This window comes from Ammospiza caudacuta, chromosome 12 (assembly GCF_027887145.1).
Source record: "Ammospiza caudacuta isolate bAmmCau1 chromosome 12, bAmmCau1.pri, whole genome shotgun sequence".
NCBI lineage: Eukaryota > Metazoa > Chordata > Aves > Passeriformes > Passerellidae > Ammospiza > Ammospiza caudacuta.
Genome location: NC_080604.1, coordinates 2872806 through 3016984, shown reverse-complemented (window position 1 = coordinate 3016984; position 144179 = coordinate 2872806). Strand labels below are relative to the sequence as shown.

The 144179-nt window shown below is 47.0% G+C and overlaps 2 protein-coding genes across 3 annotated transcripts; one reads left to right on the top strand and one right to left on the bottom strand.

Moving 5' to 3' along the window:
• The first annotated feature begins 14452 nt into the window (after nt 1-14452).
• LOC131563213 (histone H1-like) lies at nt 14453-15106 on the top strand. The gene has a single exon (XM_058813137.1). It carries the CDS (start codon nt 14453-14455, stop codon nt 15104-15106), a length of 654 nt encoding a protein of 217 aa, XP_058669120.1.
• A 9623-nt stretch (nt 15107-24729) lies between these two features.
• On the bottom strand, nt 24730-105630 carry FBLN2 (fibulin 2). Of its 2 annotated transcripts, XM_058812805.1 has the most exons (18): nt 105411-105630; nt 92980-94434; nt 58032-58143; nt 55990-56119; nt 51479-51665; nt 50528-50734; nt 48449-48565; nt 46223-46324; nt 44720-44860; nt 39315-39449; nt 38125-38262; nt 37704-37847; nt 33551-33679; nt 32575-32700; nt 31464-31580; nt 30383-30511; nt 28098-28221; nt 24730-26025 (listed from the first exon to the last, which is right to left on the bottom strand). In XM_058812805.1, the coding sequence occupies exons 2-18, from the start codon at nt 94307-94309 to the stop codon at nt 25668-25670; spliced, it is 3726 nt and encodes a 1241-aa protein (XP_058668788.1). In that variant the 5' UTR covers nt 94310-94434; nt 105411-105630; the 3' UTR covers nt 24730-25667. The 2 variants fall into 2 exon arrangements, with proteins under 2 accessions (XP_058668788.1, XP_058668789.1); XM_058812806.1 differs by lacking the exon at nt 44720-44860.
• Nucleotides 105631-144179: the final 38549 nt, after the last annotated feature.

Here is a 144179-nt window from a genome sequence, read left to right as displayed (position 1 = left end):
GAAGCAAACTCCTGGCTGGGTGTGCAGACTTCAATTTAGCGTGAGCTGGAAGCCCTCAGAACATTCATTGCATCTCCAGCATGACTACCCAAAGGCATTTCTAGCAAAAAAATAAAAAACTAATTATTTTTACATGCTGGCCACACCAGTTCCCTTCTGCTTTTACTCCTCAGACATAAGAAATAGAGATAAAGGCAACACCTAGACAGAGGGAAATTACCTGAATCATCTCTGTATTTCAATTCCATTCAGGTCCTTACTCAACTGTACATTACCTTCCTCCCTCCTTTATTATTTAAACTAATTTCTTTTTCTGAAGAAAAAATAGGAGTGAAACATAATAAAACACAAAATAAGCCACAAAAAACCCTCCATAACAACAAAATAAAGATAAAAATTTCCACTCACAAAAAAAAAAAAACAAACCCCAAAACAAAACAAACAAACAAAAGCCCAAAATAAACCCAAACACACACACACACACACACACACATACACACAAAAAAAAGGCTAAAAACCCAAAAAAACCCCAACCCATCCTCATCCTCCAAAACCCTCAAAACAAAATACACCCCCAAAATAAAACCAACCCACAGCTATTACAGCAGTGGTGGAATTTATTGCATGGATGAGCCATTGAGGCCAAGGGTAAAACCAAGAGGAAAGGAGCAGAAGTAACAAATCAAATCACAGAAACTTGGAGGTGTTTGGCATTTTTAAAGGGAACTGTGCATTCACATATCTCTGTAAGACAAACCACCATTACCCTTTTTTATATAACATTTCATTCTTTGCAGGCAAGAACATTCTGAGAAAACTTGGGACATTTTCCCAGGCTAATACAAGACACCTCAGCATTTATGTTTTGGGGGTTTTTAGCACTGATGCAGGTGTATTTATTTATTTTTAACACTAAAGAATAATTAAGGTAGAAGCTTGACATCCTGGCTCACAGCCTAGAGGTCTTAAATTTTTTTAAAAACAAGAACCCCTTGAGACTGTTATAAGAATGTACAAATAAGAAGTTTACAAACTAAAATGGAAATCTAAGAGGCCATTCTTCAGAAAATTTTCTGCATTTTTTTTCTCTTGGGCAGGGTCTCCATCCTGTGCAGATTCTGCCGGAGGATTCCTTTCAGCAAAACATCCTGCAGAGAAGTATGAAGTAGCTACTGGCATACAACAAATCCTCCCCCTTTTGATTTACTGTGGAGGTGGGACTGTGTAGGATTTACATGCCTTGTAAACTCTGGATTTACAGGGAACAGTGTTGTAAATGGGCACTGTGTTTTGGTGAACATTTACTTTTTATATTCATTGTGATTCAAGCATGATTTAATATGCATATTTGCGAAGTTTCCAAGAGGAAGCTGGATTAATTTTGCTCCATTTATTATTCTCTGCATCACTCACTCCAGCAGCCTAGCGTTTGCCAAATTTTAATCTGCCTGGGATTTTTAGAAATAAGTGTTGAATAAATAAGTAACTTGCTGATCAGATGGGTTGGCCAGCATCCCAGGGCACAGCCAACCTGCCTCAAGGAGAGCTGGGAGTGCTGAGCTGTGCTCTGCACTGCTCAGGATGAAGGAAACCAAACTCCCCTCAGTAACATCTTTCAGCAAGGAGATTATTTAGGTGGCTCTAGTTTAATATAAATTCCCCCTGATCTGTGCAGAAAAAGCATGGATCTAAACCCATCCTTGCTCTTCGCAATGCGTGTTCAGTTTGACTTTTCTTTTGTTCAGGAATGTGTGTCTGCAGTTAACCCACCTCAATCCAAACCTCTGGGAGTTCACTGTGATGCCTCAGGTTTTAGCTTTTATATTTTACACATTCTGTGCTGCTTTAGGTCTGGGCTCACATCAGGGGATGGTGAGCTCTGTGCACAGAGCAGGGAGACAAAACAATTCCTGCTCCAGCGGGGCACCAAGGACAAATGATCCAAACTTCAGCCCAGGAGCACAAACACCGTGGGCTGGAGAGAGAAAAACTGCAGGGGCTAAAGCTGGAATGGGACAATGAACTGCAAGATGCAAATGGAGCAGAACTGATCCAAGGGAGAAACCCTGTGACCAGATGTGCATTTTGGGACCATTTTGGTTCATCTTGGGTGCAGCCCTGGCTGGGCTCTTGTGCTGCCCAAGGTGCATCCATTGAGGCCTTTTAATAAATCCCTGCTTTATTCTTTAGCTCCATCCAGCCCTGTTCAAGGGCAGCCTGCACAAGGCACCAGCTGAGCCCTCTGGAGCACCCCACTGCACCTGGGGGACAGCAGCAGCTCTGGGCCACGGCACAAGGGAGACATGGAGCTGGGTGAAACCAGGGAAGGTCACTGCGCCTATCCCAGAGCTGGATCCCTCTGCTCTGGAGCCAGGCTGGCAGAGCTGGGGGTGCTCACCTGGAGAGGAGCAGCTCCAGGGAGAGCTCAGAGCCCCTGGCAGGGCCTGAAGGGGCTCCAGGAGAGCTGGAGAGGGATGGGGGGACAGGACACAGGGAATGGCTCCCACTGCCAGAGGGCAGGGCTGGATGGGATATTGGGAATTGGGAATTCCTGTTGGGAAGGTGGGGAGGGGCTGGGATGGAATTCCCGAGGTGGGAATTTTGCAAAGCCCCCAGCAAAGGGCCCAGCTGAGGCTCCGTGCCTGCAGCAGCGGAGCAGAGCTGTGCACTAGGGGGTGGTCACGGACCAGCAGAGAGCGGAGCTCAGCCTGGGCAGCCTGCGCTCCGGAGGAAGGAACAGAAATGAAAAGCATTTAAAGCAACAGCGCCCGGCTGGTCCTGCAGAGCGGATCTCAGCCGTCACTGGGGGGCTCAGCCTGCCCAGGGCTCTGCAAGCACCACACTCACACCCCTCTGTGCAGGAGGGACACACAGGAGCTCAGCCAGCAGGGTCTGCAGGCACAGCCCGTGGTCACTGTCTGCAGGAGGGGCAGAAATCTGCTCAGAGCATCTTGGAGCCCCCCTCTGACCGTCACAGCACGCTGAGGGTGGGGGCGAAGGGAGGAAGGCAGGGCCCCCCAGGGCCTCTGTGTCTGTGCCTGCTGGACATGATGGTGGAAGAGCTGCTGGCACCCAAGCATGGTTGTTTAGAGTGGAAACGCTCCCAGCCAACCTTACACAAACTGCAGGTTAACCTTTTCCTAGAGACTCTGCTTTAGGAGGCAACAGACTCAGATTTTCACAGCCTCCCTCAGGGTTTTGTTCAGAGTGGAGAACTGTGCTGCTTTGTCAGGTAGAAAATTATTTTTCCACCATTAGTTTTTTCTCACTGCAACTGGGGTTTTTTAAGACTTATATTCTTCAAAACAAACAATTCTAGACCACACATATGAGCAAGCCCTGAAAAGAGCCCTGTGTTGCTTTCCTGTTCCTAGAAGCAGTGTGTTTTTAAAACAATGCTTCTCCCTAACTCCTTTGGGCAGTCGGCCCAAGATGAGAAAAGTGAGGGTAGGGGTGGGAGCAGTGCAGTGAGGCTGCATCATGAAGGTAAATGACAAAAGCAATCTGTTTGGCTTGATTTAAACTTCAGTCCTCACATTAGAGGCTGCAATAGAGCTGAAGGTCAGGAGCTGATCAGCTCTGCTGAAGGATGGGATGCTCTGTCTGACACTCCAGCAGGGCTCCAGCAGCACTGTGGGGCTGCAGCTGTGCCACTCATCCCCATCCTGGCTCCTTGGGAAATTCCAGGGACAGACACAGGAACAGCACCAGACTGAGAGATTCACCCACAATGCTGTATTTCAGCCTCTTCTCTTCTCTTCTCTTCTCTTCTCTTCTCTTCTCTTCTCTTCTCTTCTCTTCTCTTCTCTTCTCTTCTCTTCTCTTCTCTTCTCTTCTCTTCTCTTCTCTCTCTCCTCTCCTCTCCTCTCTCCTCTCTCCTCTCTCCTCTCTCCTCTCTCCTCTCTCCTCTCTCCTCTCTCCTCTCTCCTCTCTCCTCTCTCCTCTCTCCTCTCTCCTCTCTCCTCTCTCCCCTCTCCTCCCTGCCCTGCCCTCTGAAGGCAGCTGAGGAGGCAGCAGACCCCAGACCCCAGGGTGTCTCAGAGCTCCACAGGCCTTTCCAGCACTGAGAGTTTTCCGCACTCCTGGTGCAGGAATTGTGAGGCAGAGCCGGAGCAGCAGCAGGAGCAGTGATGGGAGTAATGGGTAGTGCAGAGCTAACTGAGGTGCTGAGGGACTGTGACACTGCCTGACACTGATTGATTAAGAGGCTGAAGCTCTGACTGTGGCACTTGGCTGTGGAGAATAAAAGGAACTTTCACTTCTCCCTCACACACATCCATCACGGGCAGACAGGCGTTGGCTGCTCCGCGATGACTGCGGCGCCTTTTGTGAGAGGGAGGCACGAGATGGAAATTCAGCTCCTTCTGTGATCTGAAAAGCATTTTAATTCATCAGCTTTTCTGAAAGCATCTTCAAAGAAGAAATAACACTCTTTGGTAGCACAGCTGGGTTTCAACGTGTTCAGCATCACAGCTATCAAAGACTCTCCTGGCCTGCCTGAGAACCTGGCTGGGGTTTTGGACACAATGGCTGGGGGTTGTTCCCAGGAGGATGCAGTGGTGCTCAGGGCAGGGCAGCCACCAGCATCCACCAAAATGCAGCATCTGGAGCGTGTCTGCCAAGTCAAGAATATTCCAAAGCCCTGCCTTGAACAGAGAACAGGTATGGATGCTATGAAGGGCATTTCTATGGTTCCAGCTTGTGCATTACAGGGTGCTCTCCCATTTCTGTACTGCCCTGTGTGTACAGCTCCAAGTATTTGGTTTTGGGATTGACCCTGATGGCAGTTGTGTGATCCAGGGCCTGAGAAAGGCCCGTGATCACAGAATGCCAGACTGGTTTGGACTGGAAGTGTCTTTAAACGTCCTCCTGTTCCACCCCTGCCCTGGGCAGGGACACCTTCCACCAGCCCAGGGGGCTCCAAGCCCTGTCCAACCTGGCCTTGGACACTTCCAGGGATGTGGCATCTTAAAAAAGATTCAAGTGAGCTCCCCTTGCTTTTGTCTTCTGTCTTCAGCCTTAGGGCACCCTCATGGCAGCAGCTCTTCCTGGGACACTCCTGTGGCCATGGGCTGTTGTGGGAAGATACCTGAAAATTCCATCAAGATGCCCAGTCCCAACACTGAGTCAATAGGAACAGGTCCATCCAAGGTGCTAGAAAATAAGGATTATCTTTAGGAATAATGACAATACCACAAATCTCTGAAGAGGTAATTGTCCTTAGGAAGACAGTATTACAAAGTCATACAAACTGCAATTTGAAAGTGTTACTAAATAGAGACGGCAAGTGTGAAAGCACAAAGACCAACTCAGTTCCACATTTAAAGCAGCAAATTATCAGATGAACCATTTACTGCCTGGGCTGGCTCATATGCAAGTGATTTGCTGAACCATTCCTCTCAGTGCTCTTGGCTTTGCCATGTAGGAGCCCTGTTACAGTTTCCAGCACTGATCTCTCTTGTTCAGATCATAAAGAGACTTGGGGTTTTGTAAATTAGTTTCACATTTCCCTCAGCTGCATTTAGCTGCAGTTTACTTTGATCTCTCTTGCTCAATCCCAACTTTGGCCTACCTTCAAAAAAAAGGAGAAGAATTTACATTATGATCCAATTAAGGCCCATTCAAACATTTGCCATTTTGAGAAGCTTATTTGCCTTTCCAGAAATAGCAAAATCTTCAACACAAATTTCAGGAGGATCTCATCCATCCAGGATACTTCCAAACTCCATCAGCCTCCTCAGAGTGCTGCCATAGCATCCCAGTAGGATGATGGCTACAGAAAAAAGCTAATTAAGACTACAATCACTGCAATGGCACTTGCTGGGTTCCCCGCTTCATCCTCCTCAGCTCTGCTTTCTCCTCCACTTCATGTCCCTTGTCCTGAGGTGTGCCCAGCTCCGTCCCAAGGGTTCAGCCACTGTCACCCCATGCTCTCAGCGCTCTAAAATGCCCTGGCTGCACCAGGGAGCGCAGGATCTGCTCTGCAAGTGGAAATGGAAGCTCCCCAAAGTCAATAATTTCTTCATTCAGACCTTTGTGAGCCTCAGATAAAACACTGTACGAATGTCAACACCGACTATCAGCGTTTGAACAATTCTTTGCCGGGTTTTTTTTGTACAATGACCCACCCAAACACGTGCCAGCAGCTTTGATTATTCCCCAGACACATAAGGGGCTCTAGTTTTCTGACAAGATGAGCATAACTTTTTTATATTCTTGAGCAAAACAGACTTCAAAAGCAAAATTAAGAGCCACCATTTGCTGTGTCCAAGTTAAAATGCAATAAATTTAACTTCCAAGTTAAAATGCAATAAACCCTCAGTGCCTGTCTGTCCATACTCAGGGAAACACCAAGGGCTGTGAGCGTGGCCACAGTTAATCCATTCAGAAAGTTGCACAGCTCTCTGCAGAAAGCTTTTCTGGAGTAGTCAGTCAGTGCAGGCAGCTCGGATGCTTTCCTCTTCAAAGCACGCCAGCCTGTCATGTAGGCTGGCTTTGTGCACAAGGAGAGTATTTTTAGCAATGCACTGAATGGTTTGACATTGAGAGAACTGAGGGACATTGTCGTGCTGTGAAAACTTGGATTGGTAATTCTTGTACTGAGGACTTCCTGGGCCCAGAGAACAGCCTGGAAACATTCACAGACACTATAATTATTCCCATTTCTACATCATGCACTCACAAGAAACTCCTGTTCTCTCATATCATTGTCCAGTTTTCCCAGAGATTGCTAAAATTTTCTTGTGGAGACATCCCTCCTCCCATTTCAGACTCAGGATTTAGGTAGACACAAGGTCAAGGACATTGGGATGGATGCTAAGGAGTCTTCCCTGGGACTGGTGCTTTGGTAGATACAAAACACAAATAGAAGCAAATTTATTTGCAAATGTAACCCAGTTTCCCAGGGAATGCAGAGCCAGGACAGCAGCTGCATCCTTATGGCCCTTACAGTCTCAGGATGATTTCATTATTAAAGGGGGTTTGCACAGAAAATCCCTCCCCTGGTCATTCCTGTTGCAGGAAACAAACCTGTGCTGCCATAACATCCAACTTGATCTAATTTGGGCAAGAACCTGCCTGAGGATGTGGAGCACAGGAAGGTGTGGGTGGATGGTGCCAAAGTGGGTGGATGGTGCCACCACTGTCCCTGTGAGCACTGTGTCCCTGTGCCACCACTGTCCCTGTGCCACCACTGTCCCTGTGCCACCACTGTCCCTGTGAGTGTCCCTTCCTTCCCTGTGCCACACTGTCCCTGTGAGCACCATGTCCCTGTGCCACCACTGTCCCTGTGAGCACCCCTTCCCTGTGCCACCGTGTCCCTGTGAGCACCACGTCCCTGTGCCACCACTGTCCCTGTGAGCACCCCTTCCCTGTGCCACTGTGTCCCTGTGAGCACCACGTCCCTGTGCCACCACTGTCCCTGTGAGCATCCCTTCTTTCCCTGTGCCACCACTGTGCCCCCTCCCAGCATGGAAAGGACCAAGCAGTGCCCCAGGAAAAAGCTGCAAACTGATGTTAGTACAGACTAGGAAGAGAGACCAGGTAGATACAAACACCTACAACCATAAAACTGCATTTTCACATTCACTACAAAAGTTCTTTGTCCTCACATTGACAGTCTGCCCTTGCCAGTGCTGAATTCTGTACTCAGTTAATTAGGAGACAAGAATTATCTATATCATATAAAACAGATCAGTGCCATTGCTTGCTATTACATGATGAAAACCTGCAGTCCTTAAACTATTCAAAGCACAACATTCTTTATGTCTAACTGAAAAGTAGGATAATTAGTCAATATGCACAGCCTTTCATCAACCAGAAGTCTTAAATTATGACTGGTATTAATTGTATATAATTGAAATTATAAATTCCCCCAAGATAAATCATATCTCACTTGTAAATCCTACAAATATTTTTCCCAACAATTATAAATAAGTTCTCATTCATAAGCATTTACAGATTAATGCAGAGCTATGGATGTAATTTCTTTGCAAATGAAGCTATGTCAATGTCACTGCTATTCATAAATCTCTAGGCTCCATATTTTTTAATGAAGTCTAACAGGTTATGAATCAAGGCAAATTTTTTATTGTTTGGTGTATAAGCCTTAAGAATCAGAAACAGGTTTTATAATCTAATTTCCCCAGAGATTATGTAACAAAAGTGATAAATTTAAAGTTAGTACAGCAATGGTTTTGACAGCTATGACTTTTTCCCCAGAAGAAAGTAATTTGAATTTAGATTAAGACACATCACTGTATCTTTCCTTATAAACTGTTGGATTAAGTTTCCTGATCGCTCTGTATGCACATTTGACTGAGTGAACCAAAATGTGGAAATTAAAAATGTAGGAAGGGAGCAGCTTCTGCATTCCATTGACCTTTATATTAGTTAAGCATTTGAATTTTAATATATGTATGATACATACTTTAATTAAAGTGTAAATCAGAACTCTTGACTCGCTCAGATTTATGAGCCGTGTATCAGCAAAGCTCCATTCAACCTTTCCAGCAGCACTGCTGCTGCATGGCACACCAGAGCTGATAGCAAAAGCACCCACAGGCTAAAGGTGAGAACTTCTGGCCAGTTATCTTTGGGCTTTAATTTAAATTTGAATATGAAGGCAATCAGAGGAAAATATTAGAGAGAAAAGAATTCAAGCTGGCTGCTCAAATTAGTCAAGACAGAGGAGTATAAAAGTCTCTTTCTACTTGTACCTAATAATTTTATAGGACAGCCTGTCTGAATCATCCCCCAGACAAACACAGAATCACAGAATCAGCAAGGTCAGAAAGGACATTTAGGATCATTAAATGCAACCATCAGCCCAGCACCACCACCCTGTCCACCCCTGAACTGTGTCCCCAGGTGCCACATCCACACCTTGGGGACACTTCCAGGGGTGGGGACTCCCCCCCTGCCCTGGCAGCCTGGTCCCATGCCTGCCCATGTTCTCCATGAAGAAATTTGGACAAGCACATCCCTGTAAGGAGTTTACACAGCTCTCAGTGCTGTGAGCGAGTGTACTGGGCTAACAGGGGCTCTGCTGGCTTCCCTCCTGCCGTGGAAGGGAACTCCTGCTTTCAATGCCATTCCAGTTTCCTTTTTCTAAAATTCCATTTTCTTCAATACCATTCAATTTCCCTGTTCAGAAAAAAGGAACAAAAACCCTAAAAATAACCCACACTCTACTTCTCCCTTCCCAAACCAAAAACCATTCCCTCAGCACAAACTTCTGTGCTGGAGTTGGAGGATGTGATGCTCAGAAACCTGCCCCATGCACACGATTTATGGAAGTGGAACACAACAAGCACATCTTTCACAAGTAATCACTCTGGAGGATGTTAAAAAAATAACAGTTCCTCAGATTGGCTGTTTATTTCTTTTACAGTGAGTTGTATATTTAAGGTAGCTGAAATATATTCATCCCAATTGCCATTACTCAGTCCAGCATGTTTCCTTTCTCTCCTACCTCTTGTCATACTGCACACCTCCCAAAGATGCTAAAAACAGTCCCTCTGGTGGAAGAAATCTTTTCTGAATTTCCTTTCACTTTCATTAGATCACTCACACAAATAAGTGAGTTCTACAACACCAGTTTGGATGGAAGACTTCCAGCACATTGTTTTTTGTTTGGATCCCACTTCTCAAGGGGGCACCGAGTGTTCCACAGGAGGGATCACCCTGTGACCCTGCTGCTCCCACAGGGGTGCAGGGCCCAGCCCCAGTGTGACAGCCCCAGGAGTGGCTGTGTGGTGTCTGGAAAGCAAGAGCACAACAGAAATTAATCCCTGGCTGGAAAATTGCTGGAAGTTTGCTTAGCTCCAAAAGAAACCCTGAAGCTGTGAGGTCTGATGCTGGCTGTAGTTTTTTTCCTGTGTGAGCCAGTGGTACCCAGCATCTTTCTGACTCTTTGTGCTGATGAATGCAGTGTAGTGCTGTGAATTTTATCTGGGTTTAGATCAGCTGATGGTCCTCTTTAAAAAGAGACCTTCATCCTCTGAAGCTGAGGAACACTTCCTGCAAGGATTCATCACGAATGACAAAGGCTTCAACAGTGCTGTTGTCATTCTGGCCTGTCTGTAACTCTTAGATGTTGTTTCCCCTGGCCACGATGTTATCTGAGAGGAGCAGGATGGTTTGGCTGCAGGCTGAGCCTCCCCAGCCCCTCTGCTCCTGCCTCCTACCCTGGCATGGCCACAGGGAAAGGGCAAAAATCCAGAGGGCAGAACTGTGGGAATGAAGGGAACACAAGGAAATGAGAGGCTACCAGTAACTCTAGAGTTAAATAAATCACAGAATCCCAGAATGGTTTACTTGGAAGGACCCCAAGCCCATCCAGTCCCACCCCCATGGGCAGGGACACCTCCTACTGTCCCAGGGTGCTCCAAGTGTCCAGCCTGGCCTTGGGCACTGCCAGGGATCCAGGGGCAGCCACAGCTGCTCTGGGCACCCTGTGCCAGGGCCTGCCCACTCTCAGGGTAGTTCTTCCCACAGGGAAAAATGTCTTCCTCAAATCTAATCTAAATCTACTCTCCTTCAGGTTGAGGCCATTCCCTGTGTTCTGTCCCTCCATCCCTTGTCCCCAGTCCCTCTCCAGCTCTCCTGAGCCACTTCAGGCCCTGCCAGGGGTTCTGAGCTCTCCCTGGAGCTGCTCCTGTCCAGGTGAGCACCCCCAGCTCTGCCAGCCTGGCTCCAGAGGGGCTCAGCCTGGTGGCTCTGGGGAAAACTGGTGCCCTGCACTGCCCATTGTGTTGGAAAGGTGTTTGATGCCCCTTATGCATGTTGCAGTTTTTGCCTGCCTGTTTCACAGAGCAGCTCAGCACGGTGCTCACCTCACACCTCTTTGGCAGCCAGGCTACATCAGCTACATTGACTCATAACTGGAGGCAGTGGCCATCAGCTTCTCCTCTATTTCCAACTAGAAAACTCAAAACATTTGCAGAGCCAGAGGGAAGACTAAAACCAAGTGGGGAAGGGGTGCTGTGATGCCCTTCTTGTCCCACGGCACAGCACATGAGGTGGAGACAGCTCTGCAAAGGCAGTGGATGGCAGCAGGCAGGGCCTGGGCTCAGGGCAGGCAGTGCTGGCACCCCCAGGCCTGGCTGAGAGTCTGGCTGGGGCTGCAGGTGTGGGATGGAGTTCCTGTGAAAGCGCTGTGGTAAGAGAACTGCTAATTAATTCAATACCAAAATACTTGCTTAGGTAGAAGGCTGCTTCTGAAACTCATGCAGATTGAAACAGCAAAGCTGCAGCTTCAACACCACTCTGAGGTTTGCTGTCCTCCCCTGAAAGACTCCAAGGATGTGAATCTTAGCAAGGCAGTGAGACAACTGCAAACCAGTTCCCTCCCAGCCATGTGTGGTGGGACCCCCATTCAGCCCTTGCAGCAGAGCTCCCACCCCTGTCCTCACAGCAAACTCATCTCTAAAACTGTCCTGAGGCCCATTCCTCTCCTCTGCCTCAGTCAGAGCCCTCCAGATCCCCACTGCAGGGAGCAGAAATTCGTTTCCCTTCACACATCTGAGGGGTAGAGAGCACACGTGTCACTGCCCCAGGGGAATGTAAAATAAACTGAGGAGCACTGGCATGCCCAAAGCCCTGGAACAGCTGCCATCAGTTTTATAGAACAGGTTGTGGTTTCCTCTGACAGCCTGACCTTGACTGTCATCTTTGCCCTGAAGGCTCCTTCCCTTGGGCAGGTTGGTCCCTCCCCTGCTGCTTCCTTCCCTCTCATCCTGCCCCAGCTCCCTCCCAGCTGTGGCTGCTGTCTGTTCCTTCCCAGCTAACAAATCCAGGTTTGTCCTTGAAGAGCCTGAGAACACCCTGCTGCACCATCACCCCTCCAAGGGCTCACACAAGGCAGGAATGTGGTGGCTTCCCAAGCGAGCTCTTCTTTCCCTGTGCTGCTGCAGGAGCCCAGGCAGTGTTTTAATGGGTTGTTATTCCTGCCATTTCAAACAGGGAGGGAGGAAACTCCGGAGCAGGGATGGTGCCGTGGGGTCCTGGTGATCCAGGGAAGCTCCTCCGAGCTGCACAGCACAACAGGCCGGGCCCAGAGGTGCCACAGGACCAAGTCAAAGCGCTGAAACCCAGGAAACACCGAAGGCTTTTGTCACTTTTCCACTTTACTCCCTATTACCCAAAGATGAGCTCTTCAGAAGTTAGTGGGAAACACCCAGCCAGCACTAAATTCTTCCTGCCAGTTTCTGATGAAGAAAATCCCTAAAGTTGTAATTTCAATCAATCTGTTAGGATACACATTTTTATTCCTTATTGCTATTACTTCTGCTTATATAGATGACAAATAATGTAAGATTCAACTCCCTGAGACTCAAGTTTTGCAGAAACTCACTCAGTATCATCCAAATGTACAGCTTAAGTTAGGGCTTGAATATTTCTCAGTACTTCTGCAAATAAATCATTAGATCTGTACCCATCATTTACCAGCCCATCTCTGCCTGTCCTAATGAGCAACACATTGCATTTATCACCCCCTCTGTCATCATTTATCATGGTGCAGTCCATTAAAATCCTTGAACAAACCTCTCCCCTGCACTGAGGAGCTGCAGGATTTGACCCACTTAAATTTAATAAGGGACAGATTCTTTCTGAAGTCCCTCTGATGTTAGGAATTCACATGGGTTTCTTTTTTTAGATTAGGTATTATTGCCTGTCATTTAAGGCTCAGATAATTAAGTAGATTTATATTTATATTGTCTTATTATTTACTCATGTCTGTTACTTAAAACCTAATAACAAACAATGACATTATTACTCAAGTACTTAAGATATCCATAATTGAAATTAGGATCCAGTGCAAATGACTGCTTATTCTGACTTGATGGATAAATAAACATTCATCAGTAAAAGCAATGAAGACAGCAAATAAAAAATAAACCCTTGCTCTCTTTATCCTGTGTCACATGGCCAGGATATGCAGCATTGCCTTGAAGGTGGGAAGATGCAGACATCAATATCAAGGATGGGAAAGCAAGTTGGAAAGTCAAATCTGATATAATTTTGGACATGAATATCTTGGGATACAAGCAAGACAAGATTTGAAGGAGAAGATAACATATTTATTGCACGTAGGGATAGAATGATAAAAAGAAATAAGCATTCAGGCTCAAAATGCTTTTTCAGTTTGCATGCTGTAAAGCTTGTCTGCTCTTCCAAGTATATCAGTATGTCTCAGGAACGATATTATCTCTCCCTGCAGACTCGATAGTGCTTAAAATGTCAGCTCTTCTTGAAGATGTCTGCTCTGCACCTTCCATCTGTTCCCAAGGATGAAAGTGCTGTCCATCTCTGCTTCCCACCTCTCCCACAGCAACGTGGGAAAAGGCTGAGGAGGGTTTCCAAATAAAATATGTCTTTTAGATTAATATTAACCTCATTTCCATACCTCAGACTGTTGGCAAAGACCACAGAGCATGGGTATTATATGCCTGCCATGTGAAATACTATTTATAGGAGCCAGCTCTCTGAGTAGGCACAAGAAAAAGTTACCAGTTGTTTCAGTGCAATATGTGTACAGTAAAATTAGTCTGTAATCCTTAAGAAAAATCTTTTACTTAGAAGAAAAAAGAGTTAAGAAAAAAAGAGTTGGTGGGTGTAGCAAAATTAGTTTGACTTCTTTCTAAAAAGAAAAAATAAAGCAAACAGGAAATACCCTAAACTCATATTGTAGATTCTTAGGTAGCATTTATTTTTATTAGAAGTGTACAGAAAAACAATCAGGCTTTTGTGTTCCTGTAGTGTGGATAAGGGATGGCATAATCCCCATTTTTAAGAGGGAAGAATGTTGCTATAGGACACAAAATAAAATGACATGGACATGTAGCTCTCCAAGGTAAAAAAGAGGGAAGTCAAGGTAAAAAAGAGGGAAGTTTAATTTCTCACTCCAACATTGATAGATTTCCAAAAGTGACAGTGGATTGGGGGATGACAGTGCCACCTCTCCAATGACACTGAACAAACCAACAGTCCATCAAATTTCTCCTCCTCCACAAAAGAATGCCAAACAATAAGTTATTTACATAAAGTGTGTGAGAAAGTTCGTTACAAGAATGGAAACATCAGAAGGCTTAGAAAAACTTTAAAAACCAGGGCAACAGAAGAAAGGTAGAGTTTAGCTGATTTGCCCAGTCACACCACATCCCTACCAGCACATGGAATTAAGCCTTGCTCCTTTCCCAAGCAGGTGCCCATCCCACTGTGCTTTGGACAGAGCAGGGCCAGGCAGGGCCAAAGCCAAACCAGCCCTGCCAGGGAATTCCCAACATGGTTTTCCTGTGGGCAGAAGGGAGGGAGGGCTGGAGGCCTTTTGGGCAGCTGTGACAGCGCAGAGCTGCACTGTACACGTCATAGAAGGAGGAAGGTTTGGCCACAGGAGACAGTCCCTGGGGAGAGCACGGGCAGCAGCTGCAGTGGTGTCCCTGGGTCACAGATGAAGGCCAGAACCATGCTGGACACGGCGCTCACTGCCCCCCACGCCAGGGCCGCCCCCAGGAAGCCGAAGATGGCGGCGAGCGGCTCCAAGGCCCACAAGGCCGCAGGGCCCAGCGTCACCAAGCTGCTCACCAGGGCCGTGTCTGCCCCCAAGGAGCGCAAGGAGCTCTCCCTGGCCACGCTCAGGAAGGCACTGCCTGCTGGTGGCCGTGATGAGGAGAAGAACAAGAGCCACATCAAGCTGGGGCCCAAGAGCCTCACCAGCAATGGCACTCGGGTGCAGACCAAGGGCATCGGAGCCTCTGGCTCTTTCAAGCTAAACAAGAAGCCGGGTGAGACAAAAGAAAAGGCAACAAAGAAAAAGACAGCTGCCAAGCACAAGAAGCCAGCAGCCAAGAAGCCTGCCGGCCCTGCTAAGAAGCCCAAGAAAGGGGTGATAGTGAAGAAGAGAACCAAGAAGGCAAAGAAGCCAGCAGCCACAGGAGCCAAGAAAGCAGCCAAGAGTCTCAAGGGAGGCACACAGGCAGGCCATGCCAAGGAGGTAGTGAAGAGCCCAGCTAAGGTGAAGGTGGTGAAGGCCAAAGCAGCCAAGCCTAAGGCAGTCAAACCCAAAGTGGCCAAGGCAAAGAAGACAGTGCCAAAAAAGAAGTAAGACAACTGAGAGAAATTGAGAGTCTGCTCATTTAAATAAACCCTGTCATCTTAAATAATTTTTTGTCATTCCAGTCCTCTAGTGATGCCCAGTTACCTAAACTGAAGGCACTGGTATGGGACCTTGTCACTTGGGGCAGGGTGTGTGTGTATTCCCACAGACGCTGGTATCCAGTGGTAACAACCCTCTGCACCAGCTGGATGGAAACCCCAGACCTTTGGAATGACAACTCACCTGTGACTTCACCTGGACCTCAGCAGTCAGACAATTTACGGACATTACCAGCAAAAAGAAATGCTCCCTCTGACAGTTTTAAATGTTATCTCTGACAGTTTTTAAGTTGGTTTGTTTGTTTTTTTGTAACCTTCAAGTGGTTGTAAGTTTTAAGTAATTAGCCTGCAGCATGCCAGCCAGCAACATTGCACCTTTGATAGCTCCTGGACATGATAGTAAAAAATTGATGGGACACACCAATAGTTAGAAAGATTAGGTTTGTCAGTTTAGTGAAGAATTTATTCTCCTTGTACTGTTTGTTGTCCTTTCTGCAAAGGGGCCCTGCAGAGAGATAATAAACACAGCTTTTATATTTAAAAATAGAAAAGGGGGAGCTGTGAGAGCATACAGTTGGACTGTGTGTGCCATAAATGGAGGAGGGGTTCGCAGAGCCAGCCCCTGACAAGAATGCAGGCAGGCAGCTGTTGGTCAGTGAGCTGGGGGGTAACCAGTGATAGCCAACCAGGTTTGAACATGGAGCATTTTGAATAGGGTGTGTGAGAGCTGTGCAAACCAATGAAGTCTCTGCTGCACAAACCATGAGTGCTGTGCTGTCTCTCTGTCTCCCCCCATTGCGACAGCCAACAAGGCACCTTTTATCCCCAAACCATTTTGCAGCTTTCTCCCAGGACGAGGTGGCCTTACAGTGAGCACAGGTATAATTTACATCCCCAGAAATCCATTTACACACTGCTCAGGTGGTGCCTGGAGACCTCAGCATCCATGGAGAGGAGGAACAGGGATCAGTTTCCAGTTCTGGGCTGGCCACCACCCAAACACAGGGGACAGGTCCCAGACGAACACTGCACTCCCAGGGGTGACCCCAGGCCTCCTGCCAGGCACAGGTGGGGCAGCTCAGCTTTGTCTCCTTGTCCCTGTGTGCTCACAGCCATGTGCCAGCCAGGCTCACACACGTAGCACCAGCACCATCCACCCACTCTTCTGGCTCCTTCCTCAGCATTATGCCAGCCTGTTCCACAGCACCGGAGCCAGCCTGCTCCTCCGACAGAGCCCTGCACCCAGAAACATAAAAATATCCCTCCCTCTCTTCTGTTCCTGCCAGCCTCCAGCCAGGGTGAGTTCTGCTTGGCTCCATCTTTGAGCTGCTCTCATGCCACACTGCCAGGACTTCACCTGAGTCCCAGACCTGAGCTGCATTCCCTGGTCCACAGCACTTACAGACAGTGGGATGTGATTCTGGGCAGGGAGCTCCTAAAATGGAGCTTTTCAACCCTTCCTGGGGAGGCCTCTGAGGCCTTGTCTGTCACAGTGTCCCACGTGGGGCTCTGCGTGCGTGGGGGACGGCTCAGCCCTGCTGTGGGTGTGCATTGCTGTGGGTGTGCATTGCTGTGGGTGTGCATTGCTGTGAGTGTGCATTGCTGTGGGTGTGCACTGCTGTGGGTGTGCATTGCTGTGGGTGTGCATTGCTGTGGGTGTGCACTGCCCCTGCTGTGAGTGTGCATTGCTGTGGGTGTGCATTGCTGTGAGTGTGATTGCTGTGGGTGTGCATTGCTGTGGGTGTGCACTGCCCCTGCTGTGAGTGTGCATTGCTGTGGGTGTGCATTGCTGTGGGTGTGCATTGCTGTGGGTGTGCACTGCCCCTGCTGTGAGTGTGCATTGCTGTGGGTGTGCATTGCTGTGAGTGTGCATTGCTGTGAGTGTGCATTGCTGTGGGTGTGCATTGCTGTGGGTGTGCACTGCCCCTGCTGTGAGTGTGCATTGCTGTGGGTGTGCATTGCTGTGAGTGTGATTGCTGTGGGTGTGCATTGCTGTGGGTGTGCATTGCTGTGGGTGTGCACTGCCCCTGCTGTGAGTGTGCATTGCTGTGGGTGTGCATTGCTGTGGGTGTGCATTGCTGTGGGTGTGCATTGCCCCTGCTGTGGGTGTGCATTGCTGTGGGTGTGCATTGCTGTGGGTGTGCATTGCTGTGGGTGTGCACTGCCCCTGCTGTGAGTGTGCATTGCTGTGGGTGTGCATTGCTGTGGGTGTGCATTGCTGTGGGTGTGCATTGCCCCTGCTGTGGGTGTGCATTGCTGTGGGTGTGCATTGCTGTGGGTGTGCACTGCCCCTGCTGTGGGTGTGCATTGCTGTGGGTGTGCATTGCTGTGGGTGTGCACTGCCCCTGCTGTGGGTGTGCGTTGCTCCTAGCTGTGTCTGGATAACGTGCCCATGGCAGAGGGTGTGGAAATGCCTGGAGCTGTGCTGCTTCCCTGGTGGGTACTAATTAAAAGTACATTATGAACGTTCCGTTTATTGGTGCAGAGTCCTTAAAGTTTTGCACTGTTAAGGCCAGTTTTAAACATTTATTGTGCCTGCCAGCATTAGCTGACAGCAGGGCTGGGATCACTGAAGCCCATTCAGTTGTTGCTTTTACCGATTTCATTTAAAATAATGTCTTAATTTTTCCATCTGTGACCCTCCCCTCCATTTTCCCCTTCCCCCACTTTGTTTCCCTTTGTGTGTGGTTCCAATATTTATGGTGGTCCTCTCTGGCAAACTAGCAATGATCAGGTGAACAATCCCAGGGAGCAATTTGTCTGCCCCTGCCATCCTTCCACACACCAAGGAAATCCAAGATCATCTAACCTTTTCCCAGGTGTTTCTGCTTTTCCCCCTTTTGAAGTAGAAATTCTGCATTACTTTCATCCCTGAGTTTGTTGATGTCAGAAGTAACATCAGATGTGATTTTGCTCTGTGCTTTCCCAGGATAACCATGGGGAATATTGTTCATACATGCAAAAGCAGCTCACAGACATACTGGACCCAACTGAAATTGAGTCAGGTCTTTAAAACAGACTTCCTCCATACTCAAAGTAAAACACTGAGCTATCTTGAATCATTAAGACTACTAAATGCCACCTTCTCTTCCAATAAACACATACTGACAATTTCAGACACTTTTCTCCTTTTGTTCCAAGTCAAGGAGTTGTTTGTCGTTTCCAAGATCGTCCTTCATTACAAGAATGCAGGACAGTAGCAATTTCCCCAGGAAGCTCATAAAAATGCTCATTGAGTATATTCCAGTAAATTATTCTGAGGAATAAAAAGCAAATTAGAGCACCCACCTTCCACATTTCTGTATTTATGTGTATTATGGATCTTGAGATGATTAAATGCCACTGAGTAAGCCAGGAGAGTTTTACTGGAAAAAAACCCAAGTTTTGTTTAAAATAAGTTATCTTTGACCTCAGCATCCAGTTATAAAGGGAGGATTACCAAAGACACCAGTGTTTCTGTGAAGATGGTGTTCATGAGACACATCCAGCCTATCCAACACCTTCCCTCCCGTGGCAGTGACCATGCCAGCCCCACTTTTCCTGGGAATTTCAGCCCTCTGAGTGATTGCAGCAAGCTCCTGGCCCCTTGCCACTCAGCCTGGGATATTCTTGGCAGCACTGATAAGGGCACTGGTTCCAAATAAGGAGAAATCTAGAAACTGGTTTGTCTCCAAGCAAATCCACCAAAGCTCACGAGGCCGGACACAGGCGGGGGTAAAAACACCCACAAAAAAACCCAAATGAAGCAAAAGTGAACTTCTGACTGTCTGTCTCACCAGAACCAGCCAAACCTCATTAAAGAGCCACAATGATGAAATACATTGACAGTAAGTGCAACAGACTTGATGAAAGACCTTAAAATGTTTATGCTAATCCAAAGTTTCATTTTCACGTTCCATACAAGCTTTCCACACAAGAACAGTGCCAGAAAGCATGGAAGAACAATCTTAACTTTTACCTTTCTAAAAAAATTCCAAACAAAATATCAAGCAAAAAACTCAAGCACCAAATCCCCAGTTTTCCATTTTTTTTCTCACCACCTGCATATTTTGCTGGACAGGTGAAAAAGAAAAGGCATTCCTCAGTTTGCTCAGTTTGCTTGTAAGAAAAACCTGTGTTGGAGCTATGAACTCCTTCAGAGTCTGGAGGAACAACGTGGAGCAGCTGGTGCCTGATTTACACCATGGAGGAACCACCCCAGCAACTCCACAGTTACTCCCCATATACCAGGGAGGCACCCCTGTGCACAGACTGAATAACTCTGCACTTTGAAAACAATAAAAACCCCAAGAAAGCTCCAGTCCCAATCTACTCCAAATCCATTATTTAGTCTGACTGCCCCCGCTCTATTTCCTCCACTTTGATCAACTAATGACCAAGGAAAGCAATTACCAGCATAAGGAAAATATATTCTTGGTATCTTTGAACTGCTGTGGCAAGTGTAATGCATTCCTTTTGTGAGAACAGAGGAAATATTTCTTCAGTGGCTAAGATGAGAAACGAGGGGGAAACAAGGAGGAGGAGGTAGGGGAGAGACTATTATTTTATTAACTAATTAGATCAGCATTGAAAGAAAACGGGCCTGCAAATCACTGCATTATTGATTGTGCAGATATGGCTGCAATGTATAGCAGAGATGATGAAACACTGGGATGTGCATTTGGAAATGGCTCATCCTGCCTGGACAGGGGAGTACAACAACCCACAAAATAACTGAGCTATTGTCATGGGGGAGGGATAAATACATCACTGACAGGTTTGGGGAAATGGTGTGTACAGGGAAAAACTGCTCTTGAAGCCTGCTCTTCAAAGTCTTCCAGGGCCAGCAGTTTGGGTAATGGTGGTTGGATGTGAGGAGGTTTTCCTTGGTTTTACAGCTTTGGGTGGAGAGGGAGGCTGTGGGTGTTCACAGCTCTGCCATGGGTGACCAGCTCAGACCATATCATCTGCACCTCACCTGGGTAGTCCAAGTCCCATGGCAGGTGGTGCAGAGCTGGTTTTCCATGAAGTGTGACCTTCTCAGGACTCTGAAAGCTCTCACCATCCTCACTTCCCAGCCTCCCCACCCCTGGAAATCCAGGAGCTCTCAGTTTATTTGGTGTCAGCATCTTCCAGATGTGATTCAGGCAACAAAGGCAGCACATGTCATTTGTGTGTCTGTTCCTGTCCCCAGGGGAAAATTAAGTTATGATTAAAGCTGTGCCTTCACCCAGCCCATCCACTTCAATGGAGCTCTGCATCAACAGCTGCTTGGAACCTGTGGAAAACTCTTTCTCGAGAATATTAAGTCTTTTCCTCAGCAAGCATTATTTTCAAGGTGATTGAGGTTGGGGTTCTTGTTGTTTGTTTGCAGAGCTCCTGCAGTTAGCAGGAGATGCTGGTGGCACCCAGCACAGCCCAGCACAGCTGCAGGTTTGAGGCACCTGAGAACAAACTGAGCCTCAGCCACCAGCACCACCTCTGCTGTGGGAAATCCTTGGGAGAAGGGAACCAACCCCAGAGGGATTTGTTCAGCCTCCATGTTCCATGGTTCACTCAGCCTCCAGCAACAGCAGTGTTCCACCTCAGGGGTCCTTCATCAAAGATTATCAGCTTTTTTCCCATACTGAAAGTATTCCACATACATGTTCCTCCTGGCTATGAGTGCTGGGGAGGATCTGTCCCCTTCTATGGTGCATCTGGCTGCAACCAGTAACTCTGCAATCAGGGTCAGCCAAAATCCCTTCCTGGAGTGGAGCCCAGTGCAGTCTGTGCTGCTGTCAGGGGCCCTCATTGACAGGGAGAAAGGCATCTCCTCCCTCCCATTCCCTCAGGGCATTCATGTCTCCTTTTTGGATGCATTTTCCTTACATTAGATGAACTGGTGTCGCTAATATATTTCACAACTCCTTTTCAGGAATGGCACAGAAGAGAGTTTAGTGCTCTGCACACTGGACTATTATTCCTGAATAAAATTAGATTTTACATCTGTCCCCTCCACCCTTCCCCAGAAAGGACAGCATTCCACACTTGTTTTATTGGGAGAAGCTTTGACTCCTTCAGATGGCCCTTTCAGTGTTTCTCTTCAGAAACTCAGCATGTCCTCAGGAGGTTGAGTGCTTGAGTTACAGACTGTTAGCAATGAACCAAATCTCATGAACCTTGCACAGAACTCATTTCATTTCCCTTCCCACACATTCTTGGCTCACTAACCGGACCCTGGGTCACCTGTAAGCACAGGGCATCTCACCTGAGACCAATTCTTCACCCAGAGTGAGCCTGGGCTTTGTGTCCCACGGGGCAGTGAGACCAGAGACCCTTCTGCTGCAGCCCAGCCCCAGCATCACCAGCTCAGCCCCTCCATCCCACCACACTGCACCATCCCACGTTCCACACATCCTGCTGTGCACTGATGCACTGAACACAATCCTTGGCTGCCACACAAGAACTCACTGATGAACAAAGGCTCTGCTCCCACCCCTCCGGTCACAGCGAGCAGGGCAGGCACCACAATGGCATCCTCTTCCTCTCCTGCCCCTGCTAAAAAGGGAAAATTCACTGCAGATGTTGTCATTTTTAACCCCAAACTAACAGGAGCCTCAGCTTATGGGAAGAGAACGTGCAAGAGAAAGAACTGTACTTTAGAAGACAAAGGGCTCGAGTTTATGACTTCAGCTTCACATCATTGAAACCAGATATAATTAAATCCTGCTCTTCAGTAGCCACTTCAAAATGAATGTCTCTGTAACACAGAGAACACTGGAAGTGTGAAGACACTTTTTATTTGACCTCAAAATTTATTTTTACTCCACAATCCTAATTCTCCACAGCTGGAACTTTCTCTTCCCCCTGGCATGGGTGGGAGCGATGGAAAGACAAGGGCAAAAAAAGGCAAATGAATGGGAAAACCATCTCCCTAGGTGTGAGGCAGGTCTGCAGAAGGACACAGAGGAACACAAAGGACAATGTGTGTGTTTCTCCACGGCCAGATGTGTGCCAGGGGCTGCCCAAGGGAACAGGGCTGGAGAGGGCTCAGCCCTGCCCTCACTCTCCACGATGCCCTCAGCTGACAGAGGCACTGGGACAAGAGGCTCTCATGCTCTGATGCTGAGGAGATTTTGCAGAATGGCCCTTATTACAACTTTTTGCTATAAAATCTGTCTGAAATTTATTCCTCTCCCGAATCTAAATGATATAATTGACTGAATAACTGGTACAGAGAAATAACAGAGAACGAAAGTCTGTTTGGGATATCTTGGAAGAAATGTAAAACTGTGGGCCCATTAAGAGCTCCCTGCCCTGCTCTGGTCCCCCAGAGTGAGGAGAAGGAGCGAGGCCCAGGCTGAGCCATCCAAGGCCTGTCGCTGCCCCAGGCTCACACAGGAATGCCGGCACCTGCAGTGACCCATAGACATGTGTTTACACACAAAGACATTGTAAACCACTTCCTCCCTGCTCCACAAAGGCAACAATTTAAAATACAAGGTAAAAACATCTCTCTCACCTGTGTTCTGCTATTTCAACTCTGTTATGTACATTCCAGTCCAAGTAAAACCTGATGCTTCTTTCTGGAATAGACCCACTCAAATTTCCAGCAAACACACAGAGGAACATTTCTTCTTCTTTCCAACAGCTCATTTGATCTTGCTCAGTCTCTGGGATCACTGGATCTCCCAAGGAATACAACAGCAGAGTGCAGAGAGGTCAGATTTTATCGAGGCAGGAGCAAGTAAAGCTGAGCAGAGCAGAGCAGGCCTTGCTCCGACAGGTCACAGCAAGGCCATCTCCATCCTGGGGAACACACCAATAATCTGAGTTTTCACACATACAGAACAGATGCCCCAAGTCAGCTGTAATTCTTTATGAGGTTTGCAGCTGTTGTCTTCCTCATGAGTTTATCAGCTTGCACAGCTCTCGTGTAGCCGAGGCCTGAACTCTTCCCACTGAGACCTCCTGTGCACAGACACACAAACAGGTTACCCAGCCAAAAAAAGGGAAAGAGCATTCCTGGAGGTGGGGACTGGGCCTTTGGGAGCTGGACCAGGTGAAGGAGACCAAAATTCCAGTGAAAGCCACTGACACCAGTGAAAGCACATCCCCCTGCATGTGGGGCTGAGGCTGCTCAAGCCCAGGCACAGGCACTGCCCCAGGGCAGAGCTGAGGGCGCAGTGCTGGCTGCACCTGCTCCCCCCTGAGCTGACAGCGAGAACTCTGTGGGCTGGGAAAAGGTTAAACCCTCCTCTGGTTCATCTGGAAGCAGAAGAATGTGAAGTTATCTCCTGAAATCCTTGCCCATGTTTTGACCAGCTGCACTGAGCAACCCTTTCTGAACTTTCCCAACTACATATGAAGACACCCTTCTTCCTAGCAGAGCATTTTCCTTTAATAGTATGCAAAGCCTTCTCTAAAACTTTCTTCATCAATTACCTGTCCAGAAAATGAAGAGCTGGTGCTAAGAGCTGCCAGATCCTTAATATGATTGACTGTGGCTGGTTTTAGTCAGCAAAAGGTCTCCCGGTAACAAATTACTTGTCCATTTGTTTTCTGACAAGAAGCACAGTCGAGGCCTGGCTATCATTTGTGCTCAATCAAATCCTAATGTTGACGGAAAACTCTGGGTTTTGGTGACTCCTGATGTGCCCCAGTGGGGCTTGGAGAAATGTGTCACCCCTGAACGTGTGCAGGATGGATCTGGAAGGCCTGGAGCTGTAAGACAGGAGTTAACTGGAATGACAAATTGCACAAGCCTGCGTTTCTCAGCTGGCACTTCCCTGTTACACGGTTACAAAACTGTTAACTATGGAAAACAAAAGATGGATGGAGGATCTTTTACTAAATGGTTTTTATAGGAAAAAAACAAAGATAAGTTTGATGTAGGCAAGCTCACAAATAGGCCTTGTTTTACAGCTGGGGAACGTAAATAAATTTTCCCTGCTAATGGGGTTTTATGGTCTCAGATACAGAAAGATTTGCCCTTCTTTTTAAGGACGTCCAAATTAAAGGAGTGACTTGAAGTGGTAGAGACTGGCCTGGGGATACAGTGAATACCTCTCACCATATAGGTGATGCTTACAAGATTTTTTGATACAATTTTTACAACATAATAAAATTGTTGAATATGGCATAAAAACATGTTAGATTTAATATCTCCATTTCTTTTTGTGTACACATCAATCAAAATAAGATCTACTGTAGAAAAGAACAGGATTTTGTTTTGTCAAGAAAGGTTGGACCCTTGAGGTCCCATCCAACCTAGGATTCTAGTATTATTAAACTGAAGAGAAATAAACCTCCATATCTTGTAGCTATGTTTTTCCTTCAAAACATTTTGCAGAATAATTACAGCTGAAAGGAAGCTCAGAAAATTGCAACACTGGAGCTTTTTGGGGACAGAAAAAAAAAAAAAAAAAAAAAAAAGCCAAAAAGAAGTTCTGATATTCATTTCTAAGTTCTAATAAATACTTCAATTATATTATGCTTTGCCAGATCTGGCCTCTAACTTTGGACTTCATCCAGTTCCCTGAAGAACCAGAGGAAATCGAGCTCAAAACTTTGGTTGTGCTCTTTTTTAAATGGTAAAATACAACCCACCAATTTCACTGGCATTTTTCATTTGGCAACACCACTGAAGGCATTTTCCTGAAGCAGAGAAGCAAATCCCTTTTTTGTCTATTTAAAACTGCAAGTTATTACTCAGGGACATGCCCAAGCTTTTAAACAAGGAGCAGTAATTATTATTTCATTATTTCCATTTGGACATTCCTTTAAGAATTACAAAGCTTCACATCTGCACTTACATATCATAGAGTGAGGAACAGAGGAACACCAACACTTTCAAAGACAACTACTAAAAATGGCAACGCGAGCTTTTACCTTAAAGTGTAACATTCTGGCAAGGCCTTGGTCTTGCAAATATTCAGCACGTGAGCATTCCTACTAAAGCAAGATTCATCCATAGGCTTTTTCACTGGTGGAGTTTCCTTTTATTCATATATATATTAAGGCAACATATTATGAAAGTTGGAAGGAGGAAAATAACCTGGGAGCAGGAGGTGGGGTCCCCATCAGTGTCCGTGGATGGCCCTGGACTCAGCACCTCAGCAGAGACACCCCAGTGAGGCCGCTGGCCCGGCCAAACCAGAACTTTGTGTCAGAAAGACGAAATCATTCCATGTTTTTTTTCCCAGTATTCCCACATGAACACCTTCCCTCTCTAGTGCAATACCCTGCAGAAGTGACTACACCTAAAAATAATTGCTAAGAAAAGGTTCCAGCATTTATCACAAGGTCTGTACTGCCTTTCTAACCCTTCCTTTGTTCGCTGGCAGATGATGATGTACAGAATTGCATAGGAAAACAGAACATAAAAAGATAAAAATTAACTTAATTTACACAACCAATAAGAAAGTTTAAAGCAACGAAAGAAAAATAATATAAAGGCTAGATACATGAAATGCCAGTTCAACGGTATTAAGCTTTGGTAGAACAGTTAAAGAGCATAGCACCAATAAAATCCAACGTCAGCAAAGGCTTCAGTAGGCATGAGCTGTGATGAAAATGTAGATTTTGGCAAGAAAAGTGGTGTAGGTTCCCTGGCGCCAGAGTTTCATTTCCACATCCAGCAGGAAGTCCTTGGGCTCCTTGACCTGGCGCTGCAGGTAGACGATGCCGGTGTAGGCGTTGAGCCGGCGCGTGCTGAAGAAGCCCTCCTCGTTGCCCCGGGTGATGGTGAGCGCGATGCTGTCCCCGGCGTAGGCGGGCGAGGGCCCGATGCGGAAGATGTGCGCGGGCACCACGATGTTGGTCTGGAAGTTGAGCTGGTAGTAGGTGATGCGCACCGGCGTGTTCTGGCACTCCAGGTAGTTGAAGCAGTTGATGCGCTCACACCTCCTGGGGAAAGAGGAGAGAGGCACCTTCAGCGGCCAGGGAACAGCAGGGAAAAACCTGAAAGCCTGGGGGCACTGCCAAGGATCGGACTGACTGATGTTGTGGTGTGATGTAATAGCCTGTCTCAGTCATCCTGGTCCTTTCCCCAGGTGTGCCAATCACCTCTCCCTTCCCCTCCTTTGCTCTCTGCTAAGTGCTGTCCGTCAACCTTGGCATTCCAGAAAGGGCGTTGTGTGATTGGCAGAGTTCAAAAGATGCCTCTCAGCCCTGGGGACATTGGGCCACCAGGTGTCATTTGTCCCCTGAGACTTCTCCCCCTTACCTCATTGGTGGGACCCCTACCCCTTCCCTGCCCTTCTCCCTGGGCTTAAAAGACATTGCAACCACATGGTTCCTTGGTTCTGTTGGAGCTGTTGCTGGATTCAGAGGCCTGTAGGCCAGAATAAAGCTCTGGATCGAAACCCTCCAGCAGAACCGACTCCTTTTCCTTCACCATCACCTAAAGCCTTTCCACCAGAGGTAAACCTGAGCTCCCGCATGCCTGGACTTCTCCCACGCACCCAGCTGCAGCATCCAGCCAGCCAGAGGTGTCTCTGAGGTGAAAACACCACACATCCAGCCAGCCAAAGGTGTCTCTGAGGTGAAACCACCACAGCTGCCGCCTTTGATCAAGCAGCAAGGGCCAGACAAGCCCAGGCATGTTCCATCCGGCTATATTGGTATTTAATTCCAATACCTTAGGATTTCAGCTTTTATATTTTTCATACATTTGTAATCCTGCAATTCTTTAGTGTATAACTCTAAACTCCACACCCAGTGTCAGCTGCAGCTTTCCCATTTTGGGCAGACACAACAATTCCTCTCTGGGCCTGGCAATCAAGGACACCTCACTGCCTCAGGCCCCCAGAAATGGAAACAAGTGAGTTTGGGGGGAACAAACTTGGGGTAAATGACTTCATTATCTGAAGCTGTATTTGGAAGATTAACCCCCAATATGCAAATGGACCAAACTTATAAAAGTATAAAAACCTGTGACCTGTGACTAGACATTTTGGGTGTAGCCCCTGGGGGGTTTTTTTCTGCCCTAAATGTACCTGAAGGCCCTTCAATAAATATAACAGCTTTTTATTCTCTTAGTTTTGTCTGGCCTCTGTTGTAGGTAGTCCCACCAGGACAAACGGCATTCCCAGACCTCAGTGTGTGATCACAGCTGCTTGTTCTGCGCTGCCAGTGCCCAGGACACCTCTGGGTGTGCAGCTGAGAGCAGCACAGCCCGAGGCACAGATCACAGCCTGGGGAGAGCGAGGGGAAGCTCCACAGGAACAGCCAAGCCAGGCTGAACGGCACAGAGCTGGGCTGGGGAGCCAGGGGCTCATCACCAGCAGGGCTGGGGCACTGCTCCAAGAAAACAACAATGAGACCCCTTGAAAAGGTACCTAAAACACCTTGGGAAACAAACTCTTCAACTGGCAAAGCTGCTCAGTTCTGTAAGGCAGGAAAAGTATGTTTTAAGCCATAAGCAACTAAATATTGGTTCCCAAAGCACTGGCAGCCACCAAGGCAGAAAATGGGCAGGGAGATTTTGGGGCTCCTGAGCCCCAGCTGCTGAGGAGCTGGGGATGTGCCATTCCCAGAATCCTGTGGCCTGGCAAGCTCAATATCCTGCTCCCTTTCAACATTCCCTGAGGAACTGCAATGTGAGTATTGAGCAGGGAGCCCCAAACCCCCTGTCAAAGTGGAGCACGGAGCAGCCTGGCTGCTCCTGCTCTGATACAAACAGCACAGAAGATCGTGCTTTAAAAATTAATTATAAACAGAGCCATTTTAGAGCTGCAAGGAGAGCTGCAGGCTCTGGTCTCTGCTGTTCCAGCAGCAGCTCAGGGCAAACAGGGGCTCCAGGGCTTGAGAGAATGAAGGATAACCAGACACAAACTCTGCATGGGGAAGGTTTATGAGCTCCAGGTACCAAAGCAGCCTTTCAGAGCTCTGAGCACCCACAGTCACCCACAAAGGAAGCACCACAGAGCAGCAGAGGCACTGGGCTGGCTCTGGTGCTGCCCCAGGGCCATACTCACATGTCAGACACCTTCCTGTAGTTGGAAGGGCACTCGAAGGACAGGCAGCGGAAGCTGCCCTGGATGTTGTAGCAAGTCTCTGCAGATGAACAGTTGTGGCTTCCTATTGCACACTCATCAATATCTAAGAAGAAATGCAAGAAAAAGATGTTCTAAGTTCAAAAGTAAGAATTAGTTCCTAGTATTTTTCAGGAATAAACAAACCCCACAGGATATAATTGAGCCATGCTAAAAGACAACAGGAACTTCTCACTGATTTTGAGACTGGAGAAAGCTGGGCTGTGCCAGAAGAATGCATCTGGGCATGAAGGTAGCTCTGGATTAAAGCAGAGCAACTAAAATAAATATGGAGATAAAGCAAGCAAAGGCAAAGTGGTCACTGCTGTCCTACAGGATCCAGGAGATGTGGAACATGGGAACTCAGAACAACCCTTCAGAACAAGGCACAGAGTTCAGAAAACCTAAATAAAAGTATCTCCCCATAATGAGATGTAATTACAGAAAACATAATAAAGAGCACTTAAAAGCTCCAAAGAATAATGTGGCTACCTAAATAACACACAGCCACAAGCCCAAGCCATGGGCCTGACAATGCTGGAAGCCAGATGCAGAGACAAGGATCCAGCCTGAGCAGGAAGCATTGGCAGAGCCCTGGCAGTCATACTGTGTACTCCCAAACGTCTAGACAATGCACAGAGGCTTTAAAATGAAATAAATTCCAACAGACAAGGCATGTGGACTGTGTAGGGCCCTGCAGCTCTGCCAATTCTCAGAGAGCAGAGACTCTTAGAGGGAAATCACAGCCTTCCACTCCCTCCATTCCCCTGGGATGAGAACTGATCTCACACACTGAACTGGCTGGTTTAAAAGTCTTGCAAAGAAAAGTATACAATAGGAAATAGGAGGGAATCAAAGTCAAGTAAATCCCTTGCTGGTTCTCAGCAGTGCCCGCAGGTGAAAAGAAAATTTCTTCCATATTGCAATCATTGTCATGAAAGCACTCCCTGTACCACTCTGGCTGAGCTGCAAAACACCACAGGCAGTTTCTGCAAAAAAGATCCATATGTTGGGCCATGAGATACAACTCATCTTTTGAAAATAGGGTACAAGGAACATTCCACCAGTAACTCTTCAGAACTGGTCAGATGATGAGCAACTGGAGCCAGATCTTTAGCTGGGGGGGAACCAACATCATCTCCCTGCACGAGGAGCCAACAACAGAGCCAACACCAACCCAGCCTTCCTTTGACCACATTTTCAGACACATCTCAGTATCTGCCCAAAACTGTGCCTACAGACCTGCAGAGCTCCAAAAAGGGGTATATCCAGGGGAGCTGCAGTTTTCTAAAGGTGAACTTTATGTAAGAATTTAAGTGCACATGGATATTACTGCAATCATACTTAAAAATACATTTGAAAATATTTTAAAATGTTTCTAAAGGATTTTAATTGTCATTTCATCTGCTTCACTGCTCCACAGTCGTGATTAAGTACGCTCATGCTGCTCAGGATTTACACAGAGAAAATTCACTGCGGTTAGCAGTCAGAATTCAAGCACAGGAGATACACAACCAAATTCTTCATTACATGAAGGGTTCCTGAAAGAGCCAGGGCAGGAAATGCCTGGCAGTTGGTGTAAGGGCTGCAGGAATGTGCAGAGGACTAAAGGTAATCAGATCCTCCATCAGGTTACACAGGCAGTGCATCGTTTGCAAAGGGGGGCTCAGCTCAGAACCACACAGCTGCACACCAGATGAAAACCACCCGACTCCCAGGAGACATCTCCACAATTCTGAGGAAAAGGGGTGTGTGAGGGGAGGGTACTTGTCATTTCACTAACATTTGTTAATGCCAGCACAATTAAGCTTAGGTGACACTGCTGGATGGCCAAGTTTCAATTACAGCACCAACATTTAATCTCCCAGTTTTCTGGAGAGGAAAACTGTAACTCATAAAGCAGCCACAGATTTCTGCATCTGGCACCTCTAATACCCCTGATCATTGAGTGCTGTTCCAAGGTGCACACACAGCTCACGTGAGCCATCAAGTGCCTCAGTTTGAGGGATGAAGTGGGCTCATGGGGAATTCACTGAAGCAATTAGCTCACGCTGACAGCTCAGTTACCACAGCGCTTTCCTCTAGCACAGGAAAACTGACTTTGCAGACACCAATATTTGGCAACTTTGTCGAAGACTGACTTTGGAACAGCGACTGATCCAAAACATGGGGGTCTGACTGAGCAGCTGCAATGGCTGAGCTCACTGCAAGGCTGTGAGTGCTGTTACCTCTGCAGGTCCTGCCGTTGGCTGCCATGGTGTAGCCCTGCTCAGGACAGGCGCACTGGTAGCTGCCGGGCACGTTGACGCAGCGGAAGGTGCAGAGGATGCCGGCGCTCTGCGCGCACTCGTCAATGTCTGTGCAAAGATCACAATCACAGCCCAGCACACAAAACAGACAGAACACACCAAAAAAAAAAAACACAGATCTGCAAAGGCAGGCTGCAGGACACCAGGAAACTCTCACCTGACACATTTATAACATATTGCTAAATGTGAGCATAACCATGGAGGTCTGGCATTGCTCTGGTGCTTTCTGAAATGCTGAACACCAGCCTGCTCCCAGAAATACTGGCTGCAAGCAGTACCCACTCATGGGAAGGAATAATGAGGGGGGGCATGTCTGAGTTTGAAGCACTATCTCTCTCTGGTGCCTCTGTAATTGAGAGAATCATGGAATCACAGACTGGCTCAGGCTGGAAGGAAGCTCAAAGCTCATTCCCCTCCTTGCCATGGGCAGGGACACCTTCCACAAGACCAGGCTGAACCTGGCTTTGAACACTCCAGGGATGTTAAATCTCTCTGGTCAACCTGTGCCAGGGCCTCACTCCCCTTTCAGCAATGCATTTTTCACCAGGCTTCCCTGTGCTAGGAAGGGTGTTGGCTTCTTCACCATTCCTTAAACAGAGACTCCCCAGTGTGTCAGTGCTGGTAACTTCAGCTGAAGAGGTAAACCATTCCTCTCCATTCTGACACTCTGCTCCTCATTCACTACGAGCAGCAGCCAGAGCAAGCCTTCACTCAGCAGTGCAGGTGTTCATTGATGCAATACAGGAATATCTTCCCACCCGATTTCTTCAGTCAGCTCTGCCCCCATGAAAGCATTACAACAACCTCCCTGGCTGTGCAGTCCCACAGGTGTGCTCCACCCACTGAACTGCCCTGTGCAGCAGCTGAGGGACCTTCTGCAGCCTCTGTGGCAGCTGTAGCTCACAACGATCCTCAGGCACCACCTGCAGCATCAGGGGTCAGAGAGTTCCTGCTACAGAGAATAAACACACACCCCTGCCCTGGTGAGGCAGCACCTTACCTTTACAGGAATGCCCATCCTCTGCCAGCTGGAAGCCTTGCCTGCAGTAGCACTGGTAGGAGCCATACACATTGGCACACTCCTGGCTGCAGGGACTGTTATCACATTCATTCACATCTGCATCCAAAAACAAACATACAGAGATAGTCACAGTGCCTCAGAACAGCATCTTCCACCCTTTCCTGCCCCTGAAAACCTCTACCTTGCAGCCACAGTGACTAAGGAAGGACTAATTTGTCCCTATTTTTTCTGCTCCCTAGGCAGAATGCCAAGAAGCTGGAGCATGTCTGTTGCACCTGAATTTCATTTCTCCATATGCCAATGGAAACACACACACATGCAGACATTTGTTTCAGACTTCACAGGTTTCAGTTCACTAAAATATGTAACTGTTGCCCTAAAAAAATCATGGAGAACTCAAAAATTTTCCATTCAATTCAAAGTCGCTTTTTGTAAGTTTTGTCACTACCAAGTTTCATCTTTATCCAAATTTCAATGATTTCCTGTTTTAACTTTGTTCTGTTCTCCTGTCATCTGAAAGGAAAGCAAAGAGTACATGGGGAAAGAAAGAAAAGGGAGAAACTTGCTGACACTCATCTGACAACTCCAGTGTTTGAGGAACGTTTGAAGGAGCTAAGACTGTTTAGCCTGGAGAAGAGGAGGCTTAGGGGTGACCTTATTGCTCTCTACAACTTCCTGAAGGGAGGTTGCAGACAGGTGGGGTCAGTCTCTTCCACTGGGCAGCACTGACAGAACCAGAGGACACAGTCTCCAGCTACGTCAGGGAAGGTACAGGCTGAATATTAGGGAGAAAATTTTCACCAAAAGAATAAAGTACTGGAATGCTCTTCCCAGGGAGGTGGTAGAATCACCATCTCTGGATGTGTTTAAAAAACAACTGGACATGGCCCTTGGTGCTATAGTCTAGCTGAGGTGTTAGGGCATAGGTTGGACTTGATGATCTGAGAGGTGTCTTCCAACCTCATATTCGGTTATTCTGTGACTGCAAATCTGAGCACACAAAGGTCACTGCCTTTGTATTTCACCTCAAGGCCTCCTCCCAGGTCCCCAGTTCCCCAGCAGCTCGTTCCCCACGGAGGAGCAGCGGTACCTTCGCAGTGCTTGCCGTCGTAGGAGAGGCGGAAGCCAGAGGAGCAGGAGCAGTGGTAGGAGCCAGGCGTGTTCTCACACGTGTGCTGGCACAGCCGCCCAGGGTAGTTCCAGCACTCATTGATGTCTGCAGCAACAAGAGCAAACCCACAGTCAGCTGAGGGACACGAGCAAACGAGGTGCAGGAGGGGATTTTTTAAAGTGTCAGAGATTGGTTTTGTAGAGCGTGAAGTGCCGAAAGCTCGGGTTGGAGGCTGTGAGACTCCGAGCTCTGATTGCTGCACAGGGGGGACAAAAGACAAAGTGCTGTATCATGGCTCTTGGGAGGACAGTGCTGGAACCTTCAGACAGACAAACTGCCACAGCAGAGAAGCACAACCCACAGGGAAGGACTCTGCAGATGGTTTAAGTGACAACCTGCGGTTAAGGCAAGCCAAGGGCGGCTGGTCCCAAATCCCAGCTGGGAGTGACAGAGCCCTGCGTGTGCTGCACAGCCCAGCCCTGGAGGTGATGGCACCCTCTTCTGAGGCACTGCACAGCACAGCCCGGGCTGCAGGGGTGCTGAGCACTGCACAACATGGACTGCGGTGGTGCTGAGCATGGCACACCTCAGACTGCAATGGTGCTGAGCACGGCACAACTCAGACTGCAGTGGTGCTGAGCACTGCACAACTCAGACTGCAATGGTGCTGAGCATGGCATAAATCAGACTGCAGTGGTGCTGAGCACAGCACAACTCAGACTGCAATGGTGCTGAGCATGGCACACCTCAGACTGCAATGATGCTGAGCACTGCACAGCTCATGCTGCAGTGGTGCTGAGCACTGCGCAGCTCATGCTGCAATGGTGCTGAGCACTGCACACCTCAGGGTGCAGAGGTGCTGAGCACGGCACAGCTCATGCTGCAGGGGTGCTGAGCACTGCCTCGGGCCCAGGCCCAGGCAGGGGTCGCTGCCTGCCCTCCGAGCCCCACGTACCGATGCAGCTGCGGCTGAAGGCGTCGTACTGATAGCCCGTCCTGCAGTCACAGCGATAGCCCCCGGGCAGGTTGTGGCACAGCTGCCCCTCTCCACACCGGTGCACCCCAGTCTGGCACTCGTCCACATCTGCAGAGCCAGAAAGGGCATCAGCATCAGTACAGTCTGCTTAAAACCAGTGTTTGTAAAGAGACACAAAAAGGTCCATTAATGGCAGGGTTAGAAACTGGACAGGAGAAATACCACCAGCTTCTCCCTCCGTGCTCTTCTCAGGGGCAGTTGAGTCAAACCTGGGAAAAGCAGAGCCTTACCTTCATAGTGAAAATGGTAACTGGACTTGCAATGGGGTTCTCCCAGTATATTCTGCATTTCAGTGTAAGCACACTTTGATTATGATCAAACCATGACATTTAAACACCCCATTCTGATGTTCTGCTATTCCATGAGTCACACTAAGCCATTTAAAGCAAAACAAGAACCAGCCAGAAATTCTGCTCATCCCTTCAATTAAAGCAATTGCTATTTTCATCTTCACCTGCCCTCTCAGTCTGCTCCTGCTGTCTACCTTTTGCTCTTTCCCAATGTTGATTTTTTTCTTTTCTCAATCAGCTCCCATTTTCATATTCCCCACGGCCTCTCATCCAGAATCCAATACCAACAAATTAGTTGCTTCTCCCCTCACACACATCATTTCCAATCTCATTCAAACATCCTTGGAGGAAGATGAGAGTTTTCAATACAGGCTGATTTACAAGACTTGCAACATAACTAAATAGCTCGTCAGCATCTAACAAATCCCTCCTACCATCTGTGACAAGAAGCATCAAAAAGTCTCATTAACCCTCAGAACTGTGTTTTACTTCAAATATTCCAAGCTCTGCCACTTTCTCAGCCAACATATCCTGTTTTTTTCCTATTGTTCACATCTTCAATTACTTTTACAACCCAAATCCCTGTTCATGTAATTGTGGAACCTCGTCCAACTGGGACTCCTGCTTCAGATGCATTTGCAGGGGGCTTTGGCCACAAGCCATGGCAGGCAGGGCACTGAGGAGAGGGGCACCTGACCAGGCCATGGTGGGAAGAGTGGGGTAATGGGAATTAGCAGTATGCTAACAGGACTATCCTGTATTAGGTTAAGTTTCCAGTTCTTGTTTCCAGCTGGCTCCATGCCTAGTTCATGTAAGGTCAGGTTCTGAGCTCACCTTTGTGATTGTACCTGTGTCCCTGTACCTGTCTGCATTTGCCCTGCCCAGGGATCTTTGGAATCCAGCCTCTGTAACCCGCACCATGTTTTGTTATTTTGGTTATTACAGTTTGTATCTTCTGGGCTATTCCACTGTTCCCATTTCTCATTTATCAGCAGCTCCTCCCGGCCGAGCTCACAGTGAGCTTCTGAGCCCATCTGTAATAATCATAAGGATGGATCTCTAGGCTGGAAATTCACCACACTGCCCTATTTGAATTCATAAATTTGAGCACTGAATCACTTCAGAGGGCTCCTGGGCAGTTCTCCATCACACAAGAGCCTTGGAGAGGCTGCACCCACACAGTCCCTGCTGGCACCGGGGTCAGGGATGGCAGGGAGGGCCCCTCACCATGCAGGAACTCCTGACAGCAACTGAGATTTCTGCTGGAACACCGAGTTACCAGCTTTCTTTTAATCAGAGGTAGCAGCAAAACCAGGGAAGTCTCTAATGCAGATAATTTGTAAAGTAGCAGCTTTATTTGTAACGAACTGATGTGTGCACCCAGTTTGCTAGTTTGTCCAAAATTCTGCATTCCATTACATTCAGACTTTAATTAGTTCTAGGGCATTACACTATCAGAACTGTGCCATATTTCACACTTAGAGCAGTTTTCAGCTAAATCTAAGACGCAGGTTTTAATAACTCATTTGCTAAATCAGAAAATCTGAGCATTTTAAAGACAGATGAATTCTCTAAACAGAGGAGATGACCCTACAAGTGTCGTCTGCTGAAGAAACACGTGCAGATGATGTTTTTACTACTGTGAAATGAATAAATCTGATTCAGGGATCTAATTAGCTATTGTAATGCCTCACAGACACCAGTCTTTATCACAGAGAGAGGAAATTAGGACCATATGCTTTTCTTCTTTCTTCTCTGTGCTCTCTGCCTACTTAAAAAAAAAAAGCCATTCAAAAAAAATACCAAACAACACAGACCAGCAATAGGGACAGAGTGCACACAGCAAAGACAGAGAAATCACTAATTAACATCAGTTATGTTTTCCCAAAATCAAGCTAAAGAAGCCTCCTTATGGCTGCTCCTGAAGAGTGCTGTAAAGCAGAGACTGAAGGCCATCAGGAATCACAATGCATTGTGTTATCTCACTGTGCTCTAGAGCAGAGATGCCGGAGGATTAATGGCAATTTCCTCCTCTCTCCTGGATTTACACACAGTAACTTTTGTTTTTAAGAACAGCTGGGGAGAAAAGCTGGATTCTTTCTGTCCCATCAATTTGAAATTTAGGAACATAACTTGCCCCAGCTATTAGAGAATCACAGAATCATTAAGGATGGAAAGGACCTCCAAGATCACCAAGCCCAGCTGTTGATCCAGCACCACCATGTCCACCACTAAGCCATGTCCCCAAGTGCCACATCCATGTGGTTTTTGGCCACATCCAGGGATGGGGACTGCACCCTTGCCCTTGTGTGCAGAGCATGCAGGGCAAAGGCTGCTGGCACTGCAGCCAGGACAGCTGTGCTGCCCAGGGCTGCCTTGGGGAGAAATGGCATTCAGGGAGCCTCTGGCATGGTGGTCACCCTAAAAACAACCTCGGGTAACCATGCTCCAGGTGGTGCAGCCATCCCCAGCCCAGGTGGCCTGGCTGAGAAAGGACTGATCAAAAGCAGCTGCAGAACTGTGTCTGCACAGAACTGAGGGGGACAGGGCTTTTGGAGCTTCTTTTTGTAAGAACTGAAATATCCCAGGCTGTAACAGGACAGCAAAGAACACTGCACTGCTTTGCCCTGAACTTACAAAACACAGTATTTGGAAGCTTTCTCAATTTCCTCAGTTGCACACATAACCTGTTCCTTCCAAATCTGCTACATCCAAATCTTCTCCACCTTTCCACTGGCCATGCATGGTCTGGATAGTCCAGGGGGCAAATGAGGGGAGGCAGAGGATAATGAAGAGCAAAAAGGTGAATGCAGAAATATCTGTGGAAATGGGGTCTGGCTGTACCACCGGTGGGCACTACAAGCTGCTCACCATGGCCAAATTAATGGCTCTCAACACAGTTCCCACCCACCTGCAGCACTACAAAGCACATTTTGTTAATCTGCTATCCTTCCTTTATTCCAGGGGAAGGTAGGTAAAAACCACTGGGATACCACCACTAAGCAAACTGCTGCTTTGTCATTACTTTTTTTCTTTTCCCCCACTGTCATTTCAGGATTTCCTATTTTATGTAACCTGAAACATGGGGAATCTGAGAACACCCAGCCAGCCCTGCCTTGGGCACCAGGGACTGAGCTTCCCAGCCCTTGGTGCCTCATGTGCTCATTTACAAACAAATGCTAACAAGCACTGAAATCTGCTATTCTGAGTCAGTAACTCCCTAAATACACTGTAACAAACACAAATCAGGATCAAGCTGCACGCCAGCCTATATGAATATTTCATATACTCATTCTCCTCAGAACTTTTTTCACACAGTGAGAATTTATCCTAAACACCCTCACAAGTGGATGTAATGGGGAACACCACGCGCAGAACATCCCTACAAAGAAAATCCACTTGGCGCTAGTCTTGTGAGCCCCCAAAACCAGCATGCCCTGTTTACTGCCGATCACTTCACTTCCAGGGAGGTACTACAAAAACCACCTAGGCATTGTGGTCTTGACTGACAGGATGAGCTTAAAAAGTATAAAAACACACTCTCTCCAGAGTGGAAGTCAGTGAAATCTGCAGCCAAAACCAGTTGCTGAGCATACCAAGAGAAACTCCATGGAGCAACGAGACATCAGGATCCTGCAACACAAACAAATCCCAGAGCTGCAGGGACAGCAAACTCCCACTCCTCAAACACATTCAGGAATCTGGAAGTAACCCCAAATATCTCTTTGGGAATGAAACAGAAGTTTCCCCTGGGAGAGCCCCCCAGCCCCAGGCTGCCTCACCGACGCAGCGCGTGCCCTCCTCGTTGGAGTGGTACCCTCTGCTGCAGCTCAGCGTGTTCCTCTGGCACGTGTAGGAGCCCACCGTGTTGATGCAGTTGAATCCTGGCTTACAGGGCTCAGGGAGGGATGTGCACTCATTGATATCTGGTGAAGAACATGAACAGAGCAGTGAAAGATGCTGTGTAACCCTTCTGGTCTGCTTTCTCCCAGCTGTCACTTTTTTTCTTCACTTCAGTTTCTCGTGCTACAAAGACAAGGCTGATGAAGGTCTGCTGTGGGGATAGCTCCAAATTCAACATGCAACTATGGGCAGCAGCATGAAGCTCCCAGCAGGGTTTACAGAAAACTCTATCTCCAAGGGGTCAGTGCACAGCTGCCAGGAGCTGCAGCACAGGGCACAGACCCTGCTGCCCACACTCACCCACACAGTTGCCCTCGGGGTCCTGCAGGAAGCCATCCATGCAGCGCTGCTTGGACTCACAGTAGAAGGAGCCCTCTGTGTTCTGACAAACAAAGTTCACCTTGCAGCTGTGAGTTCCTCTCTGGCACTCATCGATATCTGTTCAGCACACAAAACACCACACTGGGGTGAGCTCAGCTCTACCTTTCAGTGACCTTCATGGACAGCTAACCCCCAGAAAGGAAATTAGGAGGCTTTATTTTAACAGACACGTGTTACCAATGGGAAATCTGAGGGTTAAGTGTGTGTGCTGCTGGACATCACTTCAGGATTTGTAAGGTCCTACAGCAAATTTGATTCAGGTCCCTACTGCCTCATTCACAGCATCTCTTGCAACCCCCAAATACCAAAATATCTGCAGTTTTTTGCAGGCTACTGTAAAACACTTTGTAAATATAATAATCATCTATAATCTAATTTCAAGACTAGAAAGTAAATTAGATTAGTAATAAATGTTAGAGATGCTCTAGAATCGGCCAACAGAACAAGGCATTCACAAAACAGCCTCTTCAAGTAAACCAAGCTTTATTTATGACAGCTGCTTATAAAGGGAGATTTCTGGTAATTTCTATTTTATGGCTTTATGTTCTACATCAAAAGCTAAGCTCTTTCCTTAGGCATCTCTTACTGCAGCTGTCAGGAAACTGTAAAACGTGTAAGTGTAAATAACAGTGAGTTTAGCCCTGAAGGCAGGGCACGTGTGTCCCTTGCACACTCCTGTGCTGCTGTGAGCACTGATGTTCCCTTCTTTGACCCCTACAGGGACAGGGGGTTGAAGAACAACTTCTTAACCCATTCCAAATGGTTACATGTAAATGTAAATTAATGGTGACAAGGATTCTGAACACAGGGAGGATGGGGCTGTCAGCCCCATCTTCCATTCAGGCTGGGAATTTTTGCTGGAATCGTCAACAAACTGCACCAGCTGAGCCAGGTAGAGGAGCTATGGGGGATTCCTCCATCAGGGAGATGTCAAATCCTAATTCAGAAGGTTTTATCCATGTTCTAAGTAATTTACAGTTATCCCTGGAAACCATTTCAAACGAGTGAATGTGCAGGAAGAGCCTGTAAAGCCCAACACCTCTGTGATGAGCAGCCTTTTCTGGCTGCAGCAAGACCAGAGTGCTGTGCAATCCTTTCCCTTCCCTTACCCACACACTCGCCGTCCTTCAGCTCGTGGCCGGGCTGGCAGCTCAGCTCCTGCAGGCAGCGGAAGGAGCCCATGGTGTTGACACAGTGCTCTCTCCTCTGGCAGGTGTGTCTCTCTGTCACACACTCGTTGATGTCTGTGAGGAAGAGGGAACAAATCAGTGCCACAGGGTGCCGAGGGATCTCCCTCTTCCTGCTCTGCTGGAAGGAGCAGAAAGCTCACATGAAGGACACTCAATACAGGCTTTGTTACAGGGCTCTGATGATGGAAGATGCTTTTAGTCCGGGCTCTTCAGTTAGCACAGAGTGACTGAAGAAACACAAATCCCAGGGGGATTTATTTCCTCCTTCTCCCCTCTCCCCAAACGCCACGGGGATGGTGCAGGCACTGGGGACGGGGATGGACAGAACTGAGGAAAGGCAGAGTGGGCAGAGGATTGATGGCCAGCTCGTGGTGAAGGGATGGGAACTCCTGGACAAGGGAATGAGAAAGGGATTAATGCTCCTTGCTTCTCTCCAGGCTTCCACAGCCCAGGGCACTGAGCAGCCCTGCTGCCTCAGGCCAGGCTGGCACTGCCCAGGGATGGAGCTGAGGCTGCCTGTGAGCTGGGCCATGCTGACACCTATTCCCTAAGGAATCAGCACTGGGACTGGATAGGCAGGAACTCATGGAGAGGAACCCTGATAGCTCAATCAAGCCTGTAAATCTGTATTTAGAGCTTTAAAGAGATTTGATTTCAGCAAGTGGAATAGTGAAAAAGTTCTTTTTAAGAAATCACTTGAACACACGATTGCAGAGCATGGGACAGGGAAGGAATATGAAACACCTTTAAAATTATATGTTTTGATAGGCTTGGATGAAATAATCTAAAATTCAGGTTTTGCTTATGTTAATAATGAAAGCTAGAATAGCATGATGAGCAAATACTTAGAAGCAACAAAAAGGGGCAGAGACTAGGAAGAAATTTTCTTGCCAATCTCCACAAAACCTCACACATTCCCAGTTCTATATAAAGCTAAGAATTGCTAGAGCTAACAAAAGCCAAATGTGACCAGCACCATTACCAGTCCTCTGGCTGCTCTGTGCATGAAGCTGTTTTCATACTACACAATAAAGCAAGTATTTTTCGAATCAGATTTTCATTTTGGCTGTAGAACCTCATTCTCAGATAAGTACATCAATATATGACTTCTCCTGTGGGGCACGAAAACAGGAAAAGCCATTCGAAAAGATTTTTGTATTTAAAAATGTGCCAGCTGGTTTTCTAGCAAAGAAATGAGGAGAAGCACCAAAACCCTTCAGTTCCTGGTGGGTTTGGATAACTGGTGATGTGCACTGAGTTTTGCAAGACCTGCATTAGCTTGGTTACATTCCACTTCTCACTTATTCCTATTTTCCTTTTGTGGTTTTTTTTTCTCACTGTTTGCCATTGCCACTCTCCACATGCTCTGGGCTTGCTTTCCAATGCTCCTGGTTAATAATCCACAGCAAGGTCCTGCCCATCACCTGGATCTTTCTACCTGTCCCACATGAAGTCTGAGCTCCTCCACTGAGGGGCAGCTCCCTGCCTGCCCCAAAGCTCCTGCAGGGTTGGTTATGTCCCCCAATGCCTGTGCAGTTTCCCACTTTCTATTAATTGGTGTTATCACAATGGAGTAGAGTAAGAGTAATTTCACAAGTGATCTTGTGGGGGTAGCAAACCTCCCACACAGGCTGGGAGAATATGAGGTGCTGTGGTAGATCCCTCTCACCTACTTAGACTTAGTTCTTTAAAAATTTTTATTTTTTTAGAATTTATTTTAGAGGAAACCAGCAATGGATGGCCACTTAATAGCACCCAAAGCACAGCACTTTCTGCTGGCTGTACCACAGATCTGAGATTATCTGCTCTTGCAAACCACAAAAAGGCTCTCACATAAACAAACTGACAGCATCACACTGCAGCTCATGAGCTTGAGTCAGTGCAGCACACGTCAAAAGGGAAAGTATGTTTGTGACACATGAACCAAAAGGGTAGGAGGCATTCCATGTGATCAGCAGGTGGATATTGAGTAACAGGCATTAAAAAAGTTGTGATTTAACAGAGAGAAAAAAAAAATCTAATTGGATTTCATGTTTCATCTATATTTTTGATTCAATTTTCAAAACTCTGAGTGCTTGAAAAACTATGCAGAACTAGCTGGAACACATCTGAGGAAATTAAAATGACGGAAACTGGCAGATTACAATGCAGTATTCTCATTGTCAATGAAGTTTTGCGCACACGAGACACTGTCAAATCCTTCAGTCTGATTGTGAGCTGGGCTGAGCTGCAAGGCCTGAACCCTGAGCCATGGCCAAGCAAAGTTCTGCTCTGCCTGTCCAGAGTCAGGGCAGGAGTCTCTGGATGTGCCACCAGGCCAGCTGCCAGCCCACCACAGCCCCCTGGCCAGTTTAGCATGCAAACATGCCTGGTTTTGTTAATTTTTCTAAACAAATTCCCAAATTTTCCATAGAATCCAGAGTGCGTGTGACCTGTCTCCCTCCAGTCCTGGAGCCAACTCCACCAGTCAGTAAGAGATGCCTGATAGAGCACTAGGAATAACAGGAGTTATGTTTGCAGTCCCAAATACAGCTAATTCCAACACTGGACCAGCTGTGGTATTCATCCAACCCAATTAAGGCTGTGAGGGAGGGTAAGATGATGTTTTCTTTAAAAAATAGGGGAAAGAGGAAAAATAACACAGTACTATACTGAAAACAAGTCACACGGTTAATTTTTGAGGAATCTACTCAGTCTCTGTGTGTGGCAGCAACATTCCTCACTCTATGTCAGCAAAACCCAGAATGAAATGCAATCATGTAATAACTCTTTTTTCTCCACAGAACTGTTGCTGAAAACAGCAACACACACATGATCCCTGAGCACATCTGCTGCACCCAAGAGCTGGCATTCCTGCCATCAACATTTTACCTACTGCTATTTATTTCAATATGCACTTTGACATCAAAACCCCACTTTGATGCACCTTCTATTAAAAAAGTGAAATGCAGACTTTTCTTGTGCTGCATCTGCGGTTTCTCATTATTTTTTCCTCTCCAAATGGCCCCAGCTCTGTTGGCTTTATGGGACACATCTGTGCAAGGCAGGCACTTTGTTATTTTGCAGCTGCCACCCTGTGGGTGCAGGAATAAAGAGACCATATCGTGCTCCCTGTCAGGAGGGAACTGAGGTGGGAGCAGCAAGGACAGGAGCAGAGCTGTCAGTGTGCAGTGGGTGGTGGGAATGACTTTGCCTCAAAGTCACCAGAAAAGCAACAGTCAGCCTGGCTCTTGTCTCTGGAGAGTACAGAGCTCCTAGCCCAAAGGCATTTCAGTGCCAAAGACACAGAGGGGCTGTGTGAGAGCTGTTTGAACAGCTCTGGGGGGACTCCTCTCTGTGCATGGCTGGCTTTTGGGGAATGCTGGCTGTCTGCTCCTCAATGCACCTGGAGTTACAATTCCCCACCTCTGGCTAAAGGGCACTGCACAGACCACAGATTATCAGCTGCTTTGTGGCTGTGCAAAGATTGCTCCTCCCGTCCCTAAAACATGCAAAGAGTAACATCCTTAAACCAACAAGAATTTGCTAACTAATTACCAAAGGTTTTCTGCTGGAGTTTGAGACAGTTCAAGGTGGAGAGCAAGCTGCTGGGCTGGAAAGGATGCCCCAGGAGAACAAGGCAGTGAGCAAAACACAAACCACAGTGTATGCCTGTGGCTTTTCCCTTCGACTACAAAAGGTGGAAAAAATGTTAAACATGGCAAATGTGCTGGTGGCACCACACACGGAGCAGAGCTGGATGGGAGCAGGCAGCACACACAACAAAGGGAAGTTTTTTAGGTTATTTAAAAGGATACCTGTAAAAACTGCCCTGCATTAGAGGAACACAGAAGTTTGGTGTTCAGTAAGGGAGAAGAGCTTCACAAATGAGAGTTGTGGCTTCGCTTTCATGAGTAGTGCCCGAGGTTTATCTGGTATCAGCCATAATCAAACTGTTCCAATGTCAAGGGGCAGAGGGGGAACTGAGGCAAAGGAAGCACCTGGCACCTGCCCCAGCAGCTCCGGCAAGGCTGCAGACACAGGCACTGGCTTAGCTTCAGAGCACTCCTGGGAGAGGTGAAAAAGGACAGATCCATCCTTCCTGCACCGTCCAGGGAAAACATCAGGGGCGTCAGTGGCAGCAGTCGGGAGCAGAGCTTGAGCAGGGGCCGTTCCTGGAGCTGCAGGCTCCTGAGCAGGAGTGTGGTGCCTGGGCACACCCTGGGCACCTCCAGCACCAGCTTCAGCTCAGGCTGAGCTGTCTCATAAAGGCCTCTTTCCTTCCAGTGCTGCTCTCTCAGCCATTTCATTGGAATCAAATAATTTCATTCATTTCCCATTCTTACCAGTACCTCTGATTTCAAAATAAATAATAATAACAACTAAAAAATAAAAATCCAGTGCCAACAATTTAAGGATCACCCAAAAGGTGGTAAATCACAGTTCTTCTCTGGATTCTGACACTGCAGAAGTTTTCCTGCTGATGCCCAAATGCCACACGGTGCTTGTTAACCAGATGGGATCACTGAGCTTTAAAGAGAGGAGTAAAACCAAAGCTGTGGTGGTCAGAAAAACAGTGTTATACATGTAGGGAGGAGGACAGGGGTGGAAGAGAGCTCTGCATTCACACAGGACAGTAAAGCCACGGGCACTGATGCTTTCATGGATGACTGGAGGTCTCCAAGTGCTCCATTTTTCCAGGAAATGCTCCTGCTGCCACCTAACCCAGACTCTACAAAAATACCCAAAAAAAGAAACTATTTCACATAAGCTGAGGTCCTGGCTGCTGGGAGCAAACTAAATCCTCATAAATACACTTGTAAAAATTGATTGGTTTCTTCCATGAAGTCAAACAGCAGGGATGATCCAGCAGAATTATGATGCACCTTTGACTTTTACACAAAGAAACTTATGCCAGAATCAACAAAGGACTAATATGAATTTTAAAATTCCCTCCCTTTGGAAAGGATCTTTTCTAGACTCACACGGATTATTGAGCTGTATTTCTGAAGTTCTGTGGTTTGGTGGTGTCTAGAACTTGGCAGTGTTGGACTGTGCAGAGGGATCAGCTGCTGTGACCCCTGAGCTCAGCCTGCAGCCAGCAGAGCTGCTGTGCTCCCCACCCTGTGGGCCTGGGGCTCCTGCTCAACGTTACCTGCACCTGACATGGCTGGGGAAACACCAAACAGCACAGGACTCATGAGGTGAAGGGCTGAGCAAATGGGGCACGTGCGATGTGTGTTTGTGCTGGGTGGCTCTGAGATGCCAGATGCAGGGATGGTGGGAGGTGCTGCAGAGCATGGAGAGCTGGGATGCTGAGGGAGGCCGCGTGCCTCTCGTCTTACCAACACATTTCCTATGCCTGTTGAGAATAAAGCCCTCTGCACACATCCCACTGTGGCTGACACAGGAGAATGATCCCAGTGTGTTCTCACAAAACTGTCCGCTGGAACAAGCCTGAGCACCTGTCAGGCACTCATCCAAATCTACAGCAGCAGGGGCAGCCAAAAGGGAAAAACAGAACTCCATTAGAACAGTCCTGAAATGGAACAACATTTCTGTCACGCCGGGGATGCCAAGATGAAGTGTGCTGGAGCTCCCACATCAGCAGCAGGCTGCAATACATGCAGTGTTACACTGAAAATAGGGCTGGAATAAAACCTCAGAGATCATTCAGTCCTTGATCACACTCCTGTGCTTTTGCCTTTCCAAAAAGAAATATCCTTTAAAAAATCCAAAAAGAAATAGCCTTAAAATGCCTTAAAAACAGGCAGGCATTCACATAGAGACAGTGCACACTCCTTAAAAGAAACCGGTCACAGTGCACCACCACCCTCACCATCAGATCCTGACTTCAACAGAGGTTATAAATGTCCCTTGCCAATGTTTAAACTCACTGCCTCCACTGACAAATACAAATTTTTTCATTTCCTGTAGGAAAACGATTGCCTTGAAATGCCCCTTTTGATGCTGACATTAATTAATCAAATTAACTTCCACCATGCTTGGGTAAGCAGTGCACTGTGAATATTTCATCTGGTGATATTAAAATCCCATTTTCTTCACAGACTGTCTGGAATTTTATGAAAATGATTTGTTATTCAATAAGATCTAAGATTAAGAGTGATGTGGATCATTTGTGAGCAATTCTGAGCATTGGGAGCTCCTGCTTGTATTTCACTGTTATTGCTCCCTTACTTAGAGATTTATAATTAAGGTTTGTCACAGGACATGGCTTCTGACCCCCGAGCCCTCCCTGGGCAAACACATCCTTTGTGACTACTCAAGAACATCCATTTAAAATGTCTGCAATGTGAATGGTGAGGATGCAGCTTTGGAATTCACTGCTCATCTCCCCAGCAGCAAATGAACACCTGGAGCTGGCCCAGCTCCCATGGCATGTCCTGTGAAGCTGTGAAGCCTCCCTGAGTTCAGGTTTCCAAGGCAAGAGGAGCTAAAAGCAAACAGAGCAGATGCCAGGGCAGAGCTGTGCCCTGAGGGTGCCCAGGACAGCAAAGGTGACCTGCTCGCTGCTCCTGCTCCCAGCCAGAGTGCTGAGTGTCCACAGCTGTGCACACAGGGCCTGGGGAAGAACCTCAGCGGGAAGAGAAACCAGAAGGGCTGTAAAAAAGCCTACAATGTCAGAGGAAAAAAGCACCAGCCCAGGCTTGCCTCCACCTCACCACACTGTGCTTCAGGAGGTACCTGTGAGGCAGAACTGAGATTCCTTCTGCCAAATGGTCTCTCTGATGGCACTGCAATTCCCAACTCTGAAAATGAGGAACAGCCAGGGGTGTGAGGTACACAAACATTTAACCATGGCTCTGTGGGGAGCCCAAAGCACTCACCTTCACAGGAAACCCCATCAGCCATGAGCGTGTAGCCAGCCATGCAGGAGCACACAGCATCTCCATCCACGATGTTGCACAGGTGCTTGCAGGGGCCGTTATCTGCACAACACAAAATTGCACAGTGCATTGTCAGAACTCAGTGCATCCCTCCGGGTGTCCAGAGTTGCCAGGGACCCTGTAGAGGGGCTTGGAGACCCAGACATGCTGCCCAGACCACCTGGGGATTTGATTGTGACCCTTGGAGCAAGTTGCCAACTTTGTGTGAGGACATGAAAGTCACACAGGTTTGAATGGTGTAATAATAAAATGATCACAGGGTGAAAATGTATATTTTAGGATTTTTGGTATGGGGGTTATGGGAACAAGATGGAGGAATCAGGGCATGTCCAGCCTTTCTCCTTCTTCTTCTTGTTCTCCATTTTCTGCAGTGAGGCTGGCACTTTGGGATTGGTTTGGAATAGAAGTGCACTGTCTAACATAGATGACAGGTATTGAGAATTAAGTGTAAATATGTTATACATAGTTTGTAGTATAAAAAGACAACACGGCCTCGGGGGCGGTCAGAGTGCCTGTGGCTGCCCTGCTGAGCAGATCTCGGCTGGGCAGAAAGAAAATTTTATAGATATGAATTAATAAACAACCTCAAGACCAAAAAGTGAAGAGTCCAGACTCGTTCTTCAGTTGCACGGGCCGAAGCAGAGACATCCTGCACATCTTGGCTGAGCAAATATCAACAGCAACCCAAGAGTACATCAGGACCCCCAGCATGGATCAGCTGCAGTTCCACACTGCCAGGCTAGCCAGGCACAATCCCAGCTCAGGCCAGGGGAATCAGCCAGGAACCAACCTGTCCAGGCAGCCCTGAGCACTGCTCACATCCTGCTGCTGCACACAGACACAGCTGGACTGCAGTGCTCCCCCTGCCTGCCCTGCTCACACCTCCCTGCCTGCCCTGCTCACACCCTGCCGTGCTCACACCCTGCACTGCTCACACCCTGCCCTGCTCACACCCCATCCCCCTGCACTGCTCACACCCCATCCCCCTGTACTGCTCACACCCTGCACTGCTCACACCCTGCACTGCTCACACCCCATCCCCCTGCCCTGCTCACACCCTGCCCTGCTCACACCCTGCACTGCTCACACCCCCTGCACTGCTCGCATCCTGCACTGCTCACACCCTGCACTGCTCGCATCCTGCACTGCTCACACCCCCTGTACTGCTCACACCCCCTGCACTGCTCACACCCTGCACTGCTCACACTCCCTGCACTGCTCACACTCCCTGCACTGCTCACACTCCCTGCACTGCTCACACCCTGCACTGCTCACACCCCCTGCACTGCTCACACCCTGCACTGCTCACACCCTGCACTGCTCACACTCCCTGCACTGCTCACACTCCCTGCACTGCTCACACCCTGCACTGCTCACACACCCTGCACTGCTCACACTCCCTGCACTGCTCACACTCCCTGCACTGCTCACATCCTGCACTGCTCACACCCCCTGCACTGCTCACACCCCGCTGCCTGCCCTGCTCACACCCTGCACTGCTCACACTCCCTGCACTGCTCACACCCTGCACTGCTCACACCCTGCACTGCTCACACCCTGCACTGCTCACACTCCCTGCACTGCTCACACTCCCTGCACTGCTCACATCCTGCACTGCTCACACTCCCTGCACTGCTCACACCCTGCACTGCTCACATCCTGCACTGCTCACACCCCCTGCACTGCTCACACCCCGCTGCCTGCCCTGCTCACACCCTGCCCTGCTCACACTCCCTGCACTGCTCACACTCCCTGCACTGCTCACATCCTGCACTGCTCACACCCCCTGCACTGCTCACACCCTGCACTGCTCACACCCCCTGCACTGCTCACACCCCGCTGCCTGCCCTGCTCACACCCTGCCCTGCTCACACTCCCTGCACTGCTCACACCCTGCACTGCTCACACCCCCTGTACTGCTCACACCCTGCACTGCTCACAACCTCTGCACTGCTGCACTGCCCACCCCAGCCCGAGGAGCAGTGGGAACAACCCTGGAAGCAGAGAGCAGCCTCACATTTCTCCCTCACGTTTCCCCTGACAATTCCTCAGCCTTGTGCCACAGCTACAGGTTAAAGCTGCACACTGAAATCAGACTGGAGGAGGGATGAGAGGGATTTTATTCTGTCTCTAAACATTCCTCTGCAACTGACACCTCCAACGTACCTTTGCACTTGTCCTGCTCTTCCTGCAAGGACACCACGAGGATGGGCTGGGAGGGAGAAGCTACTGGAGGGATGGTGGCTTCAGCTTCCAGCCTGGTCATCTGTCCTCTGTCAGGATCTGCAAGGCAAGGCAGGATAAGGGACAGCACCATCCCCACCACACACCCCAGAGCAAGGGGTGATCCCACTCATCCCACTCCATCATGGTTTGGAGAAGGAAACAAACATCATGGACACAGATCAGAGAGCCTGGCTGACAGTAACTTCTGTAAGTACTACAATATCTGAATAAACTACAAAGTGCTGTTTTCATTTTTAAAACATTTGCTGTATTTTAAATACACTGCCTGTCTTTCATTCGGTATTTTATGGGAAAAAAATCAAGCTTTGACCTTATCCTGTCCATCCTATTTCAACACAGACAAACAACAAACATCATTACAAGCACAGGGTACTTTGAAATGACTTTTGTACAGCCAAGTGGAAAACATGACAGCTGCTGTTTGCCACTAATATTTTCAACAGACAGTAATGTAAAAGGTATCAGGGAATAAAAGAGCTCTGTTACATCAATAAGAGTATCAGTATCATCAAAACAGAAGCCTAAATCCATGGGGCCTAAATCCTTAAGAGGGATATGTCCTGTCCCCACTGAGTTCAAGGGTCACCTGGAGCAAAGTGTGATCCCCACAACAGTGACAGCCTTAAGTGACTAAGGGTGACTGCAGTGCAGGTTTGGGGTGTGGGAACAGTGATTTCCTTAAACAAATGAAGTCAGCACAGACACATGACAGGCTGTGGAGCAGAGACAAACAAAATTCACCTGCTTGGCACACAGCCTGAATCATTTCCCCAGGAATGCCCAAGATGGGCACAGCCACACAGGGACAAGGAGAACTGAAAGGCCACTGTGCCACGTGTGGTTCAGCCAAGCAAAGCCCCTGAGCTTCCCTCAGCCTGGCACAGCACAGGCAGCACCAGCCCTCCCTGCCCTGGCCCCTGCCCTGCCCCTCTGAGCTCCCACGGGTGTCCCCTGCCCCTGTGACAGTCCCATTCCCCTGGTGAGCTCTGCAAACCCCTGGGCGCCCCTGGGCACAGCCCTGAGCAGCACAGCCCTGCAGGTCTGCAGGAACACGACTTCCCACATCACAAGATGTTCCACCCAGAACCTCAGCACAGAGAGGCACTGCTGGGAGAAGAACAGCAAAGCAAAGCAAAACCATAAATTAAACCATAAACCATAAAAAAACATTGCTCCAGGTGAGCAATGAGGCCAGATCCTGCAGTGCTAAAATAAGAACTTCTCTTTGCCTCTTTTGGATTAGGTTCCTTTCCCAGAATTTTAATATAAGCAGAGCAGACAGCTGCCACAGGAACAGTCAAATGCATTCTTGAGGTAAATGCTGTAACACTACATTGAGAAGGATGACATACAGACTGCTCATTGTTTGGCTTGGGCAGAGGATTAGAAGCCTAAGGAGTTCTGTCATTGGATGGAAACACTGCTTTTGCTTGTTAAATAACAGAAAGCACTTGTAACTAATATGAGGTTTCAACTTTCTGGGTTATCTGACTTGAAATTGTGCCATTGGAGAACTCCACACATCAAAACAATTACAGCACAGGTGACTTTCTTTTCCAGACTTCCACCACACCAGACAAATTTGGAGTTTGTTATCACTGAAGGATGTTAATGATTTGAGATAAAAATCAAAAGCTGTCTGTCTGAACTGAGTTAAGTTTATCTAAACTTATCTAAAGAAAACCTAACTGTGAAATACAAAATCACTCTGAGAAGAACAGCTATTTCTTAAAAATTCTTTACAAATCCCCTTCTGAAAAGTGCAAACAGTCTTGATTTGAACATATGAAACACCACCCTTATCCCATGCCACCAAACACAAAAATAAGGTGTAACTGAGTGTCCTAAATTACCATTTTTCTTTATATTTTACAATTTCTACAGAACACATCCATGCATTAACACCCATTAAAAAAGAGAAACTGCATAGAAACTAAAGAAAAGCTTGGCTGGTGAGTGCAGGTATAAAGACACTGCCCTTCATGTGCCTTTTCTCACCTGGAGAGCAGCTGGTGCCATCCTCCTGCAGGGTGAACTCAGGGAAGCAGGAGCACTTGTAGGAGCCCACGGTGTTGATGCACAGGTGCTGGCACAGCTCCCCCCCGTAGAGCAGGCACTCATCCAGGTCATCCCCGGGCAGGTTATTGGAGAGCTCGGCCTCACTGCTGATGGACAGCGCTTCGTGGTGATCCTCCCTCTCTGAAACTACAGCAGAGCGTGTCTGACAGCTGTTCTGGCCTTGGCACAAAATGCCAAGGAAAGCCAGATCCACCCAGAACAGTTACTGCAAGGACATTACAAAGGAACCCATCCTGGAGATAACACTGTGGTGCTGGAGGGCGACCTCCTCCTTCCCTAGGGCTGCAGGGACAGATTTTACAGAGCCACTGAGAAACAGTCACAGGGGAGGCCACAAGCTGACCTTCCACATCACTGCCAACCCCATTCCCACTGACATTTGAACTGTGCTGAGCCCCAGCTGAAATTGGCCCCATACTGAATTCCAAATTTCAGGAGAAGTTATCCAATTGGTTTGGTTTCCAACATCACAATTTGTCGGCTTCTCCTATATCAGCATCAGCAGCAGCCTGGGAGCCACTGAGCAGTGACAGGGCTGTCCCTCCTACTGCCTTTAAACACCAGCCAGAGCTGGAGCACCACCTGCTTCCACTCCTGACCAAGGCTTTCTGTGACATTAAAATTAAATCCTTAAGTGAGTTTCTCAGTCAGCTTTTCCTGAACACACAACACCAAAGCTCCTCTCTCAGTGAGGTCTCAGGTATATTTAGGGATGAGATTCTTTGCTTTCTCCAACCTGCCTTAGGAAGAAGGCAATCTGTGCTAGATCTGAGAGGAAAGCAGCTGTGCCCCTGATGCCCTGCTGCCTCCAGCAGCTGGCTGAAGGCCCTCAGGGTGAGGCAGAGCCCTCAGTGACAGAAGGACACTCACCCTTCTCAGGGGTCACCGTGGGCACGGGCTCCGGGTGCCGTCTGATCTCGGGGTGCACGAAGTGATCCCCCCCTTCACAGCAGGACAGCATCACGTGGCTGCAGGGGTAGCCCAGGTTGATGTTGGACTCGCAGCTCTTCCCCTCACTCCTCAGGCGTAGGCCCAGGCTGCAGCAGTCACAGCATTGCTGCAAGACAGGGCAACATCAGCCACCAGCTCTGGGAACATTGGCCACCAGCACTGGGAATGTCTGTCAGCCACCAGCACTGGGAATGTCTGTCAGCCACCAGCACTGGGAATGTCTGTCAGCCACCAGCACTGGGAATGTCTGTCAGCCACCAGCACTGGGAACATCAGCCACCAGCACTGGGAATGTCAGCCAACAGCATTGGGAATGTCTGTCAGCCACCAGCATTTAGAAGCCCTGAGCAAACTGCCAGGGCAGTGGTGGAGTCTCCACACCTGGTTCAAAAAAGTGTGTGGATGTGACCCCTGAGGACATGGTTAAGTGCTGAACAGGGCAGTGGTGCTGGATTTACAGTTGCACTTGATGGTCTTAGGGGTCTTTTTCCACCTTAACAATTCTATTCTGTAATTTAACACAGTTTCAGGGATGAGCCCACACACACCTGGAACTGATTTGCAGTTTCCTAAGCAGTGGAGCATCTGGAAAAACATTTGGAGCGTGGACAGTTGTAAATATCAAAGTTTTACTTGTGCTTGTTTTTGCCATTCTGCACCAACGGGTCAACTGCAGCCACAACAAACAAAAAGTCTGGCTGTGCCAGTGATTTCAGCAGCTCCACATGCCAGGAAGGCATGGTGCTGCACATCTTGCTCCCTCCAGGCCTTGCCTGTGTGTAGTATGAACAGAAATTATAAACAAAATAATAGAAATCTGCAGCTCTTTGCATTAGAGCTCAAAGCATGGTCAGTTTGGAGCTGTGTGAAGTGGAAACAATGTGCACAGATGTGAGGGCCAGAAGCATCCCAGCCTGTCAGTGCCAGCACAGACTCTCCTCTCTGCACTCCAGCCCTGCTCTGACCTTTATTTACCTGGTTGTGCTGCACAGCATCCTGCTGGGACTGCCAGGAGGGACCCCAGGGTGTCTTGATGAGCTCTGTGCCTCTTCTTTCCTTCCTCAGAGTACCTGAACAGCAGCTTCACTGACATGCTCATCTCCCACCTCTTGCAGTTTGCTCTGCTGCAGGTGGCAGGCAAAAAATGTGTGCTGCTTTACTCAGTCCCAGACAAATCTCCTGCACAGTCAGGCCACAAAAGGGCATCACATAAATGATACCAAACTCAAGAAGTCCACACTGTGGCTGCACAGTGGATACCTAACCAAGCTGAGGAGCTGAGTCTGCTGCAGAGACAACAGGGGTCACACCTGAGCTGGAGATGCCTTTGGGGATTTAAGTGTCCTCTCACCCCTAATTTATTTATTTGTTTGTTCATGTATTTTAGCTAAAATACCATGTTTCACTGCCAGAAAAGCAGAGTCTCCTTCCCTCTGCAGCTCCTTTGACATCACCCACTAACTCAGAGCTTGCAGCCACACTGGAGGAGCCTCCCTGAGCCCAAGAGGAGACTCAGCCTGCTCAAACATTCGGGTACCCTGTGGAAAGGGTCAGACACAGGATTTGAGCTGGCAGCAGGAGCTCCAGGGACAGAGCAGTGGCCAGGAGGGAGATCCCTGAGCTGGGAAGGCACTAAGAGAAGCAGTGTTCTGAGGAGCATGGGAATGAGGAGGGATCACTTCCCATCATTAGAAATCCTAGGTGGGCATTCCCATTAATCCAGAGCCTATCTCCTGCAGGGAGATGCACCCACTGCCAGCTCAATGCTCAGGAACTCTTGTGCTGAGCCCCTTTTTTCAGGGCAGCACTGGGGTTCTGTGAGCACTTCACACTCACAGCACAGCCTGGCATGTGCAGCCAGCACTGAGGGCTGCAGCTCTCATTTTATGGCCCTGCTTCCTAATCTGAGAAATCCCCAAACACCATAAACAGCAGACATTACTCACATCTGCAAATATGCACAGCCATAAGGAGCTCCCTTCACGTGCCCAAATACATTTGTGAAAAATTATTTACACTATGGGCCTTGAAGAGGATGAATTATTTTGTACACTAAATAAGCTTAAATTATGTTTTCAAATGAATATTTAAAAAAAAACCCTAGCAATAATGAATTGTGGTCATGCTAGGAAAGGGAAAATTCCTCTTGCCATCCTCCCCAAATCCAGAACCCTCAAATTCGAATTTTATGAAAACAAATTCTCTTTTTTTGTCTTTTGTTTTAACTCAGTTTTGTCACCTTCAATATGCAAAATAGAAGTTCAAGATAATACGTGTTTTTACTGAAGTAAAATGTGCAATATTTGCCTTGAAGAACCCAGCTTCTTTCAGTCATAATTTGATTAACAATTTATCCCATGTGCAGGCATGACAGAGAGTATTAAATCAGTCATACATCTTTGGGCACACATATTTTCCAGGTGAACAAAACTGTCTCATTTTCCAGTGGAAAAACTTGTTCTCTGAAAAGTTCCTTCTAAAATGAAAGAATTTGAATGTCTTGACTTTCTGTTAGCTGCTTTTTGAACTTCCCAGGAACTCTCCAATTGATTTAATAGCAAATATGACTATTTTTACCTTGCAATTGAGAAACCCACCTTGAGAACCACTCATTGGTTCACAGCTTTCTGCATTCCCCTCAAAACTATCTTAGCTGGAATTCTGCATAATTGGATTTACCATGGTGGAGTCTGCATGCACTAGGGAAAATCCTAAGCCTGAGCTTTTGGTGTTAAGAGTAAATAACAATTAAAGCACCCCAAGATTGGGTTGATTTAGCACAGGCTGAAATCCTGGATCTGAAAAACCAGCACTGCCACACTCACCTTGAAGCAAAAGGTGAAAACATCTTAAATGCCTGAAGACCCACGAATGTTTGTAACCTGGAGATAAAACCCTGGCTTTTGGCAAGACAGTGTAAATATCTTGCTGGGTTTTGAGGCAATTAATGAACCTTTCCACATTCCAGACAAACTTTTTTGATTTATGCCACAGGATTTACTAAGAGCAGACAGATCAGGGGAAACACCACTATGGACTGTCAGCATCCTCTCCCAGATCCCCTCTGAAACAATGTTTAACCACAATAAAATTAGAAAACCTTTCTTGTAATACAAAGCATTAAAAAGCAGTAGAAAGTTGGATTATTTTGTATTACAGCAGCACATACTGTAATGTTAAAGTAATACGAAGTCTCAACAGTCTCAATATTTATTGATTTTTTTTCAAGCAGTGGCTGCAATGACTCAAGAGCTAAACGAGCTAAATAGGTGAGCAAAGCTGCTCAGTAATTTTACTGTCTCAGACGGTTTATCTTAAAGGAAAAATCCCACTGGAACTGGCATGAGGAACCATTCCACGGGAGTATTTAGTCACTGGTTTCAGCTCAGCCAGGAATGATGGAGCTCTCCCTCCCCAGCCCTGCCTGAGGAATGGCATGTGTAATCAGGTTGACTCCACAGCCTGGCTCTGCTGGGCATGCAAACAACCCCTGGTGAAAACCTAAGAATAACAATACTGTCACATTTCAGACATATTAATGTCTTCTCCTGAATGCACAAATTCTCCTTTTACTCTAATGACAGACTTCAGACCGAAATTAGCAATGGTTCTGAGGATGACAAATCAGCACAGCTAATTAACCCTTAAAGCCTGCAGTGGATGTCCACATTCCCTGCTTTTCCAATGAACAATTATCTGGGAGAATCTGCGATGTAAAACAACAGATAGAACTAATCGGGTTCCTGCTGAGCCCGGGAAGCTGTACTTAAGCTGAGCTATAGCTATGTAAATGATGATCAGAGGGAAATGACTTCTGAAAGGCACTGTTCTGGTGAAAACAGGACAAGCGAGCTGCTGAATCTTCAAACTGGTTTAAATTGGTTTGGCTCCACTGGTTCTCATAAAGCAAATCTCATTTATCTAAGCAGAGGCTGTTGCTCAGGATTTGTGATTTGTGCTGTCCATTAAGGGTTTGCCTTTATTTATGAACAAAAGCTTCCATCATCATCTAAATGCTTGTTCATCTAGTCCAGCATTGTGCAGAACTGGGAAAGGGGGCTACAATTCAACACTGGAGCCAAGCAAAGTGCCCAGTAATGGCTTTCACATTATATCTTCAATTAAGTTTTGCCCCATCATTTTTTAAATTCTTCTACACTATAGATATAAAAACTAAAATGGACTTTTCAGCTACTTCCAAAGCGAGGAAGCAAAAGCATTAGAGCCAGTTAGGTCTCCAAAACGGAGATGGAAATTAATTCAAACCAACATTACAGCAAAGTTTTAAAAGGGGCTGCACACTGAAATGCAAACAGCACCATTTCAGTGCCACATTCCTGCAAGTTCATCATTTCTGTGCCCCACAGGAATGCAGAAGCAGATGCCTGCTGAGGCAGGAGGACACCCTGCACACCCACAGGGGAGCTCACCTTGTAGGAGGAGCCCGCGCAGGGGTCGCTGTCCTCGGGGCCACACGTGTCCCCCTCCTTGGCAGCCACCATCCCGGCCAGGCAGCTGTTCTCCCTCACCGTGGACACGCAGCACTGCTTCTGGGCAATCCTGCAAGGGACAGGGCACTGTCACAGAGTCCAGGGCACTGTCACACACACACAGCCCAGGGACAGGGCTCTCTGACACCCATGCAAATGTCCCAGTGCCACCTCAAGTACCCCACTCGGAACACCTGAACACGTGCAGAGAACTATGCTGGCAGAACAGGAATACTCATTTCTTTAATGAGTATCTCCTTTGTACCTATCCCCCGGATCCCTGGCAGTGCCCAAGGCCAGGCTGGACAGGGCAGCCTGGAATAGTGGAAGGTGCCCTTGCCCATGGCAGAGGGTGGAACGGGATGGGCTTCCAGTCCTTCCAACCCAAAGCAGACCGGGATTTTACAATCTTTGGGCAGTGAGTTGAGCTGGAGCAGACTCCTGGGAGCTGCAGGAATTGCAGGGTTCCAGCACAGGGAGTGCCCTGGGGCTGGAGAGGGGCAGGGTCACCGGCCCTGCTCACTGGCACAGCTCCCCGTGGCAGCAGCAAGGTTTTGTCCTCACTTTCCAGGCTCTGAGGCCACATACTTGAATGCTTTTTTACATAAAACATTTTGTTTAGACCTAATATTTAGGGGCAGGCTTAAATCTTTAAAACAGGGACACAACTGAAATTTTACAACTAAGACAACTGAACCCCTGATCTCTTATTCCTTTTAATCTCAGTAGGTTCACAGGGACTGAAACATTTAGGATGTGGCTTTTTCATCTACAACCAGCCTCAGATGTGCAGGTGCAACTCATTCATGTACTGGATTTGCACCTACTTAGGCCGAGGCTGGGATTTTTAATCTGCCTTCACTTCACAGACAGTTGGTATGTGTCAGTTATGTCAGCCAGATCCCAGCAGAAAGGATTTCAGTCTCCCAGTAACTTCAGAAAGGTGCAGTGATACTGAATTTGATAAAAGGGATCATGCCAAAGCTTTTCAATGCTCTAAATGACGGGATCAGTCAGTGAAAATGTGAGTCTGGAGTGGGTTTGTCTCCATCCTCCCCAAGGGCTGCTCCAGGCTCGTGGACAGGGAAAGGGATGAACTGCAGCTGGTCCGGGTTACCGTGCATCCATCCCTGTCCTCCTGCCGTGCAGAGGGAACCTGGTTCCCTCTCAGGGCAGCAGGATCAGGGTATGGTCCCACTCCAGCAGAACCAGGGCCACTCACAGAGCAATCAACACACCCCTTAACACACGGATGGATAATCACTGCACTCAGCACTTGCCAGCTCTGCCCTCCCACTGAACTGCAACTCCACAGATGGGCAGAATGTCGCAGACATCTTTTCATGAAAAATCCTTTCCTCTTAGTATTTTTCCTCCTGAGAAGCTGAGAGGCCTCAGGAACAAAATGTAAACAATGGTTATCTGCCGCTGTGGAATGCAACAGGTGCATCTGTGATTGGCCCATGTTAATTTGTTTGTAATTAATGGCCAATCACAGCCAGCTGGCTCGGACTCTCTGTCAGAAGCCTTTGTTATCATTCTTTCTGATTCTATTCTTAGCTTAGCTAGCCTTCTGATGAAACCTTTTCTTCTATTCTTTTAGTATAGTTTTAATGCAATATATACCATAAAATAATAAATCAAGCCTTCTGAAACATGGAGTCAGATCCTCATGTCTTCCTTCATCCAAGAGCCCCTGTGAACACGGTCCCAGGCGGAAAATGGGAAATAAAAACCTGTGCTCTGCTCATGCGACAGACAACAAAAAGAAACCTTGAAAAGCTTTTGTCCAGATTACATTTTGGGCAAATGGAGGGGGAAATCCTGGCTTCTAAGTAGCCATGAATATTGCCAGCCCACAAATAATTCAGACAATGAATGACACAGTTTCCAGTTTCCTGGACATCCCATGAAGAACACTTTATTTCTTTTCAAGGGCTACTCTTTATGCTTACCAAAATGTTCAGTTTTACCTTACGTACCTGCAAATATCACCATCCATGCCACTTACAGGGATTTCTGTGCATTCCCCGTTGTCTATAGCCCACTGCTGGCCAGCTCCACAGCAGCTCTCAATCAACTCCTTTGTGGAACCTGTACGAAGCATACACACAGATTTTTTAAGATTATTTTGTATGGAATGGATTTGGTTTAACTCTGCTTCTTAACTGAGAAAATCTTAAAAATAACGATTGTTCAGGGTGAGGTTTTTCCCTTTATTTCCACATTTTGTTTGGTTAAGGAAAAAAAAATAAAGAGACAACTGATACCTAAAACATCTGATCACCTGGTGACGTCCTTCAGGGGGGAACGGCAGAAGGAAATTAAGCCTTTTAAATGTTATAAATTACATAAATGGTTTGAAGGACATTCTATATTTGACAACTGTGAGCAAAATCCTTGAAAAATCATGCTTGGCCACTTGGCAAGTTGATTTAGTCATCATGCTGCTGTAACAGTGCTCTCACTACACAGGCTGGGTTAGCACAGAGTGCCCCAGCCTTGCATGGTTCAGCTGGCTTAAAAATACTGTGAAAAGAGTCTGGGAGCCATAACTCTGACTGTTACACTGGCACTAAGATGCAGTAAGAGAGATGGACATGGAGAATGCTGCTCTGGCTCCCACGTTTGATTCTGTGGGTTTGCACCCAAGATGTAAATGTGCAGTTGCAGTGAAATGGGATTTGCTGGATCCTCTGCACCTACTGCACAGACTTGGGGCACTTTGTTCTCTTCAAGCCTTGGGGCAGGAACAGCTCAAACCAGCCCTGCAGGTGCAGGGGTTAATGACCAAAGCCATTTGTGTCCCCCCACCCTGCCCAGCTCCTGCTCACACACGGGGCAGTGGCACCACAACAATCTGCACATGGCCCCCAGGCTATGCAATGCTCTCATTTTACACAACACATTAACAGCCTTAAAATACACTTGAGTCCTGAGAGCTCTATTAGTGTAAGAGCTGCTCTGTGACATTGGAGGGCTGATCTATGCAGTTAAACTGGCAGGAAATATATCCAGTACCAGATAATTACAACACATTGCTATAAAACAGTGAAATTTTAACATAGTTCTAATTCACTCCCTCGGTGGAAACTCCATTCATTTTACCAAGTGCTGAAATACATTTGTTGCTCTTGCTGGAACATGAGAATAGAGCAGAATTTAACTATCTACATTGCAGTAATCTACATGATTTATAATTCAACTAAAAGCGAGTTACTCATTCCTCACTGAGGATTCAATATCAGCTTGCTCTACTGAAGTGCCATACTATTAAACAGTCATATTTGCAAAATAGATTACCTTTGCTGTGATCTTATGAATAATTAAACCCAGAATGAAGTTATCATCAAATAAACAAACTACTGCTTTTTATCTTCATCAGAAATTTAAAAGAACCTGGAATAACTCATAATAGGACTCACAGACATTAGCATAGATTTATGATATTTTAATTCTCCATTAGGGAGAACAAATATATACAACTAAATATATGCACAGGACTGGGGATCACAGAGCTTCTATGCTGGATAGAGATTTTTCAGCTCTGTGTGTAACAGACTTTGAAATACAAAAACATTCAAACAGAGCTTTGTTTATTTGGGGCTTCCATGATATTAGCCGATTTAGAAGCAGATTTGCATCTGCTTATGGAAAACAAAGTAATTTTGTTTGAGAACTCTGTGATCCCGGTTTGTTTTTCTATATATACTGTGTGAATGTTTAAAGATAAAGTCACTTCACAACCCACCTGCTAATAGATAATTTGCTATTTATAGATGTCTTCACTAAGGAAAAAAATGAAGGCTGCACTAGAAAATAGCAGCAGTTTCCTCACTTGTTTGCAATTCAGACACTCACCTCCTGCAATTATCACTCTGCATCAGCCTAAAGAGGTGAACTACAGAACATTTTGGCCTAATCTCAAAAACTGGTGTATTGTCTTTTAAAGACACTTAGAAGTTAATTCAAGTATTTTAAATAACACTTTTCCTTTTTAACCCTTCCCTGCCTGTGCTTTAAGGTTGTCTCAGTGCCCGATCCAGCCCTGAGCAGCAGCCGGATGGCCTCAGGCTGACCCAGGGACACATCCAGGATTTCCATGGTCACACAAAATCCACACAGCTTTTACAGGTTAAGAATTTCAGCTACAAAAATCTGCCGTGGGTGGGTGTATTTTAAGAAGTTTCGTTGAAGTTCAAACTGAGAAAAACACACAGTTAAAGGCTACTAAATTATTTCCTGACACTGTCACAGTGAACCATAAGTTCGTTAAAGCAGCAAAGGAGACAAAGTGGATTTTCATAAACTTTCCTCCCCTTTTTCCTTCCCAGTGTTCATGAATTATCTTTCCAGAGCGATAAATCATCAGCCAGCTCTAGAAGGTCAAGAAGGGATGGAATATCTCAGTTTCTTGCCAGAGCTTTCTTGATGCTGAAGTTTTCCTGATTTCAGCTTCACCTGAATTTCCACTCAGACCATTTCACACCTTTAACACCTCCAATTTGCTTCCTCCCATTCTCACTTCGGGTCTGCAGCTCCGCAGAGCATTTGCATCGATTGAATAACTCCTGTTATGCAAATGCCCATTCTCGGAGGCAGCACTCCTGACTGAGCTGTCAGCAGCTTTATCCATCATTCCCTTCTAAGGGTTCTTTTGTCTCAGTACAAACACAGACAAACCTTAAGACATCAGCACTTCCTCACTGAGCCTGATAAAGCACTGGCACAGGTGCCCAGAGTAGCTGTGGCTGCCCCTGCATCCCTGGCGGTGCCCAAGGCCAGGCTGGACAGGGCTGGGAGCACCTGGGACAGTGGGAGGTGTCCCTGCCATGGCAGGGGTGGCACTGGAGGGGCTTTAAATCCCTTTGCACACAAAGTGTTCTGTGAGTCTGCGACTCCTCACACGATGGGAGCAGCAAGGACTGACCCACCACACCAACCAACCCACCCAGGCCTCCCACGCACGAGTGGACAATTAATTCCCTTTCCAGTAAAATTACTCCAGGAGCTGTGACATTGAGGAGTCTCAGACAGCAACTTCAACTACAGAGAGACCCAAGTGAGGCAGACACAGTGCAGGGGCCTGGACAGAATCCCTTGACTTCAGGCAGAGGTGAAGCTGAAAACTGGTATTAACACCAACACCAACACCAACTATCTATAAGCCAGGGAAAGGCAGAGCACTGCAAGAGCCACCAGGAGGATCAGGGTGTTGGGCAGGGCACTGCCGGCCCCAGGCACCCACATCTCCTCCCTGCTGGCTTTAATTCCAGCTGTTAATTGCTGGATCAGCACTCACATGGGAGAGAGGCAAAGGGAACTACCAAACTGAGCTGAGCTCTTGCTGTTATGATGGAACTTCCTATTCCATTCCTACATCTGAAGAAAGTAGTTTATCTTCCCCAAACCTATAGCATTTACACTTGCACCCAGCACATACACTGAACAAGAACTCGAGAAAAATAGGTTGTACTTCCTTATCAAATAACTGCCTGAAAACATAAAGCAATACCTTATAAAAAATAATGACAAAAACCTCGCAGGACAACTTGGGGGAGTTCTTAAAATACTGAAAAATAACTGTTTCCAGTGGGTCTTTTTTTCTGCTCCAATCTCTTCACCATTTAAAGCTCTAATAAATAAATAATAAAGTACTGTAGCTTTACCCCTTAACAGGTTGTCATTTCCTATCTTATCAACAGCCTGAGAGGCTTTATTAAACTCCCTCCTTGAATTTCACAATCTAGGTGTGCACTGTAACATGTTCTCAACTTGGTTTTTCTGGGATGGCTGGGAAGACGTTTTAATGAGTAAGGTAAAGAGGAGAGGAACATTTATCTTGGCAAAGGCAGGGCAGGGGAGAATGACAGCAGAGCCCCAAAGCCAGCTGCTTTCACTCCAAACTGAGCTATCACTTACGTCACTGGGGCTGGTTAAGCTCTCCCAGGAGCTGTTCCCAGATAAATGAGCAGAGGGTTTTGCTCTGTGCAGGTTCCTGCAGGCTCCTCCAAGTGCCCCAGTGCTCAGGACGTGTCTGACTCTAAATCTCCCTGAAATGAGGGCAGTGCTGGAGCGTTTCCATGGCCAAACCACAGTCAGCTCACTGCTCAGGATGGGGCATTAACCCACGTGCTCTCCTCAGCCTTTGAGGCTTCTCTCCCTGGATATAATGGAAGAGCAAATTGCAGGAGAAACACAGGCTGAGCCGAGCACTCAGCACACACCCCTTGGATTCAGTTCAGTGCCTGATCCTTTTCCACCACGCTCTTCCACTCCTGCCTGCCATGCCATCACCACAGCAGGGCAGGGGAGGTCCATCACACTCGGAGCAACCTGCCTTCATTTCAAACCTCTTGCTGCAAAGTGTTTTTCTGTGCTCTCCTCCATCCTCTGAAGGTACCCATGTCTCTTTGGGAATCCATCCCACCACTCATCCAGGACAAGTTCCTGTTATATTGCCTTCACTCTTTGGGAAGCATCTGCTTTCCATTTCGACATGAAAACATTCTGTTTCCTATATTACTCTTTTTTTTCATAAATTCCTTATGCTGGCTTGCTTGGCAAAACATAGAGAGCTGTGTCTGCCCCAAGGCACAATGAAAACTGGATAACCCAAGCTGAACATTCATTTTGCTGTGCACCATACAGTGGAGACATACATCAACATAGCCTCAGCCAGGCTTGTTTGGCAGATTTTGTTCAAAGTGTCAATGAATAGCAACCTAATACTCCCTCAGGCTTTAGTTCTGGATAATCCCTGTAAGTCAAAACTTGTATTACCTGTGGCAGAGGCCAGATAATTTAGACAATGTTTGGTCTTTAAGGTTTCCATGACAGCATCCTTTATTGGATCCAGGTTGACAGAAGGAGAGGGGAGGCAACTAAATAAATTCTTTAACCCTTTTCACCAGCTACAAACCCAAGCAATTGCTCTGCCTGCCTTGCAGAATGTGTCTCATTTTGCTGTATCCTTCTGCCCTGGAGTTTGAGGCAGAACAGTTCATGCACAATCATCCTTCCATCAGTTCAATGATAACTCAGAGTAGGCAGAATGTTTCTTGCCCTTCAGCCCTTCAGTCTTGGCTGTATCTCCCCCCTCAACCCTCCTTCCCCAGATATTGCACAGAGCATATTTATGCTGGCTATTAACTTTCAAAAGAGCTGAGGCTTTGGAAAGCCTGGTTCCGATTATCCCTGTAATTCCTGTCTGAAGAATTTTATCCTGGGGAGAGCAAGCTCCTTGCATGATCTGTTTTGTGGTTAGGTAGGCTCCTTTCTCCAAAGCACTTCCACCAGCCCTGTTTAATTTTAAAGTTAAAATTCGGAGGAGTAGTGGTTATCAGGGAATGTAGTCAGGGATTGCCTGTCAAAGCACTTGGGAAAATTAGGCAGGATCACTAAATCTGCTGCAACTCCAACACTGAGTAAGCCAAGCACTTCCAGGATGTTCTTAACCAATTACAAACTCAGCTGAGGTTGTAATGGTAAGTAAATTACAAAAAACAATATTCCTTTGTCTTAAAAAAATATAAAGGCAAACAAACATAAAGCAGCAAATAGATGTGTGTGTAAGGCCTTCATTCAGAATATATGTTCCCCTTATGTCTGAGTGCTTATCTACAGAAAAAAATGCATTCATTTCACCATTACCCATTCCCACCCCCACACTGCAGTGGTAGGGACAGCCATCCATTAAGACACGTTTCTGCTTTAAATTTTAAAAGTTTAGCAGTGAAAAAGGTCTTTGTTCTGGACTGGGAGTGTTGATCAAGGACAAGCCAAGTTACTGCGATATTTTAAAGCCCAATTGCCTAAAACCACTACACATACTTTAATCATGCAATCCATATAAATACATTATTCATTCTCACACCAAGCACATGGAAATTGTATTTTTGTTGGAAGCCTGAAGGAGGATTGTACATTTATATCTGACTTGCTGTGGCACAGACTGCACTGTGCACCCCCTAGCAGGGCTAACAGGGGATGGGGAACTGCTCACGGATGCTCCATGAAGCCAACCCCAAAGGTCAAACATCCTAAAGGCTGCTGTTGTGAGCCTTTAGGGTTCTGAGTTTTGTAACTCTGGCAACTGAAAAGAAAATCCCCAGCACCTGCCCAGTGCTCAGTCTGCTTCCACCAGTTCAGCACACACAGAACAGGCTAAAAAATACACAGCCTCATTGTCCCCCAGGAGAACCCACTCAGAAATTGTTCACAAAGTCTCAAATCCACTTGGGAGGGGGAAGCCAAGATTTTTATTTTCCTCATGACCAATTCACCCAAAGTAGAAAAAGTGTAAAATTCACCAGAGTGAACTGAGCGTTCATCTCTGTTCAGAGCATCACTGAAAACGGGGCAGATTCACCCCCGGCTCAGCTCAGCTGCTGCTGCCAGCTTGTTTGCTCTGCCACATTGCTTAGCACAGCTTTCACTGCAACACCAGCCTGCACACCTGGAGAAGGCAAGCACAGAGAGGAGAGGACATGGCAGCAGCAGCCAGTGACCTGAACAGCCCCAGGAGTGCTCCTGACCAAGTATGTGCCCTCCAGCTCTGTTGGGCTGAGGGCTGTTGACAAAAGGATTCTGAATAGCAGAGGAAGGAAACCTCTGAGTTTCACTGAGCTTCTAATTAGTGAGCAGGGATGCTTAAACTGAACAGAAGAGCTGTTGTAGAGCTCCATCTCCTTATTTGGGAACCCTCCAGGATTCCTTGCTGGTCCTTGTCAGGTTTATAATCATAAATTACATTGTTCCTTATTTTACGATGATGTTCTGAAGAGATCTCTCATTTCCTCAGGCTCTCCTTTATGAAGTTTTGTAATCAGGGTTTGGGCAAGAATTCCATCAGTATTGACTGTGGCCCAGGGCATTTCCTGGATTAATGACAGGCTGAAAGAGCTGATGGCTCCCAGTTCTGCCTTGATCCACTAACCCCAAGGAGGTTTGAACTCTCAAGGATGCACCCAGTGCCAGAGCAGTTATTGTGAAGGAATTTCAGTGGGACACTTAAATCAACAGCAGGGAAACAAACCTCCTTTTATCCCTTACAGAAGTAGGAGGAAATACTAATTTGAATGGGCTGATAATGATGTTTAGATTGTTCCAGGGGAATTTAGCAGCCCTAGCAGGAAGCACAGCAGGAAATCTCTCCTTTGCCACACAGCATGGCCTCAACCACAGATGTCTGGAAAGAAGGGGGTTTAGTTCCCTAAGAAAGTAATGGTTTGGGGTACGAATTGGGCAAATGGAGTTTTTAACTTCTAAGTGAAGCACCTTGTTTGATGCCGTTACTGTGGTTTCACACAGCAGGGATTGGGTGAACCATTTTGCTCATTCCCACTTCAGACTTTGCCTCCAGCTCAGTGTAACCCCACAGCACACCAAGAGAAACACATTCACATGAACTGCTCAATTCCCAAAGTCCTCTCTCCCGGTGAAAAACCTACACCACTCAGATCACACACAAAATTCCTACTTTTGTTTCAATTCTATCTTCCTAATTAAAAGTAGTGAGTCCCTCACATATGTGCTCATCAGGATAAATGACACTCCTGGAATACCTGCCAGCACTGCTACTGAAGTCACTTTCAAACAAGGTAACACTTGAAAATAATTGTAAACTATGGCAGAAGTGGCTGTTTCCATCTAAAGTTGGGGTTTGACCCCATGCCCATGGAATCCTACAGGCACTGCCTGCTCCTTTACCAAATTCAAGCACAAAGTCCTTGAATGCAGAATCACAGATTCCTTAAGGTTTCTGTGGAAAAGACCTGAGATCAAGTCCAGCCATCAGGCCAGCACCACCACCACTAAACCATGTCCCACGTGCTGCACCCAGACCTGTTTTGGAGCACTTCCATGGACAGGGACTCCACCACTGCCCTGGGCAACCTTTTCCAATGCCTGACAACCCTCTCCACCAAGAAATTTTTCCCTAATATCCAATCCAAACCTCCCTGGCACAGCTTGAGGCCATTTCCCCTTGTTCCTTGGGAGCAAAGCCCGAGCCCTCCTGCCATGGAATTGTGGAGAAACAGAAGGTTCTTCCTGAGCCTCCTTTTCTCCAGGCTGAGCAGCTCCAGTTCAGCCTGGGGTTGTTTATACATGGAGTAAATATAAATATATTAACATTTTGGCCAGTCCTTAGTGCAGCAGCACTGCTGGAGCTGCTGATGGCCACTGCTGACCCCAGTCCTGCCGAGGCACAGCAAGAACGGGCGGGACAGCGATTCCTGCAGGGAGCAGCCAACAGGCAACAGCTGCATGTGCAAAGCATGAAACAATCAGCAGGATGCTGTGGGCAGATCAGCCTGTTCTGGATCAGTATTTCAGCCTGTATCTGTCTCTACAGAAGCTGTTCCAGCTGCAGGGACAGCCCCAGTCCCTCTCCCTCCCCATGTACCCACCACTGCAGCCATCAGGCCTGCATCAGGCTCTGCTCACACTCCTCCTGCTGCCCCTGAGCAGCCAGAGACAGACAAATCTGCTCTGGGGCAGGCTCCACACCCCACATGCACAGCCTAAAGAGGCACAAGCTAAACCCCAGCTGCAGCTCCATCTCCTGCAGCGCACTCTGGCTCACATTTCCTACTTGGACAACACAGGCTGCAGCCACTTGTAAAGGAATTTACATTCCCAATCACATTCCAGTTTGGAATCAGAGATGAAGAGAAAGAAAAGGCACTGACTTGTGAAAAGCTCCAACTATGTGATTTAAATGTGTTTTGGAGCATTTGGGATAAGGCAGCAAATTCTAATGAAGGGTGGAGGAGTCTTCATCTCTCCCACAAAACTCATTACTGTTACTTTCTGCAAGAGACACCTAAAACAGAGTAAAGGAAAATATTAAAAGAGACAGAACTTCACATACCACTTCATCAATGCTTTTTCAAAAAACCCCAGTCTTTATTACTTGTGTGTAAATAAGTAGAGTGCACTTCTCAGTTTCTCTCTTTTTCAATATTTAACCACACGCCGGGAACGTCCATTCCCACACAGCACTTGTGCAAATTATAAGTGAATGATCAAAATACCAGGATGGTTGAATTTTGAAGGTTTTTACCCAGGTTAGAAACAGCTCGTGATGAGAGCAAAGCCTTGGTGCTGCCCAGGGGCTGTTGAAAATAAGATCCATATGAGGCCCTTTGTGGTGACGCAGCAACAAGAAAGGAACAAAGTGTCTGGACACTTAAAGGCAGACAAGTCTGGACATTGTGGAAAAAGACAATAACTTGCTGATTCATCAGCCAGGAGGAGGGATAGAAGTGATTGGAACACTGGGCTCTGGGTGCCTGAGAGGGCTTGGAGCACCACCAAATTTTGCACACCCACACACACACAAGCACAACACTGAGGAAGGCCAGAATACCTCACATTTTTCTCAGAATTTAATTCAATAACACAAAATAGATATTTCCTAAACTACTCCATAGAAACAAGTCTGTTATAAACTACTCCATAGAAGCAGGACCCTGCACACTATTTGCTCTCTCCAGCCATTGTTACAATTTTGACTTCTTGCTGCTGAGATCCATTTTGTTTATGCTTGGGTTCAGTAGCTACACCTTTCTCTGCTGTGTCTGCAACCACAAATGGATGTGAAATGGATCTTTAAAAGCAAGATACAACACTAGGGAGCACTGACGAGCAAACCCATAGATCTCAGTAAAGTGCCAGTGGCATCCCCTCATTTTCCTCATCAGATGCAATTTCTTCCTATTAACCCCCCAAAAGTCCTCTTGTCCTGAGAAGGGGCTCTGACAAAGCCAGCAGCACATCCTGCAGGTGACTCCTTATAACAATTTGAAGTAAAATCTCAACATTTTCAACACTCTGGAAGGCCACTGACCCAACCAGCACAAGCTGCAGGTATCTAAGACACATTTTGATTTGAAAGATATTTTCCACTCTTTCCATAGATAAGATAAAGCTTTCTGAGGTCTAGCTGTCCCTGTGGCTCTGATGCTCAGCACAAGGTCATGGGAGAAGGTTTTCCTGTAACAGCAGCACAGTTAAAGGCTGAAGTTGCCAGGCAGGGGCAGCTCCAGAGCTGTGGACAAGAGCTGGGAGCTGCACTCCCTTCTGCAAGGGTTAGGACCACCAACAGAGTGTGTTGGCAAGGCTGCTTTTAGGGAGGAGTTGTTTGTTTATAAACTCAAGTAAAATGTGCTGTAACCACATTATAGTGAAAGATTGGCTATCTGACAAAAGCCAGTACAAACCACATTGGGATCACAAGCCTTCTAGGCAATTTGTTACAAAAGCTCTCATAAAAAATATGAATATTCTGTTTTCAATAACAGAAAAGTGCCATCCACATCTTCCAGGTTAGGACCCCTCTCTTCAATCTTCCTGTGTGAGGCATACTGCAGGGGCAGAGGCAGGGCTGTCACACAGGGATGGCCTCACAGTGACAGAAGCAGCAGTGACCCAGCTGCTGGGACAGACGGCAGTAACTACAGCAGCCTTACAGCACTAGCAGTCTCATCTGCGTCCAGCTGGAGTCCTGCAGCTCTCACCCTTGAAGGTTTTCCTGTTTCAGTACTGCTTTTCCTCTCTAGAGTCACTTAGTCTTCTCCCTTTCCTACCTGCACACATCATCCCTATTTTTCTTGACCCTTTTTCCTTATCTCCCCCTCAAACCCTATCTCTTTTTCCACATCTCTTCGGAACATCTCCAACAAGAAAAACCCCAAAAACCCAAAAAATAAACAAATCCATTTCCCTCCAAGTTAGGACACAAAACAACAGTCCAGCAAGGCCACCACTACTGATGCTACGTTTCTTACCCAGTCTGCCCTTTTCAGCCCCAAACCTCTGTGCACATCCACTTGCTGACTCAGCAGAGGCTCTGCTTTCAGTCAGGACCAGAGCTCAGAGCGCTCTCCAGGTGCCATTAACCCTGAGCTCATGTTCCACAGGGACTGGAGAAGAGCAGATCCATTATCCTGTTTCAGAGCAGATCCCTATGTTGTTGGAGAGCAGATCCCTATCCCATTTCAGAGCAGATCCCTGTCCTCTGTCAGAGCAGATATCTGTCCTCTCTCAGAGCAGATCCCTGTCCTCTGTCAGAGCAGATCCCTGTCTCGTTTCAGAGCAGATCCCTATGCTGTTGGAGAGCAGATCCCTTATCCTGTCTCAGAGCAGATCCCTGTCCTGTCTCAGTGCAGATCCCTGTCCTGTCTCAGAGCAGATCCCTGTCCTGTGTCAGAGCAGATCCCTTATCCTGTCTCAGAGCAGATCCCTGTCCTGTGTCAGAGCAGATCCCTTGTCCTGTGTCAGAGCAGATCCCTGTCCTGTCTCAGAGCAGATCCCTGTCCTGTCTCAGAGCAGATCCCTATGCTGTTGGAGAGCAGATCCCTGTCCTGTGTCAGAGCAGATCCCTGTCCTGTCTCAGTGCAGATCCCTGTCCTGTCTCAGAGCAGATCCCTTGTCCTGTCTCAGTGCAGATCCCTGTCCTGTCTCAGAGCAGATCCCTGTCCTGTCTCAGAGCAGATCCCTTGTCCTGTCTCAGAGCAGATCCCTTATCCTGCTTCAGAGCAGATCCCTGTCCTGTCTCAGAGCAGATCCCTGTCCTGTGTCAGAGCAGATCCCTGTCCTGCTGGCAGCACCTGCCTGTGCTGTGTCTGTGCTGCAGCACCTCACTGCACCATTGCTGTGTGCAGTCCCTGGAGCCAGGGATGGAATCAGGGTAATGTGACACTTGCACTGAATCCATGCAATTGGAGCAGATGTCATTCCTGTGCAGAGGCTCAGTGACTTCTCAGTGATTCCTAATTCCCACTGTCAGCACAGGAACTGACTGGCACCACAACCCAAGAGTTAACATTTCAGGAACCTGAGAGAACATGGAAATCTGAGTTCAGAGCTTCATGAATTCCCAGCAATGTTAAAATGACTTACATTTACAGTGCACGCAGTGTAAAGCACCGCTGCCTCACACAGTGTAACCATTTCTGACTGAAGGCTAATCACTTTTCCTCACCAGCATCTGTTAAAGTTATGACCAGCACAACTCTATGGACTTGATTCATGGAGGAAAGTTAATTTTTAGGAAGTAATGTTCAATACTGAACAGAGTGAAAAGAAGACTCCTAAATACAGTTCTGCTTTCCACATCCTTTTATCTCTACCACAGTTCCCATGTTATAGTTCCCTAATTACCTGTGAGTGGAAAAACTGCTTAGCCACTTCAAGCTTTCCAAGGCTTCATGTCAATTTACAATGACACAAACAGGCTCAATGACATCAACTGTCACCGAGAATTAGTCATAAAAAGGGTTTTGTTTTTTTTGCAAACCTCTGTACAGTAGACTTGGTACATAAAAACCAACTGCAAATGAGGAAAACACACTGGCATTTTAACACAGAAGGTTACATCAGTTCCCAAGAATCAGCAACTGCCTTCAAACAAAATCACCCCAAAAGCCCAAACTGTCCTGTTCTCTGCCAGCACCATGCAGATCCAACTGAAACACCATGGATAGGTAAAACTTTCCAAATGCTATTTCCACAGAATAGCTCCAAAACACTTGATGTGTTTAACAAGTCAATTAAATTTGATATGTTCGCCTGACATCCAGTGATGTTTGCTAAAAGGAAAGACTCAACCTTTCAAAGTCTTGATGTAGCATTTTCCCAATCCAGTCTGGTGCACAGAAACAAGTTACAAACTGAATTTAGGAACTGTGTACCCAACACCATCCAGCACCAGCCCTGCTGGAGGAATGCAAGGGATCTGACATTCTACTGAGCTATAATCACTGATAATTATTTTAATTGCTGATCGCAGGTACAACTCCAGCCACACCTCCACAAATGCCCAGCCTGTCCTGATTCCTCCACACTGCAATGCGTCCACTTTTCTAGCAACAATTTTATGACTTTAAATTCTGAGGACAGAGTGACCTGACATCAATTAAAATGGCTTCAAGCTGAGGATGCTTTCCCTTCAACATGGCCATAATTTAATTCCCAGCAGTCTAACTCACAATAATCTCTCTCTATGCACATCTTGAAAATCTCCTCAATGCGTTAAGAAATGTCGTGGCTGCTAGCAAGAGGTATCTCTAAAGATATTCCCATCTCTAAAGATATGTACAGCACAGCTCAGGTCATCTTCACATCAGACAGATCTCAGATGACTTTTTCCTTCCTTTTTCACCTCAGATAAACAAATGGGTCCATCACACATCACAGAACACTTTTTTTCCTTTTTTAAAGCAGGACCCAAGCCAACATGCATTTTTGATATGTTTTTAACTGTTTTATCTCTTAATAGTGGTAATCTTCACTTACCAGAGCTGGTACAATACAAATTCTCCCTTCCAAACCTTCTTCCCCCATCTATGAAAAAGGTGATTTTTCATGTTTTACAGAATCACAGAATCATTTTGGTTGGAGGAGACCTTCAAGATCATCAAGTCCAGCCACTACCCCAAAATCCACATTAATTTTCTCTCTGTAGCTGGCAGGATTTGAGGCATGCAGGGTGCAGGGATGATGGCAAAAGACAGAAGTGTGGCAGGGCCGATGTGCCCTGGGCTGTGGCAGCAGCAGGGAGGGCCCTGCTCCTGCAGCCAGCCAGGCCAAAGGTCCCGTTGGAGTTCTGCTCCACGTCGCTCCTGCTGCCAGCCCTCGTGTCAAAAGCCTCGTGCCAAAAGCCTGACTGGTGCCAGGCCACAGGGAGGGGAGGCTGCAGCCACGGCTCTGCACAGCAGTGCCAAAATTCCCTGGAGCCGCGTGGCTGGACACACCCGGGGCCTGGGATGGCCCTCCAGCCTGGAATGGCTCCCAGTGCTGGTCCCAGGGCAGAGCCCAGCCCCTGCCAGGCCCGGGGACACTGCAGGCCCCCCAGCAGCCCACACTGCTCCTCCAGCAGGTCAGCCCCTCCACGCTGGAGCCTCTCAGCCATCCCAGCTGAGCAGGAGGGGTGCAGACTGTGTGCATTGTTTGCCTGATTTAGCAGAGTCCATCAGCATTCCCACCTCCCTGAGCCCTGGCTCAGCCAGCTCCAGCTCACAGGTATGAGCATCTGAGTGAGCATTTACCCTCACACAGGTATGAGCACTCTGAGTGAGCATTTACCCTCACACAGGTATGAGCACTCTGAGTGAGCATTTACCCTCACACAGGTATGAGCACTCTGAGTGAGCATTTACCCTCACACAGGTATGAGCATCTGAGGGAGCATTTACCCTCACACAGGTATGAGCACCCTGAGCATGTACCCCCACACAGGTATGAGCACTCTCAGTCAGGATTTACCTCCACACAGGTATGAGCACTCTGAGTGAGGATTTACCCCCACACAGGGATGAGCACTCTCAGTCAGGATTTACCCCCACACAGGTATGAGAACTCTCAGTGAGGGTTTACCCCCACACAGGTATGAGCACTCTCAGTTAGGATTTACCTCCACACATCTATGAGTTTATTTCAGCAGAGGAGGAAAAAAACCAATGAAAGAGGCCAGCCATGTGTCCTGTATGATCCACTTTCTACAGCTTAGCCTGACTGGGTGAAAAATAAAAATCTGCCTTGTCTCATTGCACATGGCTTTTGAATGACATTCCTGAGGAATACATTTGTAAATAAATTATAACTGGAGTAACCTGAAGGACAAAAAGGCTTTAAAAAAAGGACCATTGTCCTGGCAAGAAGCCAACACAAAGTAAGAACTACACTTACTACCACACTTCTTTTTGACTTCCTTAAAAAATGGATATTGACCAAAAAATCCCCCACACTTTACACACTATTCTGTATTTCTTTGAAAATATCTGAGAACTTGCACTGCCAAATGTGCCTGTGTTTGTAAAACAGAGAGGAAGCTGCAATTACTTGCCCATTTCTATCTCCTTAACCCAATACTCATTTTTCCCCATTTCCATTAGGATTTCACAAGATGCAAATGAGAGAAGTGAGTTTTTTACCTGTAGGGATGGATGCTGTTCATCATAACCCAGGACCCAGAGGTAAGTCATTTTGTGTACAGCAATTGTTTGTAGGAAGAGCAACCTTAAAACTGAATGACAGCTGAATCAGGGGTCCATCACCCCACTCTCTGTTCCATAAGCCTCATGGCAGCTTTCAGCCCAGTGTGATGAAATGCTGGTAAATTTCCCAGGCTGGAAGAAGAGAGAATTAGCTTTTCCTTTTCCTTCCTGGCTGAAGAGGAATGACCTTTCATTTGAGGATGCCAAAGTGCAGGCAATTCCCACAGCCCTGTGCAGGACTCCCTGCTACTCACTGCTCCCTCAGCCCATGTGTCATGTACAGGCTTTGCAGCAGGGACTTTTAATCTATTCTCCTCTGCTCTTCTGGCTTTTCCCCTTCCACGTGGTGTGTGAAAGAGAAATGCCCCACAGAGCTGCACATCTCTAAAACAACCTCCAGGCTTCCATTCCTCTGTGTTCCATTTGGAGCCTGGAGGAGGAACACCAGCTTTGCCTGGCTTTGCAATCCCATCTCACTGAGAAGCTCCCAGGCTCTGGCAGAATTAACCATGGAATCATTAAGGTTGGAGAAGTCCAGCCATGAGCCTGCAACACCCTGCTCCTCACAAAGCCATTCCCAAGTGCCACCTCCACACGTGTTTTGGAACATGTTCAGGTGACTCCCCCACTGCCCTGGGCAGCCTGCTCCCAAGCCTGACAACTCTTTCCATGAAGAAATTTTTCCTAATATCAAACCTAAACCTCCCCTGGTGCAACTGGTGGCTGTTTCCCCCAGAATGGAGGAATTTCCTCCTCCCTAAGCTGCACCAAGGGAAATATAGGCTGGATATTAGGAAAAAGTTTTTTACAGAAAGGGTGATAAAGCTCTGGAATGGCTGCCCAGGGAGGTGGTGGAGTCCCCATCCCTGGGTGTGTTTAACAAAGCACTGGGTGCCAGGGTTTAGTTGAGATGTTGGGGCTGGGTTGGACTCTATGATCTTGAAGATCTCTCCAAGCCCAGTGATTCTGTGAATTCTGTGATACTCTCTGATCTGCTGTGGAACCTGTAACACACAGCAGAGAGGGACTGAGAGCCCAGCTGCTGAATTCACCTCCTTCAACTCTGCTCTGTTCCCTTCCTTCTGTTCAGACAACCTCAGCTGCACATGTGCAGTGTTTCAGCAGCACTGAGTTAAATCCCAGCTAGTCCATCAGTTCATAAACCACTTTTATTTTCCACACAGAAACATCATGTTGCTCATCCTCTGTTTTGGTCACATAAATCCTTGTCACAGAGTAATACCTCTGTTTGCCTTGGCCCTTCCAAAACCAGTTACTACAGTGTCAGAGGCATCCCCTAACAGGGAACAATTTCTTCATAATATCAAATCCAAATCTGCTCTTTTTCAGTTTAATACTATTCCCCCTTGTCCTATCACAGTCTACCCAAGTAAAAAGTCACTGTTCACAGAACTGAAAATCATTTAGTTCTGGCTGTGTAAATTCCATCTAGCACAAAATACACAGTAAAAGAAATATCTCTAAAGAGAAAGGTTCTTGTCCTTTTAGCTGGGGTATTTAAACTCAAGCTCCATTAAAACCAGTGGAAACTACCACAGCAGGCTGATACCTATCCAGGAGATAACAACTTCCATTTGTAAAAACAAAGCCCTGAAGTGACAACCCACAGTTTCAGAGTGATAGAGAAACCTGCTTATCTGCTCATTAAAAGACAATTCAGAAATAAATTCCTCATTCTGATGAACCAAATTGCTAGCAAACAGAGAGCTGTTAAATGCTACCTAATAAATCTCTGCAAGCCTCAGACTCTTATTTCTTGATTGCATATGTAATAAATACCAAGAGCTCGAGGTAATACAATATACAAGAGGACTGAATCATTTTTTGGCCCTGGGAAAGGAGATAATTTTAAAATGTTATGTAATCCTAACAGACTGACAGCTGAGGTAACCACCTCATGACAATCTAAGGAACTATATGAAGCATGGCACTGTCCCAAAACTCCCCTCTCTGTCATCATTCATTCAGTGAAAACTCTCATCCATGTGCAACTTTTAATACTAGAAACTGCTTTCAGGATGGAAAGGAAAACTTTACCCAAATATGACCTAAGAAGCTTGAAGTACTGCCAGAAAAAAAAGTGGAGAAGTCAATTAAAAGTGAAGAGGTTGTGGTGCAGCGAGTCCCAGCTGCATCCTGTGGTACAGGAGACAGAGGGCAGCTCCATGGCAGTGCCAATTCCACGGGCTTCACCTGAGTAATGAAAGCCCCAGACAAGCACAACCAGTCATATATTCACTGCAGGGCACCCTTTACTGAACACCAGGTTCCATTTTGCTCACAGGAGGGTGAGGTTGACTTCAGAAAGGAAAAGAAAGCTCACCAACATTACCCAGGAGTTGGAGAGTGAACCTCCAGCCCAAACCTCACTTAGAGCAGCACAGAGGGAGCACTGGGAGGAGAAACAAAGGCTCATCTGTGCAAGATTCCTCCTTGCACACATCCTACCGGCCTCCTGGCAGGAAATTTTAGTGTTTCTTCAGGATCAACAAATTCTTGTAGCCTTTAACAAGAAGCAGAGGGAAGTCTTAACAGCCTATTTACAGCCAGGTAATTCTGACGGGAGTTAGAGCTGGGAACACCTGCACCCTCCTCTCCTTTAGCCCAAATGGCAGAGAGAGGCAGAAAAGGCCCTGCTGTAACCCCAGAGCTCACAAACATCTCCCCTGGCACCACAAGTGTCATGCCAGCCCTGCCCACAGCTCTGAATTCACACATGGAACATTCTGCACGGACCTCATGGCCCCTCAGAGCACTGCAGCCCTCCAAGCTCCAGCAAAAATTTCTTTGAATCCTGTGGTTTTGTTGCTTAGCTCACCACCCACCCATCAGCCTTCTTAAAACTGTATATTTACCTATAAAATTCAGTAGCAGCAGCTCAGGCCCTGTTACAGAAGTGACAGCTGAGGGGTACAGTGTCCATTTAGACCCTTGCACCCCATCACTTTTAACCCCTTGAAGTTTAATTAAAGCTGTAGAAGGCACACATCACATTTGGGAATGTTTTATACAGGCAACCATTCACTGAAAACCTGAAAGGAAGAAAGATTGGTTCCTCTCACAGATACACACAAGGACAGACACACACATTCTGCAATGTGGGCTTCTCAGCTCCAGATCCAAGACTTGAGACAGCCTGAAATTTTGACATGTGAATTTTTAACCAAAAACCTGTTAAAAATGGGAGTTAAATTTAAAAGCACAGCCAGGAGCAGCAGCCATCCTTAGGCTGAAGGGCTCTGCAGGCAAACAGTCCCAGAGCTGCACAGCAAGGGGAGGAGATGCTGATACACAGGAGCTGAGTCAGATGGGGAACAGGCAGCTTGAGAGCATCTGCAGAGCAGAATGGATGAGAGCTCTGCTGTGATGAGTCACCAGAGAGACGCAGGAAATGAGGATTACTCAAAACAGGAACCATTATCAGAGTAACATTATGTTTTATAATGGGAAATTAATGTTTTATTCAAGTGATATTTGCTAGATATAATTCCTTGTATCTAAGTGAGTCTAGAACTCCAGCTCCACCTTGGATCTGATTTTCTGCCCAGTTCTGAACTCCCCCATTTGCACAAGGCTCTTGATTGAGCTTTTTCACAGGCTGGGAAGCTGAATGGCATGAATGGGATTTATGATATATAATGGGATGTAGACGTGAATGAACGGGGGTTCTTAATAGATTCAAGCTCTTTGGGAACAAACATTTGTTCCAGTACATGGTACAAAAGCAAAACAAGCACTATGAAATCTCCCATAGATTTTAGGAAGGACTGAACCTCAAAGAATATCCAGCTCCAGCCTTATCTAGAAATGTAAACAGTTTAAGGGGGTGGTTGTTGTCCACAGCCAAGGGGGTGGTTGTTGTCCACAGCCTGCAAATAATTAAGCACTAATTCTCTACCGCCTACAGAGAAAGAAACTGGAGAGGAAACATGGCACATTGCTAAGTGTGCACTTTTCAGTCAGATTCCTGCATCTCCATCCTCCTCACCGAGCCCTGCAGATCTGCCCTCCCCATCCAAACCCAGAGGTGACACCAGAGATCCCCAAAGGCAGAGGGACAGATTGTTATCTCAAAATGAGGCATTTCCAGAGTCAGCTGCAATTGTCCCAAAACATCCATCCAACCCGAGGCTAGGGAGAAACGTTCTCAATTCCCCCAAGTGGGGCTCTCATCTGTGATAACTAAATCCTTGAAAAGACCTTCATTCATTTCACCACAACATTTTCCACATTATTTGCAGTTTTTTTCACCCAAAGAAGATGAAAGGCTTAGTTGCCTTATCTGTAATTAGACGCGCATTTGCTACACATTCCTGGGACAAATAAACCAAATTTACCTTAATAGGGTGCTTTTATCCAGCTGAACTACTTTAAATTTGCTGCTGCTTTGTTGCACAGTAACATTTTACAAAAAAAAACCAAACCCAGTGCCACGAAAGCAGCATTCCATGGCGTTTTTTCCAGCTCTGCAGACCTCCCGGGACAAAAAAGGAGGAAAGTGTTTGAAGCATGAAGGATTTTTCCCTTCCCAGTCTCCAGGCCCAAGCAGAGCCTTGCTGGAGCCACCTGGTGACATCAAACACATCCAGACATCCCCATCCTGGGCTGAATCCCCACAGTTTTGTGGGGCTCCTCTAGCCCACACTAAGGCTGGCTTTGGAGGACACACGCCAAGCTTGGCCCAGACCTCTATTTTTCGTTTTAGACCAGTATCTATGGCAACTGTGGGGCTATTTTAAACCATTCCCATTTAGCCACCTCCAGGTTGAATGTTAAACAGACACAAAACCCCAGCCCACCCCATCAGGAGCTCCTTTAACAGCTCAGGGCTTGTGACAGAGCAGGACACTCCAGTCTGTTCCTCTCCCTTCTCCTGCAGAACATTTTAGCAAGCCTTCCTTTGCCCTCTCCAGTGACTTCTGGGGGTCTCAGCAAAAGAAATGCCTTGGTTTGTCTCCCATCCCTTCAAGTTGTCTGGTTGCTATTTGGTTCTTCCTTGTTGCAGTGACCTCAGGTGCTGAAGGTGCACCCAAACACTGCTGGGAGAGATGTTCCCAAACCTGCTGGAAAGGTGTTCCCAAACCCTGATGGGAAAGATGTTCCCAAACCTGCTGGAAAGGTGATCCCAAACCTGCAGGAAGAGGTGTTCCCAAACCCTGCAGAGAGAGGTGTTCCCAAACCCTGATGGGAGAGGTGTTCCTAAACCCTGATGGGAAAGGTGTTCCCAAACCTGCTGGAAAGGTGTTCCCAAACCTGCTGGGAGAGGTGTTCTCAAACCTGCAGGGAGAGGTGATCCCAAACCTGCTGGGAAAGGTGTTCCCAAACCTGCTGGAGAGGTGATCCCAAACCTGCGGGGAAAGGTGTTCCCAAACCCTGCTGGGAAAGGTGTTCTCAAACCTGCTGGAAAGGTGTTCCCAAACCCTGCTGGGAAAGGTGTTCTCAAACCTGCTGGGAGAGGTGTTCCCAAACCTGATGGGAGAGGTGTTCCCAAACCTGATGGGAGAGGTGTTCCTAAACCCTGATGGGAAAGATGTTCCCAAACCCTGATGGGAAAGGTGTTCCCAAACCCTGATGGGAAAGGTGTTCCCAAACCCTGATGGGAAAGGTGTTCCCAAACCTGCTGGGAAAGGTGTTCCCAAACCTGCTGGAAAGGTGTTCCCACACCTGCTGGAAAGGTGCTCCCAGGCTCCCAGCCACCCCAGCCCACCCTGCCTGAGAGCCTTGGTGGCTGGGGAAGGACTGCAGCAGCAGAAACATGAACCACAGAACCCCAGAATGGCCTGGGTGGGAAGGGACCTCAAAGCCCCTCCAGTGCCACCCCTGCCATGGCAGGGACACCTCCCACTGTCCCAGGCTGCTCCAAGCCCCAGTGTCCAGCCTGGCCTTGGGCACTGCCAGGGATCCAGGGGAAGCCACAGCTGCTCTGGGCACCCTGTGCCAGGGCCTGCCCACCCTCACAGGGAGGAATTCCTTCCAAACATCTCATCTCAACTGTAAAGTCTAATAAATAGCTTTTAATTTGCTCTCTCTTTACAGGGTTCGTGTGTTTTATTTGGTTTTAAACATCTGAGATTTAGTTTTTCTCTCTGAGGAAAACTGTGAGTCTCCTATTTTTCTAAAAAAAACGTGTTTTAAATGAAAGTTCATCGCTTAGGACAGCCACAGGACTCCAGGGAATGGACCCTAACAAATAACCTCATATATCCAATTATTTGAAACATGTTGTAGAATTTGGCACTCCTTTAATTTCGTAGGTGATGTCCAAGGCATACATTTCCATGCTGGGAAGAGTTTATTCATCTTCTTTACAAGCACAACAACTGACAAGCAACTTTAACCTCATTCTAGATTAACACTCTTCCTTGTTCTGAACATGACTTGCTACAAAAGGCAGAAATCTGTCAAATTAATCCGTTTGCATAAGTGGCAGTTATGGAAGAAAAATGCAGCTAAACAGGAAGCCAGGTGCAGTCTGTTTACACATTCCTGTTATCAAGCTACAGTCACAAATGCATTTGCTGTGCTGTGTTTGCTTTGCAAACCAGGCCCTACTTTTCATCCCTTTGAGGATTTTCTGAGCCCTGCGGCTCAGCTCAGCTCCCCAAGCAAAGGTTTCCCTGTTTCACCTCCCCTGGCCTGACCTGCAATGGCCAAACCCCTGGGGCTCTGCAGCACCTCACTTTAGGGATGTGCCACAATTTCCATCTGTCTATATTCCAAGTGTTTACAGTGAGCTAGCCAGCATTCCCTCAGCACCACACACACACCTGTGGAGCAATTCTGCCACTTCTAAACTCCTGCTTACAAAGGTTTTGTTTTCAATTACATCAATTGTGGCAATAGCCATCACTGCTGCAGAACTGAACTCTCCCCTGCTTGACAGACTAATTCAGGGAAGGTGTAAGGAGCTATTTTAGCATCTGATAAAGGTGCACTTTTAGTCCACACAAGTAGTTAAAAGCTGCTCAGCAGTTTGAAAGTTAACAACCAAGTCTTACTACCAGGGAATAAGAGGGCAAACAAGATAAAGGCATCTTCCAATCTTAGCAGGAAGCTCCCTAGCACACAGCTGAAGTTCCTCTGCTCCTTTTTTAAGGCATTTGATACCCAACAGGCACACACACGTGCCCAGCAGTGTTGGCTGCACTGACACACTCATCCTGCACGCTGTGGGCAGTGTCTGTGCAGAACACCAGCTTTAACTCCTGCTGCAGGGCCCAGCCTGCACATCCACACATGAGGGTACAGCTCTGTGCACACACAGCCAGGCCTCTGAGCGGGGCTGAGGGAGCCCACATGGAGCCACCTTCTCTGAATTACACCAAGATACTGAATTAATAAAGGTTAAACTTTACCTTCTCTGCCCCATGAGAGGCAGGGCCCAACAAACCTGCACTGTGCACTAGAACTGATGGAGCAGCAGAAAGGGGACAGGTTATGAGAGCAGATAATTTGCTTTTCATCCTTGGGAGAATGCACAGATAAGGCAAGGCATAGCCCATACTGAGAGTGGGCTACTACACCAAAAACATCCTCAACACCCATTGCCAGCCTGGCTTCTCCTTGCACTGCACCAACACTTGCTCCCTCTCACTTGCCATGAGCTTTGGCAGCTTTCAGGTTCTGAATATGGAGCAGATTCAAGCTGCAAAAGGAAAATCTCAGCAAGGTGGCAGCAAACAACCAGCCAAAACAAATGAGAAGGGGTTAGGAAACCTCAAGGGGAGGTTCATCTTAGAGAACAGAATCAATCACCATGGCATCAGCAGCGTGGTCCCCTGGCCCTCCAGGAATGAACTCTTTCCTGAACCTTAGGAGAATGAGAGAGAGAGAGATAGAGAGAAGAGAAAGCTTGGACTTGATGATCTCTGAGGTCTTAGTTTCTAACCTTATTGATTCTTTGATTCTATTATATATATACATATTATATATATATATATGTGTGTGTGTATGTTTCTTGTTTCTTGCCATTAAAATATAAAATAGGAAACTGCTGTGAAGATCTCTTCACTAATACCAGGACTACAGCAAACTAAGCCAAGACTTGCTCAAGACAAGCAGCATTCTGACCTAGTATGAATGCAGCGCACAAGGACAATTCTCATGCTATATACTTAGAAAACTGTGCAATTCCTCTGGGTCTAAAACTGACCAACTTACCATATGGCACAAAACCAATCAGAGTCCAGATATTTATGTTCAAGGGCAGGATTAACTTTCTGTGGGAGTCTGAAGCTGTCTGTGCCACATTTGAAACAGAGCAGTGGGAATCTCAGTTCTGTGACCCTGGCAAGGGTGGGGGAAGCATATTAATCAATCAACACCAGCTCTTCTTTCCCAAAGGAATGTGTTTGGTGATGCTGGATGAGCAGGCATCACGTCTTTTCCTGCCTGTCATGGGAAGAGGAACTCACTTGTGACCCTCAGCACCGTGTGGTGCCAGGGGCCCTGTGCTATCAACTGCATGGCCATAAATGTCCATTACGCAGACATCCAGTTTGGGGAGTTTACAAACAAAAGAGACAAATGGCTAAAATAATGTATTTATATAGTGATCGGATGGTTTATGAGGTTTACTATAGATTAACTCTAAGTTCTGGGAGAGGAATTTGAGTCTGACCAGAAAATATAACAAACAACTAAGTGTTTTGTTACTGCAAATGATGCCTTGTGTGAAGTGAGAGCAACTGCTGTATGTCTATGGGAGATGTAAGGAGCTCTTTCTTAAAGACAGCATTTCATTTTTAAAATTTCAGAGGCTTAACAGTTGCCCTTCACCATTTTAAAGTAATATCAGAGGAGCAATACAGCTAAAATGAGTGTATACCTCACTGAAACTGATGGAGTTAACATGGCATTGACAAGACAGGGTCCGACCTTCAGAGTCTTTTTTCAAGGAACATTATTGACTCCATTTAAAAGCTGACTAACAAGCAAGCACTCTCCCTGAAATAGCAGGGTCGGATTTCAAAGCTGCGTAAATCTGTTCACCATACCAAGAGGAGACTTCAGTATTGCCTAATGAAGGTCAGGTCCCGTGGTTGAAGGGTTTGTGCAGACAAACAGCAGTGCTGATGGTGCACTGGCTCTCTGCATGGTCCAAAGTGAGAATGGGGACTTGGGGCTGGAGGCTCAAGGAGGCTCAGGCTCAGCCCTGCAGTGCTGACCTGCTCATCCTCCCACGGGAGGTACCAGTGCTCAGCCTGCACTGCCCTCTCAGCCGCAATTTCTCTGCATACCAAATTATTCACACGGGAAAGCAAATGTAACAGGCTGACTCCAAAAGCTCCTGATCATTTTAACTGGCTGGTTAAGTTCCTTCAGAATGAGAAAACCAGCAGTGTAATTCTTTTTTCATCTCAGCTGGTTAGCGTCACATGGTACCAGGGTGTGACAGTGTTCACAGGAGTTTTCAGATTGGGGAAGAGATGAGGATCTGACTCCATGTTTCAGAAGGCGTGATTTATTATTTTATGATATATATTACATTAAAACTATACTAAAAGAAGAGAAGAAAAGGTTTCATCAGAAGACTAGCTTATAATAGAATAGGAAAGAATCATCACAAAGGTTTGTGGCTTGGCTCTCTGTCTGAGTCAGCTGACTGTGACTGGCCATTAATTACAAACATGCAACATAGCCCAGTCACAGATGCACCTGTTGCATTCCACAGCAGCAGATAACCATTGTTTACATCTTGTTCCTGAGGCCTCTCAGCTTCTCAGGAGGAAAAATCCTAAGGAAAGGATTTTTCATAAAAGATGTCTGTGACACCAGGGCAGCGAGAGTCCCTGCCGGTCCCACAACTTGTTCTTGGCCACGCCACAGCACAAACCTGCTCCTTGGGGCCCTGGCGGCCAAGGGTGAAGGAGAAAGAGCAGAGACACCACCAGGAAAATTTTCCCAGGGCCATAGGCTGAGCAAGCCAAAAGTCTGTACTTCAAGAACATATGCAAAGCACATTCATCACTTTAAAGCATCGTCCAAAACTTCTGACACCACAGCACAAGATTTTGGAAAGTCTCTGTATTTATCTTCCACCAGCAAAACCACCCTAGTCAATCCAACTGAAATTCAACATTTATAGAAGCTTCTAATGTAAAGCCAGCCATCATTGATGGTCACTATGCTTTTGATTTCAATGCCATGAGTTCAGACAATGCTTATCAACTTTGATCCAGAACCAGGAAAAGTACAAATTTTATCATTATTACATGAGACATTACTTAAGTGTATGTTATCTTCAATGAACACAGTTCGCTGGAGTGAATCTCTTAAAAATCATTCAGCTACAACACTGTAGGTTTGAATCCGGAAATGAAAACTACACGTAATACCATGCAAGGCAATTCCAACACCAGGAAAATTAATGAACATTGCAGAGAAAGGATTCTTGGATAAGAGGGAGAACCATATTAATCTTCAGCTGCTTATGGGCCATAAACAAGATGTTTTATAGACAGAGCTGCAGAATTACAGTCGGGTGTAAGGAGGTTTTAAAGACATCAGCTGGAAGTTTGGTAGCCAAACCCTGACAGCACTCGGCAGGGATGTGGGATGGGTGTAGGGCTCTCCGTGCCACCAAGTACACAGTACATTGCCTTCACACTCTTATCCAGAAGCCTGCTCACAATCATTATTAAAAGTAGAAGAGAGAAAAATAAAAGACTCCTTAAACACCATTAAACTCACTCAGAGCTTCTTGTTCTGCTTGTTCAACGCAGAAGAACTCTTTAACCTTACGGAAAGAACTGTAAGAAACCACCACTATATAAGCTCCATTTTCATGACAAAGGTATGCTTTCACATATTTTCATTTTGCAGTCATGAAGTTCACTTTTGGAATGACAGAGCAGACAAGTTTGGGCAGGAGTCCCCTCCAGACAAGCTCTGCTCTCGCAGCTCGGCCGGCCGGAGCACAGGGTGTGCTTTGCTGTTCAGGGTTTGCTTTCCAGGGAATTCTCCTCCCCACCACGGCAACTTCTGTGTGCCTGGAATGTCTTTTCCCTGGCATGCAGGAGGTTTGCTATTGAGTATAACAAATGCTGCGCTACAAACCACTGACAAAATGTAATGGGCTCCTAAGTCCCTGCAGGATGTCCACCTTAGAACACGAATACAAGAAGCACTTTAGATGATTCACTTCATACAAGATGCAGAACTCCCTAATATTAATTTAACTTGTGCTCACAAAATTATTCCAGCAAGTTGCATATACAATGTCTTTGAAGACCCAGACTGAAAATAACATAAAATAGTGAGAGCCTAGAAGAGAAGGAAACTGAGGTACAGCCAGATGTTCTTGTTGCAAGAGCTCATTCATCTTCTCAGTTCTTTTTCCCTGCCTAGGAGCCAGCACCAGTCAAACCCCAGCTCCCCTGCTCCAAACACAGCTGATGCTGCTGCTCTCAGAGAACGTAACAAGGAGTGAGTGTTATTACAGAGCAGTGCCAGACTGGAGCCCTCACACTGTGCTAGGGGGATTATTACACAAAAAGCATCACAGTGCCATTCCAAGACCAGAATATATTGCATCAAATTGGCTGAAAATTTTCTGGACCATGTAGGACATCCATGGAAAATTCCTTTTTTAATATCCTGTACTCTCTTCCTTTTCAACAGCGCTCACTGATGATCCTGACTGAGCACACACTTGCTTTTCCAGTGGTTTGGATTTTGGTAACCTGTTGACTTCCCTTACACCACTGGAGGCATGTCTGCCTGCATTTCTTTCCTGCAGCTCTCACAGAAGAGTTCCTGTACTGGTCCCCAGTGTCTGGTGGTCAGCCCCAGGCTGCAGGGTCCCCATGCTGGGCAGCAGCTCCCCCACAGCCTCTAGAAACAACATTCCTACAGAGTGACCTCATGCAAAATAAAGCTCATCCTAAGAATGCGGCATCCTTACCCATGAGGCATCCTCATGTGCTCAGTTGAGGTAACCTTGGTGGAAGGGTGTTCAGGACTAACACACACTTATTTATTCCTTGGGCAGTACAGGTCACTGCAGCTGCAAGGAGTCACTTGCCCTGTGCATGGCAGCAGAAAGGCCGTGAGATCTCATCTGATGATTTTCATTATTTTTAAGATGTATAGTTTACACACAGGAACAGCTCACAAGAGCATTAACTTTTACACCTTTTAAAAGTTACTGATGCAAATCCTCCCCTTTCAGGCAACTCTTAGAACTGTTAAAAGCTTTTAAACCCAGAGCTGTTGAAGCCATAAACATTTATTTTAGTACTTGGTAATTCAAAACTATGGTCAAACAGCTCTGAGCCCTTCTGAACACAATCGGCCTCCCTGGGATTCACAACAGCTCCACAAAAGCAAGCAGCAGTCAGACACCAAGGGGAAGGAATTACTGCTCGGGGGTTTGTGTGAATGGCCCCAATTCTGGTGAAGGAAGGGTCGGAGAAACTGCAGCCAGAAGGGCAGCAGCATGGACAGGCTGGAGAGGGACAGGCAGAGCTGGAGGGGACAGACAGGGCAGCCCCAGCACGAGCCCCCTGCCCACCCTGGCTGCCCAGACTCCCTTCCCAGCCCACTGCACCCACCTGAGCCACTGCCACCATCTCACAGGCACCCCATCAGCATCAGCCGCCACATCACCACCAGAGTACCCCAGGATGGAGGGAATGCAGCAATTCCAGCAGGCAGTGACCTGCTGCAGGCAGGTGACTCTGGAATGCTGCTGCAGGGTGCTTGGTGTGTCCCAGACACCCACCCTGGCGCTGGAGCAAGGCAGGTGGCTCTGGGAGGCTCTGCAGCCCCCTGGCAAAGGCAGGGAAGGGGGACATGTGCAGAGGAGGTTTGCTGGCCCTAAATACAGCACAAATCCTTCTTTCTCCTACCCCTCTCCCAGCCTTTGGCTGAGCATAAATATCCCCAGTGCTTTGGGATGGTTATTTAGGACTTTCTGGTGGCTTTGGAAAGGAATTGATCATCTCAAGCAGAGCAGAGACAGACTGGGAACAGTCAAGAAAACATAAAACCTGCTCACACATAAGAGGATCTTTATAAAATTCCAATTACTTGATGGCGTGTTACCTAAGAATCCCTGAGAGGTAAGAGATATTGCTCGCTGTGAGGCCTGGGATAATGAAATTACAAATCCTTTCATGAGTAAGCATATGCTGGAAAGCTACGTTTATTTGGCCTACATATTTGAAACTGTTCAAAAGGTTATTGTCTCACAAAATCTGGATCAGGAATTACTACTTATACTTTCCTTTCTCTAACAAGGAGCTACATTCAGAGTCAAGGTTTTAATTCCTTGGTGATCGATTAGAATAACAGACACATTACTGCAAAGAAGTCTCATTTAAGTTCTGTTTTCTGAAGGAGTATCAATCATGCATACCAAAAAAATATACTCTCAGATACCTTTATAAATAGCCAACAAATGGAGTCCCCTCAAGAAACCTGGTCAGCCCAACAGCCTCATCTGTTCAAGTGGGCAATTAATTTATACAAAAAATCTCCCATCTTATGTTCATACTTTGTCTGCAGCATGTTTGAATTTCAGAACTGAGATTCAATGTTCTTGTTGCAAACCATGGATGGAGCTGACTTTGTATAAATAATGATTTTTACCTCAACAGAGCAGGTACATGAGATGGGTTTTCAAAGGTATTTTGGTGCCATCCTAGGTTGGGTGCCCAACTCCAACAATTTGAGATTTAAACTATCTTTGTACCAAACCTCTGAAGGCAAGGCTATGTGAAACCCCCCGTGTTGAGTGTCCCTGTGGGAAGCCTGTCCATGCAGGCACTGCCCTGGGTTTGTGCTGCAGGGAGGATAGGTCTGCCCTGAACGCCCCAGCCAGGTGTGAATGCTCCATCCTGTTCCACTTTCAGTCACCCTCTGTACATTCCATTGGTGCCAGGCTGAGCACAATGCATTTCCTCATCCAGAACACTCCCAGCCAGCTGTGAGTAACTCCCTGTGCTGCAGCACCGACAGCCTGGTGTACAATGCACTGTCAGCAGAGGAAGTCTGGCTGCACCTCAGCAGTACACGGAGCTGTGTGTGGGACAAGAAGTGTGCTCTCCAGAGGGTATTTAATGGAGGCAGAGCTGGCAGGAGCTCCAGGAACACACGTTTCTCCCACCTTGTAGGCTGTACCTGCCTGTCGTGGTCCCAAGGGATTCACACTGCAGGCAGCAGATGTTACCTTAATTTTATGAGTGACACAGGAAGATGGAGAGCCACCTTCTTACACATCTCTGTTTATGAGATTGGCAGGTACTGGGGTTTGAAAAGAAAATAACTCAAGATCTGAGCATTTCTTAAATTATTTAGGTTCTTAGAAGTCGGCAGACGCCTGACTGTGACAGGCTACACAGCTTTTAGCAAAGCATGGCACCCAATGCTGGCATTCTGCATACCAGGCTTGTGCCTGCATCAGTGCCCAGATCTTTGCAGCTTTAAAAACGATCATCTAAACGATATTTTCTAACTAAAGACCACTATTCAATATACAGCTATGGCTTAAAATACTCTTTAAGATAAGGAGCAAAACAGCCCCATAAAAGCCTGACACAAAAGCATTGGTAGCCAAGAGCTCATGACCTGTGGTTAATATCTCTGTTTTAGAAGGAAGATGCACATGAGGAATGGGAGAAGGACGGTGCTGAGGAGGGTTTGGGCTCTACAAGGGGAATTCCTGCAAAGAATAACATTCCCAATGCAGAGCCTGCAGCCCTGAGAGGCGCCCTGAAGCCCAGCCAGCTGGAAAAGCAACAGCAGAGTCTGACCCAGAACAGCTCCCAAAACACAGCCAGGTGAGCAGCAGCCATGCAGCAACATGCCCAGAGCCATCACCCAGACACAAACCCCAAAGCACGGGCACTGACCCCGAAAGCATCCCCTAGGACAGGTCTGGACACCGGGAATTCGGCTGCTGCCTGCGTGCCTGGGGCCCACAGCCCCACTCCCATCCCTCACATGGGACTGCTCCAATCCCTTATACAGGACTGCTCCCATTCCCCACATGGGACTGCTCCCATCCCTCACACGGGATATGGAACTGCTCCCATCCCTCACATGGAACTGCTCCTGGGACTGCTCCCATCCCTCACATGGGATGGAACTGCTCCCATCCCTCACAAGGGACTGCTCCCATCCCTCACATGGGATGGAACTGCTCCCATCCCTCACATGGAACTGACTGCTCCCATCCCTCACATGGGATGGAACTGCTCCCATCCCTCACACAGGATATGGAACTGCTCCCATCCCTCACATGGGATAGAAGTGCTCCCATCCCTCACACAGGACTGCCCCCATCCCTCACATGGGATGGAACTGCTCCCATCCCTCACACGGGACATGGGATATGGAACTGCTCCCATCCCTCACATGGGATGGAACTGCTCACATCCCTCACACGGGACTGCTCCCATCCCTCACATGGGATATGGAACTGCTCCCACCCCTCACATGGGACTGCTCCCATCCCTCACATGGGATATGGAACTACTCCCATTCCTCACACAGGACTGCTCCCAGCACTGGGTACAGACCCAATGGAAAGCACGAGCTGAGGGAGCAGGGAGCCAGGTCACATCTGGGCCTGCAGATTGGATACTCTGGCGACTGTTTATTGCAGAATCTGCCAACATCTACTCTGAGTGCACTCCTCTGTGTCATTTGGGTATGTTTGGGTTTTCCTTGCACCCTCTGCACATAGATCCAGGCCTGAGGTGACAAGGGAAGGGTGCAGGGAAGGCTGTGCACCAGCAGCTGTGAGGGCATCAGCCCCCCATATCATACATGGGATGTGTTCTTTAATAGAAATGGTTGAATTATTTCCATTTTTCCATCTAAATTAGCATCTGGCTGCCTAATAAAGTACAAAGGCCACTTTTTGCAGAACAGATAGACATTTTTAAATTTTATACTATTTTAGTCTTCCTCTTTCTGCACATATCTCAAACTGCCTTATTCCCATTCGTGCTACCTCAGAACTCCAACTACCAAAGGAACCACTGAACACTACCACCCAGGGCTGTAATTCATGCTGATTCACACTTGCTGGCCCAGAGACTTCTCCTCATACACCAGTCTCCTGAGGTTTATTTTTATTCCTCAGATATCCTATTTTGAGGCCTCAAAGCTCATTTCTTCCTGTTACAGAAAGGACTGGGATAAAGTAGAGAACACAGGATTAAGCCTGAGGTAATTCAAGTAAAAATGAGACAATACTTCACCTGATAGCAAAAAACCCAAATTAATTGCAAACAGAGTTTGTTTCTGAAGGACCCTGCAAGCATTATCCCACCTCCACTGCTTTTTATGGTGGCAGTAAGAAGAACAAAAGATGGGTGAGCTCAGGGAATGCTTCCAAACCCTCACTGCAGGTCTGCTTTCACAGAGTCATAGAATATCCAGGAAGAGACCAAAAGGACTGTCAAGTCCAGCTCCTGGACCTGCACATGGATCTGTCTGCCCTCATTTCAGAAATTCAAGGTCATCTTTCTCCAAGAGTTTCAGAATCAGCAAACATGCAGCAGATGGGTGGGTTGGAATCTCAGCTACATCCTCAGAAGTTTCACAGGAGCCCCCCCAGAAGCTCCTGCCTGGGCAGGATTCACCTGCAATAAATGCCACTCTCACATCCACTGATTTCAGCTCCCAAATTGGTGCAATTTACTCCAGCTCGAGAACAATTATCTTTATCTCTAAAAGCCACCATGGGAAAAAAAATCACCAGTCATGGAGGAGGTTAAGTGGAAAAACACCTCCACTCTGAAACATGACAGGTCCAGCTAGATCCAAACTGCTGCTGAGCCTGCCAAAACCAGAATGCAAATCATAAAACATTCACAGTGAGGCTGCTTGCTACCTGAGTTACATTTATCCAAGGAATAGCACTCTACTGCCAGAGCATGGGGAAATGGAAGAAAGTGGGAAAATCTTAACAGAATTTGACACTAAGTTCTTGAAATATATTTTAGTCAGCCCTACCCTGATCAGGGTATTTTTAGGATGAGGAAATAGGCAATATAGAAATTAAAATTCCCTGCATTTGCTGCTCTTGCAGTAAGTGACAGGGTAAGATCAATGTTTGGAGAGAGACTGTATAAAGAGAACAGCCTCCATTAATCTCATCCTTTCCCATGTGAAAGCACTTAATTTGCACTTTCTCAGCTGAGTAATTACCTCAGCTGTACACTTACAGCTCCTTTAGGAATGGAGCAGCTGATGTGAACACAGGGCAATATGACAGATGAAAAACAACGCCAAAAAGAAGAAAGAAAACCACACCACTAAAATTAACCTTTCCTGAGTACCAAAGTGTTCCATGTTGTTTCCACCATTAGATTACATATGAACCAGCAAAGTTTTGGGAGATGAAAACTCAGCTACATATAAAACCAAAGTGAGATATGTAAAATACAAGTAACAAAGCCATGTTTTTAACCAAAGGCATCAGGACCCAGCACAGCAGAATTCTGGGGCCAGGATACAGCTAAACAGTAGGAACAAATGCAACAGCCACCTAACTTGGGCTGAAAGCCTCTCTGGAAGCTCACAAACTTTCCTAAACTCTGGGGGAAAAGAAACACTAAACAAAATATAAAAATAAATCTAGAATGGCCATAGAGTCACAGAACTGTACCCCAGAGCCCTCTGCTGAGAGCTGGTCAAACAGAACCCTGCACACTACCAGAGCGGCTGCAGCCTCATTAGGGAACAGCACAACAGCCCCACAGGCTCTGAAAATCAGGGACTGATGTAGTTTACACCACGCTGACAATTCCTGAAAGGAGAAAATAAGTTATTTGGCAATTCTGGTGGATTTTGCCATTTTATAGTTGGAAATACATGCACAAAATTTATGTTTTCGTTCTGTATCTGTAGGCGAGATTAATTTTCCTTTCAAGCCTGACTAGTATCTTCACTCCCCCTCCACCACTGGCTCAGGAGTCACCGAAGACACAAGATGTATGTGTTTTATTACTTGAAACATGTGGAGCTACTCCCACGAATCACAACCACGTCCATTACAGCAGCATAACGAGTGGAAGCACTGCTTGTCCCTAGGCACGAGCAGTGGTCATGGCAAAAGACAGCCCTTACTTTTTGAGAGGGTGCTGCAGTTCCATACAGATCTTCCACCAATATTCCTGATGGGAATGGTGGGGCAGATGAGGGGCTGCCTGTCCAGGTCCCACCTGTGAGTGACTGTGGGTGGTGGACATGGTTTGCTGGCTCCCAAAACATGCAGCAGCTCCGTAGGGCAGGGAAGCAGCAGCCTTGGAGTTGCAGCATCTACAACCAGTCAGAGAGTTCTGTGCTCCCACGGGACATTTATTTCCCATTTCTACCTCTGCAATATTTGAAGGAAATCACAGGTATCTCAGCTAAGGGCAAAATGGCACCCGGTGATTCCCAAGCCTGCTTCTGCCAGCTGAACAATTCATGCCTGACATGCCATCCATCACATCTTGCTCCAGGCACCTCAACCTAATCCATCCCCCAAGGAGACCTGTCTCAGCCAAGCAGTTCCTGGGAATCACAGACTGCAAATCACCCAAGCAGACTCTAAAATTCAGTATTTAGTTCTGGTGCTGAACACTTTCACCCCAACAGACTTTCTTAAACCCTCTCATTGAAAGTCTCAGGGTGCTCCACCCATTTTCCTTTTTTGAAAGAAGAAGAAAAGGCAATTTTATTAAAAAAAAAAAATCTTCTTTAAAGTTACATCAGTAAACAGGTTATTGTGTGTCAGTCTTAATTCAGGCCCATGTATCATACACAGCCTTGGTGCACAGCTCATATTTTGAGGGAGGCTGAAGCAAATAAAAGGGAAGTCAAAGGAAAAGGAAAAAGCTGCCATCTCCATCCATGGACCTGGCACACTTTCTGTTTTAACAGCCACGAGGTGCTGTTCGTGTTGGGACTTAGAGTCTGAGCTCCAAATCTGCTCTCCTCCTGTCTGCCTTAAGCTTCTCCAGGAGATGGACTGGACAGCCCAAGATTTAAGGGCTACTGACACAGCCCAGGAGAAATGCCACTGCCCAAGGACTCATCAGCATTCTCTGCAAGCATCCTCCAGCTGAGTCTTGGGAGAACATTTTGTGCCACATCTTGAAAGAGGAGGTACTGCTCTTGATTTGATGAAAAATGAATTGAAATATGAGCTGTGTATGTGCTAATTTACAGTGATGAAGTTTGCATTCATTACAGTAATGAGCATTGCATAAAGTGTATAATCAACATTCCCTGCAGATGTCAAGAGGAATCCAGAGGCAGGGAGGAAATACGTACACTTGCCACAGCTGATCATAAACATCATAAACTTCCAGCCCCATGAAAATATAAAGAAAGAGAGAGCCCTTTTTCTCCCTGCTAGTCCTCAGGGGTATTTGAGTGTATCTCTCGAGTTCTTGAACTAATGAGCTCAGACAGCCTTTCAACCATGAGATAAATATTACAAGTGCTCTAAATATTTTTATTGAGAAAGTGAAAGCACAACTGTTTCACTTCCTTTCCAGAAGAAAACAAAAGATACAAATGTGATTACACTGAGTTGGTAACTGGAGATAAATAATTAAATCCTTCTATGCAGAGGAAGAGGTTTCTTTCACATCACTACAGAAGTTAAAAGTAAGTGAAGAAAAATGCCGGAGTTCAATAAATCATCATCTGAAATAAAGTTAAAATACCAGAAAACCCCATCCACTGTCTGTGAAATCAAAGCCAGGAGGGCAATAGTGAGATGGTACCTGTTCTGTGAAATGAAACACAAACCACCTCCTGAGGGGATGGAGGAAAGGTTGGTGGTGGTTTGGTTGATTTCAAGGCCATGTGCAACAGTAAGAACAGCACAGCAGAGGATGAGCACCAATGCTACCACGAGTAAGAGTTCTCTAGACACCCACACCGGAGTCGTTCTTACCTTCTGGCAGCCTGGGGTTGGCGTGGATGGAGTTGGGGTCCCCGTCCTCCTCAGGATGGTACCGGTACAGCGTCTGTGACTGCTTTGGGGAGGACGGGCTGCGGTCTTCCTTCAGAGCAACAGGAGGAGAGGTTGTTGCACTGAACTTCACCTTGGGGAAATCATTCCCCTCAAGGCCTTCAGGGGATGATCTTGCTGAGCTCGGCTCTGTGAAGTTCACCTCTTTCAAGCCCTGATACGTGATATTCTCTGGCTCTTCCTTCCTGGCATGCTTTTTCATTTTAGAGCTGGGGGCTCTTTCTTGCTCGTGCCTCGCTTTGTTCCCTTTTGGCCTCCTCTCCAACTCCTCTGGGTGCTGGGGTGCCTCGGTGGTGGCCGTGGTGTGCTGGGGAGGAGTCCCGGTGGTGGCTGGCGCCTCCCTGCGTGTGACCTGCTGGAGGGAGGGTGTGGTGGCGCGGGGCAGCCTGCGGCGCTCGCCGCGCTCCGTGGCACTGCGGGCCTCGGCGGGGCCCCGGGGCACTGCGGTAGTGCTGGGCACTGCGGTGCTCTCGGTGTGCGGGTCAGCCAGGGCTGGGGCTGAGGGAGCCACGCTGGCCGCCAGGTAGTCATAGTCCTCACCCTGCTCCTGGCTGAGGCTCTCGTGCTCCAGGTGGGACGAGTAACTCCTGTACTTCTTTGGAGACTCCACCTGGGTGTTGTCTCCCTCGGAGGCCTCCTGGTCGTAGCTGTAGGGATCGTCGTAGTGCCGCTCGGGCTCGCCGTCCTCGGCGTCTCCCGGGCTGGCCGTGTTCAAGGGGAACGTGTCGCAGTCCGGTAGCTGGTAGCACATCAGCTCCCCGCCGGCGTTGGGGCAGTGGCAAACCTTGCAGGGGGGCATGTGGAAGGTGTGCCCTGCCACGTACTTCTGTCCCTCGTGCAGGCAGCCGATGCGGCCGCACTGGGGACAGCCGTCCGCCGGCACCACCGCGTCGATGCAGTTCGGGGGCAGCTCCGGGCACAGCATGAACTGGCAGCTGATCTTGCCCCCTCCCTTGGGGCACGAGCACTCAGTGCTGCCGAAGTCCACGAAGTAGGACTGTCCCTCGGGCACCTTGCCGTTGACGAAGCCCACGTTGACGCAGTCGTAGTACTGGTAGCCCTCGCAGGTGCAGCCGTGCTGCAGGCACGTGGCGCAGCACTCGCCGGGCTCCAGCACGTCCTCGATGCAGTTCTCCAGGGCCTGGCACTCGGCGCCCGTGCAGTCCCTCTGTGCCTGGCAGCTGCCCCAACACAGCAGCACCAGGAGCAGGGCGTTCCAAGGGCTCTGCTGCCAGCTCCGGGCCCTGGCCATCGTCTTCCCGAAGGAACGCGGCGCCGCTCCAACCTCGCACGTTCAGCCTTGGCTGCTCTCCTAGAAGGCCGGGGCTTCAGCTCCGAATCTGCAGTGGCCTCCTAAGTTAGCTTTTCTCATAGATCCTGGAGTTATGAAAGAAAACTCTGTTAAAGACTACACTCAGCACATATCCTGTTAAACATTAGAGGTCTTTAAAAGTTGGGACGAAGTCCAACATCTGGAAACCTAAGGACAAAAATTAATCATAATGTCTTCCAAGCATTAGAAGCACTAACTTTGGAGCTGGATGCTTCCCCCACCCCTGTTCTGAAAAGGAAAGGAAGAAAAAAAATGGTTGTGACTGCTCTGTTTTGAATCTGTTGACAAAACATATATATTTCAATAAAAGGAAGGCCCTTCTTTATACTTCAATGCCTTTTTGTTAATCTTTCCAGCTAAAAAGATTTTTTGGCAGGGCATAAGTAAATACACTGTTCTTCCTCTGCAGATATCAGCTTAAGATAATTATTCTTTATGTTTTAATTACAAAGACTCAAATCTTAAGGAATTTTTATAGACAAAACTTAGCCTTGGGACGTGAGAATTTGTCTGTACACATGTTAACTCAAAATCTGGATTTTTTTCTGCCTCCTTCCCCCACTGAGCAATCTCTTGTACTTCAGTCTTCAACATTAACAGTTATTTCTTTGCTCCAGCAGGGCTAAAATAGAACTTCTTTGTGTGTTGTGGTTACTTTGTGGTTACACATCACACTAACTATCCTGTAATACATATTAAGGGCCGGATTCTCTGCTCACAGAGGCTGGCACAGCTCCACAGCAGGACTGTGGTGCACAGAGGGATTGATTCCAACTTCACTGGAGGACATTTACAACAACTGAGGGTGTGCCACCGCTGGCAACCACTTCTTTTAGTTTTGACAAAACCAGCCTAGGTACTTTTTAGTGAATACTAAATACTATACTACACTATGAACACACAATATACACTATACATACATGAACTGCCATAACATCACTGTTAAAACGCCTTGAAGAAGAGAAAATTGTTTGCTTTCTAATTACTAAGCCCTTTGAGCATCAAAAAGTTCAAGCATCAATAAGGGTTAATCAGCTGTTGTCCTTTATATCAAAATTCTGCTCACAAAGCTACACAATTAACATGGAAAACCACTTACAACAAAAAAAAAATTGCCTATAGAAATTTTATAGAACCAGCAATCTGATTATTTTCCCAGGACCAGGACCCCTCCCATCATCAAAAAAAACCAAAAAAAAACCTAAAACATTTATCTAGGGGGTAAAATACAGCCACATCACCCAGAACAATGAGCCACACACGCAACAGGAGTTGTGCCAGAAAATCCATTCAGAAAGATTACTTCTCCCATTCAAAGGGGGCTTCCAATAAGTCTGCTCAGTCCCTCTGGCAAGGGCCAGGCTGTGGGAAATGCCTGCCTGTTCTGATAAGATATGGGCAAACCGTGCTAAGAATTTCCACAGTTCTGCCCTGGAATCCCAATTACTTCAGTACCTTATACAGAAACAGAATTCTTACAAATATAGGTTTCCTACTACTAATTTGAGTATATTAGCTGAGTGTGCTAAAGGAGAGTGACTGAAAAATAAATTTATCAGAAAATACAATAATGGCTTGGAACAATTTCACTTTTTCAAAATCTCACTGCTCTCAAAACCAGGCTATTTTTCATGAAGGAGAATTTTCAATATGTGGTGCTGAAATTAATTCCTCAGAAGGTAGCCTGGGAATTAATAATTTATCCTGCTTTCAGCAGCTTTTCCAGATAATCCAAATTTGTAATTGTTACATTGCTTTAGCTGGGAAATAATGAATGGGAGAACAACTCCAGGTGACTTCTGAAAGGGGCTCACAGTAGGATTTTGTCACACCCCCACCCATGGTACCTCCTGGCTGTGACACCTCAGTGCAAGCCCCAAGGGGAGGCAGCTGAGCTCAGCTCTGCCCTGGCCACATTCCCTATTTTACATCAGGCTTCCAGAGAGCCCCAGCACCCAGAATGGGCCGTGTGGGTGTCAGAGACACAGGTGTGGCACCTCAGTGTGCACCAGGGCAGGGCCAGGCATCACCTGTGGGACAGGTAAGGGGGGAGCTGGTGTGAGCACCCCTGCCCAGCCAGCCCCAGGTAAATGGTGCCCCAAAACGCCTCAGGCACATGCTCCCAAAGAAACCCCTGTGCTGAAGCAAGAGGCAGAGAGCAGCCATCCCTCACAGGGACAGTGCTCAAGGACAGCTGAGGGTTGACCACAGGACAATCCTGCTTTGGAGAAAGGAGCTGTTCCCCTGTGCTGTCACCCCTGGCCCCCTCACCCCTACCCGTTTCCATCCGAGGGTTTGTTTGCTTGCCTGGGTCACCGCCAGTCCCTCCCCTGTTCCCATCCTTGCTCCCTTGCCTCTCACACTCTGCTCCATGCCCTGCTCAGTCCCCCATGCCTTCCTCTTCCCACCATTTCCACATCCCTCAGCATCTGGGTTTTCAGGCTTAACTGATAAGGCTGAAATGCTTATAAGCCCTTCCTCCATGAATGACACCACAACCTTCCCTTTCCTCACCTCAGGCTCACCTTCCTTCCTCAGAGGCTGCTTGGTTTTGGTGCAATGACTCCAACAAAAGGTATCTTTTCATTCCTTTAAACCACTGCGTTTCCCTGTGCTTTCTCCATCTGTTTCCCACACCCCTCAATCCCCCCAAACCATAAACTCACTTATCAAAGAAACAGCCCCTACTTGAGGCACAGGGAAAACCATCTTTGGGGGAAGCACAGACAGGGCTGCTGAGCCCCACTGAGCCCCCATCCCTGCACAGAGAGCCAGCCCCCACAGCTGGTGTGCTCCACCTTGGAGCCCTGCCCTGCCCCAGCACTGCAATGATGCTCTGGAGACAGCAGCTCATTACCGGGGAGAGGCACCAAAAGCTGGAGCTGTAAATAAAGGTCTCTGAGCTAAGAGGGTAAAAACAATACACTAGCTCTGCAGGACAGGGGAGTTTAATACCAGCAGATGTTATTGCAGTAATTTGTTTCCATTAACTATTTTAATGCTTTCCTTGATGTCCTTTTAAACAACTGGGGCAATACACAAGGGCTCCACTAAAATGAGAATTGGTTCTTTGTACTCCCACCAATGTCCTTCACCCACTTTTACCAATGTCACTGACCTTTGCTGTTCCATTGAGTGACAAATTACGCCCTGAACACCTAAAAGAAAAGTCTTTCAAAGGCTCTGTTGAAAGCTTTACAGAGCTCTACAGCAAGGGAACCATATGCCACCCATGCCAGCCCTCATGCACTGCTTCATGTCCCAGGAGAATTCCATTCATGTCCACTGTGGAACCCCCTAATCTGTATATCCTGCTCTGCTTTGGTTCAAGGGCTGACCCTGTTGGCTTTACTGGGCCATTATTAGAGAAATTGTTGCCATTCCTGTGTCCATAATACCTCCTGAGCAAGCAGGAGTGCCTGTGCAAGAGAGGGGCAATGCTCTGGACTGAGAGTGAGTCCCTCAAATTCTACCCACATAAACATGTGAGGTAAACCAGCAGTAAATGGAGGATGGTCACCCTGCTGCAGTTCCTTATGCCTCGATTCCCTCTTTAAAAAGTATTCCTAGGAAAAGCAGAGTAAAGACACTTTATGGAAAACCAGCTTTACAAACAGTCCAAATAAGCATGAACTGCAGGCACACATTTTCATGGGAAAGGAAAGCAGATGAACCCAGTATTTATGTGATGGGACATCCAGGGCTAACAGCAGCAGCCATCAAAACTGTAACTAGTCCTGGCTGAAAAACACCATATTCCTGTCTCCTGGCAGGGGAATAAAACAAGATTTCAAGACGCTTATTTCAATTCGGTTTAGGGCCAAAAAGTTATAAATTTTGACATTTTTTTCAAAACAATATACTCCAAGTGATTTACTTCTTTCAAAGCCATAACATAAAACCAAAAGGAAGAATGTTGACTTGATTAAAATTGTTCAGTCGTATTACTCTAAAATGTTGATGAAACCAGTGTGTTCCCACAGGAGATCTAGACATTTTAAATGTGCAAGTTCTTTAAATTAAGAGGAGCATTTTATTGGGAGATTCTTTTTCCAGATGGTTTCATTTCAGTGCTGAACCAGAAAGCTTATTTTAGGTAAGCAGAGGTGACAGGAGGCACTCTCCTTCAAAGATTTCACCCAAAGACAATGTCTCTGTGTGAAGGGTGCCCCAGAGACATACAGAAGGTGGGCACATGTGGAAGAGATGCCACAGGAGGAACACAGGAGCATTCTGTCAAATGTTCACTGAACAAAAGGCAACAGCCATTTATAAACAAAAAGCAGTAATGAGAATAAATCCAGTGCACTGTAGGAGAACCCACTGATTTCCATCTTTAAGATGTACGTGCAATTTCACCAGCTGCAGATCCCTGTGAAGAGGCTTTGACAGAACAATCCTTTTCTCTGTCCCACCCCTCAGTCCCTCACTAAACTGCCATGTTCGAGGACGACAGTAACAGAAATGCTGGTTTGATCTGTATCTCCTGCTTCTGAGAGTGAGCAGGGCCAGGTGCCAGGCTGATGTCAGAGCAGAAGGTGGCAGCCATCTGGGCAGTCCCTGCCGTGGCTGGGTACTGGGAGCACACTGGTGTAACTGGGCTGCCCAGGAATCCACACCTAAGGCTCAGAGACAGAAAGAAAAACCCTGTGGGACAGCCAGTGCAGGGCTGGCACTCACTGCCCGTGCACAAAGCGAGTTCATCAGCCCACAGAGCTGCCATGAGCATTCTCCTGCTTCCCCAGTGCCAGCCAGCTGAAACTGGCCCTGCAGGTTCAGGCTGTGCATGAGCAGGGACCAAACACAGCCTTGCTCCATGCTGGTGAATCTCTCGGTGATGCTGAACCTATCTCACAGCAGTGAAAGCTCTGCAGAAAGCAGGGCAGCAGCAGAAGCACATGTGCACACCCGTCCTGAGGAGCAAGGGGAATGTATTTCCCCAGTCCAAGCATTTTCACACCTCTCCCCAGCCAGAGCTTGGGGCTGCTGCGGCTGCCAACAGCTCTCCCTGCCTGCGGTCACAGTTTAGACTGAGGGAGGAAGAAGGGAGGGGACGGAAGGAAACAACAATTTTAAAACAATCCCTTTTAAATGCAAGAGAAAATGGAAATTTGTGAGAGCATTTCAATCTTGTATGAAAACCAGAAAAGAAAACCCTAAACCCAGTAAGTCCTGACTGGGCTGTGCCAGCCCATGGATTAGATCTTCCTTTCACACCCTCTCAATCCGGAAATTTGTGATCTCAGCAGGCGCTGGAAGGGATGGCTGCTGGAAGGGAAGGGATGGCTGCTGGAAGGGATGGACTGCTGCTCTCCTCGCAGAGGGAACTGCAGGCTATTCACCGGGAGCATGAATGAAAAGGGAGGAGCGTTTCCATCGCTGCACTTATGCAACATTCAGGCCCAGGGCTCATCATCTGTGCCTGCAAATTGTGGAATCTGAGCTGAGCTGAGCCCCTGTGTTGGGCAGAAGGAGCAGAGGGGTAGGATGAACCTCAGGGTAAATCCCAGTCCAACAAGCTGCTTTTTGTTATTGAGAGTAAAGCACTCTGGAGTTGTCAACACTCTGGTTCTTGGCTAAACAAGCCTCTGTTCAGGAGTCATAGCTTTTGCAGGCAGTTTTTCTCAGCTTTGTTTTCAATAGGAAATCAGTTATCATTAACCCTCTTTTCATGGAAAAGCTTTTAAAAATGGACATTTGGGAGTCTGGAGGATTTTTACTTAATTCAACAGCGAACTCAAGAGGAGACAAACAAGAAGAAAGCAGGATGGGATCAAAACTCACACAGCCTCCCAAAAGAACTCCGATGAAAACTCCCTTCCCAGCAGAAGCACCCTTGGGCAGAGATGCTCCAGAAGCTTCCCAGGACATTCCCCATGCTCAAATCCAAACAGGAACCTGACATGCTGCACTAATGGAAAAGCATCACCCGAGGTATTTCAGCTGAAGTAGCCAACTATTAACAGAAGTGACCAGGTAGCTCAGGGACTTATTCTTCCACAATGTGAAGGGTTTGAAGGCTTTCTGAAGTCCCAGAGTGCAAAGGCAGCCTTTTTCCAAGAGAATGACAGAGCCAGGGAGGGGAGAATCATGTCTTGGGGCTATTGTGTCAATGCTCCCCTTCAGCCCAGCCCAGCACAGCAGGGCAGGTACTTGCATTCCAGAGGAGTGAAATTCGGTGTCATTGGGAGTCGCAGGTGCAGCAGATCCAAAGTGACTCAGTGGGAGCACAGCAGCTGCCCAGGAGCCAGAGAGGAAGGGCTCACATGGGACATGGGGAACTTAGCACAGGGACCAGAGCAGCAGGGACAGGCCCAGGACTCTGCCACGGGGACCATGACAAACCCACCACAGGATCCCTGACAAACCCACCATGGGATCCCTGACAAACCCACCATGGTATCCCTGACAAACACCATGGGATCCTGACACACCCACCACGGGATCCCTGACAAACCCACCATGGTATCCCTGACAAACACCATGGCATCCCTGACAAACACCATGGCATCCCTGACAAACACCATGGCATCCCTGACAAACCCACCATGGGGACCCTGACAAACCCACCACGGGATCCCTGACAAACCCACCATGGGATCCTGACACACCCACCATGGGATCCCTGACAAACACACCATGGGATCCCTGACAAACACACCATGGGATCCCTGACAAACCCACCACAGCATCCCTGACAAACCCACCATGGGATCCTGACACACCCACCATGGGATCCCTGACAAACACACCATGGGATCCCTGACAAACCCACCACGGGATCCCTGACAAACACCATGGGATCTCTGACAAACTGACCATGGCATCCCTGACAAACCCACCATGGCATCCCTGACAAACCCACCACGAGATCCCTGACAAACACCACGGGATCCCTGACAAACCCACCATGGGCTCCCTGACAAACACCATAGGATGCCAGACAAACCCACCATGGGATCCCTGGCACACCCACCATGGCATCCCTGACAAACCCACCACGGAATCCCTGACAAATCCACCACGGAATCCCTGACAAACCCACCATGGCCAGGTTCCTCTCTGGACAATGCACAGGAGGCTCAGCAAGTCCTGACAGTGGGGCCAGGGTCACAGCTCTGCTGCAGAAGGAGCCAAACTCTTACACTGGAGTGAATATAAGTCTCTTTGCTGTTGATACACATCTTTTCTCTTCTTTTTACATCACCAAGTTTCAGGTGACTACATATACTCCTCAAAAACACAATTAAATAATCCAGCTATTTCCACACCAGCCAAAGAAATCTGGGAAAAGATTAAAGCAAACTCAGCAACAGCCACTCAAAAATGTTTCCCATGGCACAGCCAACAAAAACTTGTCAAAGCTCATAAGTTATGAACTAATTTGCACAGGGAGAGCTCTTTTGGCAGCAGGCAGGTCCCTGAGCTCCACAGCACCTTGAGCAGCTGCACATATGTGGAGACAACCTTGTGATGGGGTAGCACAGCTCCCAGGAACCAGCACCAGCTCTGGGCTCTGGGCTTGGGTCTGCACTGTCAATGCTGGAGGCTGCTCTGATAAGTGAAATAAAGAATTTTTTCTCATTTATTTAAAGAGCTGCACTCCCCTCTTCCCTCTCAGGAAGGAACAAAACGCCTAGTTTCCAAGATGTTCCCCACTATTTAGATATTTACCAACTCCCAAAACTAACCCAAGCACAACCCCTGCACAATCTCACAACTGTGCCCCTCAAACATATCCTTTCAAGATCCTGGATTAGATTTCTCTCTCTCTTCCTTCCTCTAACCTCCCTGCAGGATGCTCCAGCCCCCTGCCCCTTCCCAGAGTTTTACAGAGCTCCCATTTGCAGGGCTGCAGTGCCTCTCACCAAGGAAAGAGCCTGCTGCAGGGACATGGCATGCAAAACCTGAGATGTCACTCCCATTCCCCTCTGTGATTCCCTCTCCCATTCCCCTCTGTGATTCCCTCTCCCCCTTTCTCCTTTCCTCCATGAAAGTACTTAGAACTCTCTGTAAGCAGCACATTTAAGTTTTGCATTTGTTTCTTTTCTGTAATCCACTCTCCTGTTATGCACTTTGAACCCCACTGCCCCCTAAGCAGTGACAGCAATACAGACCTTTTGATGGGAAATGCGTTGGTTGGAACATCTGAGCACTCCCTACCTATTTCAGGCAGCTCTTTCCAAACAGTTCAAACAGAAAATTCCCCCACCCCCATCTAAAATCCAAATTAGGCCAAAGAAAGCCTACTATTTAACTGACAGCTTAGCAAGTGGCCTTTCCTGCCCTGTGTGCTGCCATGTAGCAATTTGGAAATAATTAACAATGGTTTTCATCCCAGGAAGGCTGAAGGGAGCTGCCAGGCAGCTTTGCACAGAGTACCTGTGAGCCAGAGCTGCCTCTGAACTCCAGCTTCAGAACGGAGGAATGCATCTGAGACCCTCCAGAGGAACTCAGAGGGGCTTGCTTCAGTCTGCCAATTAATTCCAGATCAGTGTCAAAACAAAATGTCAATACAGCAAATTTGCAGCAAATAGTTTTTTCGTAATTGCGTCCTGACTTTGTCACTTTTGTGATTAATGGTGAAAGTCTAGCTGTTGGGTACTGAAAAATACCCAATTACTGAATCTGGTTGAGCGTCCGACAAAATACATGATTTTCTGGTCTGAAGAAAAGGAACTCAGACTTGTTTCAGCATTCCTGCACATGCCTTCTCAACCTCCATGGACTGCAGACAAGAACATATCTGGAGTATGGACTGGACGTACCATGAGGCATATTGCCAATTATAAATTAATAAAATCCATGAAAAGCAACAGTGATCATTCCCTGGGAACAGTTTCCTCTCACATGGTGACAAAACAAAGTCCATATCAAAGTTATTATATATAGCAATTAAATTCTTCAGCTAAAACAAAACTTGGTTAAAATGTTTTCATTGAAATGTTGGTTACCACAGGCATTAAACAAATGGAAATCAAAGCCTACCATTTGTTGAGCACTTTGAAAAGTTTTAATGCAAAAAAAAGTGCTGGAAAGAAACCTTCAATTTTTCCTCATGAATGAAAGTAAATCCCTGTAAATGAAGTTGCATCTATCATGCTGCTAATCAGTCACAGCCACAGATGTAATCCCTCAATCCCAAGTGTTCCTGCACAAAATTTCCATAAAAGATAATGGAATTAATTTGTTTTGGTGGGTACCAAGCTGAAAAGGAAAGAAGCCGGCTCTGCTATTCCATCTCGGAGCCCATCATGCAGAGACAACAATAATTCCAGGTGGAGCTTAAAGAAGTCACACGAGCATGGCCCCATCTTCCACCTCGGGCTTATCCTGCACTTTTGCCTGCAGCACACATGGAATCCTGTATCCTGACTCCCCTCCTTTCATAGGGAACAGATCCAAACTGTCCAGGGGGTAACCTTAATTTGCAGAATAATTTCCTGGAGATAGGAGCCTAGGTTTTTCCTGTTTCTGCACAGAACCCCAAGCTGGCGCACTCAGTGATAGTTTGCCAAGTGCCCAAGTGCCCTGGGACAGATTCTGCCATCAGATGCACACGTGCACTTCTTGTGTTCAGAACAACTTGTGGTTGTACCATATTCAGTCTACAAACCAGAATGAGATTAGGAAAGCAACTCTTACTTTTTCTAATACACCACAGGAAGTTACAGTGATCTGCTGGGCAAGCTTGCAACCCAGACTCTTGAATACTTTAATTTACTGATCATCACCCAATACAAGTAAACCCATGATCACTTGCAACCACAGGTGGAATATTCAAAACAGAAATCCCAGCAAACCAGATGATACTGCATTAACAAAAAATGCTGACTGAATAAGTGTATATGTTATCTTATAGACACACACATAATTTAAACAAGAATACTTTTTTTCCTTTATCATCATCTTGGTTTTGTTGAACACACTGACAAAACAGTAAATTCAATCTGATTCTCATCACAGCAAACAATACTCCAGCTAAAGTGGTATTGAGTAGTACAAACAATTTGCTTGGTCTTGGCACATTAAAATACATATTTATGTTTTGGTCAATGATCTTTTGGAAGGGAAGGAAACTATTTTATTTTCCAGCTGAGGAAATCCTATTACTGTAAAGATAATTAATACAAGGGGAAGTAAATAATTAGTACAAGGGGAAATAAATAATTATTACAAAAGAAAGAGTTTGTAGTCCCTCCTTCCACATTAGTTATGTACAGTCCAGCACATGACTGAGAAGGAAAATTAGGGATGGAAAAGTTACTAACATGAGAGATTAAATGAAATTTCCCAAGAGTAGAGAATATTCGGTATTTTAAACAATGAAAGAAGGACAAAAGCCCCACCAAGGAAAGCAGAGGGGGTGCAGTGGGAGGAATTTCAGCTGTCCAGAGTCCCCGGTCAGCGCTCCCTGCGGCTCTGAGGCGAGAGGCACCTGCAGAGCCCCTTCCTGGGGCACGGCCCTGCCTCACCCGCCTGATGGAAACGCTCTGGCAGCCCAGCCAGACGTGCACACCCAGCTGGCTGAGCTGGAGCCGCCACGGGGGAGATTCCCACCGGGTTTCAGTAATAAACCGTACACCGAATTGGAAAGCTCAATTCTGAAAGCAAGGGGCCGATAGCACAGTCCTGGGTATCCCAAGTACAAAGAACAATAACAGAACAAAGAGGTGCGTGAGTTTAAGTTCTCAGAAGATCACTGGTGCTGTTTAGCACCATTTTTCTAGAAGTCACCTTGCTGATGAGGTTCTCAACAATCAGTGGAGGGCTGGGTAATTCTCCAGAGGGCAATTAATAAACTTGGGATGGATGCATTGTCCCTTTGCTCCGAGCTTTACCACAAAATTCCAGGCTGGTTTGGGCTGGAAAGGACCTTAAAGATAACCCAGTTCCACCTTCCACTACCCCAGGTTGCTCCAAGCCCTGTCCAGCCTGGCTTTGACACTTCCAGGGGTGGGAAGCCCACAGCTGTGCACCACACCATACAGAGACTATACATGATTTACATGATACATACCTTAATTTTGGGTGGATAAAGCTGCAGAGCCTGTGATTTTTCACTTTGCAAAGCAGGACTCTATGGGCCATATGAACAAAGCTTACAGAATTGTAAGGAACAGAAATAAACTGAAGGGGATATTCCTTCACCAAATGTTGACCACAACACTGCAGAGGCCAGGGAGGAGAAAGCAATCATTCCCTTGGAGGTCAACTGGGAGAATCCAAGCAGAGCTCTGAAAAAAAATATGGACTCCATCACTCCAGCAGTTCCTGGTCATCCAGAGGAATGGAGAAGGAAAATGGTGCAACACCCCACAACTCTGCCAATCCTCTGTTTCACCTACAAGACAAACTTCTATGAAGGTGCGAGGTGTGCATCCAGATGGAGATGCTCCTCTCAGTAATGTGGGGGTGGCCACATTACACATGGGCATGATAAGGACTGTCAGGATCTGGATTTTCATTGTTTCCATGCTCTTCTCAGAGAGCCAAACCTCTATAAATCAAACAATATATAAAAATAATGTGCTTTTGTTATACACAGTACACGCTGACCACTCACACCCTGACCACTGCCTCCCCGGGCCTGTTAAAGGAGATTTCCTGTTTGGGATGTTTCACCAAGAACAGTGTTCACCTTTAAAATAATATTAAGCAGTACCTTTCCACATTACCTTCCAAACTGTACTACCATCTCAGCCCACAGGCACTGTTCTTCCTTCAGCAGGAGATTTTGAGTTGTTTGACTTTATCTTGTTTGCTTTACACAAATGCTATTCCTTTCTTACAGATGGGTATGATCTGGTGAAGACCTGGAACATTTTATCCCATAGCAAAACTCATTCGAAAGTACCATCTGTTCTTCCTGCAGGGGCACAGTAATGCCAGAAATTGTTTAACATTCCATAAATTCAGACCATAGAATGGATAGCTCATTGTTAAAGTGAAGCAAGGCATCATTTGAAACCCGATGACAGACATTTTGCTGGGGTTTTGCCTCAAGATTAGTATCCAATGTATTATTTTTGGTTTGCTTTTAAAACTTCACATTGGACATTAAACAGCAAAGGTGGGTCACAACGTGACCTTAACGTCTGGCTGAATCCCCACTTCCAGCATGGTCCTGGCTAATAACTTCAGGGAGAAAGAGACTTGGGAGTGGGCCACTGGGTTATAACAAATTCACTGCAACACCAAATTCTGCTCTCCTTGCCCCTGGCGTGTGTCTGCTGTAGCTTCAGGATATACTTCCTAAGAGAACAGAATTCAATCTTCAAGTTTAAGAGCCATTAAAATATGTTCTATTTTACAGATATTGCACTTACTGCCCTCACACACAGCTCTATACTCTGCCTTTCACTGACTGGTAAGAAACCCCATGTTCATAATGGTATGAACTGCCGTTTGCCATTCCTTTCCACACCCCAATGCTACAATATTTAATCAATAAAAATGCTGGACATGAAGTCCTGCTATGAGTATGCACCATCTGAGTCAACACTGAAACAGCCTCCATTTGCCATTCATACAAGAAAACCACAGACTAAAGAAGGGGGAAAAGGAGAATTACAGCAAAAACCCCAAAACACACACACAAAAGGAATCGGCAGTGTTTAACTGGAAACAAAGGGCTCTGCAGAATGCTGTCCCCAGAGTGGGACACAGTGGCCCCGTGCCCAGCTCCTGGGGTTTGCTGTCCCCTGTCCCCCTCAGCTGTGGGAGCCATGCTCCAGCACACAGCTCACCCTGCTTGGAGCAGGAACCAGCACGGACCGTCCCAGGGACACAAACCAGCCCACAGCCCTTGCACGCTCCCAGGGACAGCAATGATCCTCTCAAAACTCTGTCATTGCAGCCCAGAAAGTTGTCATTTCAGACCCTTTATGTAAGAGTATACAATCACTGCCGTGTCTCTGGGAAGCTCTCACACCGCTATAATAAAATCCACAGAAGCAAAAAGCACAATTTTAGCCCAGCCATTCCTAATCCTAGAGACAATGCCTGTATTTTTCCATCACATCAGATCCTGGATGGTGGGGGAAGGGCAGGAGTGTGAGGAGACGGGGGAAATGCAACTTGAGAAGTGGTTAGTGTGTCAAAATCTAAATTACTGGGAGATATTTTGCAGCACAAGTCTCCTTTATGCCTGTGCAGCTCGGTTCATATGGCTCACATTCAGCCTGTCACAGTGAATCACTGCTACTCCTTCACTAACATTAACAAAAACAAACCTAACTTTTCGCTCCAGCCTGTGAGGTAAAACTTTGAATTCCCAGTCAAAAGGCCAGAAGTGGCATTAAAAATAATTTTTTTTGTAAGAAGCTCATTTTGAGGAGAAAACAAAAAAAAAAGCCCATGAAGATCTGACTAATAGCACAAACACATGTGTTGCTTACGGAGAATTTTGCAAAAGAGCAAAAAGCTTTGTCCACGAGCAGCAAAGACCCAGCTTTAGCAGCCTTAACTAACAAAGCAAACACGCCCCTCTGTACTTAAGTCTTTAAACTGCATCAAACTGGAGATATTAAGCCACAGCTTTAGAGCCTACAGAACAGTTAAAAAGTAAATCTGGAAAACAAAGTACAAAAACCAAAGTGAAACTCAGCCAGACACAAGCTCTGCAACTAGCAGGACGCAAGGCACAAGCAAAGCCAGCACTCAAACAAAGTTATTCTACACTTCTCCCAGCAAATTTGCAACAAATGTCCAGTTAGGAAAGATTTCTGCTGACCTGTGTATGAGCAGCAGTGCAGATGTGGCGAGTTCTCCTGTCACCTTTTGTTCCCAGCCATGTCAGCTGCGCTCTGCTCCAAGTGCTGCTCACACTCCCAAATCCCCTTTTCCAGCTCTATCTTAGGAACTGCCCAGATTTTGTAGTGTAATCTGAGCAGGGAAGTACCATGTGCCTATGATATGGTTAATTCACTTTTTACCCCCTGCAATGCTTAAGGAAGCTGCCTCACATTTCAAAGCTGAGCCTAGGGCTGCCTGACCCAGGTAAAGCCAGGGCAATGCTGGGGCTGCCTCCTCCACCCCAACGGGGCCCTAAAATAGCTCATTTCCCCCTGCCAGAGCCCAGGGGGGACTGAGGGGCCGCTGAGGCCCTTGTCTCCCTTCCCCTGGGTGCCTGGTGCAGCAGAGACCGCAGTCCCAGCACAGAGGGGACTCCTTGCTGAGGGCCAGCACCATCCCCAAAGCCAAGGCTGGACACTGAGGCAGCTCTGGTGAGGCCCTTGAGACCCAGCAAAGCCCTGGGCATCTGGTCTGGGATCTTTGGCAATGAAGATGTTGCACATGTTGGGATGGAAGAGGCCCATCTGATCCTCTCCAGGGTTGCCATCAGCTAAGCAATTAACAGCGTCCAAAACCCACTAAACTTTATCAATTAACTCTTCTGTTAATATTCTTCTATTGTTATTGATCTACTTCTGGTTTGAATTTGCAATTGCCATCATGCTTGACAAGAACACTACTCTGAGAGGAGGAGGAAATGCCTCTTCTTCCCAAATTGTGCACAGGGGAGAGTTACACCCGCTGTGGAGCTGCCAAGCATGAATGCACCAGAGAAGGTGCAGAGGGAGAATAGTCCCCAAATCCTCTCCCTGCTGCTGCTCCAGCCCCAGCCCCACACTGAGGTCCAGCCCCAGGAATAACAACCAGCACCAGCCTGATGCAGGCATTTCCTGCGTGTTTGCTCAGAGAAGGGTGAAGTGCAAACTAACACGGGCTGTGCTATTGCCCAGCTTTTGTGCAAGCAGATTCTGTGTTATCCCAAAGTCAACATGGTCAATGGCCCAACCACTGCTAAATCAGGTCAGGGAGGCCGAGGCAGTCCCACTTGGCAAGGGGAAGGGAGGTCTCTGCTCCTCTCTCCACCCACCAGCCCTGGGCAGATGGGGAGCTGCTTTTCAACAGCCAAGAGAGGGCCCCTAAAAGAGATTAAAGGGAAGAAACAGTCAGGGATCCTGGAAGAGGAAAGATGTAAGACAAAAAGATGGCAGAAAACAGAAAACCTTTGGGGGATCTTTTAACTCTTGGCCAGAAGGCAGGAAAGCAATTTCATGTAAAGAACCTGCGTTTTAAATCCTTGCCCTGATATTTAACATCTGCAAATACCTTGTGTGGGATTTCTAACAACTGCATTCTTCATCTTCGAGCTTTCCTGTCTTCAAGCTCTTGACCTTTACTCTGAAGCAAAGGTGAGAGCTCTATCTTCCCTATTGCATAATTTACCAAACCCAGTTTGAAATTAGCATGTTGGAAAGGTAAAAATTGGAATAATGTAATGGACTATTTCAGAGAAAAAAATATATTCTTCAAGGGTGAATTCAACATTGAGCTCAGAAGTTTGATCTCGACTGGGGTGACAATTGCTTACAAAACAAAAGCAACAAAAAGGAAGTGAAGTGACCTCAAAGGTTAGGAATGGAGCCAACAGTTGTCTCTGTCGATGGCTGTGTTTATAGCACAGTGTCATGGAAGGGTTTGAGTTGGAAGAGACCTTAAAGCTCATCTTGTTCCCCCCCTGCCATGGCAGGGACACCTCCCACTGTCCCAGGCTGCTCCAAGTGTCCAGCCTGGCCTTGGGCACTGCCAGGGGTGCAGGGGCAGCCACAGCTGCTCTGGGCACCCTGTGCCAGGGCCTGGCTTTGGGGAATCCCGAGCCCCAGGCAGCCCCTGCCCTGTGCCCAGCAGCACTCCCTGCTCCTCACCACCACCCTGGGGTGCCCCAGCCCTGACAGGTGAGGGTGGCCCCGGTTTCTGTGCCCCTCCAGCTGAGGCCACGCAGGGCCGCAGGGCCAGGGCAGGGCACAGCTCCAGCCAGCTCTTCACTGCCTAATTCCATTAGCCTGCAGAACGGGCTGTAATTTGCTGAAATGATGATTAATCTAACCTTATTTTTCTCTAAAGCAGCTAATGAACAGCCAATTAAGTGTCTCAGTAACTCTCAAATAACAAAGGAACACTGAGGGAGTGACAACTACCAGCTATTTAACAGCACGGGCCCAGCAGTGAAAGCCAGCCCGGCTGGAAGGGCAGGAGGTGTGGGACCACCACAAGGCCCCAAAGCCACCTTTCCCTCCCACTTCAGATCTCCACCATCCCCCCGACCCCACTGCTTGCTCCCATGCCTTGTGCCCACTGCTGGGGAGGGACAGGGAGCCCTTGGGGTGCCACAGAGCAAGGGAGTTGGGGATGGGGTGCCAGGGGACAGGAGAAGGGGTGCCCAGGGGACAGACAGGGTGCCAGGGGACCCCACAGCACCCCCACATCGAGCTGCAGGCGCTGGGCACCCAGGGCCTGCCAGCTCCGCCCGTCTCGTGGTTCAGTTTCACATCCTTTGCAGACTCCAAACAAATCCGTGAGTGCTTTGTTTTGATCATATCAATCAGGGTAAGATTAAGATACATAAACACAGCGCGATTACCCGAAAAGCAAGGAATGACACTTTAAAAAGAATCCATAATCTTTGTTTTTTGAAGTATTTCTTCAGTGGGAATTGTGCTGGAGCAAAGAATGCAAAACCTAGAAGCTTCCAAGAGGGGGTCATGTGAAATTACTCTATTTCAAAATTTTTCCAAATCACTAACATTTTGACTCTGAATGTATTTGTAAGAATCTGCCAAAAAAACATCAAACCAGTCAATTTTTTTTGCAGTTCGTAACTGTGTCCTTTTTTCCCAGGTCTTAAAAATATGTTTTTGTAGAGAACTTATGTCATTTCTGTAGAAATTTCTGCAATCCACAATGACATTGCATATTTTTTTTCAAGTAAAAACAAGCCTCCCAATAAAGAACAAAGAACATCCTTTGTTTCAGACGAAGAATTTCAGGAGAAACCACAAAATGTTCAAGCAAAACATTAAACATTTGATTTTCCACCCATTTTGCCAACAGTCTAAGTTTTCCCATACTTCTAATATCAGTGTCACTGAGGAGGGGAGGGGACGGGAGGCAGGTCAGATGGATGACAGTCACTCTGCAACTTAAGACCTGCTAATTAAACAAAGATGAAAATAGGAGGTTTTGCAGAAAGCATTTATCTTCTTTCACTTAGCTTTTCTTTTTAATGAGGAAACAAGACCTGCTTGATTTACCCATCAGGAAAAAACAGCATTGAGGGAAGACTGGAAGTTGTTACTCGAGTTACCAGAGAAATCCTCAGCTCTGCTCCTGAGAACACCCAGCTCTGCAGCCCTCTTAGTCACCAATGTGAGAGTCCTGCCCATTGTTAAGGCCCAAACATTACTCATGGCAGATGTTATTTAGACTCTTTAAACGAGTTTTTGAAAAGCAGGCTTAAAATCAAATGGAAACATTTAATTTTGAACCCATTGGAGATTATGTGAAACACACACACGCTTGCCTGACACACTCCACTGCCTGTTTTCACAGGATGATTTGGGTTGGAAGGGACCTGAAGATCACCCAGATCCAACACAATTATCGAGTTCCAATTTCCAGTTAGTGGGGGGTTTTCCCAGTGCAAAGCCATCCCCCAGCTGTGACAGCAACATGGAACTTTGTGTGGCTGCATGTTGGAGTGTCACAGTGCCCAGCACTGCACAAAGACACAATTTACACAATTTAAGTGCAATTTACACCCTCAGAGACAAGCAACCCCAAACCACACAAACATAACCAAGAATTACATACATGAGCTGTCTGGTCGAGGCATATGCTTCATCTTCATGGCAAACATCATAATGTGCTGATTTATTTTTTAAATTGTCACAGAAAGAGAGATTTTAGTAAATTTAAGTAAATCCCAGTGAGTTTCTTTCACTTCACTCTATTTAAATGCAGGAATAGAAGTGATGCACTCAAGTTAACCTGTTTGCCCAGACTGGAGAGACATTATTAAATGTTCTTTTACACATCCTAAATATTCAGACACTTGCAGCACCCCAGGGCATAGTGTGCTATGTCAACACCTTGAGAAGAATGCAAACATCTTAATAAAAGCGAGGAGAGATTGCTTATCGTGCACTCTTGCTGTTAACATCTGCATTTTACAAAAGCTCACGAATTATTACACACACTTTCCACAGGACATATCCTCCTGGATATGCAGGCAGCCATGCCAGGAACCAAACAGCATGTCAGAAAGCAGACTGCATTTTTGGTTTTGCTCTAAAGGCAAATGAGTGTTTCTGAGCATTCTGCAGCTCTCCTGAGCAGAGCCATTTACTCTGCTTCACCAGCTCAGAACTGAGCGGTAAATCCCCCAAACCAATCTGCTCTGTATCACATTATATCCTTCCCAAACAGCCATCCAAGTGTTATACATTAATCATGCCCAAGATCCTTCATTCAGGATCATCAGACTGGATGTTGTACGGACTGCAGGACAGAATTCCACGCGTGAGCAGAGATCGGAACAGGACGTGCCGTGCCACCAGATGTGAGTGTCCTGCTTATGGAAATTGAATAAATAAAAAGTTGGCCTCCACAGAGCTGGCAGAGCCTCTGGGCAGGCTCAGCAGCCCAGCTCCTTCAGGTGGATGGAGGAACAGCCTCTCTCAGTCCTCGCTGATTCACGTCAGGAAAAAAGAGACAAACCCAAAAGGCAGCAGGATTATCTTCAATAGTCTAATTAGTGGCTCGAGATAATCCACTTGGCTTTGTCCAAAGCAAATTAGGGAGCGCTGGAGGGAACTGTGCAGAGGCAGAGGCCAGCAGGGCCGGGAGCAGGCAGTGGTCAGTGGGCTCAGGGCTCTGCACCAGCTGCCCACCCTGACTCTGGGCCCAGCAGAGCTGCTGCCATCTTCTCTGCCAACTCCACTCTGAGCCGCTTAGTTTAGCAAAGCAAAACTAGATTAAAAATAAAACAAAATTGGGCTTTGCTATCAAAACTAAAATCTGGCAGCCTGTTCCCATGCAAAATCCCTCACAAGTGATACATTTGTGGAGGACAGCTGGAATAAATCCATGACATTTAATGACATACTAAAAGCAAACCTTGAACAAACAACTTTAAATCATTTGAAATACTACTGTGAGTAGATGAAACTCTGCAGCACTCACATGCTACAATAATTAATCATTTCTAAACAGTAGAGTTTAATTATTTTTTAAAAAATCTTTTGCAGAAGTGGGTGTTTTTCCCCATTCCAGACGTATATTTAAGTAACACTCTCCTGTGAAAAGGTTTCACTTCAGAATTTTAAATGCATTCTCTCATTCTGGTCTGATTCATGACACCAGCAAAAGAATTTTTCCAGCTTTCACCTTAATTTTTTTTATAAGTAACCTCATCTCCAAAGCAAGAACATAACATGGAAAAGCAGCAGTCCTTGAAGTTTTTTTCTATAAAACACTTCAAATATGATTGCCACAGAAACTGAGACAACACATTGCCTTATAAACTTAAATGGGAATTCAGATCCCATAGGCATCCCCTAACCCCCATGCAGCATCATCCTAAAAGGTTCACAAATGCTCAGGCAGAAGAACAGGTCTGCCATTCCCTGGGTTAAAGAGCTGTTCACTGATGCCCAGAAGGATTTCAGCTGGCCCACCCCGAGCACCAGGGACCTGTGGAATTTCCCATGAGATGGGGGCAGGCACCAAGCTGAGATGATTTAGGACAGCGCAAACAGTGCAAGGGGCACATCTCAAGCAGCTGCTGGCCAAAGAGCCCAGCTCTCATTCAGTGAAGCCGGGGACACACAGACGGTGTCTCTGGCCCTGGCCACAGCAGGAGCTGGCTGAGGACCAGCAGCTGGCTGGTAGTCCCCCACCACACGTCTGGCAGGAGGGACAGAGGGAACATTCACTGTGCTAGTGCAGACTCAGCTACTTCAAGTCAAAAACAAAGGTGGTTTGAGCTAACCTGGCTGGATTTGCAGTGAGGTGGATTAAGAACACCCATAAGACCCCTTCTGCCAGCCCTGGTGGGGATATAATCTTTGCTGGTTGTATTTTCTGTTTCCAAAATGTCATGTATGCCTGCCCCAGGAATTGCTTTTTCTCTCTCCCTCTCCATCAGCAGTCTAGACAAAACTGCATTAAGATCCTTTCTTGACTTATGTGTACAGGTGTAAGGGGTTAGCAGTTACTAAAAGGTTTTCTGGATACAGGAAAAAATGAGCTCCTTGTCTCCGAGGTATTCTCAGTGAATAGAGTCAGGAGCAAAAACTAGAACTAAAGTAAAAGAAGTTTCCTGCCAAGGATCACAAATTAAAAAAAAAAAAAAAAAAAAATTCCTACCAAAATAGGCAGAAGGTCTGCGAAGTGTGGAGGGCACTTCCTCAGCCTTCATGTCACAGAAAGAGCAGGAGGTACCTGCTGGGGTGCCTGAGCCCAGCCCATGGCAGCTGGCTGTCCGTCTGTCTGTCCGTGCAGCTGTGCCAGGGACCCACAGAGCACTCCTGGCACCGGGCTGGGCACGCCCTGCCTGCCTTCATTCATAAAAACCAGCCCAGGCTGGGAAAGCCCCAGGCTCCAGTGCACCCAGCAGTAAATGCCAGCGACATCTCTGCTCACACACACTGCCCTGGCCTCTCTGCAGGCTGCAGCCAGTGATCAGTGACAGGGCTGAAACCTCCCCCTGCCTCTGCTCCAACCCACAGAGCTCGTTAGCAAACAAGACAGACAGGAATGCACGCCTGCCGCAATGCAAAGCAAGGGATGCAATTAACACAGCTTCATTTTCATGAATAATGGGTTAGGTTTGTAATGCACTAGAAGGAAAACGTAGCTCAAATTGTCTGGTCTTGCTCTGGTCATGTTCAACAGGAGGAGGAGTGGCCAGGCCATAAGTGAGCTGCATTTCTTCGTACCTAAGCTTGTTTTGACTGTTTGATTTCCAACAGAAAGACCACAATAACATAAGCAGGAGAGAACAAAGTGCTTTTTGGAAAGCCCTTTTCTAAGTCTCTTCTGTTTAACTCCTGATCTGTACGAACATGGAATTGGAAAGGACTTCTTGGGATATTAAATACAGGCCCCTGTTATTAAAGGCAACATGTCACTTCCAGCAGAAAGAAAGGTTAATGTTATGCCAGTGAGCTGGAAGGAAATCCAAATTTCTAATGCATGAGAATGGGGGGAAAAGCTAAACAAAAGTGAATGCATGAGCCCATATCACGAGATCAGAGCCTTATTCTAAACATATGGGCGGGTGGCACATCGAAGAGGAGATAAGAGGCACAATAATTAAGAGTCATGGTTCTTTCTGTCACTAGAGATCTGCATACAACTAAGAAAAACACCTCAGCACACTCAGCCCTGGGACCGAGGAGGAAGGAGAGCTCCCAGGGCACTGTGAGGCCACCTGAGATCACAGTGGCCCCCAGGTCAAAGGCCCATGGCAGAGGCAGGCAGGCCCCAGCCAGCAGCACTCTGCTTTCCTCTGCTGAACAGCCAGAAGGCAGCTGGAGGAAAGTGTGTGCCCACGGCAAGTCTTTCAGCAGCCACCAGAATCTCTGCAGAATGTAAGAGACACTTCTGGTTTTGGCAGAAGCAGCTAAATCCCACCTTGCACCCACAAACTACGGGAAGAAACTCCCAGGCATGGAAGCGTTTCCAAAGAACAGCTTGAAAGGGAAGAGCAATCCTGTAAAGATTTCTCATCTCCCTGGATTAAGGAAAGAAAGCAGCGGAGAGAGGCGAGGCTGGCAGGAGGCTTGGTTTGGTTTACATGGGGACACAGGGACGATGGGGAGGGACAGCCAAGGTCCCTTCCTTCCCCACAGTCTCCCTGCAGCCTGAGAGCAACAGGAGCCCTCAGAGCTTCCAGTACACACAAAAAAGGCACAAAATCACAGTGTGGAAGCAGCCTGGAGAAGGCCTGCAGCCACTCTGCTCCTGCACATCCAGAGGAAGGGATGTCCCGCAGTGCTGGAGAGGTTCTGGCAGCGTGGCAGCCCCAGCAGTGTCCCCTCCTGGAACTGAGGAACTGTCCAGCAAAGCAGTTTCCAAGCAGTCCAACACCAGGCCTCCATCCCAGCTGGGGACAGATGATCACATGCAGAAGATGCCACCTCCTGACTGTGCTGCTGTTCCACTGCCATCACCACCAAGCCCCAGGGAGCAGCCTGGGGTGCCTGGGGGGCTCCATCTCACATACCTGCAGCAGTGACTCAGCAGCACTTTGTGAGGCTCCCTGGCACCTCACGAGCCTCTCCCAGTGGGACCCAGCTGATCCTCAGCCCCACTCGCCCCCAGCCCCCTGAGATGGGGGATTGTTGTTGCCCTCCCACTGCTCATGCCTGAGAGGGACAGAAAGAGCTTTGTTTGGAATGTCATCTTTAATGCCACCCAGCACTGCGGGGGACTCTCTGCCCAACATCACCTCTCAGAGGCCACCTACACTCAGTGCACAAAAATGCAGAACACCATTTCTTCCAGCTTCGAGCAGATCAGAGAAATTTACAAGTGTATAATATCAAATAATTATCTACTGCAACTGGAAAGGTATTAAAATGGATGGATGGAAAGTAAAGAGAGATCTCTTCAGTCACAAAAACTGACTTAAACTAAAAGAAAACCATTTTACTTGGTATTTATATACACTGCAAGGCTACTGTTTACTCATTATTTATTCCACTGCCACTTGCAGAATAGCCTGATGCAGTGTGTTTAGACCAGCAGTCCCACAGAAGTGGGGCACCTGAGGAGCTCTCAGAGCTCCATGGCTTTGCCATCAGTTTCTTGTCTTTAATGGAAAAGTTAAAGGTCCAGGCTCTACACTGAACTCAATAAACCCTGCTCAGAGCACTGCCTTCATAACAGAATACATTGATGCAATTAAAATAACATTGCTCTTGAAGAGTAAGGCAGCACTGGGAAAGCTTTGCCAACAAAGCAATGCCAATTAAGAGTGTGATTTTTGGAAGATATTTTTGGGCCGACATCAGCCCTATTAATGCTGGTATAATTGTCTTCAAAGTGATTTTGAAGGTCCAGCTGATGCCACTCGGGAGAAGAACTAGTTAAAAGACTAGGGTTTGGCCTCTATAGGCTCCATTCTGTCATTAGAGGAAAATCTTTCATAATAAAACTAATTTCATCCATTCCACTAATAAGGGGGGGTTTACGTCCAAAATCTTCTCAGACGATTTTACACCCATTAACTGTATAGCACGAGCTGTAGTTTTTGTTGTTAAATGACGTAAGCTACAAGTAAAGACACATTTATGGGATGTATCCATAGCTTCCATTTGCATCTGAAAGGACCAGGATGCCTAAAGCAAGAATGTGTCATGAGGAGCAGGAGGAAAGGAGAGAACCGGGGTGCTGATGATCTGTTAGAAAACCACACAATCTCCAAACACCGCCCCTCTACTCATCGCCTATAGGTGCAAAGAAACCAAACTCGACGCTAATATAACTTGGCAATAACGGCGACTTTCCTTTCCAAAGAAAACCCAAGGCTGAGAGAGAAAATTCGATACCAGTGGGGCACACACCAGCTCCAAGGCCCTTCCTGCAGGTGTTACGGACCGTGTGCCCAAATCCTCCTCCTCTGACCTCATCCTGGGGCGGCTCGGCTCGGAGGGACCGCCAGGCTGCTGCTCACGGCTGCGGGCGATAGGGGAGGAGATAAGGCGAGGGGAGGCTGGCTGGGGCTCAGCCCTGCACGCACACAGCGGTTCTGCAGCTCGGCTTCCCCTGACCCCACGAGCCTGGTGCCCCAGCCTTCCCCGGCACATCCCTGCCCTGTCCCGCACAGCCCCCGGCCCGTCTGCACGCCGCTCACTCCACAAATCCGAGCGTACCAACGAGAGCAGGCACAGAGCGCTTTTCTCAGCTCTGCCATCTACCTTCTCCTCTTCCTCTCGCACTCCCCATTGGTTTTCGCTGGGCTCAGGAGCCTGCCCGGCTCGGCGGACGCGTTTGAGGAGCAATGCGGGCAGCTCTCCCCCAGCGCCAAATGACATTTGCTGTGCAAACACTCCCCCCGCCCCGCGGGCCGCTCTCGCCTCCACCCAGCGAGTTGTTTTCAATAAACCGACAGCTCCGAAACATCCACAGCAACTTTTTTTCCTTTGAAAAATTGCCGCTTTCAAACCAACAGGGAAAAAAAAAAAAAAAAAAAAAGAAAAGAAAAAAGAAAGAGGGGAACAGCACAAGGAAATATCCGCGCATTTGTCCCGGGAAGGGCTCTGGGTGAGGGGCTGCAGCGGGCTCGGGAGCGCCCGGGCTCCGCGCCCCGCACTTACCGGGCCGGGCCGTGCCGTGCCGCTCGCTCGCTCGGCGGGGAAGGGGCCGCGGGACCCCGGGGCCGGAGGGAGGGGCCGGAAAGCGGCGCCGGGGCCGAGCGGCGCCGGGGTTTGTCCAACCTGACAGCGGCCGGGCGGGACGGCAGCCCCGCGGAGCGCGGCCCCGCACGCCGGGACAACGGCATGGAATGGGATGGGCTGTGCGGGGAGGCTCACGGGGACCGGAGCAGCCCCCAGACGGGCTCCGGGGCACCGCAGCTACCAAGGAAAAGAAAAAGCCGGGGGTGAGAGATGAGCGCTGCGCCTGTCCCGGGGCTGAGGGGCCTCACCTGGCTCTACCCAGGTTAACGCCGCTCTGTCGACCAAAGGTGGTTTCGAGGTTGTACTCTAAGGGCTTTTCAATTTCTTTTTGTCCCACAGCTGCTTACTGAGATGTAAGCAGCCCCAAACTCACCTGGCCGTAAGCCCTCAGGGAAGCGCTCGGTGCTCGGAGCCCGATCTGCTCATCGAGAGCGTCCCGTCGTTGTCGTGTGACAATAGCGACTGTTTATAGAAACCCATCCTGGGATAAATTAGAGACAAGTCCCTGGGACGAACCAAGTCCCTGCAACAAACACTATGTCATCGGGAAAGCATCCCTGCTCAGAGGGTCTCGGGAGTGAGGCAGGAGCTGCTCCCTGCCAGACACGGCCGTTCCTGTGAGCCCAGGGGGCTCAGCCAGAGGGAGCCGCCTGTCCTGGATCCAGAGCTCTGCCACCTCCTTAGGGCACCAGGCTCGGCTTCACCCTGCCCTTCTGTCCCCTCAGTACCTGCTGCTTCCAGCCGGGCCCTCAGGCCAGCCCTGGAGCTCTGAGACACTGCTGGGATGTTCTCACACGGAAGGGCTCCTCTGTCTTCCCGGGCATTTGGTTATGGGAAGGAGAGACCCTGTTTGGTGCCCGTCGGAGCTGCCCAAGCCAGCAGGGCAGAGCAGCAGGAGCATGGCAGTGTCCCACCGAGGCCACCTGCCCAGCCCAGCAGCACCAGCCTGGCCTGACCTGGGCCTGGGCACAGCTGCAAACAGCTGGTGGAGGCACCAGAGCATCCATGGCCCGGCTGCCAGATTTGCATCCCCAGCAGCCAAGGCATGCAGCAGAATCCACTGCTGCAGTCAGGGCCGGGAGCTCCCTGCAGTGCTTGGTCACCTTCCTCCTCCTCCTCACAGCAAAGGCAGCCTGGCCCGATCTATGACACTGTAAATGCAACATTTGAGGAAACTTTGGAGCTGGTCCTGGCTCTCGACTCCCATTCACAGGCAAGACTGAAGTCTGCACAGACAAAATGTGCATACAATTAGGGAAAAGTAGCAGGGTAAGAGTTTCCATTTCTGAAATGTGGTATCCTGTCTCCATCACAGCCAGTGCTTGGGAAAGTGGGACTGTGTTATTGTGTGATGCTGCAGTGTATGTGGGAAGGGTCCTGCCGATTGCTGCTGGACACCCTGAGGGATGGACTAACTACACAAAATCATTGTGTAACTTTAACCAGGGAGAAAAATGCTATTTACTTTGTCAGCAAACAATCAAAATGTTCCTACACAGTCTTGAATTTCATCTGGAAGAAAAATGAAAGCACAGAAGGAGCAGAGGACTCTGATTTCTCTCTCCACGAGTGGAGATGCAGTGTGAGCACTGCTGCTCTGAAAGCAGAGTCACAGTCCCCTTAAATTGTGTGAATTGTGTGGTGAGCCCGTGAGTGCCCCTTGCTGGCCCCACTGAAGCGGCAGGAGCAGAGCTGGGGCAATGCTTTGTCTGGGGTTTGCACTGAGACTGGGACTGAGCTGACAGCAAGCCCACACCTGCCACCTGTGTGTTCCTTGTGTGTCTGAGGAACACCAGGAGAGACCAAAGGAGTCAGGACTGTGATAAAACTAAACCAGGAATTACAGGAGACTCCCAAAAATCACTCCAGCAGCGGCTTTTCCTATTAAAAGCCATGATGCCCTAAGCAAGGTAAAGTCTGTAGGTAGGTTTAAATTCTGTCATCAGACCAATTGATGCACATGGGAGATACTTTCAGGCTCCCAAATCCTTCCTCATATCAAAGAGGGGGTGCAAGCTGCACCTCACCAGAGCACCACACACCTGGATAAATTCAGGAAGTCCTAAACCTAACCCAAAAATTGGAGCCCTATGCTGGTGGCCTGTGCTTTCACTTAATTTGTCCAAGAAAAAAAAATTACTCTGTTTCTGAGCCATATTTTTAAGAACATAAGATCACTTAAGATATTTTGCATTGACTTCAAGTGACACTGAAGAACTAATACATCCAGGATTTAATGAAGTGAGGCTAAATGGAAATATCCATAGTTTCTGAATGAAAGAAAACCGACAACGTTGTCTGGGGACTGAAAGGATAAGGCAGGTCATGTGAATCCACACAGCCATCCTCATGGGTGGGATAAGCACATACCCACTCAGAGACTAGCTTTGGAAAGCACAACTAACTCTTTGGAAATCTGATTTCAGGAGAAAAGTTTGGACTTGAATCCAGCCCTGTATTTTTTGTTGCATCTCCAACTCTCCTGAAGCTCTGAGGTCTGCACTGTGCACCAAAGGAGAGAGAGGGTAGCACTGTCCCAAGGGACAGACAGGGAATCAGAGCACAGAGAAACCTCTGTACATGGGGTGGTTAATCCTTGACCCACCTAGAAACAACTTATTTCCCAAACAAAAGCCCCACAGAAGTGGCACCAAACCAGAAGAGAGATGTGCCATTTTAAAATTCCAGAGCTAAGAGATGATTAAAACAAAACAAAACAAAAAGGTCTCTAGTGATTCCTAAGCAACAATTTCCAACTTGCAGACCAGTGCAACAACACCACCGGTGTCCTCTGCCCCTTTCTTCTGCCCCTGTAAGTTGTAGGACCCAAATTTACCACATCTTTTCCTCCCTTCCACATGGCTCTGGCATTCCCACTTTAAAGTGGTGCTGCTCTGGTTGAACGGCCATGGAGCAGAGCAGGCTCAGACTGAAATATTTGTTTGCGTGTCCTCATCCAACCACGGTTTTTCAGAATTTGGGAAGATGTCACAAAGCTACAGAAAACAATGCCCCCTTGGCCAAAGTCAGGCCACTCCACAGCGTGCCTTTCATTGCAGTGTATGGTTGAGAAACATAAGAAATGCACAGCTCACACAGGAAAAGCTTTCAGCAGATATTGCTGCTTTAGAATACCAGAGAGTCACTATTCTAGCACATTTCATACAAGAGAAATGGACTAGCTCAATCCAAACAAATCCATTACAGTCTGTGCATACTCTGAGGCCGTGCAGAACAGCTCACACCATTCTGGGGATATCTCATCACCACAACCTGTAAAGGTTTGCTGGGACCTGCACAGTTGAACTTGTGACAGGGAAAAGGTAAAGAAGCTGCTCCCAGGAGAAGATTCCTGCAGTGTGAAAAGTACCCACAGTAATTACTGTGGTTCTGAGCCATATTTTTAACAACATAAGATTACTTAAAATATTTTTCTTTCACTTCAGGTGACACTGAAGAACCAATACAACCAGGATTTAATGAAGTGAGCCTAACTAGAAATACCCAGCATTTCTGAATGAAAGAAAACCACAGTTTAGGAGGGAAACTATCTCCCGTTCTTTATCATCAGCCAATTTTTCTGCAGGTATTTGGTCACATTTACTCTCTGCTACACCCATTCAGTGCCCTGAGAGGAAAACAGGTCGTACATGTGAAACAGAGTAAAGTCTAATTCTTCAAGCCAGGAGCGAGCATGCTTGACAGTGACTTGCCATTAATTTAATGTACTGGCAAGGCAAGGGCACTTAAAAGCTGCATTTGATAAAGTATTCTTTCAGCTTCTTACATTTTACTGCCAATGTCTGAGAAATGTACCCAAATCTAACATCAAAAGGCTCTTCAAGGGAAATAGCACAAAAATTATCCCCGTCTTGGAACCTGACTTGAAACTGCTCCTGGTTCTCAAACTTTTCCACCACTAGTAATTGATGGGAATCAGCATGTGACACCAGCAGATGTCACCTCAGTGAGGAGGTGGCAAAGGCTGCAAGGACAGCCAAGGCGAGCCCTCCTGCTGCCCCATAGCTGCAGAAAGAGCCCCTCTGGCAGGGCTGGTTACCTTCAGCTTTGTCACACGTAAAGTTGCCAAGGAACCCCAACCAAGCACGTCAGACATGCTTTAGCTTGGACTGATTTCCAAACACACAGCAGAGGCTCAAGTCTGACAGCCATGCAGGTGTGCAGTGAGCAGGCAGAGTGGTGGTTTTTCCCAGTCTATCTCCCATTTCTCCCTGGCCATCCCAGTTCCTCTCACTGGATCCTCTGTACCTGAACATTTTGAGAGTGAGAAGCTGAAGATGTAACTGAAACAACGCATTTCTTCTTATTGTTTTCTCTTTTGAGACTGTCAGTATTGACCTTGAAAGTTTTCAAAGAACAGGGGAAGCTCTGGTTCTTTCCATGGTGGATGAGCTGGCTAATGCAGACTGTCAAAACCCACTTTAGATTTGCTGCAGCACATTACACACAGGTTGTAAACAAAACAAATATCCAAGATAAGAGTGACCACCAGCAGGCTGCATCCCATGGAGCCACCGTGACTGCCCTTATGACTCTGAAACATGCTCCTAATTTAGAAAGGATAAAGCATTGAAAAACCATTTCAGCAGAACATTACAAACATTTAAGGTTGCCAGCCAGGACCCAGAGCCCACGGGCTCTTTCTGTGTGGGCTGTTTTTATGTGGCTTTTTTGTACCCACGCCCAGCTCTGCTCCATCAGCAGGATCCTCTGTGGGTGCAGAGATCTGTCAGCTGGGTATGGCAGAGGGTAGGGCACAGGAGAGACTCCGGTGGGAAAGCCAGAAGGGATGCAGAGAGGGGGGAGATAGGAAGTCTAGAAATTTGTAAAGGCATCATTCTGAGCCTGGGTATTCCCACCTGGATTCCAGCTGCGAGTTCCCCTCCCCTGTAACACACTCCATTAGCCACCCAAAATGAGTGGATTGTGTTTTCATCCCTGAGGTGGGGTGTGATTTCCATCTGCTGTTTCTGCATTTCACTGCACAGCAAGTCTCATCTCCAAGCTCTGCTTTGCTGTCTGGAGTTCCCTGCTGCCTTTGCCCACTCACTGAACTACCAGAAACATCAGCCCATAAAAACCACTCAAATCATGAGCAGGACTACCTCTGTCTCATCCCAGTGCTCACAAACACAGAGGGAAACCCTGCTTAAGCCTGCCACAGCTCCCTGCTCTGCAGCAGGATCTCAAATCCCAGCAGCACTTCACAGCACCTCCTTCATGAGGCTGTGGCTTTGTCTCATCCCCTCCAGCCCGGGTGCTGCTCTGTCCTCCCACAGGACTCACACACGAGTCTGTCCCAAGCAGCACCTGCATTTTGGAGAGGAGCCTGCTGTGAGCCCAGCCAGGTGACACACAGCACATGGAGGGGCTGTCACTGCTGAGATTTCCAGCTGAGCCCACACAGGCAGAGACCTGCTGCCAGTGAGTGTGGGTCATTGGCAAGCTGGAAGGTACAGCAAGGTCCCATTGACAAAGGAGTGCACAAACCCTTAAAATTACTCGTCACAGATAATTGTTTTCCTCTGGTGAATGGCTTAAATAAAAATGTTTGCACTGAGGCCAAGAATGCAGGGTCTGAGGCCAGGCAACATCCTGCAATGGTAATAAATACCTACTACACAAATAAACTACCAGAATGGCTGCTTCCCCAGATGTCATGAAGTTATCCCGTGCATAAGCTGCTCTTTGATGCTATCCTAGCCTCAGGCTTGCAGCACCTCTGCCACAGAAAACCGGTTTTCTGTTAAAATAAACCAACTGGGATAGAAACTGAAGTGGTGTTATTGAATATGCAGTTATTGTCACCGCTATTGCCTCACTTCTTTGAAAATGCAAATGATCCAAAGCAGAAAGCAAAGCCATGTTTTGAGTGCTGTGGGAAAAGGGGTGACAGTCACCGAGTGCTGGCAGACCAGCTCCCTCCTCCAGCCAGAAGGAAGGCCTCACATTAGAGGCTTTGCAAATTGGATAAGGTGTGGAGCTAATAAAAACTCGAACCGGCCTGGAAACCTGATGATTAAATCTTGGAAAGCTGAAGGCCATGTGAGGTGGTTAGTTCTGACTTGTGCTGTGATGGATCTCTAACAACATGTGAAAGTTATCATCTCATGAGGCAAACATCCCTGTTGTTGGGCAGCACAGACACACAGACAGCCAAGTTCTGAACAAAACCAGCTCACAAGCCCCACAGGGATTATTTGGACATCTCATCCTGCACAAATATAGCCAGTTCACACAAAATCATCTCCGTTCAAAGTTAAAAATGACTCCTAACGTTACCTGCTCTGGAAAGCCCAACTGCAATGTTTCATTTTCTGCTTTTCCACCGTAGCTGAAGCTGCAGCACTGGGGCTAGATCCATGCAAGAGGCACCCACATACAGCACTTAATTCCTTGCTGAATTTATGGATGCTGCTGTGCAGGAATACAACAGGGCTGGAATGCTGTGCAGCCCTGGTTAGCTCACGCTCCAAGGCCAGCCCATGATTGCCTTGGACATGGCTCCCATTCCTGCTGAAGGGAATAGCTGACCCCATAAATCAGACTGCAGCAACGCCCCTTTCACAGCTGTCTCCAGGCTCCCTCCTCAACTTTGGCTGGGTGTTTACTTTAAGATTCAGAGCACACATGTAAACTGTTTAGGGATATTCCTATATCCCTGTTTCTCATTAAAAGTGCCAGAGAGAATGAAAAATGTAGCCCATTAGTGTTATAACCATCAGAAAGAAAAAAATAAATAAATAGGGAAAAAAAAAAAAAACCACTGTAGTGAGGGTTTGACCCATAATAGCCCAGTCTGCTTCCCCAGCACGTTCCAGTTTCTGGGGCAGTGCTGCTCTGGAGAGGTTTTCAGGCAGCATTGGGCAGATCCCTGCTGCCCACAGGTCCCACTCCAGTGGTCTCCAGTGTAGGCCATGAACATCTCTGGGAAAAATAAAGGGTCATGGAGAAATCTGTGTTTGTTTATTGTTGTCCTTAAGGTGAGATCTGAACAGCCCTGGGGTAGCTGCTCATCAGCACAGACCCCTTCGGCCACGCTGCTTTCTTGCTTTTTTCTTTGGAAACACCTTCAGAGCAGCGTGGCAGTTTCCATTTCTTATGGTTTCCATACACAAAAATGATCCCTTTCCCCTGTTCCCGAGGCTGAGGGAGCAGAGAAAGGTTAAAATGCCATGGGGCTGTGAGGAAAGAAGTCTCAGAAGCAGCCCACTGACGCTCAGGAGAGAGGAGGGGACAGAAGGTGATTTATGTTTTTGTTTCTGACCACCTCTGTTTTAATCAGCAATAAATTAAACTGTTTTCCCCCCAAACTGCAATGCTAATGCTTCTGTGGCAAATTCGCACCACTCACAGAGAACCTGGAAGAGATAATGGCTATTTCCCTCTTCAGTGCTATCTACACAAAGAGTAGCACAAAGTGTAGTCAGGAATTAAAAGCCTGGTGACATTTGTGATGAGAGTGGCCACAGCTCCTCAGTCCAGACAAAGCCATTCGGGGCCAGCACTCTACATATCCCCCCACCCCAGAGGATGCCCTCAAGGTGTGGGGAATCCCTTCTCTAGCACAGAAGGGAGCTCAGGTGTTCAACCAGAGCTTGGGAGCAGCTGGGGGATCCTCTGGAGCCAAGGACACTCAATTCCCACCCCTGCATCCAGGAACTGTTTTGCCATAAGTGGTCCAGCAGAGGCTCAGAAGGGCTACATTTAACAGCTACCTTGCTGTTAGTTATGAATTCTTTTATTTCTTGTTTTAATGAGTCTTATCTGTGGGCAAAAAAGCTCTTTGCAGAAAGAGTGTGGGGGTTTGAGGAGTGGGAGAGAGCTGTGAATAGATTCAAGTCCTTCAGCAATAACCAACAGTCTGCTCGAGATGTAAATTCATCCTTTTAGCACTGAGATCTTTAGAACTTGTGGAGACCTGAGCTGGTACTGGCTTTTTAAAATTCTGCGTAAACCTTTATCTTCAAATAATAAACCACCACTTTGCCTTATGCAAGGCAATGAAGAAAGAGTGAAAATATCCTTTATCACCTACATTCTTGTTATGTGGCATCAACACAGCATTTAATAAAAAGCATCTTGATATAATAATAGCTTGAAGTTTATTTTCCAAACAGAACTGTTTGCCTATAGTAATGTAAATTTGTAGTTCTTCTTTACACTTCACAGATGACAGGAGAAAAAGATCTTAGGATCTCCCCAAAGGAGAGATTTAATTGTAAAACAAAGCACTAAGTATGGCATTTAGCTGAGGCTGTAAAGGCTACAGTAATTAAAAAATACTAAAACATATGGTGCACTTCATGAGGCTGGTTAATATCAGCTCCCAAACTGAACCTTTTGGGTGCGTGAGAAGAAACAGGAAAATGCAAATATTCTCCTCTATCCTGAACCATAAAAAAGCCTTTGCTGTAGTCCTCATGGAGCAGGAATAGCACTCCCATCTCCATTCCCTTAATCTGGAGGAGGGGGATTTCCTTTCACCTGCTAAAAGCGAGATATGAGCAACTGTTGTGATCTAATAATGCATTTACCATGATATGATATGATATGATATGATATGATATGATATGATATGATATGATTGATATGCTATGATTTGGTATGATAAGATGAAATTATTGATATATGATATGATCGATATGATATGATATGACATATATGCTATGATAGGCTGTGATATTATATGATTGATATATTATATGATCAATATGATATATGATTGATATGCTATGATATTGATATGATTGATATGATATTATATGATTGATATTATATGATAGATATGATATATGATTGATATGATTGATATGATATGATTGTTTTGATATGATATATATGATATACAATATACGATATACGATATACCATCTATGATATATGATATGATGGAAGGGAATGGCCCTCCATGGTGTGTACTGGCCTGGCAGCCCATGCCAGCATGGGGCAGTGCCACACTTGGCTGGAGAAGGGTCTGATAAGCAGCACTCAGGTCACCCTTGGAGCACGGTCCCTAAGCCCACGTGCTGGGTCATATTTCAGTGATTAGAGAAGCACTGTGGACCACAAGGAGCCCTTTGCAGCAGGCACCAAGCTGGAGATGTTGCAATATGGTCAAATCCCAGAACAGCAGAGATAGAAACAAAACAAACTCAAACCACAACAACAGCTTGTGTAATCAGATCATGCAGAAGAGCTGGGAGCCAGGGCCCTGGCTGGTGCTAACCAGCATAGCTCTTTCTACACTCAGTTTCTCCATTTCAGCTTCAGTTACTATCATTTCATACCTTTAAAGCTCTACCTTCCCACTTCAACATTCAGGAAGTCTATCAACAGCAGGCTACCAGCCTGAAACTGTGTTTTTTTAGGATCTCTGCTCGGATGAAACCCACAAATGTCTTTTCCAAGCATTTCCATCTCTTGCTGCTGTGGGTGCTGGGTGCAGAGTCTGTTTCTGTCAGCTGTGCACACCTGCCCAGTACAGCCTCCAGCTGAGGGGGCACTGGCAGCTGCACTCAATCTGATGAGCACTCACAGCTTGGTGCCCTTCAGGAACATAGTCCAAAGGGAAGCCAAAGAAAAGGGTGTCTTTCTTTTTTCTGTTCCCTGAAAGGGTGGTCAGAAAAATAAGAATATCAAAAAAAGACAAAAATACATATATGTGGGAAGAAAAGCAGATTAAAAAACACATCTGACTGCCCTGGAGCCAAACATTATTTAGCACCCTCAGCTTGCTCCCATAACCCAGGTGTGTGGTATACTGTAGAATTACAGAATCACAGAAGGTTTAGGGTTGGAAGGGACCTTAAAGCCTATTTGCCCCAAATCCACAATTCAATTCTCAATCACAAGCAGCAGAACCCATGAGCCCTGCTTTCACAGCAAGTACATCACCATGAGTAGCCCAAACCTTTCCCAAACGAGTGAAAATTCTCCCTGAGTTACACCTTTACTGAAAAATAATAGCAAGCTCATTAATGGTGGTGATTTGTTTCTCTTTTCTTTTTTTCTCTTCCGTACAAGGAATATGGAAACAGAAGAAAGAGGATAATTTCTCTGGTACTGAAGTGCTTTCTGACTGAAATTATTTCTGGATTCCCCAAACCCAACATTTGCAGTTTGATCCCAGGAGAAAAAGATGTAGTTTGCATTTTTAGGAGAAAACCCCCTCCGATTAATTTGTGCAGATTTGCATATAAATGACTTTCAGGCTCAGCATCCATCGTGATGGCAAGTCTGGTTTGTGACTCCCAGCTGCCTGTGGTCTCCAGGAATCATGGCAGCCTCTAGGAGTTCTCTCCAGTTGGGTTTGCTTTGTTTGCGTCTGAGCTCAAAGGCAAAATATGTTCTCTTCTACCAGATCTTATTCAGATGTGATTTACATACGGGAGAAAAGCCTGAGAAATATCAATATTTGCATTTTAAACATGATTTCAGGATGTCTGTCGTGGTTCATTCATCTGCTTTTTGGCTCTTGCATGCATTTAGTTCACTCTTCTTTGACTGCACGAGCATATGGGTCTCATTAGCTTAATGACACGCTTATTTATCCTTCATCCTTGCTGGCACTTCTTACCTGCAGGACTGGGGCTGTTTGGTAAGCTGTGTTGATATTCACAATTATCCTCATCATGGCTAACCTGATTAGCAAGTCCCTGATCCCAAGGAGATTTTAGGGGATGGTTTCTCCATTTTGCTCTTTCCCGGCCAGACGTGGCACCTTTGTGCCAGGCAGAGGCTTTGGACAGGGAAGGCATCGAGGACAGCTGAAGTGTTGGCTGAAGGACTCGTGGCCTCCAGGCTTTCACGTTCTGGGTGGGTTGTCTCGGGTCCAATGGGGCTCCCAGAAACAAACATCCCTCCTGCTGGATGGGAGCGCGTCCTGCACTGGGCAAAGCCGGAGGAGAGGGAGGAGCAGCCTCCGCAGGTGCTGGGATCCCCAGCCTAGCACGGGCACCACGTGTGCTGCTCCCTGTCCCAGGGGTGTCTCAGGTGCTTCCCTGGAGTCCAGGGCCACCCAGAGCAGTCACTCTGCAGGTCCCATTGATAGTGGAGCCCTGGAAAAAGTTAAAGATAGAATCTAAAATGTTAAGCTTTGTGTTTTCCCAGATCAACTGCACCTGCGTAAGCAGTATGATAAATTACATAATTGTTAGATGTGATGATTGTTTAGTAATTAAATATACTTATTATATAACCATAAGAAGAATGATGAGAAACTATGTTGGAAATTCAGAGGGGGGCTAAATCTATGTATACAATAGAACAATATAAGTTTAATAATTAACATGAAAGTTATGTAACGATAGAGTATAAAACATGATCATTTCGGATGTATGGTCGGAATCAGATTTGGCTTGAATATACCCCAATTCCCAGAGGTCTTTAATAAAAGCACCACGTATAATCCCTATGTGATTATGTGTTTTTGAACGCTAACAGCATGGCCACCTCCAGCTTTGGTTTAAGCTCCATGACAGTTTGCCATCGATGTCTCTGCAGGTTGCCTGATGCCCTCAGTGAGTTCCACAGGATGATGGCTCTGATAGTGACAGAATAGCAGATATTTTACCTCTTCCCTGAAGGAAAAGAGCTACAGATACATAAAGCCATTAAATGACTAAGCCAGCTCCTGGGACACATTAAAAATCTGTGTGCTTAGATATGTTCAACAGCCTCAGAGCACACAGAGAGAAGGTGGGGAAGGAAGAAGAGATGCTTGAAAAAGCTACTGAGGAAACAAAGCAGCTGTCTGTGCTAAGGAAGTTCTGCCACAGCCATTTAACACTCCAGGCTGCGCCCACAACCCTGGAAATATGTGGGTAATTCACCACTTAGCAAGTCAGAGAGTCATAAAGAGTCCTCAGTGGGAAGGGACACACAAGGAATGTCAAGTCCAACTCCTGGTCCTGCACAGAACCCCCAGGATTTCCGGCAGAGCTTAGAGCACTGTCCAAACTCCCTCTGAACCCTGGCAGGCCCGGTGCCCTGGGTGTTGTGTGCTGCTCACAGCCCCAGACCTGTGCAACATTTGCAGGAACACTCCCAGCATGTCTCATTTTTCACCCTAATCCAACTGATAAAAACAATAAAGCAGCTTTGACCTTCCATATAAATTGTTTACTTTACTGCTTCCATGGCTATTTGTACTTCTCCTCTCGCCAGTCCTGCAGCCTGGGCGATGACAGATCTGCAGGCAGGACCCCTCCACACCACCCTGCACCCCTGGGCCTCTGCTGCTGACACCTTGCACAAACTTCTTCCTCTTCACAGCAAATCCTGTGCTGGTGCCACCGTGGAAGCATTAACGCCCACCTGATATGCCAAAGATGAGGAAATGGTTGAAAACTGCAGCAACTGAATTTCCTGGCTCATCAAATGGTGCTGAGCAGCCTTCCCCTCCACCTCCAGATTTCACACTGGAGTCTCTCACCTTATCTTTCTGTGGCTGCATTGCTGCTGAGGAGCAACTGTGCAGCAGGTTGTAGTGATGGAGAGTTGGTTTAAAAGCTCCACAAACCCCCTGCCACTGGGGCTTTCCAGCTTTTCACCTGCCCTCATTGTGCCTCCCAAATTCCATCTGGTAAGTCTCCAAAATTATCTTCTGATTTAAAGTCTGCTTTGTACATGATTCACAAGAGCATCATTTCTATAAAAAAAAAAAAAAAACAAAAAAACCCACAACTTTGCAGCATAAAGAAAAATAACACATGAGAAGGATTAAATAGAAAACTGGTTGTGTTTCAAGAAATTGGTGCTGTGACAAAGAGCCAGCAGCTCCCAAAAGCAGAGATACTTTCCTTTCAGATTTCTTCATATAGCCAGCAGGGATATCTATATAACAAGTAATTCCACTAAAATATATTAAAAGAAAAAAGAAAAAAAAAACACACCCTCCAAATGAAAGTCTTCTAAATGCCAGGGCAAATGAAGATGATAAGTTTTTACAGCAAAATCCACTCTGCTGCAGAAGGAATGTCCCTGGGGCCCAGGGATTACATGGTTTATCAACCTGCCCTACTCCCTGCTGCCTCCTGCTTCTGCATCTCCCACCCAGAGGCTCCACCAGCTCCGGGTGCTCACAGGAGCCTGCAGTCCCGTGGGAGCTGGGCAATGCTCAGAGTCCATTCCCACCTAGCTCAGAGGGGCAAAGCAGAGTTCTGAGCATTTCCTCAGGGGTGGCTGGGTTTGCACACATCACTGCTTCCATCCTAGGCAGATCCCAAAGGCACAAGCTCTCCACTTTTGGGCAGGCAGGCAGCTCCTGGCAGGTCCCATGTGCTGCAAAGCTCCGGCTTCCTGGGCAGAGCAAATCACCTTTAGCTGATTTCCCTTCATTGCATACATAGCCCTTGCCATTTTTGTTGCTTTCCATGTCCATCTAGGGCTGTAATTAAATAGGTATCTACCTACAAAGCATCTAAAAACTGGAGAAAGTCATGAAATATGACACATTTCTGGCAGTAGTAACGCATGCTGAACTCACAGCAGCCTCTCCCTGGGGTCCCTTCTTCTGTCATTTACCAATTCCACGTTCCATCTTAATAGATGGCCTTAAAATGCAGGGGAGAGTTTCACCCATGCATAAAAATAACCTAATGAAGCAGTTGGTTGCTGAAACGCCCCCAACTTCTCTCAATTCTGAAGTGTTGTGCACAGCCATCAGTTTCACAGGAGCTGGGACATGAGCAGTAAAGCAGTGGGTAGCATCATTATGGACCAACATAGAGAAGAGAGGAAATGAGGCTCACTTGACATTCTGTTTGTGCTTCTGGCATGGCAGCAAGAAATGCAGTGAAAGTGCCAGGGCAGCTCTAAGCCTGGAAAAGAGGAGAATCTCACCAGAATGGCAGGAACTAAAACCCAGAGGTAGCGACTCTGCAGTGCCAATCCCATCAGTGCTACGGCCCCGTTCTCTGCAAACTGAGGCAAAGTTAGCAGTGGTTTTACTTATAGATGGAATGCCAGAAAGAGCATTAAATTGGTCTGCTGTGACACCAGAGGCAATGTGAGCAGCAACAATGAGATGTTGCAGGTGGGGCTGGTCAGCCATGCACATGTGCAGCCTGCAGTGCGAAATGTGTGAGCACGGCCAGGCTCCCCCACTCCAGCAGCCCCACCTGGGGCTCTCCCTCCCCTCCTGGCCAAGGGTGTGTCTGACATCACGGTTTAACCTGAGCAAGCTGTTCTGTGTCTCTTTAACGGAGAGTATTAGGAAATGTTTCCTTAATATTTGGAGAATTAATGACACATGAGTAATGCAGCAGCCTGATCCAAGAAATGTTCCAGTGTACTCTCATATTATCAAGTTTTTCCAAATGCCTAATTTCACGGGTGCCCACAGAATACTGGAGGTGCCTGGTGCCCATTGAGGAAGCAGTGGCTGTGGCTGGAGCAGCTGAAGCTGTCCTGGTCCCTGCAGGCTCACCTGGAGTGTGACAGGGAGGGTCCTCACCAGGCATCTCTGACACACACACCCGCTCACGGGAGGCTGCACAGCTCCTGAAACTCACTCACACAAGTTATTTGTGTTGATTTAGAATTTGCAACAAAACTTTTCCCAGAGAGCTGTCCACAGGCACATTGGCAGTGTCTGCACCTCCAGGCACACCCCGTGCAGTGCAGCTCTGCCTGGGGACCTGCAGCCCTGCTTCCTTCTGCTCTGTCAAACCACAGGATTCCTTCTAACTCAAAGCCTCCTTCTAATCAAAGAACCCCTCAGACTTGAAGCGGTTTTGGAGCTCAGAAGATCATAGGGGGTTACTTAACGAATTGCATGTTTTGTCTTGCTCCTGCTGGTTTTTGGTAAGATGACACTCACCAGGCTGCCCCACTGGCAGTGTCTGTCAGCTGGGCACCCCCCAAGGTGCTCATGTGGTTGTGTCACAGCACAGGCAGCTGCCACACAGCTGGAGGATGGCAGCAGGTACCTGAATTTTAGCGTCTGCTGTGCTTTCTTGCTGAAATAACCAGAAAAAAAGAGCCATTACTTGCCAGTGACTGAACACTCACCTGCATTTCCCTTTCCCTTCACAATCATTAGTGTGGGGTCACTAATTACTGACATTCTGTGCTGAGGACACACACATGAATTTGTATTAGTATTTCCAAAATAATGGGTAAATTTGGGCCTTTTCAGAAGTATTTTGCAGCCGTGTATTTTGTGCTGTGCAGCCCCAAAGCTGGGGCTGCACAGCACCTGATCCCACAGGGCCCATTGTGCACAGAGCCTTTGGTTCAGCTCCAAACTCCTGTCAGTGACTGCTTTTTCCCAGTGCAGTTCCAGTTGGACACCGGGAAGCTGGCCTGATGGGGTTTCATAACGCCCTGGGAATCCATAGGAAATGATAATGCATGCTCAGTTCACAGGGGCATTGTTGCCTTTTTATTTATTGCTAGGACTACAGACTCAAATCTGGGATCTGAAAGCCAAGCTGGATTCTTTCCTGGACATCCCATAGCTGTAAAGATGTATAGAAAAACCTTCCTTAAGCCTTTCTGTGTAATGAAAACCATCCCAAGCTCTGTCTGCAGAAGCTCTTGGGGCTGAATTGTTGGGAGGGAGGAGAGGACAGGGCAAGGGTAGGGCAACCACCATGGACTGGAATTGTACCTTCACCAATGGGCACCTTCAGAAACTAGGCAGGGCTTTGAATAAACTTAAATATTTTTAATGAATTTAATTAAATTAATACATTTCAGCAATGAAAACCAGAAACTATTTCACATGAAAATTCAGGTGATGATTAGAATTGCAGCATCACTGTTAGGTTTCCACAGTTATTTAGACTGACTAGATAAAAGGCAAAAGCTTTGACAGAGCAAAACCAAAGGCTTTGTTTGGTTCTCTCATTTCCCTGCTTTAGCCCCAGTCTCACTTTCCAGCCTTTGCACCCCTCCTCAAGGATTTTATCTTGGAGGCTGATCTGAATTTTTGGTTTTCTCTAATTCCACCCAGGTTCCTATAGTAAGTCTCTCAGACATTTATCACCCTGAGCCTCAGCCCTCTCTTCTCAATCCATTCTAGGCTTTTCATGTATAAAATCCTCTTTCAAGCACTTGCTGCTTAACAAAGGTAAATGCTGTGGCTCTGCTTCCATCCACCCTACTCCAACTGCCAGGCTGACAGAGCAGTAAATATGCAAGTATTTTGCTTGGCAATCCTGGCTGCAGTAAGAACATTGTTTCTTAAACTGAATGTAATGCCCAGAGAAATGAGTTCCTGTTTATAATGCAATATACAGTACACAGGAATGTAGGCTCAGATTTCTGTACCTGTTATGGAAAGAAAACTGCTATAAAAATCCATAAAAATATGAAAGCGATGTATGAGCTGGAGGCATTGCTCCTGGAACATGAGGGACAGGCTGGTAGCTGCAGTTTGGATATATACGTGTGAAAATCACACCTCATTTTATTCATAACTAAGGAGATGAGATTATCTGAAGAGATCCCTGAAGTGCAAAACAAACTTACCCTTTTCTTACTGTAAGACAGAGATGACAAGTCAGTAAACAGTTGGATTTTAAAGAGCTGTGCCAAAAAAATGCCGAAACTGCTGTTGTACCCTTGACAGGCAGACACGACCACGTCAACATTTCCCATAAATTCTTACGTGGTGTGAAAAATAAATGTGGTTTGTCCAGCTCCTGGAGAGCTACAGAGAAAATTGCTCCACCTCCATCCCAGAGCAGCTCGCCATGCTGTTGTGCAATGGAAAGACATTCCAGCACCATGTCAGCTTGGGACTGGATTTCAAAAATGCTGGGGCCTTCCTTCATGGTTCATGCTGCTGCTATCCAAGAACAGCAGTGGGGTTTCACAAGAGACAGTAGTGACCCTCTTGCCCATCCTCTGGTGTAACCAGTCACAAAGAGTCACAAGGCAAATTTAGAGTGGAAGGCAGTTTAGCAAACAGAGAACAACCCACAAAAGTAAATAAATAAATAAACAAACCCCAACACTTTTTCACTCATCCATAAGTGTCTCTACCTTGTACTTGACCGGAATACTCATGCCTTCAATAAAGTCCAGGGCTGTCAGGTCTGGTTCTCATTTCCAAGGAACCGGCAATCTGCAAGATCTCAGCAATCAGGCTGTGCTTGGAGTAAGCTGGAGAGGAGAGGCTGTTGCGAGGCAGAAAACAGGCCCTGGCAGTCAGTTCAATATCTCATTCCCAGAGCTGCTCCTGCCATCCCACCAGAGCCCTGTGCTCCTCACCCTGACTTTTCCCAGATGAGCAAGGCTGTTCTGAGACCCCCTCCAGCCCTCAGGAGAGTTCATTCAGCCTCTCCTTTCCCCAAAAACAATCCCTCTCCCCTGCTCTGTGCCCCTCAGCTCATTGCCCTCCAGCAGCACACACATTCCCCACAGCCTCCCTGGCTGCAGGCAGGGAACTCGTCCCTTAGATCTGTTCCTGCTCCCAGCTCCAGCCCTGGGGAGGCTGCTGGAGCCTCATTACACCTGCAGCATCTTGGCCTTCAGTTTTGCACCTCTTCTTCCTCACTGCTCAGAGAAATTCTGCATGGTCAGCTCATCAAAACAAGCACTTTCAAATGCGCTTTGGGCACTCAGGGCATTCGACCTCATGTCCCCCTGCAAATCCCGGGCACACTCACCTTCCCATCTTTTCCTTGCTGCGGGTTGACTGCATGGCGCCCATCCTTGCAGGCTGGACTGCACTGTGGGCACTACTGGGACAACACAGCCACCACTGTCACTGCTGGCAGCTGAGGCAGCCCTAGAAATGATGAGAGTCTCCTAATGCAGCCTGAGGAATGTTCTGAGGCCACCAATGACTTAATCCAGCTTGTCTGAAGGTCTTAGAGCTTGGCTTTGTGTGTTTCTCTATGTGGTGTGTGGAGGAATACAGAGCAGTGTGACCATTCAGCTGGTTCTGGAGCCACCAAATGTTCTGGAGGCAGGAGGAGGCTGGAGCTCTGCATACAGCAGGCTCAGAAATTCTCCTTTATCACACTCACATTCCCTGCTAACAGCAGAGGCATTTCTGACACAGCAATGGCCAACTGGCAAGGCACACACAGAGATCAAAGGCTTTCCTGTGGTCCCTGGCTCCCCAGCAGATCGCTCTCCGCAGGTCAGGCCAGAGCTTTGTGCTGTGAATTGTGTGACCCCCGTGAACCTGCTGAATCGGGGCCAAAGAAATGTTTGTCCCATCCTTGCATCTGTAAAGCCTACAAAGAGCAAAGCTATTTTTCATTAATTGCTAACTATTCCTCTTGGCAAGCCAGTTTGCCTCCCACTTTCATTCACTTTGAAACAAAACCTATCAAGAGCCCTTTTAGCCCAGCACTACAATGGGCTGATAGTATATCCCTAGTTTCTTTTCCAAATTCCCATACAAGCTATCAAATGTTGGCTCATTACAACTCATCCAGCCTTTTATCTGTTGAAACTTCTGACTGGTTTTTGTCACAGCCTGATATGTCCATCAATGAAGATGTTTCTAATACAAAGCTCACACGTCCTTTTTCCTTAATGTCATGCACATTTGCCTTTTTACTTTATGCAATTAATTTCTTCTCATTTGTATTTACAAATTTGAAATATTTGTTCTGTTTCAGTCATCCTTTAAGCTCACGGTTTGTCTTTAGTTAGAGAGGGAAGCAGCACAGCCACTGCCTTGTTGTCACCATCAAATGAGCTTGTCAGCAAGGTGCTCGGGCAGGCACTACCCAAAAATAACTGAGGATGGCAGCAGACCCACAGCACATGTCTGAAATTCTCCCCTCCATTTCTTCTCAGGTGTGAAGATCCTTCCTTCCCCCAGCAACTTGAGTTTAAGTTTTGATTGTGATTTAATAAATTTGGGAGAAACATTAGTATTTTAACTTATAAATAGTCTAGCAGAAAAAAAAAATAATTACTGCAAATCCTGAGGCCCCCATAAAGCACCCAGTAAAATGTGGCTCCCCAAGGTGAAAGATTGGCAGAGCCAACTCTCAGCCTTTTCTGGGCAGCTGAGAGAGCTGCTCTTTTCTCTGGTTTGTCAATCCCAGAAAAGGTCTTTTAAAAAGCAGTGACCCAAAATAAACTTGTAATTAGAAATGCTGTCTGTTTATGAAATGTTATTTGATATTCCTGAGACTCAGAATAACCCAGTTTTTTAAACACCTATTGATTTTGTCACTGACTTGAACATTGGCCTAGCAATAGAATTTGCGTCCCATAAGTGATATTTTATCAGGGTCCATCAGTAGGAGCAAAAACCTCTCCAGATTTTTCAAGACAGCTGTAAACAGAATTCCTTCAGTACGTTCATTAAATGATTGAAGCAATCCAAGTTGGAAATAACATGATACCAACATAGAGCAAAATTACATAGAGAAGACATTAAAACTTTAATGCGAAACCAGCATCACTACCTAAGCCCAAATCAGCACAGCAGTTTGTAAGAGCACACTGGTGTACATGTGCATCAGTCTAACCTGCAAATCTCTGGGGAGAAAAAGGTACTGGATGGTATTTCATCACTAGCCACTACCTTTGGGCAATCTTATATGTTCCTGTCAAGTTTTACATCAGATATATTGTACCTAGAGAATGAAAAAGATGTAAGAGAAAAATCTTGATGATAAAAAAAAAGTTATATACTTTCTTTTGAGTTAGTAGTTCAGAAAATGCCTTCAGGAGGAGGTCTTCAAGGAGCTCAACTTCAGTTCTGTGGTACAGTGCTGGAAGTTCATGCAGCCAACACTCCATGGAGCCCCAAGTGGTGTTAGAGTCCCCAAGACAGCACTTACCAGGCAACACTGGATTTGGCCTTTCTGTTTTCTTCATTTTCCTCATTTCCTTTCTGTTTTTCCCCTCATAGCCATGGGATCCTCTTGGCTGACCTCCTATTACTGCGCCTGAGTGGGTCGCAGCTGGTGAGAGATAGACGGTGAATCTTGTTTCTTGAATCAGAAGGCTGGATTTATTAAGATATTATATATAATACATTACGACTATACTAAATAGAATATAGAGAGAGGTTTTGCAGAGCAGCTAGGCTAGCCTCAGAATAGATAGAAAGAATCCATAACAAAGTTGTGTTCAAGGACTCAGTCCCCTGGCTTGCACTGGTGATTGGCCCTTAATTATAAACATAGAACATGAACCAATCACCAATCACAATAGGTGCCCCTGTTGCATTCCCCAGCAGCTGATAATAATTGTTTACCTTGTCTTCTGAGGCCTCTGGCCTCCAGAAGATGCAGAAATCCGAAAGAAAGGATTTCTGTGGAGAAATGTCTGCGACAGACCTCCCCCTGCCCCAGGGCACAGAGGAGCTGCCCAGTGACCATCAATCAGCCCCTTCTGCCTGGAGCTGCCGATCACCAGGTGCTGCAGCCCTGCTGGCAGAAGCAGAGGCTGCTCTGGCAAGAAAGCACAGGGGAATCTCTTTATCCACTGGTATCAGCAACCAGCTCTGCTGCAGCCTGACAAAGAGCCTGGGAGGTGAGGCTGGCTCCAGGCACGTGCAGCCAAACAGCAGGAATGAGCAGGAGGGTATTTCACAAGGAATCCCTGTTGTTGCAGTGCTCGCCCTGATAATGGCAAGGCCAAGAGAGGTTTCCATATTGCAATACCTGCAAGTTGTTTTGGGTGCTGGGGTTCTCAGAGCTGCCAGGGAGCTGCTGCAGCAACAAAACATATGCATATGGATAAACCTTGGGATGAATCATAGAATCATGGAGTGGTTTGGCTGGGAAGGGACCTAAAAGCTCGTCTCATTCCACCCATGCCATGGGCAGGGACACCTCCCACTACCTCAGGGTGCCCCAAGCCCTGTCCAGCACTTTAAGGGATGATGCTCAAATCTTCTCTGCTCCTGCTCACTATGGGTGTAGGACAAGGTTTGTTCTTTAATGGGACTGTTGCTTCTTTTCCATCATCTCCAGCCAAGTTAAACTAATTAGACTGAATGCAGATTATACTGGAGGCATATGGGTTTGGTTGTTTTGTGGATGGTATTTGACCCTTTTCTTTCTCACCTACCTCCTTCATTGCATTGCAGAACTAGGGAGTGCTGTGTCACACCAGATCAGAGCTTTCACCCCCCCTCACTCTTTATCCACCTTTGAAGTGGTTGTGATGCTGCAGATTTCCCCAGAACAAAGGCATTCTCATCCCTTGACACGCTGCACTGCCAAGGAATTTCATCTCCCAGACAGACTGCAAAGGGAAGAATCACCACAGACTACGTGCAATTTATGATTTCATTAATTCCTGCCACCAGCCACACTAACAGGCATTTTTCAGAAAGGAATGCATGATCAATTAGTCACAGGAATAAAAACGAAGGAGTAGACTCTTGAAATGAAAAGGGGATTATTCCTGCTTAAACATCAAAATGATGCTGGCTCCTCTGTGGATGATTAGGTGGAGAATTTATAGGAGATAATGTTAAATGCTCAAATGTTTCCCACTTAATTGTGGGAAAAGTGGTAGTGGGTGCTTTTCCCACAATTAACTGGGTACTATGAGACTGCTGCCAGGGTGATACATTCTCCAAAGATTTAAGCAATAAGCCGGAATTGCATTGACCTCTTACTGCCAAATAGCCATTAACTGGTGCAGGTATTAGGGGGAATTTCAATGTAAAAGGATGCTGAAGTCCAGCTCTGGGGCAGGCAGAGACAGCAGCATTTCCTAATGGGCCAGGTTTCCACAATCCTCCCTCAGAAGAGGCTGTGCTCAGGTTCTGCTGCACTGCAGGCACTTCAGCACAGCCCCACAGAGCCAAGTGCTTATTTTAGACCCCTCAGCTCATGCACAGCCCTCAGCCAGCGTCCCTCCCCTCTGACAGCCCCTCTGTGTCCCAGGCAGAGCTGGGCTCCACACACACGCGCTTGTTTATCCCAAAGGTTCTGGTGATTTCCGCAAATTGGACCCAGGGCACGGCGTTTCCAGGTTAAAAGATTGTAGCTATAAAAATGTTGATATGAGAGAAATATTCCCTGTGGATTTTTCAAGCATTACAGAGTCTTTCACTGAACTATGGTTTATACTGTTTTCTTAATGGAATGCAGCTGGCTTAATGAATAGAAATAGTCAAGAATAATGTATTCAGTGACTGATGGTGGGGGGGAAGCATCCCAAATAATTTATTTATATTCTATGACACTGATCTACTAATGAAGGCATTTATTAATAAGAAATATGCTCAATGATGATGGTGAAAATCAGTCAAACATATTATTAGCAGTCATTATTCCACCATTTTGAAATGAGACGTAAAATTTCCTGTAGTAGCTGTAGTTTAGCTGTAGTTTCTCTATAAAGTGTGCAGTTCAGGTAACAGCACCAGAAATAGTTCACATTTCAGAGACAAAAGATGCATAAAACAATACCAATTAAACCCAATCTGGCTAAAAATTGCAATATTTACCTTGGGGTTTCTGCTACTTTCTAGTTATTTTACATTATTAATTTGGAGTAATGCTTACACAGAATACCAACAGGAATTTGACAGGAAATTAATGTAGAAACTCTCCCCAGAGATCTTAGATGTTGCTAAGCCCATTTTTCCTTAGCCAGAGTTAATGAATAATCATCTCCTTGGCAATGGTTCCTGGAGTAGAGACTTGTACTTTGGTTCCTGTTAAATATAGAAAAATGAAAAGTGTCACATAACGTTGGCATCAGGGGGATTTATCTAAAGCAACTGGGTGAGTAAATACCCTCCATGCACTGAGTCACTGCTCTGAACCACCCCCATTGCTGCAGCTAACTTCCCATTTGGGAAAGTTTTCTCTACAAAGAATGTTTATCCCTTTTCAGTCTAAAGATACTTTGATGTCTCTTTCACATGCAAAAGCAGCACTCCCTCCTTTCTCAGTCCTACAATCAACTCCTAAGTCCAGGGATTTCTTTTATTTTTCCTTCTCAAGCTGCAGGACAACTTCTTTCAGAGGTGCTTTTCTGACATTTCATCACTTAATTTATTGCCGGCACCAAGGTGAGGGCTGGAAGTCGTTTTCCTGCTGCTTTTGTGCTCGGGAGCAGCTGACCTCTGGGGCAAGCTCATGGGGAGATTTCCTGGAATAACCTGAAACCCTGAGCTGGAGCTCAATGTCCTTCAGGGTGTGGATTCAGCTGCCCCAGTCACTGGAAACAGGGGCTGCTGCTGCTGCTGCTGCTCCTTTGGGGCCAGCTCAGCTCTGCCCTCCTGGACACACCATCCCCAGCCCTGGGGCTTCCCCAGCCAGGCTGGGGCTGGTCACACTCGGCCATCGGAGCTGTGCGTGGCTCCTGACAGGACTGGGAGACCAGGAGGGAACTGGGACTGCAGTGGGAATCACAGAACCAGGGAATCACAGATTGGTTTGGGTTGGAAGGGACCTTACAGACCATGCCCAAGGGAGCAGGAGGCAGTAGGGGGAGGAATAGCAAAGGCCAGCAGTGGGGAGTGAATGCTCTTGCCCAAGCCCGCGCTGCCTTTGTGGAGGATTGAAAAAAACCAAAGGTGTTTCCAAGTTCAGCCATCCCCCAAACACAGCTGTGTGTAAAGCAAACCCTCTCGTCAAGAACAGCAAGGGCAAAGGAAATCAATCCCTCTAGCCCACTGGGACATGAGGGCACTGCCCTGCATTTGATAAGCTCTTACTGACGTCATTAAGTCCAGGTTTCTGTTTGGAGAGTCTGGGCTCCTCCTCAAATACATACCAAAATCTTAACAAAAAGGTAAATGTGCAAAGGGATCTGGCTTATCCTGAGCTCTCTGGTGGGCACTGAAGATCTCAAAACACTTTAGAGGGCAGCTCTCCTCTGCCACACACACAGGGAATCATCATCTCTGCAATAACTTCAGGTAGTACTCTGGTATCTGTCTTGCAAATATCAGCAGGTTCAAAGCCCAAATGGTTCTTTTTGCAGGATGAAGCTGGCAGAGCTTGCCAAGATTCAGAGATGAAACCCAAATAAAAATGAGGCCCTTGAGGTTGCTCCCACATGTGACTGAGGGCATTGCTTAAGCAGAAGCTATCCATACTCTCTGCAAAAACATTCATCACTGAGAGAAACCAGGTTTCTGAAATAATTTGGGGAAAATCTTGGTCATGAAGCTTCTCCACCAAAAGTGGGGCTTTCCAGGTGATATCAGCACACTTTTCAGGGTGGGCTGATGCATTTCTGTGCAGAGAACTGTCTCCCAACCCACTGGGCCTGAGGGGCATTTACTCTACAACAATGCCAAGATTTCGGCTGCAGCAGGAGGAGAAGCTGTGCTGAGTGAGGAGCTCAATCAGAAGCTTCAGAGTGCTCAGAAAGTCTTCACAAATAGGTACCTCTCAGTGGGGATGTGGATCATTCCTCTTGGGTTCTGGTGCAAACTGGGCATTTTGAGTAACATTTGCAGCCTCTACTGGCTCCCTCAGGCCTTACGCAGACCAAGGCAGCAAAGGAAGACTTGGAAAAAAGACTTAATTCCATAAAAGTGGTGTTGGGAAAGCAGGAGATAGCAAAGCACTGCTGAAAGCACGCAGTGTATATGATGAAAAATTATTGTTTAATTGATATACTGCAACATATTGTTCTAATGGTAGGAGGGAAAAGAAATAATGATCAGTTATCTCATTAATAATGTTCATTTTCTCTTCCAGTATTGTCAGTGGTTTGAGTTAATTATTAAGCATGACAGTTGGGCTTTAATATATCAGCTGTAGATTCCAGTCCCAGCAGTCTAGTTTAATAATTGGGTTTCTTTCTCCCTCATTTTGACTAATAGCATACTTACAGCAATTATTAAAATTCATCATAGCACAAAAATAAACCATTTGAAACCTCACCAAAAATGGCAGCACAACAGAGCTCTGCTTAGCATTTAGTGGAGAATTCAGAACCGTTTCTTAGAAAGCAAGGAACAGCTTCTCTGGTAATTCAACAGCCGCAATGTGAAGGTGGACACTCCGTGAAAGCCAAGAGTGCTGCAGGTGAGCCAAGGCAGTGTTGAATAGGCTGCTGTCACTAAAAAAGCGCATTCAAACTTCTCGGGAAATTCCCTCTGAAAATGCAAATTCATTTGTGGTTCTTTAGCTATAGGTAGTTCAGCCAAGCCCTGGCAGTTTACCAGCACTGGCAGAAAGTTGTTTTAACACTGCATCATCAAACTGTTCTGGAGACTTCACAGTCCGCCTTGGAATGGCTGTTGGTGCCAAGTGGACACAGCTTCTGCTGTGAGGAACTTAAAATCCTCCTTACTGCTCTTCCAGACTCTTTAAAGACAAGGTTTAACTTCCAGCATGAGCACAGCTCTGCATGAGCTCATTGACCCCAAAACCTATAGGCATCAAGGCACCCAGAAGAAATCCTGCACATTCCCACCATGCCAGAGAGAAATGGGGCTTATTCAAGGACTGACAAATAGGCAAGATTTTGAGGGGTGAGACTGGATGAAAATAGAGGACTTGAGAAAAGCCTGGTGTTTATAGTTTCAGGCGAAAGGGCAGCAGGACTGTAAGCTGCCTGCTCACCATCTTCTCCTCCAGGTGCACACAGGGATGGAGCAG

Excerpts from the sequence above, each read along its gene's own strand:
- LOC131563213 (XM_058813137.1), top strand. The coding sequence starts at position 14,453 with ATGAAGGCCAGAACCATGCTGGACACGGCGCTCACTGCCCCCCACGCC.
- FBLN2 (XM_058812805.1), bottom strand. The coding sequence starts at position 94,309 with ATGGCCAGGGCCCGGAGCTGGCAGCAGAGCCCTTGGAACGCCCTGCTC. Across the intron at positions 48,566-50,527 it reads TGGCACCAGCTGCTCTCCAG|ATCCTGACAGAGGACAGATG; the intron begins GTGAGAAAAGGC and ends CTTGCCTTGCAG. Across the intron at positions 44,861-46,222 it reads TGATGGGGTTTCCTGTGAAG|ATTTGGATGAGTGCCTGACA; the intron begins GTGAGTGCTTTG and ends CTGCTGCTGTAG.